Below are 144,179 nucleotides of genomic sequence, written 5' to 3'. Positions count from 1 at the left end.
GTTTCGGCAGCTCCCGGTGGAACGGACTTTAGGGCTCTTGATAGGAGCCCCAACGGCAATTTTAACGGCGAAAAACACCGTGCGGTAAACCAGAAGGGTGTTCCCCCTGGACACGGATGGAAAAAGGAGAGGAAAGTGGCCGGATTGCAGCGGATCCTTTGGAACATCGGCAAGGAAGGCAAGCAGAAACCAAGATGGCGGCGGAAGGTGGCAGTCTCATATGGGGCCCTGAACAACAAGAGTTCTTGAAACGCTGCGTGGAGGAGATAAAAAAGGAAATGAAGAAAGAGTTGTTGGCCCCGATATTACAGGCGATTGAAGGGCTGAAAGAGGAACAAAAGACCCAGGAGCAGGAGCTTCGGGTCGTGAAGGCGAAAGCAGCAGAGAATGAGAACGATATACAGGGCCTGGTGGTGAAGTCGGAGATACAGGAGGCACACCAGAAACGATCTGTGGAGAGGTTGGAGGCACTGGAAAACAACGCAAGGAGGAACAACTTGAGGATTCTTGGCCTTCCTGAAGAGTGGAGGGGGCGGACGTCGGGGCATATGTGAGCACGATGCTGCACTCGTTAATGGGAGCGGAGGCCCCGGCGGGTCCGTTGGAGGTGGAGGGAGCATACCGAGTTATGGTGCGAGGATCGAGAGCAGGAGAAACACCCAGAGCCATAGTGGTGAGATTCCTCCGTTTTAAGGATAGAGAAATGGTCCTTAGATGGGCGAAGAAAACTCGGTGTAGTAAATGGGAGAACGCGGTGATCCGCGTTTATCAAGATTGGAGTGCGGAGGTGGCGAGAAGGAGGGCGAGCTTTAATCGGGCCAAAGCGGTACTTCACAAAAAGAAGATAAAATTTGGAATGCTGCAACCGGCAAGACTGTGGGTCACATATCAAGGGAGGCACCACTACTTTGAGACGGCGGATGAAGCGTGGACTTTTATTGTAGAAGAAAAATTGGAATGAGTGGATTATGAAAATGAACGTTTGGACAAAGTGGTGGGGCGAATGGGGGGGGCGAAGAGGGGTTTTATGTTTTAATCCTGCGGTATGGTAACTTTTCTCTCTCCCACAGGTGGTGATGGGGGGAGGTGGGGAGGGAGAGGAGATGGGGCGTTGGCCATGGGAGGCGGGGCCGAGGGAGAGGCGCGGGCTTGGTTCCCACGCTATGATAATTATGGCGGGAATAGAGAAGCAGGAAGGAGGGGGCGTCGCACGGTGCGAGCCGTGATCACGGGGGGAAGCCGAGGTCAGCCAGAGTTTGCTGACTTCTGGGAGCAACATGGGGGGAGTAATTACGCTAGCGGGGGGTCTAGCGGGGGGGGGGGGGGGGGAGGGGGGAATTACTGGGTTGCTGCTGCTGGGGAAAGGGGGGAGTGGGTACGGGAAAGGATGGGCGGGGGGGCACCGTCTGGGAGAGATACAGCTGCGTGGGAACTGGGTGAGAAGCTGGAAAAAGATGATGGCTAACCGGCAAGGGGGGGGGGGGGGGGGGGGGGTGGGAAGCCCCCCAACTCGGCTGATCACGTGGAATGTGAGGGGGCTTAACGGGCCGATAAAGAGGGCACGAGTACTCGCACACCTTAAGAAACTTAAAGCAGATGTGGTTATGTTACAGGAAACGCACCTGAAACTGATAGACCAGGTTAGGTTGCGCAAAGGATGGGTGGGGCAGGTGTTCCATTCGGGGCTGGATGCGAAAAACAGGGGGGTGGCTCTATTAGTGGGGAAGCGGGTAATGTTCGAGGCAAAGACTATAGTGGCGGATAACGGGGGCAGATACGTGATGGTGAGTGGCAAATTACAGGGAGAGATGGTGGTTTTGGTAAACGTGTATGCCCCGAACTGGGACGATGCCAACTTTATGAGGCGAATGCTAGGACGCATCCCGGACCTAGAGACGGGAAAGCTGATAATGGGGGGAGATTTTAACACGGTGTTGGAACCAAGGCTGGATAGGTCGAAGTCCAGGGCTGGTAGGAGGCCGGCAGCAGCCAAGGTGCTAAAGGATTTTATGGAGCAGATGGGAGGGGTGGACCCGTGGAGATTCAGTAGACCTAGGAGTAAGGAGTTCTCGTTTTTCTCCTATGTCCATAAAGTCTATTCACGCATAGACTTTTTTGTGTTGGGTAGGGCATTGATCCCGAGGGTGAGGGGAACGGAATATACGGCTATAGCCATTTCAGATCATGCCCCACACTGGGTAGACTTGGAGATAGGGGAGGAAACAAGAGGGCGCCCACCCTGGAGAATGGACATGGGACTAATGGCAGATGAGGTGGTGTGCCTAAGGGTGAGGGGATGCATTGAAAAGTACTTGGAACTCAATGACAATGGGGAGGTTCAGGTGGGAGTGGTCTGGGAGGCGTTGAAGGCGGTGGTGAGGGGGGAGCTGATATCAATAAGGACACATAAAGGGAAGCAGGAGAGTAAGGAACGGGAGCGGTTGCTGCAAGAACTTTTAAGGGTGGACAGACAATATGCGGAAGCACCGGAGGAGGGACTGTACAGGGAAAGGCAAAGGCTGCATGTGGAATTTGACTTGCTGACTACAGGCACTGCAGAGGCACAATGGAGGAAGGCGCAGGGTGTACAGTATGAATATGGAGAGAAGGCGAGCAGATTGCTGGCACACCAATTGAGGAAAAGGGGAGCAGCGAGGGAAATAGGGTGGTGAGGGACGAGGAAGGAGAGACGGAGCGGGGAGCGGAGAGAGTGAATGAAGTGTTCAAGACATTTTATAAAAAATTGTATGAAGCTCAACCCCCGGATGGGAGGGAGAGAATGATGGATTTTTTGGATCGGCTGGAAATTCCCAAGGTGGAAGAGCAGGAAAGGGCGGGACTGGGAGCACAGATCACGGTAGAAGAAGTGGTGAAAGGAATTAGGAACATGCAGACGGGAAAGGCCCCGGGACCGGACGGATTCCCAATTGAATTTTACAGAAAATATTTGGACTTGCTCGCCCCGCTACTGACGAGGACCTTTAACGAGGCAAAGGAAAGGGGACTACTGCCCCCGACTATGTCAGAAGCAACGATATCGCTTCTCTTAAAGAAGGAAAAGGATCCGCTACAATGCGGGTCCTACAGACCAATTTCCCTCCTAAATGTGGATGCCAAGGTCCTGGCCAAGGTAATAGCAATGAGAATAGAAGAATGTGTCCCGGGGGTGGTTCATGAGGACCAAACTGGGTTTGTGAAGGGGAGACAGCTGAACACGAATATACGGAGGCTGTTAGGGGTAATGATGATGGCCCCACCAGAGGGTGAAACGGAGATAGTAGTGGCGATGGATGCCGAGAAAGCATTTGATAGAGTGGAATGGGATTATCTGTGGGAGGTGTTGAGGAGATTCGGGTTTGGAGAGGGGTATGTTAGATGGGTGCAGCTGTTGTATAGGGCCCCAGTGGCGCGTGTGGTCACGAATGGACGGGGATCGGCATATTTTCGGCTCCATAGAGGGACAAGGCAGGGATGTCCTCTGTCCCCATTACTGTTTGCACTGGCGATTGAGCCCCTGGCGATAGCGCTGAGAGGTTCCAGGAGATGGAGGGGAATACTTCGGGGAGGAGAAGAACACCGGGTATCTTTATATGCGGATGATCTGCTACTATATGTGGCGGATCCAGCGGAGGGGATGCCAGAAATAATGCGGATACTTGGGGAGTTTGGGGATTTTTCAGGGTATAAATTGAATATGGGGAAGAGTGAGCTGTTTGTGGTGCATCCAGGGGAGCAGAGTAGAGAAATAGAAGACCTACCGTTGAGGAAGGTAACAAGAGACTTTCGTTACCTGGGGATCCAGATAGCTAAGAATTGGGGCACATTGCACAGGCTAAATTTGACGCGGTTGGTGGAACAGATGGAGGAAGATTTCAAGAGATGGGATATGGTAGCATTGTCAATGGCAGGGAGGGTGCAGGCGGTTAAGATGGTGGTCCTCCCGAGATTCCTCTTTGTGTTTCAGTGCCTCCCGGTGGTGATCACGAAGGCTTTTTTCAAAAGGATAGAAAAGAATATCATGGGTTTTGTTTGGGCCGGGAAGACTCCGAGAGTGAGGAAGGGATTCTTACAGCGTAGTAGGGATAGGGGGGGGCTGGCACTACCGAGCCTAAGTGAGTATTATTGGGCCGCTAATATTTCAATGGTGAGTAAGTGGATGGGAGAGGAGGAAGGAGCGGCGTGGAAGAGATTAGAGAGGGCGTCCTGTAGGGGGACCAGCCTGCAGGCTATGGTGACAGCCCCATTGCCGTTCTCACCAAGGAACTATACCACAAGTCCGGTGGTGGTAGCTACACTGAAGATTTGGGGACAGTGGAGACAACATAGGGGAAAGACCGGAGCATTGGGGGGGTCCCCGATAAGAAACAACCATAGGTTTGCCCCGGGGGGAATGGATGGGGGATATGGAATGTGGCAAAGAGCAGGAATAACGCAATTGAAAGACCTATTTGTGGATGGGAAGTTTGCGAGTCTGGGAGCGCTGACTGAGAAATATGGGTTGCCCCAAGGGAATGCATTTAGGTACATGCAATTGAGGGCTTTTGCGAGGCAACAGGTGAGGGAATTCCCACAGCTCCCGACACAAGAGGTGCAGGACAGAGTCATCTCAAAGAAATGGGTGGGGGATGGTAAGGTGTCGGATATATATAGGGAAATGAGGGATGAAGGGGAGACTATGGTGGACGAACTAAAAGGGAAATGGGAAGAAGAGCTAGGGGAGGAGATTGAGGAGGGGCTGTGGGCAGATGCCCTAAACAGGGTAAACTCGTCGTCCTCGTGCGCCAGGCTAAGCCTGATTCAGTTTAAGGTATTACACAGGGCACATATGACTGGAACACGGCTCAGTAAATTTTTTGGGGTGGAGGATAGGTGTGCGAGGTGCTCGAGAAGCCCAGCGAATCATACCCATATGTTCTGGTCATGCCCGGCACTACAGGGGTTTTGGATGGGGGTGACAAAGGTGCTTTCGAAAGTAGTAGGAGTCCGGGTCGAACCAAGCTGGGGGTTGGCTATATTTGGGGTTGCACAAGAGCCGGGAGTGCAGGAGGCGAGAGAGGCCGATGTTTTGGCCTTTGCGTCCCTAGTAGCCCGGCGCAGGATATTGCTAATGTGGAAAGAAGCCAAGCCCCCGGGGGTGGAGACCTGGATAAATGATATGGCGGGGTTCATAAAGTTAGAGCGGATTAAGTTCGCCCTAAGGGGGTCGGCTCAAGGGTTCACCAGGCGGTGGCAACCGTTCGTCGAATATCTTGCGGAAAGATAGATGGGGGAAAAAAGAAGGCAGCAGCAGCAGCCCAGGACTTGGGGGGGGGGGGGGGAGGGATGGGGGGGGGGGGTGGGTGGGGGGGGTATAGCCTGTGACAAGGCAGTTGCCAATTAGGGCTAGTTTTCATTTTTGTTATTTAATATTTATTTATTTGTTGTTTTTTGTTTATGTAAAAAAGGTCATTATTATCTGTTTGTTATAATGTTGTGTAAAGGATGCACAATGTACTGTGTTGGTTGACCAAAAATTTTCAATAAAATATTTATTAAAAAAAAAAAGTAAATGGCCTGGAAAGCTGCTGAGTGTGATGGTGTCTGTTGTGGGCCACGTGTCTCGCTGGAACATTGTGGAGGAATTGAGTGTGGTGCAGGACCCTCCGGTGTCCCAAAGAAATTCTTTGGGTTGTCCCCGGACTTTGCCTGCTACTACCGGTTCTACCGGACTTGTCCCAAAGAATGTCGCAGACCCAAGTTGGGGAGCCCGAACACCGTCAGTCGGTGCCGTTCATGTCTGTACTCTCTGAACGGGCGCTAACGCTATGGATCGGCTTTGCCCTATTCTTGTTTAGGGTGCCTGTCTGTTGGTTTCTGTGCTGCTTCTGGGGCACGTTGCACTCTCATGCAAAGTGTCCTAGCTGTCCACAATTCTTGAGGTTTTGGCTGGGGTTGGCTGTTCCTGCCCTCATTTACCCATGCGGGGTTCTGGTGTGCTTTAACTGGGTTAATTTCTGCCTGCTCTTCACCGGGTGTTATAAATGCGGTTTTGCCTGCAATTGATTGCTCCCAAGCGCGGGACAATCTCTTCAAAACCCATTTTTCATGTGGGCCTCATCTGAGGGGTCATAATTTGAGCAAACTTTTAATCCTGCTTCTGTGGTGTGGGAGACTAGAATTCGGGTCCATTTGGCCATATTATCTGGGGACAAATGGGCGCGGGCAAACTCTCCAAAAACTGCGGTGAAGTGAATCCACAAACGTCCAACAAACGCTGTGGGATGCTCTGTCTTCTTTTGCCTACACTTATTTAGGCCTTCTGCGGGGTCTCCTCTGTTAAAGCCGATCGCATCAAGGATCGCTGTGTGCATCTCTTGGAGTGTGCCTCCTCCTACATTCTGTGGGTCGGGAAGGGCTGCTACGACTGAAGGGTCGAGGCTTAAAACTGTGAGCTTCACTTGCTCCTTTTCGTCCAGGCTGTACATGGTTGTCTGTTGTTTGACTTTAGCGAAAAATTGGTGGGGGTCTGAAGTGGGAAGGAACGGTGTAATTTTTCTGCACGCGTCCCGTAATTGGGTCACGGTTAATGGGGTTGTGTAAAGGAAGTCTGCGGGGTGTAGTGTTGCTGATTTTCTCCTTGGTTCAATTGCTCTGTTTTATTACCTTTGCTCTCGAGTCGCCAGGTATCTTTATGATACCACCACGAGGTTCAAGTCCGAGTAATGATCAATAACCCAATACACCGATTAGTAAGATTCAAATCAAAGCACATTTATTATACACAGTAATCGCTACTCATGCACAAATTCTACGTCTAAGCTACTTCTACAACTAACAGGCCTATACTTAACTTCGGACTGGCCCACCAGGTCAGGGAAACAAATGGCCTTTCGTTCGGGTTCTGAGTCTGCGGGATTAGAAGTTGGTATGGAATGGTAGCTAGGAGCGCCTATCTCGTATCGAGCATTGAATTAAGACTTACGTTGTTCGGGAATCACTGCACCGGTCACGGTCAATGTTGGTTCGTGTTGCTGGGTGACCCGGGCAGGACGCAGAGGTGAAGAGAGCGATTTGAACTTGGGGTTCAACTTTTATAGTCCCCAGGGGCTTCCCGCCTTTCGGGGCGGACTCTGTACCTGGTCCCAAGTGATTAGACTTTGTCCCAATCGCTTGGTTCGATTTTCTCCAATACTGGAGCGGTTCCCTGATCGATGGGCGGTCTTGAGGTGCACGTTCACCTCCTTTTGTGTTGGCTCCTGCTGGCGCCGAGGAGTCTGGCTTTGCTTTGTGTGTCCAAAACGTTACTTGTTGTTCCCGGGGATTGCTCATCAGTATGCAGTTGGCTGCTACTTTGTGATGCTGATGGCCACTGGTATCGATGTTGTCTGGCCTTTGCAGAGGTAAATACACAGCAAACCTGCAGCTGCTGGTTTCTGTCTATGTTGGCTGACTTTCCCATCAGCCTTTGCCGTTCGCCATTTTAAATCGGGAGTTGGCCAATTTAGGTGGCTACAGTAGTTACAGGATTCATGAGGGTGTGTTCTGCCTGTTCGGTTGGGGGTTGAGGCGCTTTCTTTTTCTGGGGTTTTTCCTGCGTACATGTCCCATGTACGTATCTATGGGCAGTCTCGTTCAATTCCTGCCAGTCGGGGCCGTTTTCTTGATCTAATTGGGATCCGAATGTACTCTGAAATCCATTTTGAACGGACAGCAGAGATTGCTTCCGGCACTTTGCGTGGTCTACGGAGCTCTGCCTTTGTTCCGTCGTGGAAGTATGGAGTGCTCGTAGGGCTGCTTTTAAATCATTGCACTGTTTCTGGAATTTCTCGACTTGCTGTTCTGTCTCTTGTTTTACCAAGACCGCACGTTGCGTGTCCTGGTCGGCCTTATCATATTGCGTCTGAAAACTGTTCAAATGCGCGAGTCAAGACTGATGTGCCCGCTTGGCATCATCCACCTCTCTGTCCCTTGCTGCTAACTGCTCTTTTAAATCTCTATTCTCCTTCTCTACCTCACTCACGTCTACCTCACTGGTTCTGTCTCTCTCCTCTATCTCTCTACGGAGCGTCCTAACGACCTCCTCTGTGCCTCGCAATTGTGCCAAACAGGACACGATTGCCATTGGCTTGCGAGCTTTCCCTAAGCTCTTCTTGTGGATCTCTGACAGGTTCTCCCACCAAGTATGTCCTTTACTCCCGGGTCCTGTTTCCTCATTATTGCAGAATTTACTCCAAAGGGGCCATCCTTTCCCTTTGAGATATTTTCTGATCTCATCTTCCCAAATGGGACACTGTCCTGCTCTACTGGTCGCTGCGACCTCTAATTCCTGGGGCTTCATAAGGCGTTCCATTGCCTTCATTGCCATTCTCTCTATCTAGGATCTCTACTGAATTTGGAACAGGGGGTGATAAAGTGGTGATGTAAACACTGGTACGGCTTACGCTAATTTCCGGCCTACAAAACTCCCGACAGTTTTACGCAACAAAATCTCTCGGGTTTACCTTATATCCCTGGTAGTAGCATGCATTAACACACTTCCGAATCTCGGAGGCTTGATCAGGACCGTTCTTACGCTTGTGGTTTTTCTGTTTCCAATTGGATTCTCAATTCAAATTTTGGGTTCTCTCGGAGTGGTTAGGCCACTTCTAAGTCGAGTCCCGTCAGATGTCGCCAGTAAATGTTGCTCTCTTTGGTTGGCTCTTAATTTGGCTCTGTTTAATTACGTTTGCTCAAGAGTCGCTAGGTATCTTTTGACACCGCCACAAGGTTCAGAACCAAATACTGATCAATTACTCGATACACCAGTTAGTAAGTTCAAAAGCAATGCCCATTTATTTACACACAGTCAAATCTACTAATGCACAAACTCTACAAACTAAACTACCACTATTACGAAAGCCAAAACTTAGCTTCAGGTGCCCACTCAGTCAGAGGAACAATGGCCGTTGCTCGGTTCTGAGGCTGCTGGGTTGAGCTGTTCACAGGGTAGTAACTAGGAGCGTCTAGCTCGTAACGTGCGTTGACTTGGGACTTATTTGGTCTGGTGCAGCTGCTAGGCAGGTCTCTCTCTTCGGTGAGAGCCAAAGCCAAAGTAGGAAGATCATCCCTTGGGGGATACCTTTTATACTAAAAAGGGCTTTTGGGCGGGCCTTGAACTTGGCCTCAACTAATTGGGTCTTTCCCAATCATCTGGATCGATTTTCCTCCAATAGAGGGGTGGTTCCCTGATCGCTGGGCGTGTCCTGGTGACTGTTAGTCTGCTTTGTGGTAGCTTCTTCTGGAACCGGGGAGTCTGCCTTAACATTGTGTCTAAATATTTCTCTTTTGTCCCCGGAGATGGCTCATTAGTACGTAGATTGTTTGGTAGTTTCTGTCCTGTCTGAGAGTTTAAGGTTCTAATCACCAGACAGAGCTTGCACCTGCTTGTTTCTTAGCATTGTCCAATTTTCCCTGCATTCTTTGCAAGTGTCCATTTTGTAATCGGGACGTGGCCATCCCAGATGGCTGCACTATCCCTTTTCCAACACTCGCCACCTAACTCGTCCACGACACATGCAGACAGACAAACAACATAGAGGGGAAGGGGTGTTCGAGAGGGAAATATAATATGAATAAAAATAAAAGGATTATGGATCTTTGATGCACTGGGATGACTTCCAATCAATGTCTTCTGAAGTTCAGGCGTTTGTTTCTGTACCACTTCCTTCTAGGCTCGAGATGGGTTTCTCTGGCAAGGTTGTCTACTTTCTCTGCAGACTCAGCATCATTCCTGATTTGCAGCAATGGATGTGCGAGGCACTCACTGCGTTCAGGACAATAGAGCCATTCGTTCACTTCAGCAGCAGGAGAGAGAGAAAAAAAGAGCATTCCTTTTACTTCCACGGTCTTCTGCCTCTGCTACCTTCCCTCAGAAAGCATCACGCAGGAACCAATCACTGACCTTTGTCAGGCAGAACACTGTGCCTGGCCGACCCACCGGTTGCCAGTTAACCAATTGAACCAATTCCCTCCACAACCTGGTTCCGAAGATCCACTCGGTGCCGAGCAGTCTGGTTTCTCCTCTCCAAAATATAAAACCTGGGAACACGGTGTCCTGGAAAGCAGGCTGTTTTCAAGTGTGAGTTATTTGATTAAAGGCATATGCTGATTATGGGTCCATGGACCAAAATAATAAAAGAAATGGGAACAAAGGAAATAAACAGGAAAAACTCCGTAAGAGAGTGTGTGCCTGTGAGAGAGAGAGAATGTGTAGTTGAGAGCTTGATGTGTGTGTGTGTGCGTGTGTTGGAGAGCTTGTGCATGTGTCCATGGAAGAGTTTGTGTATCTGAGAGCATATGAAAGAGGGCGTGTATGAGAGGGTGATATGTGTGAGAGAGTGTATATGTGTGTGTGTGCACTTTATTAGGACACTGTTTCAGCTCAGTTTTGGGCTCCACACTTGAGGTATGACATTTGGAAGCATTCAAGATGGTCCAGAGAGATTGACCACAATGGCTTAGAGCATGATAGAGATGATGAAGGTAGACTGACGAGGCGAGCATTTTTCTGCCCCGAGCAGATAAGGCGAAGATAAGTTCTGATGGAGGTGTTGAAGGGTTTAAAGTAGATATCGAAAAGAAACTGAACAAAACCCAATCAATTCAACATTGAAATGATTAATTTATCCCCCGCCCCGCAGAAATCTCAGTGGACCGGAGGGAAAATTTGACGGACCAGTAAAAGGTCAGTTGACTTCAGGCGGGAATGCGGGACCGGAAAATCGCATCCATCGCTTTCGTTCCTCGCCAGTTTAGTCAGAATTGGGGCTGTGCACATTTGTGATGTGAGGGGGAGAGGGAGGGAGGGAGGGGGGGGGGGGGGTTGTGGGGGTGGGGAGCTTCAGCTCTGAAAATGAATGACTGCACAAATGCCTTATCCCTCCAAACGTGCACGGCTGTCCAGAAGGAATGTTCAGATTTTCCGGATCACATGGTAAGTGAGGCTTGCCATGGTGTTGTACGATATCCTGGCTCATTTGCAACTTTACAGGAGCAGCCCTTCGGATTTCGGCAGCAGCGGTGCGCAGGGGCCTTCTGGGAGGTGAGTACTTACTTTTAAAAGCCTTACCTTTACAGGAGCAGCCCTTTGGATTTCGGCGGCAGCGGTGCGCAGGGGCCTTCTGGGAGGTGAGTACTTACTTTAAAAAGCCTTACCTTTACAGGAGCAGCCCTTCGGATTTCGGCGGCAGCGGTGCGCAGGGGCCTTCTTGGAGGTGAGTAGTGTATTTAAAAACCTTACCTTTACAGGAGCAGCCCTTCGGATTTCGGCAGCAGCGGTGCGCAGGGGCCTTCTGGGAGGTGAGTACTTACTTTAAAAAGCCTTGCCTTTACAGGAGCAGCCCTTCGGATTTCGGCGGCAGCGGTGCGCAGGGGCCTTCTGGGAGGTGAGTACTTACTTTAAAAAGCCTTGCCTTTACAGGAGCAGCCCTTCGGATTTCGGCGGCAGCGGTGCGCAGGGGCCTTCTGGGAGGTGAGTACTTACTTTAAAAAGCCTTGCCTTTACAGGAGCAGCCCTTCGGATTTCAGCGGCAGCGGTGCGCAGGGGCCTTCTTGGAGGTGAGTAGTGTATTTAAAAGCCTTGCCTGGTCCCGTGTCTGTTCTTCTTTTCTGTTTTATTTGTTTTTATATAAGGCGGGAACCGGAAGTTCGACCCGCGGACCTCTGGGAAGTCCCCCCCCCCCCCGTCCCCCCCCAACTAATAAATTCTGGTGGAGAGGAAACCCGAGACACTACACGTGTAGTGTCTCCCACCCGCCCTCCTCCTCTAACCTAATAATAAGACCCATTGGTGTAAGGTAAGTGCCATATTATATTATTAGCATTGTGCAGGTCAAGGATCGGAGGTGGAGGAGCAGTCTCTGTCAGCGAGAGAACCTGAGAACATCTCAGACACTAAGAAGGTAAGTAAGTGATTTTTACTTTTATACCTTTTTTCAAATTGTGTGTGTCGGGGGAAACTAAAGTGACATCACAGAAAAGCTGTGGCCAGAGTGGCTGGTTAGGATTCTAACCTAAATTTAAAAAAAATTTGAGTATTTGGGAACTAATTAAACATAATAACTTAATTATAATTTAGAGGATATCTAAGCCAGAGATCGGAGAGTATTATAGTTAGCTATCGCATTTCTATTAGAAATCTAGTGCGAGGAAACAGATAGTTGACAGTAACTTTGAAATTAAAAAAAAAAAGTATTTAAAAAAAAAAAAGACAAATTTTAATTAATTGACGCAATGTCAGTTAGAGGGGTGCTGTGCTCTGACTGTGAGATGTGGCAGGTCCGGGAGGCTTCCAGCGTCCCGGATGGCTTCATCTGCAGAAAGTGCACCCAACTGGAGCTCCTCACAGACCGCATGGTTCGGTTGGAGCAGCAATTGGATGCACTTAGGAGCATGCAGGTGGCGGAAAGCATCATAGATCGCAGTTATGTAAATGTGGTCACACCCAAGGTGCAGGCAGAGAAATGGGTGACCACCAGAAAGGGCAGGCAGTCAGTGCAGGAATCCCCTGTGGTTGTCCCCCTCTCTAACAGATATACCCCTTTGGATACTGTCGGGGGGGATAGCCTATCAGGGGAAAACAGCAGCAGCCTAGCAGTGGCACCACGGCTGGCTCTGATGTTCAGAAGGGAGGGTCAAAGCGCAGAAGAGTACTAGTAATAGGGGACTCTATAGTCAGGGGCACAGATAGGCGCTTCTGTGGACGTGAAAGAGACTCCAGGATGGTATGTTGCCTCCCTGGTGCCAGGGTCCAGGATGTCTCCGAACAGGTAGAGGGAATCCTCAAGGGGGAGGGCAAACAGGCAGAGGTCGTTGTACATATTGGTACTAACGACATAGGCAGGAAGGGGCATGAGGTCCTGCAGCAGGAGTTCAGGGAGCTAGGCAGAAAGTTAAAAGACAGGACCTCGAGGGTTGTAATCTCGGGATTACTCCCTGTGCCACGTGCCAGTGAGGCTAGAAATAGGAAGATAGAGCAGATAAACACGTGGCTAAACAGCTGGTGTAGGAGGGAGGGTTTCCATTATCTGGACCACTGGGAGCTCTTCCGGGGCAGGTGTGACCTGTATAAGAAGGACGGGTTGCATCTAAACCGGAGAGGCATAAATATCCTGGCCGCGAGGTTTGCTAGTGTCACACGGGAGGGTTTAAACTAGTATGGCAGGGGGGTGGGCACGGGAGCAATAGGTCAGAAGGTGAGAGCATTGAGGGAGAACTAGGGAATAGGGACAGTGTGGCTCTGAGGCAGAGCAGACGGGGAGAAGTTGCTGAATACAGCGGGTCTGGTGGCCTGAAGTGCATATGTTTTAATGCAAGGAGCATTACGGGTAAGGCAGATGAACTTAGAGCTTGGATTACTACTTGGAACTATGATGTTGTTGCCATTACAGAGACCTGGTTGAGGGAAGGGCAGGATTGGCAGCTAAACGTTCCAGGATTTAGATGTTTCAGGCGGGATAGAGGGGGATGTAAAAGGGGAGGTGGAGTTGCGCTTCTTGTTCGGGAGAATTTCACAGCTATACTGCGAGAGGACACCTCAGAGGGCAGTGAGGCTGTATGGGTAGAGATCAGGAATAAGAAGGGTGCAGTCACAATGTTGGGGGTATACTACAGGCCTCCCAACAGCCAGCGGGAGATAGAGGAGCAGATAGGTAGACAGATTTTGGAAAAGAGTAAAAACAATAGGGTTGTGGTGATGGGAGACTTCAACTTCCCCAATATTGACTGGGACTCACTTAGTGCCAGGGGCTTAGACGGGGCGGAGTTTGTAAGGAGCATCCAGGAGGGCTTCTTAAAACAATATGTAAACAGTCCAACTAGGGAAGGGGCGGTACTGGACCTGGTATTGGGGAATGAGCCCGGCCAGGTGGTAGATGTTTCAGTAGGGGAGCATTTCGGTAACAGTGACCACAATTCAGTAAGTTTTAAAGTACTGGTGGACAAGGATAAGAGTGGTCCGAGGATGAATGTGCTAAATTGGGGGAAGGCTAATTATAACAATATTAGGCGGGAACTGAAGAACATAGATTGGGGGCGGATGTTTGAGGGCAAATCAACATCTGACATGTGGGAGGCTTTCAAGTGTCAGTTGAAAGGAATACAGGACCGGCATGTTCCTGTGAGGAAGAAAGATAAATACGGCAATTTTCGGGAACCTTGGATGACGAGTGATATTGTAGGCCTCGTCAAAAAGAAAAAGGAGGCATTTGTCAGGGCTAAAAGGCTGGGAACAGACGAAGCCTGTGTGGCATATAAGGAAAGTAGGAAGGAACTTAAGCAAGGAGTCAGGAGGGCTAGAAGGGGTCACGAAAAGTCATTAGCAAATAGGGTTAAGGAAAATCCCAAGGCTTTTTACACGTACATAAAAAGCAAGAGGGTAGCCAGGGAAAGGGTTGGCCCACTGAAGGATAGGCAAGGGAATCTATGTGTGGAGCCAGAGGAAATGGGCGAGGTACTAAATGAATACTTTGCATCAGTATTCACCAAAGAGAAGGAATTGGTAGATGTTGAGTCTGGAGAAGGGGGTGTAGATAGCCTGGGTCACATTGTGATCCAAAAAGACGAGGTGTTGGGTGTCTTAAAAAATATTAAGGTAGATAAGTCCCCAGGGCCTGATGGGATCTACCCCAAAATACTGAAGGAGGCTGGAGAGGAAATTGCTGAGGCCTTGACAGAAATCTTTGGATCCTCGCTGTCTTCAGGGGGTGTCCCGGAGGACTGGAGAATAGCCAATGTTGTTCCTCTGTTTTAAGAAGGGTAGCAAGGATAATCCCGGGAACTACAGGCCGGTGAGCCTTCGTCAGTGGTAGGGAAATTACTGGAGAGAATTCTTAGAGACAGGATCTACTCCCATTTGGAAGCAAATGGACGTATTAGTGAGAGGCAGCACGGTTTTGTGAAGGGGAGGTCGTGTCTCACTAACTTGATAGAGTTTTTCGAGGAGGTCACTAAGATGATTGATGCAGGTAGGGCAGTAGATGTTGTCTATATGGACTTCAGTAAGGCCTTTGACAAGGTCCCTCATGGTAGACTAGTACAAAAGGTGAAGTCACACGGGATCAGGGGTGAACTGGCAAGGTGGATACAGAACTGGCTAGGCCATAGAAGGCAGAGGGTAGCAATGGAGGGATGCTTTTCTAATTGGAGGGCTGTGACCAGTGGTGTTCCACAGGGATCAGTGCTGGGACCTTTGCTCTTTGTAGTATATATAAATGATTTGGAGGAAAATATAACTGGTCTGATTAGTAAGTTTGCAGACGACACAAAGGTTGGTGGAATTGCGGATAGCGATGAGGACTGTCTGAGGATACAGCAGGATTTAGATTGTTTGGAGACTTGGGCGGTGAGATGGCAGATGGAGTTTAATCCGGACAAATGTGAGGTAATGCATTTTGGAAGGTCTAATGCAGGTAGGGAATATACAGTGAATGGTAGAACCCTCAAGAGTATTGAAAGTCAAAGAGATCTAGGAGTACAGGTCCACAGGTCATTGAAAGGGGCAACACAGGTGGAGAAGGTAGTCAAGAAGGCATACGGCATGCTGGCCTTCATTGGCCGGGGCATTGAGTATAAGAATTGGCAAGTCATGTTGCAGCTGTATAGAACCTTAGTTAGGCCACACTTGGAGTATAGTGTTCAATTCTGGTCGCCACACTACCAGAAGGATGTGCAGGCTTTAGAGAGGGTGCAGAAGAGATTTACCAGAATGTTGCCTGGTATGGAGGGCATAAGCTATGAGGAGCGGTTGAATAAACTCGGTTTGTTCTCACTGGAACGAAGGAGGTTGAGGGGCGACCTGATAGAGGTATACAAAATTATGAGGGGCATAGACAGAGTGGATAGTCAGAGGCTTTTCCCCAGGGTAGAGGGGTCAATTACTAGGGGGTATAGGTTTAAGGTGAGAGGGGCAAGGTTTAGAGTAGATGTACGAGGCAAGTTTTTTACGCAGAGGGTAGTGGGTACCTGGAACTCGCTACCGGAGGAGGTAGTGGAAGCAGGGACGATAGGGACATTTAAGGGGCATCTTGACAAATATATGAATAGGATGGAATAGAAGGATATGGACCCAGGAAGGGTAGAAGATTGTAGTTTAGTCGGGCAGTATGGTCGGCACGGGCTTGGAGGGCCGAAGGGCCTGTTCCTGTGCTGTACATTTCTTTGTTCTTTGTTCTTTGTTCTTGGTTTCTTTGCAGGGATCATTCAGTAGGCAGGCACAATAAAATGCCACAAGTAATAATGAGATAATAGCAGGGAGAAGAACATTGTACTCCTGGGTAATGGGATATCTCAATCCTTTTATTTGTCTAGTGCCAGCTGGATTGTGAGCCTTTGCTGAAAACATCGGGAAAAGCAGATGGGGTCTCAGTTTACCATCTTATCTGAAGGGTAGTTGGAGCCCTCTCTCTCTCTCTCTCTCTCGTGAATACCAATGGAGATTTAGTTCAGGTTATCTACTGTTACTCCTGATCTGAATCCTAAAACCTCTCTATGAACCAGAGTCAAAGTACGCCGCCAATGTAAACATGCTGTGCCCTGTAACCAAAGCAAATTGAATGTCCGTATGTGATAGCTCTGATCTTTAGACTGCCTCTTAACAAAATAGATTTTGCTTCCAACAGCATAGCAGTGGAATTGAATTGATGTTTTTGGGTCACTTTGATTTAAAAAAAAAAATCATCAATTCATGGGATGTGGACGTCACGGGAAATGCCAGCATCTGTCGCCCTCTCAGAATTGCTCTTGAGCAATTGGTGGTGAGTTGCCTTTTTGAACCACTAAGACCATAAGACATAGGGGCAGAATTAGGCCATTCAGCCCATCACATCTGCTCCGCCATTTGATCATGGTCGATCTGTTTTCACCCCCATTCTCCTGCCTTCTCCCCATAACCCCTGGTGCCCTAATTAACCAAGAACCTATCTATCTGAACTGGCTGCGAACTAGGGTAACTTCACACTGGACCTTTCTCCCCGGATTGAGAGATGGAAGCGCTCGTTATTTACTTGGCCTTCCCTTGTAGCTTTAGAAAAAAATCTTTATTGTCTGCAATGAAGTTACTGTGAAAAGCCCCTCGTCGCCACATTTTGGCACCTGTTCGGGTACACTGAGGGATAATTGAGAATGTCCAATTCACCTAACAGCGCGTCTTTCGGGACTTGTGGGAGGAAACCGGAGCACCCGGAGGAAACCCACGCAGACACGGGGAGAACATGTAGACTCCGCACAGACAGTGACCGAAGCCGGGAATCGAACCTGGGACCCTGGCGCCGTGAAGCAACAGTGCTGACCACCGTGCCACCGTGTTGCTGAAGTGTCTGATCCGCACCTTCCGATTCAATCCAATTTGCCCTGGTTTGAAGAACTGCAAATAACGTTTGACTTCCTTAAAAACAGTAACGACACTTCAAACGTTTAGCCCCACAGATGCTGCCTGAGAGACTAGTTTCCAGGATTTTCTGCTTTTTGAAATTTAGAATGGCGCCATTTGTCGTATTGAAGCTTTGGTTTCGGTATATTTCTCAATCTGCACATCCAATGACAGAGCTCCAATATAAAAAGTTGTTGGAAGCCAGTTTACACGCTCACTAATTCTAACGAACCCTATTGTGCGAGTCCAAAGTTTGATTATAGTTTTATGATGAATCTTTGCAGCTCAGTAGTAAATGCTGATTTTGTCATGTCTGCCGTCGAATCTCGTAAGGGAGCAAAGCTGCTGTGAGATTGCACCGGTCAATTGTCCGATGCTGACGAGTTCATCCACACTTCAGTACGATGAGGTGTGGATGTTATGCAGAACCTCATTGTGGCACTCGCTCCATTGTTGAGATCAGCAGCTCTCCATGTTGCACCAAAACAGTTGTTGAAGTCTTAAAAGTTAAGACACATTAAGGGGAATCTGGGCTACCACATTGCCGGGGTGGGTGTGGGGGGGGGGGGGGGGGGCTCACGGTTGGGGAGCTGGTCAGGGAGAAAGGAATGGAAGGATATGCTGATGGGGCTCGATGACAAAGGCTGCCAGGAGGCTAGTGCGTATGGCTACGTTGGGATTGAATGGCCCGATTCCGTCCTGTAATTTCTTTGTTAAACTTTGCGACACACAATAGTGAAGTAAGAAGTCTCTAAAGAGGGACAATGTTTGTCGAGACGTGGTGTGGTGTGGTGGAAGTGGCTGCCCAGCCTGTGGGTAACACTTTGAGGCAGCATCGCACAGGAAAGATGCACTGAGAATCACGCATCCCCGAAGGTTATCTGTTTGACGCAGATAGAACATAGAGCATTACAGCGCAGTACAGGCCCTTCGGCCCTCGATGTTGCGCCGACCTGTGAAACCAATCTAAAGCCCATCTATACTATGCCCTTATAGTCCATATGTTTATCCAATGACCATTTAAATGCCCTTAATGTTGGTGATGCACGATCAATGACCACGAAAGCGAGGTTGAAGTCCAACTGAAGGCTTTAATAAGCTAGATGTTTCCCCCAGCAGCTCAGGTACAGAATGAAGGCTGCTGGGGCGGCACGGGCGCTTATACCCCGCCGAGCAGGGCGGAGCTACCATACAGCTTGACCAATAGGAAGCATACAATATCTACCAATGGTGTTCCAGCATTGCCAGGTACCGTAATACCTCTACACAGACTACCACATTCACCCCCTGTTAAAAAAGAGTCCGGCGGGGGTGGTGGCCTGATACTACAACATGGTAACGTGGTAGAATTATAGTTATGGAGGTACTGTAATACCTCCATACAATGTTCTGTAACTATTTACAATTCAATTAACTATTTACAATTTATGATTCATAATTAGCTATATACTTTAAAATGAAGCAATCAGTCGATCGGGGGCCCTGGTCATCCTCTGTAATCGTCGAAGCTTCGGTGGTGACTCCGGTGGAAGCTAGGGCGTCTGTGACTCCGGGAGCGTGACCTCGATCTCTGTGGCAGCTTCGACACCCCTAGACGGCGCTGGTGGGGGAAATGGTTGACCTGGGAAAGGAGCGCCTGCAGGGTGCGTCAGTGGGTGGGGGGGCCTAGATGGGCCCGACAGGAGGACCGATCCTCCTGTAAGGTGCACTGGTGGAAGGGAGGGTGGGACTGGTGGCTGGGGTGCGCTTGGGGCTCCGGCGGGTGCCAGGTCTCGTAGGGAGACCGTATCTTGTCGGCCGTCGGGGTACACCACGTAGGCGTACTGGGGGTTAGCGTGGAGAAGATGGACCCTCTCGACCAACGGGTCCGACCGCATGTGTTTTCGGAGCAGGATGGGTCCGGGAGCTGCCAGCAACATCAGGAGCGAGGTCCCAGAGGAGGACTTCCTGGGGAAGACGAGGAGACGTTCGTGATGTGTCGGGTTGGTTGTGGTACAAAGCAGTGCCCGGGTGGAGTGGAGGGCATCTGGGAGGACTTCCTGCCAGCGGGCGACTGGGAGATTCCTGGACCGTAGGGCCAGTAGGACGGTCTTCCAGACCGTTCCGTTCTCCCTCTCTGCCTGTCCGTTACCCCGGGGGGTTGTAACTGGTCGTCCTGCTCAAGGCGACGCCCTTGCTGAGCAGGAATTGACGCAGTTCGTCGCTCATAAAGGGGGACCCCCTATCACTATGTATGTAAGCGGGGAACCCGAACAGTGCAAAGATGCTATGAGGGCCTTGATGACAGTGGTTGCGGTCATGTCGGGGCAGGGGATGGCGAATGGGAACCGGGAGTACTCGTCAATCACGTTCAGGAAGTACGTGTTGCGGTCGATGGAGGGGAGTGGGCCTTTGAAGTCCATGCTGAGGCGTTCAAAGGGACGGGAAGCCTTTATCAAGTGCTCTTTCTCTGGCCGGTAGAAGTGCGGTTTGCACTCCGCGCAGATTTGGCAGTCCCTGGTGGCTGTCCTGACCTCCTCGATGGAGTAGGGCAGGTTACGGGTCTTGATAAAGTAGAAAAAGCGGGTGACCCCCGGGTGGCAGAGGTCCTTGTGGAGGGCTCGGAGGCGGTCCACTTGTGCGGTGGCACATGTGCCGCGGGACAGGGCATCAGGAGGCTCGTTTAGCTTCCCGGGACGATACAAGATCTCGTAGTTCTAGGTGGATCCTCCACCGCAAGATCTTATCGTTTTTTATCTTGCCCCGCTGTGCATTATCGAACATGAAAGCAATCGACCGTTGGTCAGTGAGGAGAGTGAATCTCCTGCCGGCCAGGTAATGCCTCCAATGTCGCACAGCTTCTACTATGGCCTGGGCCTCCTTTTCGAATGAGGAGTGGCGGATTTCGGAGGGTACGTGAGAAGAAGGCCACGGGTCTGCCCGCTTGGTTAAGGGTGGCCGCCAAAGCTACGTCAGACATGTCGCTCTCAACCTGGAAGGGGAGGGACTCGTCGATGGCGTGCATCGTGGCCTTTGCAATGTCCGTTTTGATGCGGCTGAAGGCCTGGCGGGCCTCTATCGACAGGGGAAAAGCTGCGGATTGGATCAGGGGACGGGCCTTGTCCGCATAGTTGGGGACCCACTGGGCATAGTAACTGAAAAACCCTAGGCAGCGCTTCAAGGCCTTGGAGAAGTGAGGGAGGGGGAACTCCATAAGGGGGCGCATGCGCTCAGGGTCGGGGCCTATAACTCCATTTCGCACTACGTAGCCGAGGATGGCGAGGCGGTCAGTGCCAAACACACATTTGTCCTTGTGAAAAGTAAGGTTAAGGATCTTTGCGGTCTGGAGGAATTTTCGGAGGTTGGTGTCGTGGTCCTGCTGGTCGTGGCCGCAGATGGTGACATTATAGAGATACGGGAATGTTGCCCGTAAACCGTACCGGTCAACCATTCGGTCCATCTCGCGCTGGAAGACCGAGACCCCGTTAGTGACACCGAAGGGAACCCTTAAGAAGTGATATAGCCACCCATCTGCCTCGAGGGCAGTGTATTTGCGGTCACTAGTGCGGACGGGGAGCTGGTGGTAAGCGGACTTAAGATCCACCGTGGAGAAGACCTTGTAATGCGCGATCCTGTTTACCAGGTCGGATATGTGGGGGAGAAGGTACGCTTCCAGCTGCGTAAACCTGTTGATGGTCTGACTGTAGTTGATGACCATCCTATGCTTCTCCCCGGTCTTTACCACCACTACTTGAGCTCTCCAGGGACTGTTGCTAGCTTCAATGATTCCTTCCCTCAGTAGCCTTTGGACCTCTGACCTAATAAAGATTTGATCCTAGGCACTGAACCGTCTGCTCCTGGTGGCGACGGTTTGCAATCCGGGGTGAGGTTCGAAAACAGGGAAGGCAGATCGACCTTGAGGGTTGCGAGGCCGCAGACAGTGAGGGGGGTATAGGGCCGCCGAATTTGAAAGTTAGACTTTAGAGATGACACTGGAAGTCTAAACCTAGGAGTGTGGCCTCGCAGAGGTGGAGAAGGACGTAGAGCCGGTAATTTTTAAACTCCCTTCCCTGGACTGAGGTTTGCTACACAAAACCCCTTTATCTCTACTGTGTGGGAACCGGCGGCCAGGGAGATTTTTTGATTAACGGGGTGGACGAGGAGCGAACAGCGCCTTACCATGTCGGGGTGTATGAAGCTCTCCGTGCTCCCAGAGTCGATTAAGCAGGACGTCTCGTGCCCGTTGATTAGTACTGTTGTTGTAGCAGTTGAGCGTGTTCGAGGCTGGGACTGATCCAGGGTCACCGAGGCTACTTTCAGCAGTTGAGTGTTCTCTTCGGGCGGTGTGCGGTCAGCCGAGCTGGGGTCCTGGGAGTCCATCCAAGATGGCGGCTCCCATTGGTCGCACATGGCTGGGGGTGCTCAAAATGGCGGCGCCCATCCATCGAACGTGGCGTCTGCGGGATAAGATGGCAGCGCCTGGGGGCCGCAGGTGGTCCTGGAGTAGGAAGATGGCGGCACCCGCTGGCCGCACGGGGACCGTGGAGAGGTTTGTGGTGGCGGTCCGCATTCACTGCCGGAGACCGCGGCAACCGCACGGGCCTGGCATACCACCACGAAATGGCCGTTTTTACCGCATCCCTTGCAGGTGGATGCGCGTGCCGGGCAGCACTGCCGGGGGTGCTTGGCCTGCCCGCAAAAGTAGCAGCGGGCGCCCCCGGGGTTGCCAGGCCGCCTTGCAGCACAAGCTTGTGGGGGGATGGGGGATGTCTCGGGGTCGGGTGCGGAGGGGGCTGCCGCGCGTTCTGGAACGTAAGTGCGGGCGTTTCTGGAGGCCACGTCCAGGGAGCCGGCAAGGCCCCGTGCCTCCTTGAGGCCCAGGGTGTCTTTTTCCAGCAATCGCTGGCGGATCTGGGAGGACAGCATACCTGCCACGAAACGTCCCGGATCAAGAGTTCTGTGTGGTCGCTCGCCGAAACTTGCGGGCAGCTGCAGTTTCTCCCCAACACCAGGAGCACACGGTAGAATTCTTCCAGCGCTTTCCCCAGGGATTTGTCGCCTCGTTGTTAGCAGGTGTCGGGCGTAGACCTGGTTTACTGAGCGGATATAATGTCCTTTTAGCAGCTCTATTGCCGCATCAAAGTCTTCCGCCCGATGAGGGTGTAAATTTCCGGGCTCACCCTCGAGTGCAGGACTTGCATTTTCTGTTCTCCTGTGGGTGTGTTTTCGGCTGTTCCGAAACATCCTTTAAAACACGCCAGCCAGTGCTTGAAGATTGCCGCAGAGTTCGCCGCATGGGGGCTGAGTTGCAGACACTCCAGCTTGATTCGGAGCTCCATCCTTCTCTGTACCTGAGCTGCTGGGGAAACATCTAGCTTATTAAATTGATGCACCATCAATGAGCACTAAAGTGAGGTTGTAGTCCAACTGAAGGCTTTAATAAGCTAGATGTTTCCCCCAGCAGCTCAGGTACAGAATGAAGGCTGCTGGGGCGGCACGGGCTCTTATAGGGCAGCAAGGTGGCATTGTGGATAGCACAATTGCTTCACAGCTCCAGGGTCCCAGGTTCGATTCCGGCTTGGGTCACTGTCTGTGTGGAGTCTGCACACCCTCCCCGTGTGTGCGTGGGTTTCCTCCGGGTGCTCCGATTTCCTCCCACAGTCCAAAGATGTGCAGGTTAGGTGGATTGACCATGATAAATTGCCCTTAGTGTCCAAAATTGCCCTTAGTGTTGGGGTGGTTTATTGGGTTATGGGGACAGGGTGGAGGTATTGACCTTGGATAGGGTGCTTTTTCCAGGAGCCGGTGCAGACTCAATGGGCCGAATGGCCTCCTTCTGCACTGTAAATTCTATGATTATACCCCGCCTAGCAGGGCGGAGCTACCATACAGCTTGGCCAATAGGCAGCATACAATATCTACCACTGGTGTTCCAGCATTACCAGGTACCATAATACCTCTACACAGACTACCACAGTTGGCGAGTCCACTGCTGTTGCAGGCAGGGCATTCCACGCCCTTACTACTCTCTGAGTAAAGAACCTACCTCTGACATCTGTCCTATATCTATCTCCCCTTAATTTAAAGCTATGTCCCCTCGTGCTAGCCATCACCATCCGAGGAAAAAGGCTCTCACTGTCCACCCTATCTAATCCTCTGATCATCTTGTATGCCTCTATTAAGTCACCTCTTAACCTTCTTCTCTCTAACGAAAACAGCCTTAAGTCCCTCAGCCTTTCCTCATAAGATCTTCCCTCCATACCAGGCAACATCCTGGTAAATCTCCTCTGCAACCTTTCCAATGCTTCTACATCCTTCCAATAATGCGGCGACCAGAACTGCACGCCGTACTCCAAATGCGGCCGCACCAGAGTTTTGTACAGCTGCAACATGACCTCATGGCTCCGAAACTCAATCCCTCTACCAACAAAAGCTAACACACCGTACGCCTTCTTAACAACCCAATCAACCTGGGTGGCAACTTTCAGGGATCTATGTACATGGACACCGAGATCTCTCTGCTCATCCACACTACCAAGAATCTAACCATTAGCCCAATACTCTGTATTCCTATTACTCCTTCCAAAATGAATCACCTCACACTTTTCTGCATTAAACTCCATTTGCCACCTCTCAGCCCAGCTCTGCAGCTTATCTATGCCCCTCTGTAACCTGCAACATCCTTCTGCACTGTCCACAACTCCACCGACTTTAGTGTCATCTGCAAATTTACTCAACCATCCTTCTACGCCCTCCTCCAGGTCATTGATAAAAATGACAAACAGCAGTGGCCCCAAAACAGATCCTGTGGTACACCACTAGTAACTGAACTCCAGGCTGAACATTTCCCATCACCCACCACCCTCTGTCTTCTTACAGCTAGCCAATTTCTGATCCAAACCGTTAAATCACCCTGACTCCCATCCTCTGTATTTTCTGCAAAAGCCTACCGTGGGGAACCTTATCAAACGCTTTACTGAATTCCATATACACCACATCAACTGCTTCACCCTCGTCCACCTGTTTGGTCACCTTCTCAAAGAACTCAATGAGGTTTGTGAGGCACGACCTAAACTTCACAAAACCGTGTTGACGATCCCTAATCAAATTATTTCTTTCTAGATGACTCTAAATCCTATCTCGTACAAACCTTTCCAAGACTTTGCCCACAACAGAAGTAAGGCTCACTGGTCTATAGTTACCGGGATTGTCTCTACTCCCCTTCTTGAACAAGGGGACAACATTTGCTACCCTCCAGTCTTCTGGCACTATTCCTGTAGACAATGACGACATAAAGATCAAAGGCTCAGCAATCTCCTCCCTAGCTTCCCAGAGAACCCTAGGATAAATCCCATTCAGCCCAGGGGAGCTATCTATTTTCACACTTTCCAGAATTGCTAACACCCCTCCTCCTTATGAACCTCAAGCCCTTCTAGTCGAGTAGCCTGTATCTCAGTTTTCTCCTCGACAACATTGTCTTTTTCCTGGGTGAATACTGACGAAAAATATTCATTTAGCACCTCTATCTCCTCGGACTCCACGCACAACTTCCCACTATTGTCCTTGACTGGCCCTACTCTTACCCTAGTCATTCTTTTATTCCTGACATACCTATAGAAAGCTTTAGGGTTATCCTTGATCCTACCTGCCAAGGATTTCTCATGTCCCCTCCTGGCTCTTCTTAGCTCTCTCTTTAGGTCCTTCCTGGCTAACTTGTAACTCTTGAGCGCCCTAACTGAACCTTCACGTCTCATCTTTACATAAGCCTCCTTCCTCCTCTTGACAAGTGATTCAACTACTTTAGGAAACCACTTCCTCCCTGCCTGACAGATACAGACTTATCAAGGACACGCAGTAGCTGTTCCTTGAAAAAGCTCCACATTTCAATTGTGCCCATCCCCTGCAGTTTTCTTCCCCATCTGATGCATCCGAAGTCTTGCCTCATCGCATCATAATTGCCTTTCCCCCAGCTATAACTCTTGCCCTGTGGTATGTACCTATCCCTTTCCATCGCGAAAGTAAACATAACCGCATCGTGGTCACTATCACCAAAGTGCTCACCTACCTCCAAATCTAACACCTGTCCTGGTTCATTACCCAGTACCAAATCCAATGTGGCCTTGCCTCTTGTTGGCCTATCTGCATATTGTGAATGAGCTATGCTAATCTGGATCTCGTCCAGCGAGGGCGAGATCCAGATTGCGATGTCTCGCGAGGTTCTGTTGAACCTCACAAGACGTTTCGAGCATCGCAAGTCCCACGAGATTGTCTCACGCGCTTTAATGACCTCGTCGCGACACCGAGTCTGGTGTGGCGAGACCGGTATATCGCGCCCAACATCCATGAGATTGGATTTGTGTCCAGTCCCCTCCTTCCAAAAGCGACTTGGCAAACTAGCAGCAAACAGCACACTCATCTGCAAGGAAAACAAAAAGTGCTGGGAGTGCAGGTCAGCTAGCATCTCTGGAAAGAGAATAGAGTTAAAGTTTCAGGGTCCATGGCCTCCTTTTCGCCATTGTCCCACTGGCATGTTTCTGGGTGGCTCAGGGGTTGAGTCTGACGATACACAGGTTCTTGGATGCAGCACTGGTGCAGGAGGCCCATAGGAAGATATCCGATGCCCCCAAGTGCAGATGGCCACCGTCTCTTTCCGCCCTTGTCCGTGCCAAGTGTGCCAGCTGGTGATGTGCTGCCTGGCCTCATTTCCGGCAGGTTAAGGGAGACCCGGAGTTAGATGCTGATGAGTATGGACTGCCTTCTCCTGGCTACTTGTGTCAGATGGCATCGCACGACACTTCCTCTTTTTTGGGGAAGCCTTCAGATTATTTGTAGGGTAAACGTTGAAGCTGGCAATGTCTTGACAATGTGTTCCAGAAAGTCACCCAGTGTGTTTCTAAATTCCTCCTCAAACGTTGGCGCATGGGTTAGCGCTGCTGCCTCACAGCGCAAGGGTCCCGGGTTCGATTCTGACCTTGAGTGACTGTCTGTGTGGAGATTGCACGTTCTCCCCGTGTCTGCGTGGGTTTTCTCCGGGTGCTCCAGTTCCCTCCCACAGCTCAAAGGTGTGCAGGTTAGGTGGATTGACCATGCTGAATTGCCCCTTGGTGTCTTGCCTGAAATAAAAGCTGAACTAACCTTTCAGCTCAGAATCTCAATTTGGCCACCTCTTGAGGTTTTTCCGAGCCTGATCAAGTCATCGGAATCTGTGTCTCTGGTACTGAATTGAAACAGACCGTCCAAAGTGACCTTGCAAGATGACCTGTGAGGTTTTCCCGATCTTGCTTGATATTTGAGGACCATGACGGTCAATGTGACACCTGTGATATGTAAATGCAGAACTGTTTTTAGATTCCACTGACTCAACACTCACACACTGCCCCCAAAAGAAAAAACGAGCAGAACTACTGAATGTTCCATCAGATATTCTGTACCTTTGACCACTTACCTGTCTGCAATGTCAGCAAAGCAAATTGACGTGAACTTAAAATTTGAACAAAGAGAGAAAGCGCAATTAACTGTGACGTTCAGAAGAGGCTCCAAGAACGTTTTGATTTAGTTTTCTGCTTACTTGAGCAATTGGAAATTTCAAGGGTAAATGTTGAGCATTCCCGTTAAATTGGATTCGAGGAGCAAGAAAATAGGTTGTCCGAGGGATTCGTGAGTAAACGGAATCAGTCAGCCTGATTCCTGGGGTTGGGATTTGTCTCAATATCCCGACAAGCCAGAGAAGCTTTCAAGCACTCCACTGACCACAGACTTGTCATTCCAGACAAGAAGCTGGCAGCTAAAAGACCTGCTCCACTGTTCCTGGAGTCGGAAATTGAACTCGTGCTGGACGCCGTCAAGGAGAGGAGGGGCGGATACCCTTCCCCAGTGTGGGGCGGAGATTCAAGCCCGCAATTCTGAACAAGGCCTGGGATGAGGTGTCAGAGGCTTTCGAGTGTCACCAGTCTCACTAAGAGGACCGGTGCACAGTGCCGTAAGAAGTTGAATGACCTCCTTTGCGCAGCTCGGGTGTGAACTTCAAGGTTCGCACAGTAGATGCAATGGACACTCAGACACCCGAAGAAAACGTTTCCGACCACGAAGAGTTCCACTCCTGGGAAAACACATACGGCGTTGGAATCCTAAATGCCACAGAGGAATCGCACAAGCTGACCACAGCCTCAATATGTGCATACCATTGAATCCACAAGCGAATGGAGTGCCACAGTGCAAGTCAACAACTCCCCAATTACGTTCAAGCTGGACACTGGAGTATCTGCGAATTTGATGACGAACAAAGATCTCACATCCATCCCAGCACCACACGAGATGTTACCTGCTGCATGCAAGTTAACAGACTGCAATGGCAACCAGATCACCTCGAGGGGATCATGTCACCTACAAGTAGTTAATAAGAAAGTCACGAAAGGACTACGTTTTGAGATCGTGGACGACAAAAGAACGTCAGGGTTAGGTGCTCAAGCCTGCAAGGATTTGTGGCTGATACAAAGGATTTTCATGAACACGGTTGACTCATCACGACAGGCCGATGCCATCCAGCTGCTTCTCAGTGAGTATCCTGACGTCTTTTGTGGCATGGGTACGTTACCCTACAAGGACAAAATACTGCTCAAAGACGATGCAACACTGGTCATTCATGCACCAAGGAGGGTACCAGCTCAGTTGCGGGACAAGCTAAAAGCCGAACTCCAAAGCCTCCAATCTCAAGGCATCATATCACCGGTCACACAGCCGACTGTCTGGGTCAGCTCGTTGGTGTGTGTCAAGAAGCCGCCCGGTGAACTCAGAAACTGTTTAGATCCCAAAGACTTGAACAAAATCATTCGCAGGGAGCACGACCCTATACCCAAGCAAGAGGGCATAACGAGCGAAATGGTGAAGGCTCGCATATTCACCAAACGTGATGCATCACAAGGCTTCTGGCAGGTGCAGCTCGATGATTCCAGCTGACTGCTGTGTACCTTCAACACACCGTTTGGACGATGCTGTTATAATCTTATGCCTTTCGGGATTATCTCTGCATCCGAAATATTTCACAGAATTAAGGAGCAGATGACGGAGGGCATTGAAGGCGTCCGTGTATATGTTGATGACATCATAATATGGTCAACGACAGAGGAAGACCACATTGCTCGGTTGAAACAAGTCTTCCAAAGAATCCACCAATTTGGGCTGAGGCGCAACCAAGCCAAGTGCACCTTCGCACGTTCATCTCTGAGCTTCCTGGGTGACACGATATCAGAGCACGGGGTGAAGCCGGACGCTGAGAAGATCGCGGCAATTCAGAATGTGCAGCGGCCACGTGACAAGAAGGCGGTGCTCAGGTTTCTTGGATTCATCAACTTCCTGGGCAAGTTCATATCGAACCGAGCAGCATGGACGACGGCGTTACGACAAGTGATAAGGAAGGACACGGAGTTTGACTGGACTCCACGCCACCAAGATGAGTGGGTGGATCTGAAGCACCAATTGATGGCAGCTCCAACGCTGGCATTCTTTGACCCGGCAAAACCCACAAAGATCTCCACCGACGGCAGTCAACATGGAATTGGTGCGGTGCTACTTCAACAGAATGATCAGGCGGACTGGGTCCCAGTGGCTTACGCTTCTCGAGCTATAACCACCACAGAGTGCAGGTATGCACAGATAGAGAAGGAGTGCCTGGGATTGATCACGGGTATAACAAAATTCCACCACTATGTGTATGGTCTTCCCACATTTCTAGTGGAGACTGATAATAGGCCACTGGTCAACATTATCAACAAACATCTCAATGACATGACGCCGCGCCTACAACGCAGATGATGACGTTGCGGAGGTACAACCTCACGCTGGTCTACACTCCTGCGAAGGACCTAATAGTAGCTGACACCTTATCCCGAGCATTGATGCTGACAGTCCACCTCCGGCTTCCATTAGTGATGTAGAAGCTCACGCACAGTGGACACTCCCAGCAACGGACGAGAGGCTGCAGCAAATTCGTCAGGCGACACGAGAAGATGCGACCCTTCTCCAGGTCATGCACAACCTTCAGCATGGCTGGCCAAGAGGGCGGTGCCCACAGTTCCAAAACGTACAAACTGAACTGTCCATGGTGGATGGCATCATACTGCGAAATGACAGAATCGTCATTCCTCTGGCGCTCCGGGCGGACATGCACTGCAGGATTCATGAGGGGTATCTTGGTGTCGAGAAGTGCGAAAGAAGAGCGAGGCAATCTGTGTACTGGCCTGGGATAAACAAGGACATAACAAACATGGTGCTCACATGTGACACATGCTAAAAACATCGACCGGCACAATGCAAGGAGCCACTCCAGGAGCATGAGATGGCTACGTCACCGTGGGACAAAGTTGGCATCGACTTGTTTCATTCCATGGGTTGACGCTATGTTCTTCTCATAGATTATTACTCCAACTTTCCGGAGGTAATGAATCCCAGATCTCACATCGACGTCAGTTATCAAAGCCTGCAAGGAAACCTTCTCGAGGCTTGGCATCCTACAGACGGTCATGTCCGACAATGGTCCTTGCTTTGCAAGCTGGGAGTGGTTGGCATTCTCAAAAAAATACAACTTCAATCACGTGACGTCGAGTCCACACTTTCCTCAATCGAATGGCAGGGTGGGGAAAAGTGTCCACATTATTAAGCAACTGATCAGCAAGGCCACTGACTCGAATTTCGACTTACACTTGGCTCTATTGTCATATCGCTCATCGCCTTTGATCTCTGGGCTGTCACCGGCTCAAATGCTCTTCAGTCGAGATGTGACGACAATGCTACCGGCGTTACACTTCGCCAATCACGATCACTCGCCAGTCCGAGACAAGATGCGTCACCAACGTCACGGACAAAAGCAGCACTCTGACCGGCATGCGAAAGTGCTGCACCCGTGAGCGATCAACAGCATGGTTAGATTCTGACACCCAGATGGAGGTTGGTCTAACATGGCAATGGTGCTCTGCCAAGTATCGCCACAATCGTACGTTGTGAAGTCTGATGATGGAATACCATTTTGACGCAATCAGCGAGACCTGCTGAAGGTTCCACCTCATCAACCTGTATTTCCGACGTTCGATCTGCAGGACGCTATCATGCAGCATCTCGGGACACCAGCAGTTGGTGCCCAAATGGACATAAAAACCTGTGGGTCTCCATGCCCACTCAGGAGGTCTACCCGAATCAGACGTGCACCCAACCGTCTGAACTTGTGAACATGAATTGATATAATCATTGCTCTCTGTTCTGTATTTGTGCATGAAACTAACTGTGTTTGATTTTTTTTGTTACAGCTCTGCAACGGTGAAAATAAAAGTGAAAAAGGGGGATGTAGTGATCTTTACATGGGTATGCACAGAAGGGGCTGATGGGTAATGGAAAGACCATTAGGGGGCAGCACTGGCGTGTATAAAAGGGGAAGCAAGCAGCCCTCTGGGCTGTTGGGTGGATTAGACTGTGAGGAGAACAGAGGCAGAGATTTAGCTCGGGGCTGCTAGTGTGGTCAGGCCTAGTCGTAGAGTATAGAAAAGTTGTAACCTTTCTGCTAGTACAGTTCTAGAAGCAAGAACTCACGCAGTTATTTAAGTTGCGTTGCTCAATAAACCTTCTGTAAAACTGCTGGACGACTCCGAGCCTTCTTCCAAAGCCTCTACTGTAACTGAGCTGAGTAGCACAGATTACCTGCCTGACGGGTAACCAAACAGGGGGCATCTCAGATTTTCAGTCCGCACCCGCACTGAAGAAAGGGCCTTGCAACCCGCGGAGGGTTGGGGGTGGAGGCGGGGGGTGGGTGGCTGCTGAGGGGAGAGCAAATGGCTGCGATGGAGGTCAGCATGCGCTAAACAAATGAGGGTCCAATGCAATGCAGATGTCCCTTTAGTATGAGAGACACTTTGACGTTGTTCATAATTAAAACAGCATGTTCAAGTGTTTTGCAATCAATCATAGAATCATAGGATTTACAGTACAGGAGGCCATTCGGCCCATCAAGTCTGCACCGGCTCTTGGAAAGAGCACCCGACCCAGACCCACATCTCCACCCTATCCCCATTACCCAGTAACCCCACCCCCATAAACCAGTAACCCCACCCAACACTAAGGGCACGTTTGGACACTAAGGGCAATTCAGCATGGCCAATCCACCTAACCCGCACATCATTGGACTGTGGGAGGAAACCGGAGCACCCGGAGGAAACCCACGCACACATGGGGAGAACGTGCAGACTCCGCACAGGCAGTGACAATGTGTCAGCTGCATAACCGAAAACAGGAAACTCAGGAACTCGAGCTCCATCAATGCCCTGATGTAGGAGAGGGGGATAGTGGAGTTGCACAAAGTGACATTTCTATTTTGACTCCTGTCTTTCTTGCCAAGACGTTGCAAAATTCATTCAGATTGAACTTAGGCTCATTGCTACACATCAGAATTACTTGTGAGTGATCGCTAACAATCCTTTTGCAATCTACATCATCAGGCCCCAACGTCAAAGTGTCTCTCAGTTCATCAATTACTGTTGCCAAAGCTTTCTCATTAACGCTGATCAGTTATGTTGCTGGTCACTTGCAACAGAGCGCCTTTTAATACCTTTATACTGGTGTTTATGTATAATTTGTCTCGCAGGAAAGAGGCATTCATGGGTTAGATCCTTGGGTTTATGTTGCGAAAACTGACTCTGGTATTTAATTTGGAGAGGAAAGGGCAACCGATGGGAGCCAGAACATCTCAGTGACTGAAACCGCGGTCTCATCTCGCACAAGGTCATATGAAAATTAACACACAATGAACTATCCTCAACTTTAATTCCTCAAGAGCTTCAAACATTTTGCCGTGACAATAACTGGCAATAATTGTCAGTTACATGCCAGCTTCAACAGCTAAACATGGTGGAACTAGACAAAAATAATTGAAAACAAGCCAAGACAAGTGATGCCAGTTGGGGTGACCAACAGCTCGACCTGAAGGGCATATTTTAATTAAGGTCACTGAAGGAGGAGAGGGCGACTGGGTCAGAGGGGATGTCCAGAGGCTGGGACATGGATAGTTGAAAAAATGATGCCAAAAGTGAGAGCGAGGCTAGGCCTCAGAGTTCAAGGGATTTGTAGACCTGGAGAAGGTTACAGAGAATGGCAGGGCCAAGCCATGGATGGATTTGAATGCAAGGATGATGTTTTAAGTGTTGGGGGGTCTGGGAACAGGTCGAGGTCATGTGAGCAGAGAGTTCGAGGATGTGAAGAATTAGTGAGGGATAAGGTGCGATCACTGGCTGGCCTGACAGAAAGCTAGGGGGTCGGCCAGTCTGGTCTGAAGAGGTATGGGTGAAGGTTTCAGCACCGTACGTGCTGTGGCAGGCCATGTTATGGAGGTGGAAGTAGCTTTTCTTTGTGGAGAGGATGTGGGGTTGGACTTGGTCAAATAAGATGCTCTGATTGCGACGTTCATTGAGGTCACTCCGTGTCAACATCGCATCGTGATTCGCCTATGTAATTATTCCCCTTCAAAGTACGATTGTTATGCGGACAAATGCAACCTCACTTAAATATTAACATCCCAGAGAAACCTGTTGCTGCTGAAGGAAGAATATTAGCCTGGGCACTGGGAGAATTCACTGTTGTTGAAATAGTACAATATCTGCCAGCATGGACCAATGGTATTTTGCTCTAATGTTTCTGAATGCTGTCAAGAATAGGCTTAGATTGGCTGTTTTTAACTGATTTATTTTGCAGGACCCCTTCCAAATGTGGTCACATTTTTGGAACTTCATTTCCGAAGAAGTGGGGCAATTGCTGCAGGAAGTGCATTTGACATGAGTTAGGGATTTTAGAATTTGTTGCACGAGCAAGTTGTTGGAGAGTGCGGCCGGATAACGGTGCCGTTAGGTGGCACTTTGGAACCTCTGCACAGGCCGAACAACTGTCCAACTTTTGAAACAACCACATTGAAGGGTGATCAAATTATGAGTGCAAAGATTGAGAGCAGGTGTAACTTAAGAGTGGTCGAATTCAATGTCAAACCAGGCACAGAAATAAATGCCGAGAACGAAAGAGAGATTGGGCTGAGAGAGAGCGATGAAAAACCGAGCAAGAAAAGTTGGAAAAAGTTTTTATTCTTAATTTCACTTCCTTCAAATCTCCAAAGATAGACCTTCGAAAATTGAGACTCCATACGTGTAATCATGAACTTTCCGTGCCAGAGAGGCTGAATGTCAGTCATTAACACAGCGTATCAGTAAAAGGTGCTGAGACTTCACATGAATTGGTTTGACTTTCCGTGTGGAATATCGCTGTGGTTACCTGGTGTATTCCAGAGCATTGCAACTGTCAGACATTGAGCCGCCACATTGGTGAAGTTAATGTTGCAAATTGGACTCTTGTGGGCCCAAATGCACATTCGAGCTTTGCCAAAAGTTGCCGCACCATTTCAGCAGAAATATCAGCGAACATTATTTGCCGCACCATTACATGGCCAGCAAATTATGGGCCGATATGCCGCTGAGTCAATGGATGTGGAAGTGATGCCGCTGTTCCACCCGCCCACAGCTCAGCCGGAAGGAGAGCGGTTTCTTGTCAACCTTATTTGAGGCTTATTAATTTTTAACTTGCATGTTCATTTTGTTTGAAAAGCCAAGGTGCCTCTTTGTAGGAGCTGTTAATTAATATTGAGGTTTGCACAGTGAATTGGCAGCATTAGTCACAATTCAACATTTGTCAAAAGAAAAGATGTTCTTGCCTCGGGAATTAATTATGCATGGTCTATCTCCTGAGCGTGCTCTTGTGTGCATTCAAACTCTCACATACGCACACACACGCATGCATCAACTGAGATACCTCTGACACACACAACCTTTGCTGTGCACAAGACTGATGACTGAAGCCATTCCATTCAGGCCTGATTGAAATTGAAGTTAGTGTGCATTGTTTCCCTCAGACCTGGTAATTATTGATTGCGGCTATTACTACCGTGTGAACAGCTGCCTGTGACAGATTACTGACCGACCTACAAGTACACCTCCCAGCAATAAAAAAGAAATAATCCAGACTGCCTGCTTTGAATCATTTCCTTTCCACAATTCACATCGAAATCTCTGCCTCCCACGCAATGAGTCCTGTAGTAGGCTGCTGTATTAGCCCTGTTTCCTAGTATGGGCAGAGAGCTTTATATTCCTGGGCTTCTTATTTCCCATATGAAAAGTATACTGAATGTTGAATTACTGCCATCTCTGAGCAGCACTGCTTTAAATAATATTCCCCAGTTCCTGCCAATTTGTATTGCTGTTTGTTTTCATTGTGGATGCAGGTCTTGTTTGAGGGCAAAGAGTTCTAATGTCCTGAGATGCCCCTTTTGCTATCAGTGCTCCACGATGAGCGCTCACAGGTTGACTCCATTGGAGCGCCTGGTTGTGACAAATAGGCAAAGGATTGAAAAAAACATCCCCAAGGTTTTAATTGGTTTGAGGTTTTTCGCAGGGAAGGCAGCTGGGAATCCCACAAGTGGAAGTTGGAAAAGGCAGTGAGGAAATTGGTTTCGCTGCCTCTTGGTTCTTGCCACGGGCTGTTGAGTCGACCGGTCACTCGTCAGTGACCCTGTCCAAGTCTGTGAATGTTTATTTGTTGGAGCAGATGTGGTTGTGTTACCCTCTTCATGAGTTCAGAATATGTAGGAGCAGAATTAGGCTATTCGGCCCATCGAGTCTGCTCCGCCATTCTATCATGGTTGACCCAACCCACAGCTTCATCAGAGCTTGCTCCCCAGGTTTGCATGTTCGGAGTGGTTGTTTGATGGACTGCAGATTTACTGCTCCGAGGATCATAGGGACAAGCATAGGTCAGTTAGACCCTCCAGTCTGTTGAGTGAGTTGTCACCCGCTCACTGACCCAACTCCCAAGTACCCACCTTTGCCTCATGTCCTTTCAAACCTTTGACCAGCCTCAGGTTTAATACAAAGCCTCGGATCAGCAATCAGCGGCGGATTGCTACTCTTGTCGCGACTCACCTGCGTGTAAAATGTGAGGCGCACGTCTTTCCTGACCTTCCCGACCGGCCAAGTGAGACCGAAGAGGCAGAGCTCATCCCTCGTTCCAGCAGTGAAAGGAGCGGAGTGAAGGGGCGATTGTGCCCCCCCCCCGCCCCCCTTTCACAGCACCAGCTGCCGTACAGCAGGTGAGTTTGAAGGTCCCATTGAAAAGGAGAAGGTACGTTTCTGAGATGGGTGAATGGGGTGGCGCGGTGGGGTTCAGATAGCAGCAAGGGGGATCTGGACATCGATGGTGCTGAGGGATCTGGTAGAGCTTTGGACATGGGGGGGTGGTGGGGTTGTTGTTCGGGCCCGGGTCGTTCCGGTTGGAGGTGGTCATGTTGGTCGCTTTGGAGGGGGTGAGGACGGAGGGGTGCCATTTGGGTCGGGGGTTGTTGCTCATGTCGGTTAAAAATAATAATGTTTATCAGTGTCACAAGTAAGCTTACATTAACACTGCAATGAAGTCACTGTGAAAATCCCCTCGTCGCCACACTCCGTCTGGCGACTGTTGGGGTACACCGAGGGAGAATTCAGAATGTCCAAATGACCTAACAGCACGTCCTGCGTGACTTGTGGGAGGAAACCGGAGCACCAGTAGGAATCCTATGCCGACACGGGGAGAATGTGCAGACTCCGTACTTACTGTGACGTGAGGCAGCAGGGCTAACCACTGTGCTCCCCTGGGTTGTGGGTGGGTGTCGGGCAGTGGGGGAGTTGTGAATCCTGTGCAAGTAGGGAATACCGTGGTGTGCTTAGTGTTGGGCGTATGGAGGGAACGGGGGCGGGGTGGATGTGTATCCAGTGCGGCGCTCTGTCTGGGTGTCTACAATAGTTGCTCGGGAGTTGGAGCTGCTTTTCTCCCTTCCGACTCAGAGTAATTGTGAGCATGGAACTGGCTAAACCATCTGAAGTTAGAGATTTGAATTGCCTTGTCGGATCGCTCGCAGCCCAATGCAATGGTCCAGAGGAAGTTAACCCCTTCCGGGCAATTGCCAGGTAAACACTTATGTGGGAACCTCCAAGAGGGATTCCCCAAGAGCATCTTTGTGGTATCCAGCGATGTTGGGGAGCGAGGAAGTTCTGGCCCAAACAATTGACCCTGCATCAGCTGCAAAGAAGAGTTCCAATCGACTCCTGTGTTTTGAACATGGAACTGTTTCTCAACTTAATGCCTGATGGAGCCTGCCTTTTGGGAGAGGGGAGGAAAATATTCTGGAGAAGATATCCAGAATTTATTTCTGTTGATGAATTTGACTGACTGGAGTTTGAAGAATGGATTGGGCTGGCGACAGGCTTTTGCTTCATTCAACTACTGCAGGGTAAATTCGCTGAGCCAGAGTGCTGTATTTTTAAGTATTCGTGCTTGGGACATGAGTGTCGCTGACGAGGCCGGGATTTATGGCCCCCTCCCTAATCGCCCTTGAGGTGTCGGGGCTGAGGCAGCAAAGTTTGTGCCAGCAAAATCTAGTTCGAAAGGAATCTCCTGAATGGTCACGTAACCGTGCCTCGAGAACTCGAGAAGCTGACTGCAGCTTACTGGCCTCGGTTTATAAGGTCAGCCTTGATCTTACTGGTATTCATCGCATATCAAAAAGCTTAATGGCCCTCAACTCAAACAAGCAAAATTACTAAGGTTAATTCATCATATCCCTCAGCCTGCCAGGACCACAGGACTCACTGACGGACCCGAATACATCGGAGGTAGTAGGATGTTTTTAACAATGCTGCTGCTTTTTCACTCAATATTGAAAGACTGTGAACCAGGCCCTTTTCCACCCCACCATGGATGGTCTTCCCACAGCAAATGCGGCAACCAATAAAATCTCCATTGAGTTCGGCAAGTCTGGAAGATAATAACCTTTATTAATGTCACAAGTAGGCTTACTGCAATGAAGTTACTGTGAAATCCCTCGCCTCGAGTCCTTCAGAACGCTGTCTGAAAGTTTAACTGCCCCATATCTGACCTGCACTGATGCCTCAGGGCGTGGCTCCCCCATGGTAGGAAGTGATTTGTGAAATAATCCCCTTTTTGCCATGCATCCGTACCATTGGTTCCATGACTCAATTGCCCTTTGGGTGAAGAGGTTGCGTATAACTCCTCACCTCAGTTGCAACTTTCTAATTTTTATCATGTGTGTCCGCTGGTGTTGGAACCTGACAAAATATGCCTGGATTAACGTCTGTCCCCATCCTTCAAATGTTGGAGCTTTCAGCGAAGTGAATTCAGAAGTCTTTGTCTTCTCCCAAAGTAAGTCATAACCTTCTTCCATGAAAGACGATGATGACAATGGGCGAGTCTGGAGCGGGAAACTCTCCAGGGAATAACTCACGTCATGGGAGTGTCCCTTTAAGAAAGGTTGTTGTCTTATCGCATGGCTTCAGTGATGTCATTGCGTGGGTGGAGCTGGGCTGTGGCTCAGTGAACTGTTTTTGGTTTCGCTTTCACATTTGACTGCTGTGGACTCAAACAAGAGAAAAAGGTGTTTTGGACTGTCTCTCTAGTTTCATTTTAAATATCTGTTCCACTAAAAATCAGCTTGGTGGTGGCTTTTAAGATATAGTTTGCTTTCCGGAAGGGTTTAAACCTGTTGGTGAGACTGGGTCAGAGTCTCAGGAAAAGCCAATCTTATTCAAGTGAGAATGCGGAGTGCTCAGCCACGTCCTTGAACAGGGGTTTTTGGTTTCTGGGATTTTGTTTTTGAATTGGAACAGTTAAGGGGGAATTCATTAAGCGCTTCGAAAGGTTAGTCATGGCACAAATCAACTCCAGCTTCCCGGATTGCCTTGATCCACTACTGTTCACCTACCGCTGCAACAGGTCCACAGCAGACGCTATCTCCATGGCCCTGCACTCTACCCTGGAACACCTAGATAATAAAGACACCTGTGTCAGACTCCTATTTATCGACTACAGCTCAGCCTTCAACACCATCATTCCTACAAAACTCATCTCCAAACTCCGTGGCCTTGGTCAAATTGTGGCCAAATTCCCCTCCAACTCGATTTTCAAATTTGCTGATGACACCACCGTAGTGGGTCAGATTTCAAACAATGACGAGACAGAGTATGGGAATGAGATACAGAATCTGGTGAACTGGTGCGACAACAATAATCTCTCCCTCAATGTCAACAAACAAAGGAGATTGTCATCGACTTCAGGAAGCGGAGTGGAGAACATGCCCCTGTCTACATCAATGGGAACAAAGTAGAAAGGGTCGAGAGCTTCACGTTTTTAGGTGTACAGATCACCAACAGCCTGTCCTGGTCCCCCCCCCATGCCGACACTATAGTTAAGAAAGCCCACCAACGACTCTACTTTCTCAGAAGACTAAGGAAATTTGACATGTCAGCTACGACCCTCACCAACTTCTACAGATGCACCAGAGAAAGCATTCTTTCTGGTTGTATCACAGCTTGGTATGGAGCCTGCTCTGCCCAAGATCGCAGGAAACTACAAAAGGTCGTGAATGTAGCCCAGTCCATCATGCAAACCAGCCTCCCATCCATTGACTCTATCTATAATTCCCGCTGCCTCAGAAATGCAGCCAGCATAATTAAGGACCCCACGCACCCTGGACATACTCTCTTCCACCTTCTCCCGTCAGAAAAAAGATACCAAAGTTTCAGGTCACGTACCAACCGACTCAAGAACAGCTTCTTCCCTACTGCCATCAGACTTTTGAATGGACCTACCTCGTGTTAAGTTGATCTTTCCTCTAAACCTTCTATAACTGTAACATTATACTCTGCAGTCCCTCCTTCCTTCCCTATGTACGGTATGCATTGTTTGTACAGCATGCAAGAAACAATACTTTTCACTGTATACTAATACATGTGACAATAAATCAAAAAAAGCATCAAAAAGCATACTGTAACTGTGGGGTGTCTTTATGTATGTAATTGATCAAAATTACTGCTGTGTGTTCATATAAATGTTAACTCCGTTCTCAGAATAAAGCTTGTTTTGATTAAAGTGTCTAGGAAGACTGATGAATCACGCCTGAAGGGAAGGCTCTTGTGCTCATCCCAGCCAAATTCAATAAAAGGTTATCGGTCAGGTGAATTCCATAATATACTTTACTGTGTTGTGAGCCAGGGCTTAGAAACTCCAAAGAGTTAATCTTAATTAGACAATAATGTTAATGTAAGCATGACACCAGGTTAAGGTGTCCTAAGGGGCTCCGCTGGAGCAAGACGCAGAACAGTCCGTGTCCAGAGAACAACATATTTACCACGGGGTCTGGGATGTGAATAGTCTAAATGAACAGTCTTGAGAAAACCCAAATACTGACTGCAGAATGTTGTGGGTTTCTCAAATCACCAACATCAAGGACTTCAACAAAGGTAATTATTACCTCTGCCCCCGCTCCTTGGGATAACTCCACGCGCCCGCTCGTGACCTCCTTTTGTAGCTGCGTCATCACATTCTCACGTGACCACTTGGACTGCATTACAGTCACTCAGCAAATAACAGAAATCTCATTGAGGCAGAAGATTTGAGATGACGTGGCACTCAGTGATATCATGGTCAGCGGAGTTCATTTCTGATGGGTATATTGACGGTGACAGCAAGGTTTTATTTCCTTGCCTTGTCCGTTGAGCAATTCGACATAAATAGATTGACATTGACGTTATTCCGGATGTAGCTGTGTGGGATGATGTGGAGTTGTGCGATGTCAGCTGGCAAAAATATTCCTTTGTTTGCAATTAACCTCTAATTAAAATGATTAATTTGAAATACAGATGTGGTCATATACGATTCTTACGGAGTAATTTCCTCTCCAAACATGTCCTCAAAATAAAGAGGTCGGGTGAATTGTACGATCATTGAATGATTACAGCACAGAAGGAGGTCATTCAGCCCGTCATCTCCACCCTAGCCCTCTGGAAGAACAACTCATCTCACCCCTGCCTTATCCCTGTCGCAGTTCCAATTTTAAGAACACCCGGTATCCCGCATGGATAACAAAATGTTTTTTTTAATGATGGAAAAGCAGTTCAAATAGTTTTATGCAAGTCTCAAATGGTCAATTGTTGGGAGCACAGTTCTTTGTGAATAAAAAATAATTAGTTCCATGCGTTTGAATTTATGTGCGTGGTATTGTATTGGGACTGAATACTGCACAGAACCTCAGTGTTTCATGGTTTGCTGAAATTTATTTTCGTTAACTTTGGATAAATATATAACTTTGGAAATACTAAACTTGGAAACGAAAATAGCTTTGGCAACTTGTGGACTTCCGCAAAAGCTAATCGGAGCACGATGCCCAGCAGACAAATGAGCTTTCCTGTCCCTCTGGTCAGTCCCGACACTCTGGTAGTTGGCTCATCGGGGCAGTGAGGATTGGTCAATACAGATGCTGGCTACCTTGACCATCTTGTCCCCACTCAGGAGGAGCAATTAGAAGAGAACATGATCGCAGCTATTGATCATCATTGAATCTGTCAAGTTTTGGGTAAGGTTTGGCGGCGAAGTATGTCATCTTGGAGAATCTGAAAGAAAATCTTGAATAAGAAGCATTTTGTGACCTTCACCACCACACAGCGATGGGTTTCCAAACGAATTCATAGAGTCATAGAATCATAGAATTTACAGTGCAGAAGGAGGCCATTCGGCCCATCGAGTCTGCACCGGCCCTTACAAAGAGCACCCTACTCAAGCCCACGTATCTACCCTATCCCTGTAACCCAGTAACCTCCACTTAACCTGGGCACTAAGGGCAGTTTAGCATAGCCAATCCACCGAACCCGCACATCTTTGGACTGTGGGAGGAAACCGAAGCACCCGGAGGAAACTCATGCAGACACGGGGAGAACATGCAGACCGCACAGACAGTGACCCAGCCGGGAATCGAACCTGGGACCCTGGAGCTGTGGAGCAACTGTGCCAACCACTATGCTACCGTGCTGCCCGAATTCTCTGGGTTTTTCTCATTAAGGGGGACTTTGGTTATGAGGAGAGGTTGGGACAGTTAGGACTGTGTTCGCCTCTCAACAGAAGAGGCTAAGAGATGACCGAATAGAGGCTATCAAGATCATGCAACAGTGAAGTTGGAGGGAAGCTATTCCCTCTGGTGAGTGGGTCAATAAAACCAGAGCTCATAGACTTGAAGTCATTGGTGAAAGATCGAGAAGTGAGATGAGAAATTTGAACGGCACTGGCAACAATGCAGCATGGTAGCATTGTGGTTAGCACAATTGCTTCACAGCTCCAGGGTCCCAGGTTCGATTCCTGGCTTGGGTCACTGTCTGTGCGGAGTCTGCACGTTTTCCCAGTGTGTGTGTGTGTGGGTTTCCTCTGGGTGCTCCGGTTTCCTCCCACAGTCCAAAGATGTGCAGGTTAGGTGGATTGGCCAAGCTAAATTGCCCTTAGTGTCCAAAATTGCCCTTAGTGTTGGGTGGGGTTACTGGGTTATGGGGATAGGGTGGAGGTGTGGACCTTGGGTAGGGTGCTCTTTCCAAGAGCCGGTGCAGACTCGATGGGCCGAATGGCCTCCTTCTGCACTGTGAATTCTACAAAATGGTCCACCAGAAAATATGGCAGAATTGGGCAGATGAGAATCAGCATAGCTCGTCTTTCAAAGGCACAGGACAGGCACATTGGGCTTCCTCTGTGCTGCAGGTTTCTCTGGTCCCATAATTCAACTTGAAATGTCTGTTTTCAGGCATTTATCGGGAGCATGCATAGCCCATTGTAACTATTGCACTCTGAAGGTGAAATAGCAAGCAAAATGATCCATAGTTTTAATCTGAATATTACCCAAGCTGGAAAGAATTATTGATCCCCGATTCACAAACTGAAGTGACCAACAGCACAAACAGATCTGTCTCCAATTCATGTTCATGCTTACCTAACCTGAAAATGGCATCAACAAGGTTGAAGCAATTGCCTCATTTCTCACTCCCCAATGAATTAATCGCCTGGTACTTCATCCATCCGATACAAAACTCTTTGTGTTTATACATTAAGTGAGTTTCTGCCAGTGGGATGCTTGTCAGCATGGTAGTCTGTGGTACTCCCCTTTGACCACCCCGATATTTAGTGAGGTGTGAGCCTGGAGTGGTGGGTGGTGGGGGAAGGGGCTCTGGTCACATGGTCAGGGAACACCAGGGAATATTTGTGTTTGGGACAATGGGTTTCCAATCGGCCAGTCGGCCTTATTCGCAGAGTTGGCTGTCTGATGGGCAGGAAGGGCTGGGCGTTGTGTTGCTCAGTTTAGCGCAGGCACAGCGATCATAGAATAAGGGCAGGTGGAACAACAATATGAGTCCTTTATTTGAAGTTGCCACCGCACATGATAGTAATTGGGAGGCAATGGAGATGTCTGACCTATGGGAGTGCTGCTCTGTTCTGTGCACAGGGAACATACCTTGCATCCTGCCTATGAATGCACCACATCCTGTCTGTGAACATACAAAAGATGAGCAGAAATAGGCCATTCGGCCCCTCGAGCCTGCTCCACCATTCAACAAGATCATGGCCGTTCTGTTTGTGTTTCGCGTTGCACATTCCCATCTTTCCCGATGACATTTATTCGCTTGCCCAACAGGAATCTATCTACCTCCACCTTAAAGCTACTCAATTACCCTAGCAGAGAGTGTCCCGGAGTCGCACACCCCTCTGAGAGAAAAACGTTCTCCTCATCTCTGCCCTGTCAGGGCGACCCCGAACTTTAAAAGTGCCCCCTCGTTCTGGACCGACCCCCAAAAGGAAATGTTCTTTCCACATTCTGTTCAGGATCTTGTCTACTTCAATCACGTCGCCCTTCACTCTTCTCGCGTCCAGTGGGAACAAATCCAGTCCGACGAACCTTTCCTTTTCAGAAAACCTGCTCATTCCAGATATCAGTCTCGTAAACCTTCTCTGAACCACCTCCCATGCACCTTGCTTAAATGATTCGTCGGGCTTGTGTTAAATCCCACTGAATGGCAAATTTAGCGGGTTTGTCTTGTCACCTGCAGCACTGAGAACCATCTCGCTATTCAACGTCTTTTGTTTTGGCCTCGGGGAGATTCGCTCCCCTGAGGCCGCGCTGAGCTGAGGTTCAGCCGCAGGAAAGGCTCCTCGCTAATTGGGGCACTATTTTGACCGGTTGCTCCAGGGTGTCAGGCTGACAATGCCACGGGGAGAGACAGAGTTCCACCAGAGTGCCAGGGGTGGCATTGTTAGTCAAGGACAGTATTACGGTGGCAGAAAGGGCGTTTGATGAGGACTCATCTACTGAGGTAGTACGGGCTGAGGGTAGAAACAGGAAAGGGGAGGTCATCCTGTTAGGGGTTTACTATAGGCCTCTGAAAAGTTCCAGAGATTTAGAGGAAAGGATTGCAAAGATGATTCTGGATAGGAGCAAAAGCAGCAGGGTTGTTGTTATGGGGGACTTTAACTTTCCAAATATTGACTGGAAACGCTGTAGTTCGAGTACTTTAGATGGGTCCGTTTTTGTCCAATGTGTGCAGGAGGGTTTCCTGACACAGTATGTAGATAGACCAACAAGAGGCAAGGCCATATTGGATTTGGTACTGGGTAATGAACCAGGACAGTTGTTAGATTTGGAGGTAGGTGAGCACTTTGGTGATAGTGACCACAATTCGATTACGTTTACTTTAGTGATGGAAAGGGAAAGGTATATACCGCAGGGCAAGAGTTATTTCTGGGGGAAAGGCAATTATGATGCGATGAGGCAAGATGCATCGGATGGAGAGGAAAACTGCAGGGGATGGGCACAATGGAAATGTGGAGCTTGTGCAAGGAACAGCTACTGCGTGTCCTTGAAAAGTGTGTACCTGTCAGGCAGGGAGGAAGTGGTCGAGCAAGGGAACTGTGGTTTACTAAAAACAAGTTGAAACACTTGTCAAGAGGAAGAAGGAGGCTTATGTAAAGATGCGACATGAAGGTTCAGTTAGGGTCCTCGAGCGTTACAAGTTAGCTAGGAAGGACCTAAAGAGAGAGCTAAGAAGAGCCAGGAGGGGACATGAGACGTCTTTGACAGGTAGGATCAAGGATAACCCTGAAGCTTTCTATGGATATGTCAGGAATAAAAGAATGATTGGGGTAAGAGTAGGGCCAGTCAAGGACAGTAGTGGTTAGTTGCGCGTGGAATCCGAGGAGATAGGAGAGGTGCTAAATGAATATTTTTCGTCAGTATTCACACAGGAAAAAGACAATGTTGTCGAGGAGAATACTGAGATTCAGGCTACTAGACTAGAAGGGCTTGAGGTTCATAAGGAGGAGGTGTTAGCAATTCCGGAAGGTGTGAAAATAGATAACCCCCTGGGCCGAATGGGATTTATCCTAGGATTCTCTGGGAAGCAAGGGAGGAGATTGCTGAGCCTTTGGCTTTGATCTTTAAGTCATCTTTGTCGACAGGAATAGTGCCAGAAGACTGGAGGATAGCAAATGTTCCACTTGTTCAAGAAGGGGAGTAGAGACAACCCCGGTAACTATAGACCAGTGAGCCTTACTTCTGTTGTGGGCAAAGTCTTGGAAAGGTTTATAAGAGACGGGATCTATAATCATCTGGAAAGGAATAATTTGATTAGAGATAGTCAACACGGTTTTGTGAAGGGTAGGTCGTGCCTCACAAACCTTATTGAGTTCTTTGAGAGGGTGACCAAACAGGTGGATGAGGGTAAAGCAGTTGATGTGGTGTATATGGAATTCAGTAAAGCGTTTGATAAGGTTCCCCACGGTAGGCTACTGCAGAAAATACGGAGGCATGGAATTCAGGGTGATTTAGCAGTTTGGATCAGAAATTGGCTAGCTGGAAGAAGACAAAGGGTGGTGGTTGATGGGAAATGTTCCGACTGGAGTCCAGTTACTAGTGGTGTACCACATGGATCTGTTTTGGGGTCACTGCTTTTTGTCATTTTTATAAATGACGTGGAGGAGGGCGTAGAAGGATGGGTGAGTAAATTTGCAGATGCGACTGAAGTCGGTGGAGTTGTGGACAGTGCGGAAGGATGTTACAAGTTACAGAGGGACATAGATAAGCTGCAGCGCTGGGCTGAGAGGTGGCAAATGGAGTTTAATGCAGAAAAGCGTGAGGTGATTCATTTTGGAAGGAATAACAGGAAGACAGAGTACTGGGCTAATGGTAAGAGTCTTGGCAGTGTGGATGAGCAGAGAGATCTCGGTGTCCATGTACATAGATCCCTGAAAGTTGCCACCCAGGTTGAGAGGGTTGTTAAGAAGGCGTACGGTGTGTTAGCTTTTATTGGTAGAGGGATTGAGTTTCGGAGCCATGAGGTCATGTTGCAGCTGTACAACACTCTGGTGTGGCCGCATTTGAAGTATTGCATGCAATTCTGGTCGCCGCATTATAGGAAGGATGTGGAGGCATTGGAAAGGGTGCAGAGGAGATTTACCAAAATGTTGCCTGGTATAGAGGGAAGATCTTATGAGGAAAGGCTGGGGGACTTAAGGCTGTTTTCGTTAGAGAGAAGAAGGTTAAGTGGTGACTTAATTGAGGCATACAAGATGATCAGAGGATTAGATAGGGAGGACAGTGAGAGCCTCTTTCCTCGGATGGTGATGTCTAGCACGAGGGGGACATAGCTTTAAATTGAGGGGAGCTAGATACAGGACAGATGTCAGAGGTAGGTTCTTTACTCAGAGAGTTGTAAGGGCGTGGAATGCTCTGCCTGCAACAGTCGTGGACTCGCCAACACTAAGGGCATTCAAATGGTCATTGGATAGACATATGGACGATAAGGGAATCGTGTAGATGGGCTTTCGAGTGGTTACACAGGTCGGTGCAACATCGAGGGCCGAAGGGCCTGTACTGCGCTGTAATGTTCTATGTTCTATGTTCTGCCCTGTCGCTGACCACGTGCGAGTTTCCAATGGCTTGAGTGAGATTTAATGGCCTCGTCCCGACGCCAAGTCGGGGCCCCAGAGGACTGAAAATGCACTTAGTATTCGAGATGTGTTCTCGCCTGTGCCCTGTGTAACTGAAGAATAACATCCTTACTTTCATGTTCGATTCCTCCTGTAACAAAGGGCAGCGTTCCATTAGCCTTCTTGATTACTTGCTGCGCCTGCATTGTGACTCGTACACGAGAGCACCGTTATCTTCGTGATGGATGGTGATGGGGCAGCAGTTTAATGTACGGACATCAATGATAGATCACCAACAGTGGTGGCGAGGAGAGGGGCGGTGAGAGTGAAAATCTTTAGAGGTGGGGGCGGGAAGGAAGGAGGGTGCAGCTGTCATGATAGGGTGGCGATCAGGTTTGGCCAGATGGTGGGGAAGGGCGGATATTTGCAGGGTTAGTTTGCTGGGAAGGGTGGATATTTGCAGGGTTAGTTTGCTGGGAAGGGTGGATATTTGCAGGGTGAGTTTGCTGGGAAGGGTGGATATTTGCAGGGTTAGTTTGCTGGGAAGGGTGGATATTTGCAGGGTTAGTTTGCTGGGAAGGGTGGATATTTGCAGGGTTAGTTTGCTGGGAAGGGTGGATATTTGCAGGGTTAGTTTGCTGGGCCTGGAAGAAACATTCCTGTTCCTCTTGGTCCCGAGCGGTGCAGTGAAAGCACTTGCATTATGAATCCAGCCCTTCCTGCCTTACTCTGCATGCCAGTTTCAACCAACCAACCAACATGATTTTACAATGGAAACTATGATGAAATGGAGTCTTGCATTCTCCTCAAAAAGACAAGGGAAACGTTCCTCCCCGAGCGAAGCATGTCCGCCTGCTGCTTCTCGTCCGGCCGCCATTACAATCAGAAAGGGGTGAATTGATTTGGACTTGAGATTTTGAACATTTTAGCTTAAAAGTTCCCCCCCGTGTGCTCATAAAAAGCACGGATTGAGGAGGATGGTGCAATTAAATCAATCTGTTTTGTTGTGAGTGGGGAAGAGTCTCGAGGCATTAACATCGCCAAGTGTGTCCTTGTGTTATTTTTGCTGATGTTAGTTTGGCAGCAGCATTTCTGCAGGAACATGGGGACCAAAGGCTGTTGGTCCATTGGGACAGTGCCATTCTTGTGAACCGCAGTGCTGTGCGCTTCTCACTTATTGTTTGATCCGCTGCCCCAGTGTGAAGATGTTGCCCAATTAGGGCCATAACGCCAAATTCCTACACATTTTAAATAGTGAATGGAATCTCAAAAGGTCACAAATCACCTGCTGGCAAACGTACAAAAGGTGGAGGGAATCTAATCACATTCAGGTTATTGTACCGAGATCGAGGGCTGGATTCTCCGTTCCCCCAGCCGCGTGTTTCATGGCAGCCATTCGCTGGTGGTGGGATTCTCTCCCCCTGCCGCTTCATAGATCTCCAGAGGGCAGAAGGAGGCCATTCGGCCCGTCACGGCTGCACTGACTCCAGGGTTAGTTTGCTGGGAAGGGTGGATATTTATAGAACATAGAACATAGAACAATACAGCGCAGTACAGGCCCTTCAGCCCACGATGTTGCACCGAAACAAAAGCCATCTAACCTACACTGCCATTATCATCCATATGTTTATCCAATAAACTTTTAAATGCCCTCAATGTTGGTGAGTTCACTACTGTAGCAGGTAGGGCATTCCACGGCCTCACTACTCTTTGCGTAAAGAACCTACCTCTGACCTCTGTCCTATATCTATTACCCCTCAGTTTAAAGTTATGTCCCCTCGTGCCAGCCATATCCATCCGCGGGAGAAGGCTCTCACTGTCCACCCTATCCAACCCCCTGATCATTTTGTATGCCTCTATTAAGTCTCCTCTTAACCTTCTTCTCTCCAACGAAAACAACCTCAAGTCCATCAGCCTTTCCTCATAAGATTTTCCCTCCATACCAGGCAACATCCTGGTAAATCTCCTCTGCACCCGCTCCAAAGCCTCTATGTCCTTCCTATAATGCGGTGACCAGAACTGTACGCAATACTCCAAATGCGGCCGTACCAGAGTTCTGTACAGCTGCAACATGACCTCCCGAATCCGGAACTCAATCCCTCTACCAATAAAGGCCAACACACCATAGGCCTTCTTCACAACCCTATCAACCTGGGTGGCAACTTTCAGGGATCTATGTACATGGACACCTAGATCCCTCTGCTCATCCACACTTTCAAGAACTTTACCATTAGCCAAATATTCCGCATTCGTGTTATTCCTTCCAAAGTGAATCACCTCACACTTCTCTACATTAAACTCCATTTGCCACCTCTCAGCCCAGCTCTGCAGCTTATCTATATCCCTCTGTAACCTGCTACATCCTTCCACACTATCGACAACACCACCGACTTTAGTATCGTCTGCAAATTTACTCACCCACCCTTCTGCGCCTTCCTCTAGGTCATTGATAAAAATGACAAACAGCAACAGCCCCAGAACAGATCCTTGTGGTACTCCACTTGTGACTGTACTCCATTCTGAACATTTCCCATCAACCACCACCCTCTGTCTTCTTTCAGCTAGCAATTTCTGATCCACATCTCAAAATCACCCTCAATCCCCAGCCTCCGTATTTTCTGCAATAGCCTACCGTGGGGAACCTTATCAAACGCTTTGCTGAAATCCATATACACCCCATCAACTGCTCTACCCTCATCTACCTGTTCAGTCACCTTCTCAAAGAACTCAATAAGGTTTGTGAGGCATGACCTACCCTTCACAAAGCCATGCTGACTATCCCTGATCATATTATTCCTATCTAGATGATTATAAATCTTGTCTCTTATAATCCCCTCCAAGACTTTACCCACTACAGACATGAGGCTCACCGGTCTATAGTTGCCGGGGTTGTCTCTGCTCCCCTTTTTGAACAAAGGGACCACATTTGCTGTCCTCCAGTCCTCTGGCACTATTCCTGTAGCCAATGATGACATAAAAATCAAAGCCAAAGGTCCAGCAATCTCTTCCCTGGCCTCCCAGAGAATCCTAGGATAAATCCCATCAGGTCCCGGGGACTTATCTATTTTAAGCCTGTCCAGAATTGCCAACACCTCTTCCCTACGTACCTCAATGCCATCTATTCTATTAACCTGGGGCTCAGCATTCTCCTCCACAACATTATCTTTTTCCTGAGTGAATACTGACGAAAAATATTCATTTAGTATCTTGCCTATCTCTTCAGACTCCACACACAATTTCCCATCCCTGTCCTTGACTGATCCTACTCTTTCCCTAGTCATTCGCTTATTCCTGACATACCTATAGAAAGCTTTTGGGTTTTCCTTGATCCTTCCTGCCAAATACTTCTCATGTCCCCTCCTTGCTCGTCTTAGCTCTCTCTTTAGATCCTTCCTCGCTACCTTGTAACTATCCATCGCCCCAACTGAAACTTCACACCTCATCTTCACATAGGCCTCCTTCTTCCTCTTAACAAGAGATTCCACTTCCTTGGTAAACCACGGTTCCCTCGCTCGATGCCTTCCTCCCTGCCTGACCGGTACATACTTATCAAGAACACGCAGTAGCTGATCCTTGAACAAGCCCCACTTATCCAGTGTGCCCAACACTTGCAGCCTACTTCTCCACCTTATCCCCCCCAAGTCACGTCTAATGGCATCATAATTGCCCTTCCCCCAGCTATAACTCTTGCCCTGTGGTGTATACTTATCCCTTTCCATCATTAACGTAAACGTCACCGAATTGTGGTCACTGTCCCCAAAGTGCTCTCCTACCTCCAAATCCAACACCTGGCCTGGTTCATTACCCAAAACCAAATCCAACGTGGCCTCGCCTCTTGTTGGCCTGTCAACATATTGTTTCAGGAAACCCTCCTGCACACACTGTACAAAAAACGACCCATCTATTGTACTCGAACTATATCTTTTCCAGTCAATATTTGGAAAGTTAAAGTCTCCCACAATAACTACCCTGCTCTTTCGCTCTTATCCAGAATCATCTTCGCCATCCTTCCCTCTACATCCCTAGAACTATTAGGAGGGAGGCCTATAAAAAACCCAACAGGGTGACCTCTCCTTTCCTGTTTCTAACTTCAGCCCATACTACCTCGGAAGAAGAGTCCCCATCTAGCATCCTCTCCGCCACCGTAATACTGCTCTTGACTAGCAGCGCCACACCTCCCCCTCTTTTGCCTCCTTCTCTGAGCTTACTAAAACACCTAAACCCCGGAACCTGCAACATCCATTCCTGTCCCTGCTCTATCCATGTCTCCGAAATGGCCACAACATCGAAGTCCCAGGTACCAACCCATGCTGCCAGTTCCCCTACCTTGTTTCGTATACTCCTGGCATTGAAGTAGACACACTTCAAACCACCTACCTGAACACTGGCCCCCTCCTGTGACGTCAAATCTGTGCTCCTGACCTCTATACTCTCATTCTCCCTTACCCTAAAACTACAATCCAGGTGCCCATGCCCCTGCTGCATTAGTTTAAGCCCCCCCAAAGAGCACTAACAAATCTCCCCCCCAGGATATTTGTGCCCCTCAGGTTCAGATGTAGACCATCCTGTCTGTAGAGGTCCCACCTTCCCCAGAAAGAGCCCCAGTTATCCAGAAATCTAAATCCCTCCCGCCTGCACCATCCCTGTAGCCACGTGTTTAAATGCTCTCTCTCCCTATTCCTCATCTCACTATCACGTGGCACGGGCAACAACCCAGAGATAACAACTCTGTTTGTTCTAGTTCTGAGCTTCCATCCTAGCTCCCTGAAAGCCTGCTTGACATCCTTGTCCCCTTTCCTACCTATGTCGTTAGTGCCAATGTGGACCACGACTTGGGGCTGCTCCCCCTCCCCCTAAGGACCCGGAAAACACGATCCGAGACATCACGTACCCTTGCACCTGGGAGGCAACATACCAAACGTGAGTCTCTCACGCTCCCACAAAATCTCCTATCTGTGCCCCTGACTATAGAGTCCCCAATTACTAATGCTCTGCTCCTCTCCCCCCTTCCCTTCTGAGCAACAGGGACAGACACCGTGCCAGAGGCCCGTACCCCATGGCTTACCCCTGGTAAGTCGTCCCCCCCACAAGTATCCAAAGCGGTATACTTGTTTCTCAGGGGAACGACCGCAGGTGATCCCTGCACTGACTGCTTTCTCCCAGTCCCTCTTACAGTTACCCACCTATCTCCAATCTTTGGTGTAACTAATTCCCTGAAGCTGCTATCTATGACCCCTTCTGCCTCCCGAATGATCCGAAGTTCTTCCAACTCCAGCTCCAGTTCCCTAACTCGGTCTTGGAGGAGCTGGAGATGGCAGCACTTCCTGCAGGTAAAATCAGCAGGGACACTAACTGCATCCCTCACCTCAAACATCCTGCAGGAGGAACATTGCACTCCCTTCCATACGAGGCCCAGAACAATTTGCAGGGTTAGTTTGATGGGCCTGGAAGAAACACTCCTGTTTCTCTTGGTCCCGAGCGGTGCACTGAAAGCACTTGTGTTATGAAAGGTCACCCCACCCAGGCCCATTCCCCCACCCTCTCCTCGCAAGCCCGCCTTCCCTGCACATCCCTGGACACGAGGGGGTAATTTAAGCATGGCCATCCACCCAGCCTGCACATCTTTGGACTGTGGGAGGAAACCGCAGCACCCGGAGGGAACCCATGCAGACACAGGGAGAACGTGCAAACTCCACACAGTCACCCGAGACCGGAATTGGACCCGGGCTCCTGGTGCTGTGAGGCAGCAGTGCTAACCACTGTGCCACCACCGGAGCTACGCGACCAAATTCTTTCATCAAGTTAAGGACCACTCAGTCTTTACTTTTCTACCAGCCGGTTCATTCTTTCCTGATTGGTTTCACCTCCGAGTGGTGGTATCGTTCTTGCAAACAATTCTTTTGCACCTTCGCCAGTGCTGCTATTTCCTCTTTATAATATGAAGCCCAGAACAATTTACGGTATTTCAGTGCCGTCTAACTGAGGTTTGATACAATGTGAACATCATATCTCTGCTTCCCACTTCTTTCCCTCCAGAAATTAACCCAGATATTTTGATTCCTTATTTATGCCCTCACAAACCTCTGACCCAATTCTTAATGTTGCTCATCTTGGCTGCAAAGGTGAAGCAAAATAGATGTTGCAAAAAATGGATAAAAACATCGTGATGGCGAAGCAGATGGCATCCTCGGGTGTGGTTTTATTCCCTTACCTCCATCTTTTTCCCCGGGTGGAACAAACCATTACAAGGGGACATAAATTTAAGGTGAATGGTGGAAGATATAGGAGGGATATCAGAGGTAGGTTCTTTACCCAGAGAGTAGTGGGGGCATGGAATGCACTGCCTGTGGAAGTAGTTGAGTCGGAAACATTCGGGACCTTTAAGCAGCTATTGGATAGGTACATGGATTACGGTAAAATGATATAGTGTAGATTTATTTGTTCTTAAGGGCAGCACGGTAGCATTGTGGATAGCACAATTGCTTCACAGCTCCAGGGTCCCAGGTTCGATTCCGGCTTGGGTCACTGTCTGTGCGGAGTCTGCACATCCTCCCCGTGTCTGCGTGGGTTTCCTCCGGTTTCCTCCCACAGTCCAAAGATGTGCAGGTTAGGTGGATTGGCCATGATAAATTGCCCTTAGTGTCCAAAATTGCCCTTAGTGTTGGGTGGAGGTGTTGACTTTGGGTAGGGTGCTCTTTCCAAGAGCCGGTGCAGACTCAATGGGCCGAATGGCCTCCTGCACTGTAAATTCAATGATAATCTATGATTAATCTAGGACAAAGGTTCGGCACAACATTGTGGGCCGAAGGGCCTGTTCTGTGCTGGATTTTTCTATGTTCTATGGCCGAGTGACCATTTTTACCTTGAAATGTAACATCTCCGTTGCTGCCACAGCTGAAATCTACAAAAGCCACGCCGTGGGATGAAACCAGGAAATGCTGGAAATGTTCAGCAGGTCGGGCAGTGACTGTGGAGGAGGAAGAGTGGATGTTTCAGACTGAAGGCCTTTAGTCAGAGCTGAAGGAAGACTGAAACCAGTCCTGAGCCGGTGGAAGTGAGGAGAGGGTAGGAAGAACAAAAGGGAAGGTGATAAGGCGGAGAAAGGAGAGATGAGACGTCAAGTGGTTTCATGGTACAAATGCCAATAGGTTTAATGGGTTCTCAAACATGCCAATTAAGAGAAAAATGCAGAGATCAGAACCGGTGGCCAAGAAAGGAATCATTTCCATCTTACATTTCATTACCTCAGGTCATTGATTTGAAGTATACCAGTGTTGTAACATCGGCAAATGTGCAGGCCAGTTTCCGCGCAGCAAGACCTCACAAATCGCAGTCAGATAATAACAAGACAATCTGCTTCAGTATCTTGAGGAATAAGTATTGGCCAAGATACTTGGGAGAGCCTCCCTATTCTTCTTCACAATAGTGGGATGGGATCTTTTTTGTACACCTGAGAGGGGAGATGCACCATACCCCCTCCCCAATTGATGCCTCAACAGAGAGACAGTGCAGCACTCCCTCAGCTCTCCCTCAGTACTGCACTGCGACCTGCAACCCAGATCATGTGCTTAAATTGCTTGGAATAATTTCTGTTGCTCAGCTGACCTTCGCCTGAGATGTGCAGCGGTCACCCCCACGGTGACAATTCATTTACCAGATCACTCGGGTTGAATTTATGGACCTCATTTCAGTTCCTAGCTGATGTGCATAGTGGCTTTCACACCGTGAATCATAGAGCATGGTTACATTTAAATCACTAACATTGGTAGACTGCATCACTTCGCCTGTTAGCTTCAGTGTTACAATCATTATTCATCATTCATAAGCATCGTCTGCAAAGGCACCGAGTCATTTATGAAATTGAAATGAGCACAGCCTTGAGGAATTGGCGGGTGTTGGGGATAGTAGGGTCGGGGCGGGGTGGGGGGGGGGGGTGGTGTGGGGGGATGCGGTTGGAGTGTGCGCAGTACAAGTTTTGAAGCCGTGACTCTGCAAGTTAAGCATGCTTTGCACTGTCAGTGAAAACCTTATGGTTGCTGCTTCTTTGATTGTGGCACAACTGGGATTGATTGGGGCCAGTAATTGACAACCTTGAATTTTAATTCATTTCGGCAGCATCTTTCGTGACCTTAGAATGGCGGTAAGTGCTTCACACCCATGAAATACCATTGACGTCCAGCAACTATTGCAATGTAGAAAATGTGGCAACCAATTTGTGCGCAGCAAACTCCCACAAGTGACACTTGAATGGTAAGCAGTGGGCCTGTTATGACCCACACTCCACCGGACCCTCGTCCTTCTTGAGCAACAGGATGGATTCACTGTTCATTCCCACTATCAACGCCGCCAACCTATCCTTAAATCTTTTATAAAATTTGATCGGAACCGGAGAGATTTAATGACAGTTAATAATGTGTATCAGCCGTAGCTCAGCGGATCACGATCTCACCAATGAGTTCAAAGGTTGTAGATTCAAGTCCCACTGCTGCTGCACTGTCGGGGGTGCTGTCTTTCGGAGGAGGCTAATCGGCCAGGTTACTGGGGACAACTCCCCTGCTCTCGAATGAAATTGTACCATTGAGCATGGATTGACGAATTGGCTGACAAACAATAAACAGAGAGTTAGCGTAAATGGTCTTTTTTGCCAGGATGTGATGAGTGATGGGCCATAGGGATCAGTGCTACAGCCTCAACTTTTTGCACTTTATGTAAGTGACCGTTGGATTAAGTTTGTTGACGACTCAATAGATAGGTAGGAAAGTGAATTGTGAAGAGGACATCAGGAGGCTGCAACGGGACATAGGATCGGTGAGTGGGCAAAGAAATGTGGCAAATGGAGCCTAATGTGGGAAAATGTGAAATTTTCCATTTTGGCATGACGAGTAAAAGACGCTTATAATTTAAATGGTGAGAGGTCGCAAAGCACTGAGATGCAGAGGGATCTGGGTGGCCTACTGCATGAATCACAAAATGCAGGTGCAGCGCGCAACTGGGAAAGCTCATAGAATCATTTGTTGTGAGGGGAATTGATTACATAAGTATGGAAGTTATACTTACAGGGCATTGCTGGGACCACACCTGGAGTATTGTGTACAGTACTGGTCTCTTTATTTCAGGAAAGATGGGAATGCATTAGAAACAGTTCAGAGATGGTTTACTGGATTAATACCTGGAACTTCCTCAAAAGGCAGTGGAACCAGGGTCTTTAAATATTTTTATGGCCGAGCTCAATAGATTCTTGATTAACTAGAGGATGAGAGGCTATTTGGGAGAGGCAGGAATGTAGGGTTGAGGTCAGCCATGATCTTATTACTTTTTCTGAGTTTCAAAGCCAGGGCTCAGAGTGTGGGTCAGGGGCGAACCCCTAATCCAGCTCCTCGCCTGCTCCAAAAACCAATCCAAATTGAATCCAATTCATGGTCCCCACAAGAGAGACACATACCAGATCTGAGCCAAAGGCTCAATCTACATTACACTTGATCTGAGCAGGCTCAAGTCATCAAGTGGCCCACTCCTCTTATATGTATATTCGTGTGATTGTACCATTAGAGAGTAGGTGTAACTTCAGTTGAACACCTCCTCCGCAAGACAGCACCCCCGACAGTGCAGCAGCAGTCGGACTTGAACCTACAACCTTTGAACTCATTGGTGAGATCGTGACCCACTGAGCCGTGGCTGATACACATTATTAACTGTCATTAAATCTCTCCGATTTCCTGATCAAATTTTATAAAAGATTTAAGAACAGGCTGACGTCGTCTTTGATTGGGTGGAGTGGGGTTATTTGATGGCGGTGCTGGAGAAATTTGGGATCGGGCATGAAGTTTGTGGTGGGGGTGCAGCTGTTGTATGAGGAGCTGATGGCGAGCGTGTGCAACAATAAGATGAATTCAGGGTACTTTACATTGCATCGGGGTATGAGGAAGGGATGCCCCATATCCCCCCTTCTGTTTGCATTGGCTATAGAGCCCTTAACCAATGCACTGAAGAGCTCAGCATTGTGGAATGGGATAGTGGGGGGAAGGGAGGGGGTTATGGGTGGAAGGTGGTGGTGGGGGAGGGGTGGGGGAGTACGGTGGAGCATTGGGTGTCCCTATATGCTGATGGCTTGTTGTTGTACATTTCGGAGTCAAGCACTTCGGTGGGGAGCATAATGGGTTTGTTTAAGCGATTTGGGACTTTTTCAGGATACAAATTGAATTCAGAGAAAAGTGAGTACTTTATGGTCTCTTCTCTGGGAGCGAGGGTGGGGAGCCACCATTTTGTCTGGCAGTGTCTCACTTGAGGGCGGCGGCGCTGACAGCAGTGGGGGGGGGGGTGTGCGATTGGAGTGGAGGGTCGACTCGGCAATTTATGGGATGATTTTGGAGGATGGGGGTTAGGCAAGGTGGGAGGAAGAGTTGGGGATGGCGATGAAGGAGGGATTGTGGTGCGAAGTGCTGCAGAGGGCGAATGCCTCGACTTTGTGCGCGAGGCTGCTGGGGCTGATTCGGCTGAAGGGCACGGCTTACAAGGTCTAGGATGAGTCAGCTGTTCGAAGGGGTAGAGGATGTCTGTGAGTGATGTAGGAGGCGCTCTGCGAACCATGTGCATATGTTTTGGTCCTGCCCGAAGCTGGAAAGGTTTTGGAGGACTGTGCTCAGCACCATTTCGGGGGCTTTACATGTGGACGTTGAGCCCAGTCCCTGGAAGCCATATTCGGGGTGTCAGACCGACCGGAGTGGCAGGCAGGAGCGGGGTCAGATGTTTCAGCCTTCACCTCGTTGATCGCTCGCAGGCGGGTCTTGTTGGGGTGGGGGTCAGTTTCACCACCCTGTGCCTTGGCCTGGCGGGGGTGGGGGGGGAACGGGTTGGAGTTTTTCAGCCTGAAAAAGTTAAATTTGCTCTGAGAGGGGGGGGCGAGGGATGTGTCCTACAATTGTTGGGGTTTGTTTATCATGCACTTGCGGGAGTTGGTTACCGTTGACTGCTGAGGGAGGGGTGAGGGGGAAGGGGAGCAGGGTGGGGGGCTTAGCGGGTTGGGGGGGTTGTTTTTTTTTGGTCAATTGTGAAAACATTGAAAATTTGTGGAATAAAATAGTAAAAATAAAAATTAAATCTCTCTGGTTCAAGAGGGTACTTAACACATTTTGCATGTCCCGAAAACAGTCACTTGAGCTCCCTGTTGAACAAGAATGAGTAAATAAATAATGGCTATTATATAGACCCTTATAAACCCTCAAGATTCCTCCTGTGACTACCACATACTTCAAGCTGGGCTCACTGAGAGAGCTTGGAATGCTGGCTGACATGCCAATCAATATTCTACACTGCAAAGTAGTGCCTGGCTCAGGAATTCACAGTGCCAATGTTCATATGAATAAATCTCTTTTTTCATACAAATTCTTCTCAATTTCGCAGCGCCTTCTCCTGTTCCCAAATCCCTCCATGTTGAACAGTAATGAGAACCATTCGTGTAAACTTTCCGTGTCTCGGGTGTAATTGATATGTGGTAGTTCATCCACCACCTCTCTCCTACTCTCTTCAAACCTGTGGGTGTTTTCCTGTGTTGGGATTTTGTCTTTCATCGAGCATTGAAGAAAAACATTCAGCGACTGTGCAATGCACAGTGGTTAGCACGGTTGCTTCACAGCTCCAGGGCCCCAGGTTCGATTCCGGCTTGTCTGTATGGAGTCTGCACGTTCTCCCCGTGTCTGTGTGGGTTTCCTCCCGGTGCTCCGGTTTCCTCCCACATCTCCGAAAGACGTGCTGTTAGGTGAATTGGACATTCTGAATTCTCCCTCTGTACCCGAACAGGCGCCAGAGTGTGGCGACTAGGGGATTTTCACAGTAACTTCATTGCAGTGTTAATGTAAGCGTACTTGTGACAATAAAGATTGTTATTATTATTATGGTAGTTAGTTTGCAGTGAGTGTGCATCTCTGGAACCTGCACGACTCTTATGCGCGTTGGTTGCAAGGGCATTGGAGGGTTGGAGGAACTTTAGCTGATGGTCACAACAATGTCATTTGGGCCATTATCGTTTGGGTCTGTGAAAAGTGTATGCTGTATGATGTATGCTGAATTTCAGACAGATGCTGAAAGTCAAGTAGGATAATCCTGTGAGCAAAAAGGCCTCTCTCGCTCTGTGCAAGAGACAGAAAATGGGGTGGCAGGGTATTGAGGCTGACATGATGTACATGATATCAGAAGCGCAAAGAGACTTGGGAGTCCTGGTTCAAGATTGTCTTCAGGTTAACGTGCAGGTTCAGTCGGCAGTTAAGGAGGCAAATGCAATGTTATCATTCATGTCGAGAGGGCTAGAATACAAGAGCAGGGTGTACTAAGGCTGTATAAGGCTCTGGTTAGACCCCATTTGGAATATTGTGAGCAGTTTTGGGTCCTGTATCTAAGGAAGGATGTGCTGGTCTTGGAAAGGGTCCAGAGGAGGTTCACAATTTTGAGTGACTTCAGTCGCCCCATGTAGAATCCAAACCGGGAGATCATGCAGAATGAATGGTAGGATGCAAAATTAAGGTTTATTTTAGATACACACAAGACTAACTCCACTCTGAAGAGTCTCCCGCCCTGACCTACACTCAGACCTGGGTTTTTATACTGTGTGGGCTCCCCTGGTTAAAGGGGGAGCCCTGCCTCATTACCAAGGAAGTTGGTATTTAGTAGCGGTCACGGGGTACCGGATAGTGTTATAACCTGCCTGCTTACCATTGGCTGGGGACTAATGACAATCCCACAATCCTGTGGGATTATGAACTTCCCCAATGAGGGGGGAGGAGAAATCATTAGCAGGCTCCCTGCTTAAATAAAGTTGGCCAGTTTGGAACTAGCCAGGAAGGAGTGAGCAGCAAGCGAAGTTGCTACTGCTGTTGTATATATATGTTATTATAAATAAATGTTATTTCTTTGTATTCTTAAAAATCGTGCTGGATTCTTCGTGGCCCTCAAAACTGGCGACGAGGATGGGATGTCGGAGCAGGAACATTTGGAAAATCTGGACGCCTTTCAGGCGAAGGAAATAGTCTACCTGGGTTATCGCTGGGCCGCGAAGGTTTGCACCCCATCGCAGAGAAGGTGCGCGCAATTCAACAGGCCCCCGCCCCGACTGACACTTTGTATCTTCGTTCTTTTCTCGGCCTTGTAAACTATTATGGGAAGTTCCTCCCCAATCTGCCAACTACGCTGGTCCATTGCACCTTCTGCGAAAGAAAAATCACACCTGGGTCTGGGGTCAGCCGCAAGAAACCGCTTTCCGGCGGGTAAAACAACAATTGTCGTCGTCTGGGTTACTAACCCACTATGATCCTGGAAAGCCTTTGCTCGTCACATATGATGCATCCCCGTATGGTATTGGGGCCGTCCTGTCCCACAAGATGGAGAACGGGGCCGAGCGGCCGATAGCTTTCGCCTCCCGCACATTGACTGCAGCGGGAAAAAAGTACGCACAGATCGAGAAGGATGGCCTTTTTGCGGTGAAACGTTTCCACCAGTACGTGTATGGCCACCACTTCACTATCGTGACTGATCATAAGCCTCTGCTGGGACTTTTCAGAGAGGATAAGCCAATATCGCCCATTGCTTCCTCACAGATCCAGTGCTGGGCTTTGTTGCTCGCTGCATACAAGTATTCTCTGGAACACAAACCAGGAACCCAGATAGCGAATGCCGACGCACTGAGCCGATTGCCTTTATCGACCGGCCCCATGTCAACTCCCACGACCGGTGAGGTGGTTGTAACCCTAAATTATATGGACACCTTGCCTGTCATGGCATCACAGATCCGTGAGTGGACCCAGACGGAGCCAGTCCTGTCAAAGGTTCGGCACATAGTCCTGTATGGTAGCAGCATAGACAGATCCCAGGCGAGTTGCAGGCATTTTCCTCCAAGCTGTCAGAATTCGGCGTGGAAGACGGCATCCTCTTGTGGGGGACGCGTGTGGGAGCTGATACTAAGAGACTTGCACAATGGGCATCCAGTTGTGACCAAAATGAAAATGTTGGCCCGGAGTTATGTCTGGTGGCCAGGCCTCGACACTTACATTGAGAAGGTGGCCCAAAACTGCTCCATTTGCCAGGAGCATCAGACGCTTCCGCCGGCCGCGCCCCTACATCACTGGGAATGGCCAGGGCGGCCTTGGGTGCGCTTGCATGCGGATTTCACCGGCCCTTTTCAATGATCCATGTTCCTTCTGTTAATCGATGCCCAGTCTAAATGGCTAGAGGTGCATAAGATGCTAGGCACAACGTCCTGCGCAACAATTGAGAAGACGCGTTTGTCTTTCAGTACGCATGGCCTCCCCGAGGTGCTGGTCATGGATAACGGCACTCCATTCACCAGTGAGGAGTTTGCGAGGTTCATGAAGATGAACGGCATACGCCATATCCGCACTGCCCCTTACCACCCGGCTTCAAATGGTTTGGCGGAGCGCGCAATGCAGACATTCAAACAAGGCCTAAAGAAGCAGTCTTCGAGGTCAATGCACACGAGACGGGCTCATTTTTTGTTTTTCCCGGACATTGGCGCAAAAGAACGCCGCACACAAGAACGGCAGTGACAGGGATTTTCTCGGCATCGGCCGATTCGGCAGTTTGCGCCCAGTGACCCAGTGTTCGTTCGGAATTTTGCTGGTGGTGCCCAGTGGGTCCCTGGCGTAATCTTTCGCCAAACGGGCCTTATCTCTTACCAGGTGCAAGCCCAGGGTTGTCTCCAGTGCAAACATGTAGACCATGTTCGGTCCAGAAGACCATCCCTTCCAAAGATTCCCCGCCTCCGGAGCTCATTTCTACAGCCACAGAGACCAGACACAGTGGAAAGTATTCCTCACACTCTTCCTCTGGTGCCTCACTGCAGGTCGTTACAGAACCGCGTAGAGATAGAGATGCCGAGATGACGAAGGCAGCAGACTCTGACTCCGAGATGGAGACACAGGATGCCTCAGAGGGGGAATCCTCGGGTCCACGGGCCGTGGATGTACAACCGTTGCGCCGTTCATCACGGAAGCGCCGGTCTCCGTCTCATTACACGCCGCCCGATCCAGCACCGCGTGCAAATGGTGTCCGGCCTGCGGCAAAACGAGTCCGACGCCCTCCTTCGCCAGGGTCTTCAGTGGATTCCTTGGACTTTGTGGGGGGGGGGAGGGAAGTTCTCACCTGCCTGCTTACCATTGGCTGGGGACTAATGACAATCCCACAATCCTGTGGGAGTAAGAGCTTCCCCAATGAGGGGGGGGCGGAGAAATCATTAGCAGACTCCCTGTATAAATAAAGCTGGCCAGTTTGGAACCAGCCAGGAAGGAGTGAGCAGCAAGCGAAGTTGCTGCTGCTGTTGTGTGTGTGTGTATATATATATATATATATATACATATGTTATTGTAAATAAATGTTATTTCTTTGTATCCTTAAAACTCGTGCTGGATTCTTTGTGGCCCTCACAAAAGATAGTCCACTTCCTGTGACCTCCATAGGGGATGTAATACACCCTTATTCACAATTGTCCCCAACCCCCCCCCCCCCCCCCCCCCCCCCCAACGCTATAACGTACGAAAACCCTGAATAACACCAAATATGTACACTATACATAAAATCCCAAACACATTCCATCAACAACCATAACTGTTCCCCCAGAACCCCTTTAACTGAGTCCAAGACCGTGTACTTCAGCAAAGGCCTCTGCCCCCTCTGAAATGTCGAAAGAATGGTCTTTCAATCCGTACGTGACCGGAAGCCTTGCTGGGTACACTGCCCAAAGCTCACTCCACGCTGGTACAACACTGCTGTCACCTTGCTACAGGCTGCCCGCCTCGTCGCCAGCTCTACTCCGACGTCCTGCCAAATCTGAATGACACTCCCCTCCATTCTCGGGTCCCGATTTCCCCCAGCCCACTTCACAGACCTCTCCTTCTCTCGGAAGCTGTGGAATCTTACCACCTCAGCCCGTGGTGGCTCATTCGCCTAAGGCTTCTGTGGGAGAGTTTGGTGCGCCCTATCCAACCTTGGGGGAGACATCTGACCAACCTACCGCACCCCCCACCGTCGCCCAATCAGCTTCTCCACCTTCTCCCAAATCAGACCAAGCGCCTTCTCAATCGATTTTTTTGAGGGTCTCCAACACCTGCCCTTGTGATCGCAAACTGCTTCTCAAACTCCGAGAAAGCTATTGATTTAATCATAATAGCACACGAGGGTGTTTTATTTGTCTCCTGTTCTGGTTTGACACTTCAGTTGATGCGGGGGTGGGGGTTAGAATTGTCAAGAACTCCCCCCTCTGGTAACGACATTAAAGCCAATCCCCTCTGTCCTGCTGTCTCCGCCGGCTCTTTAAACAAAATAAGTGAGTGCTCCTGGGCTACTGGCCAGCATCACCTGAAGCCATCAATAAACTGGTGAGCCCAGTCATTTGTTCCATTGCCGCTGACTGTGTGGAATGTTGCCCTGTGTGAAACGGCCGCTGAATTGTACAGCAAGGCGGCGGGAATTGCATTCCGAGGGCAACCACGGCACATTAGGCCTTGCAAGACCTGTCTCAAAGAGCCAAAACGGCGGCAAGTAAATCCTCCCCTTGTTCTGAAGTTAAATCAGTTTGTCAGCTCCCCACTGTCGAATGCAATAAGCTTGGCTCAAAATGCGAACAAAGGAATGTGCAGAGACTCTGTTAACTTTGCTCCAGGTCCTACTTCGCACTGTTAAAACTGAAATCTCATGGCTTTCAGACAAGGAGATTCGGACGAGACGAGTTGTTGCACGGTCTTCTGAAGTATATTTTTAGGGAAACTCTCCCCCTTCATCCTGACATTTGACCAGCCTCTTGTACTCCGTTTTCCCTTTTCTGTATTCTGTGGGAATTTGATGATTTTACATTTGGAGCGGCGGGGGGGGGGGGGCGGGGGGGCGGGGGGCGGGGGGGGGGGCGGGGGGGCGGGGGGGGGGGGCGGGGGGGGGGGGGGCGGGGGCGGGGGGGCGGGGGGGGGGGCAGGGGGAGGGGGTGTTGAAGTGGGCGGTGTGTATTTAATCACCACTTGCAAGAAGAAGAGACCTCCCACTACTGGCTGCTGTGGTGATGTGCATCAATGTAAATATATGTAGGCTAGCTAGACACTAGAGGGAGCACAAGAAACATCACACACACACACTCAACCAATAGATCAGTTAGATAGGACACAACCTCACGATACACACAGAGGTGACATGGCCACAAGAGGGCATTATACCAACCCATATATAAAGGACATCACACACATGATCTGCCTCTTTCCAGTGGAGACAGTCGGTGAGTAGAGACACGGGGTTGATTCAATATTACACCCACCACGTGGATTGCAGCAACTGGTTAGTCAGTCTGGGTAGCTATAGTAGGATTAGCAGAAGTGTCGAACCCGAGTAATAGAAGTGTAAATAGTTTAATAAATGTGTTGAAGTTATCTCCACGTCTGAACCTTCCTTTGTCAAGTGCACCACCAAGAAGCCGCTTATGTTACACTGAGAACATAACAAATCAGCTGCTTGCCAAGAAATACCAAACTGCTGGTCAGAGATGCTTTGAGAATATCTATCACTTGACCGTGAAGGATTAGCATGGCATGGGACAGGAAACAAAGGGACTGTTTACAACAGAGCATTGACTATTTAAATTCAAATGTCTACACCGGAGATGTGGAAGGTTAAGAGAGTTGCTTTTATTCCCAGACATGCATGAAGGCATTCTGTGAGATAAATGTATCATGCGGTCCTTGGTAAATGATTCTCCACCACCCCCTTGTTGGTTAGAGTTTGCTGACCAGATCTGCCACACAGTTAGGAACATGGGCTTGGACCATAGTATTTGTCTGGCCTGTATCTGTTTCTGTTGTGTATTCAAAATTGCACTGTGCATTTTGTCCATTTGAGGCTACCATATACACATATACCAGCAGAAGGAGTCTGTTGAGAAGAGATAACAGAGCCTTCCTGTTCAACAGCTCGTGTAAATCCAACTCTTACTTGTCCCTGGCTGGAACTGTTTCTCATCCATGAACTTCACTGTGCCCTGCAAAATTGAATTGGTGATAACTGCAGCCAGTGCGTCAGTTGAGAACACTCTTGTTCTTAGTCACAGTCAAGGGTTTCTAGCCCACTCCAGTACTTAAGCATAAAAATCTAGGCTGACAGGTACTGAGGGAGTGTTGGAACTGCTGCAAAATACGTCTGTCCGCCACGACCTACTTCCAACTTCCAGGGTCACGTGATGGGCTTACTCTGCCACCTAGTGGTCCGAGGTTGTGCATAACATTATTTACAAACCTGCCTTATGCATATCATCACAGTAGCCAGGGAAAGTTTCAGGAGAGCAAGGGAAACAGTGTTAATGACCCGGGGTATCCTTGTTTGGGGGAAAGCGCCCTCTGATAGTCCTCTTTCCCTTCACTTTGGCATCCACCTCCCTTCTTATGAAGTTGCTGGTGCCTTCCAAAGCCTGCGTTACCAAGCCAATCTTCGTTTCTTCAGACACTTTGGGAAAACTTTCACCACTCAAGTCATCGAAAGTGTTCCAAGGTCATTCGGAGGAATGGGTAGAAGTCCTCACCTGCTGAAACACCACTACTGGAAGGACAATCCCAACACACATATTTCAGAGGTAAACTTCACAAAATGTGATGGCAAAGGGGATGCACATCACATTTACTGATCTGAATTGGGTGGAAATAAAATCCACCAGAACTCGACAGCACGGAAGTGAATCATTTTGTCTGTGCTGGCAAGTGTCACTTTGTAACAGGGATCTATGTCTTAGCCGCATCATCTTCACTGGATGAACCATGTGAAGGATTGCAGGGCTCACAGGCTGAGACACAAACATCCACCATCTTTGAGCCGACCGGTTTGCCGTGGTGAGTGCGATACGGCAGGAGGCTGTTATCACCGCCCACTGGGTGTCAACCAGAATTCAGAGCTTCAGCCCTCGCCTCCACCTGCCAGGTGGGTCTGGAGCAGGGTTTGAACCGTGCACCTTCTGCTGCAGTGATGGGAATACCGCTGTTTAGCCAATGGCTCGCTGTGGGAGACAGTTTGAGGAGGATGAAGAAGGCCACGCGACGTTTGTACGTTAACCGGTCGAGGCTGCCTCCTGTACAGCCTTCGTTCCATCTTTGCCCTGGTTCTGAAAAAGGGTTCCACCTGGAACCTTAACTTGTCCTTTCTGAGGCCGGACATGGCAAATCACACGCTGTCTTATTGTTTTTAAAATTCCTTTTACGTTTCCCTCCAGTCAGCTTGAGGTACAACCTTTGATCCAACCAACTGATGGCATCATCACATGATGGTCGAAACACTTGTTGAACTTGAACAATCTCCAGATGAAAGCCATGTATGTACCAGCGCCCCCATCACAAACTGAGGTTTGTATATATTATCCCATAACTATCCATTACTCCTTCTGAAATCTCGCAGACTTCATTTCGAGCCAGTTTGGAGACACTTCGGGTCCAAGATGCGTTTTGAGTGAGTTAACTTCTCACTCCAGATATTTGAATGGACTCGGGAATTCTAACCTAATCTCCTCGAACCTGCTTGCAGGCTTCCTTCAGACTTCACCGGATGGCGAGCAGGGATTGGGTTTCAAGCTGATTTTTCTCTCCCTCGCACCAAATGGCATCCACCTAACAGTGACTCTGAAATGTCCTTTGAGGAGGCCTGATGAGCCACACTGGCCCAATTATCCGAGTCACAAAGGCAATTGTGGAAGTACCTTAATCGCTGTCCCTGTCAACCCTTGCCCATTCGGCCCGTGCCGGCCTCCCCGAACAGGCGCCGGAATGTGGCGACTAGGGGTTTTCCACAGTAACTTCATTTGAAGCCTACGTGTGACAATAAGCGATTTTCATTTTCAGTGGGCGAATGGGAAAAATAAGGCTGGCACATTTGCCCGCACCATTATGGCCGCTGCAATTCAAAAGCATCACGAGGTGCTGCATAAATGGCTAGCCCTTTCTCTTCTCAACACTGTTGAGGGATTGGGCCTAAATTCACAGAGGAGCGAATTCTGGGGAGCTGTGGGAAGCAAGGCTCTTTGCAATTTACTTTCGAGAAATTAATGGCCTTAATGAGGGATGTGACAAGAAAACGTAATGGTCGGAGAATGAAAGCAAGAACCTCAAAAGATCCAAATGCCTTGACTAAATAAGGACATGAAAAAACAAGCGGCTCGGGGTGGTACTAAAGTCAGCTGAAGATCATTGGAAGAAATACGAGAAGAGATACAAGGGCGATAGAAAGTTTAATTATGAACAGCCGTCAAATACATCCGGTTTTTAAAAGGCGTTAGCTGAGCTGTCAGTAATTCGGCAAAGCTATTTTCCGAAATGGTGTGCTGACTTTAACACGTGCATTTACACAGCTCCTGAAAATGTCACGGCATCGAACCATGTTTCAGGCAATGAATTATTCTGGCAACATCAAATCATTCTACACACAATGGGTTGTGTTATTGCCAAGGTGCAGTTGGACGGAATTGGGACTTCATTTCACAGTGTTGACAAAGCATTTACAGCACAGAAATAGGACATTTGCTCCGATACGTCTTTGCCAGTGTTTATGCTCCAGATGAGCAACCCCCCCTCCCTGCAACCCTTTATCTATATATCCTTCTATTCCTTTCTCCTTCGCACATTTATCTGGAATGCACTCGAGCCTTTGGCCTCGACGATTCTCTGCGGCAAAAGTGTTTCAAATCTTCGCCATTCTCTGGGTGAAGAAGCATTTCCTGAATTTCCGATTGGGTCCCCGTCAGTGACCATTTTTCTATTCACGGCCCCTAGCCCTGGCCTCGCCCGCCAGGTGGAAACACCACCTCTGCGCCGACCCCGTCAAACCCCGCTCAGAATCTGAAGGACCTTGATCACCAATCAGCCTTCTCTTTTCTGGGGGAACAGAGCCCCCGCCCCTCTTGAAAGGCAGAGGTCCGACTGTGACCCGGGGATCAGTCAGAGGGGAAAACGGTCATGCAAAGCAGAGAAAAATATCTGTCTCCCCCGGAGGAAGTGAGTGACTGGCTGTCTTTCCCTTTGGAGAGAGTCGCCCTCTGGGTTGTGAGTCGTGTTCCATCCCTGTGCGGGCAGTCCCACATTAACCCAATAAGTACCAGACGCTGTAATGACAGATAGCGTGTGGTTTTGGAAAGAACAGGCTTGAAGGGCTGAATAGACTTTTTAATTCCATGGTTCTTGACGATGTTGCTCAAGGGAGCTGGGCACAGCAAAGGAAACGTCATGGTCTTGCTCGCACGTTTGCAAGTGAAGGCAGTGGGAGCATCATTTAGGAAAATCTTCACATGCAAGCATGCATCTTGCACCCAAGAAGCACTGTCCCACCATCTCCCCCAACCCATTGCAAAAAAAAAAAAGAACCCCGATTCCACATTTAATTGTAAGATGACTTTTTGAACATTAGCGTCATAATGGAAAATGTGAATGTTGTGGGAACTGGTAAGGAGTCCAAGACATCACAAACGGCGGCTATAATAGTCAGTAGAATTATGGCAATTATCCGATTAAGTTTTACCAGATGATTAGGTAACAGAGTAAATTGTCCACAAGCTCAAAGAATAATTCAATGGAAAATTGCTCCCTTTTGTGATCATGTAGTCTGAGAAAGGTTAACTGGAAAGTTATTTATATTTAGATTTGGGCCATGATATTCAGAGATTAGAGGGAGCCTTGTTCCGAAGCGTATATATTTATTTCAGTTGCAACAGAAAGTAGCCAACTTGAAACACAAAGATCTCCAGAGTGAATAAGGTACTGAATAATAACAAATCTCCGGAGGATCCTGGAGCACGTCCAGCTCCGCTCTGAAAATGTTCTAACTTTTGCCCTCCAAACTTCAGGTTTAAGAAGTGACCCATATTTCAAGCAGCATTGTCCTTGAGGTGCACCCTGCCAATCTTAATGGTGCAGTGATGTTTTTGTGGAGGCGGTTGCTTCGTATCAACTTGCTCTGTTCCGAGATAACACCTGACCTCTGTCTTCCAAATCTCCCTAAATCCATCAATCGTTGAAATGCTGCAAGGACGAGGTCGACAAGGCAAGGTTTCAATGTTCAGCTGACGAATCACGTTCACAGTAGAAAGCCTTAATCAAAGTTTAATCTTGAGTATCAAATGGAAGCTTTATTCTGAAATGGAAGCGTTCAAAGCATTTGGTTTCAACTGCCCTGGAATCTTTAACCTGAAAGTACCTCACAGTTATTAAGTCTGACTTGCGCTCCCAAGGAATTCAATTATCATTTCTTTTTGTACGAAGAGATAAAGTCTCCAACTAAAATACAATGCAGCAAAAATTGCAATTCAGGAATCCGAATTAAGAGAGAAAGCAAGTTGGTGTTGAACAGGATAATTTACACTCATGTTGTCTTATATTCCGAATCAAACCAGGACGTTGTCACAAGAGGTGGTGTCTTAAGCTTGTGGATGCCAGATAAAATGCAACATAAAATTGACAGGAGGAGCCGGCCCTTCCCGTTGGTGGGATCTTCCTATCCTGCTGGGAACGGAGAATCTCGCTGCTGGCAGGGGTGCCCCGTGCCGGAAAACGCGGCTGGCGGACCGGATAATCCCACCCTATTTGTTGCCAGGACAGTGGCCGGAATTCTCTGGCCGTTGCCTGGCGGCCCCGCCAACAGGCCTCCCGGCAGCGTGGGGTGGCTTCAATGGGAAATCCCATTGCGAGTAGCATGAGCAGAGATTCCCGCCACCTGGGAACAAACACGTGACTGGGTGGTCGGAGAATCTTGCCCAAATGTATTCACAATCCTGCCTCCAAGGACAATCCCACAATGGAACAAGCTGCTGAAGGAAACAGTCACAGGCCCATCACTGAACATCCGGCTATACGCAAAGACGTTGTGCCAGCCAGCAACATATCAAACTGATTGAGAGACTAGACATTTTGAAAATCGAACCACCTCGCTGTGTCTCCCCGTCTCCCCGCTGTGTTCTCCAAGGGTGAGTGGCACAATAGTGTGTTCACTGCCAAGTAGCTCCCTGGAGGTCATTGACCTTTTTTCAGCATTGGGGGCAGTTTTGCTTGTGGACCCATCACGGGCGCAAACGCCCTGTTGTGATCTCCATCCAGGTGGTCTCCATCCAGGTGGTGTTGGTCAGGCGAAAGGAGCTCTTGCTGTCATCACTGGGAAGCAGGATTCACGAGGGCACCAAGCATGGTCAGAGTGTGAGTGGCGTGGGATGCCAGACAGCACTTTGGGTTCCGGGCCTCAGCATTAGGTGGACTATGTGGACTTCCTGCTGTAAAGGTTGTAGCAGTTGCAGGAGAGTGAGTGGGTGGAATACTGAACAGCGGGTTGACATTAGCTATCATCGGCCTGAATTCTCTCAAAGGGTTTTGGTGTCCATCTAATGATATTCTAATTGAGGGGGGGGGGGGGGGGGGGGAGATTGGATGGCAGCCGAGGTCACTGTCACACGGGGACCGCTGAGGACCAGGCCAACGCTGAACCCTGTGCGGAGAGTGGTCCTCTGCGATCGGCTGCGAGAAACCTGCTGGGGGATCTTTCAAGTCGCAGGGGTGTGCTGGTAATTATTGGGGTCAACGCGAAAGGCAGAGGGTTTAAACTGCTGCAATGAGCATTACCTGGCGCCCGGTTTGCTCCTCCCTTCGAATCTGAGGGCTGGAGCTGAGCTCAAATTGAAAATATTCAGCAGCCTCGCAAGAGCCGGATCGAATGGTCTTGCTCCCTCTGGTGGACTCCAGAACCACGTGAATGTTGTGTTCAGGGAACAGACACACCACACCCTGGAAATGCGAGGCAACTGAGATAGCATCTGCACGATGGAAAAGACCAAGTTATTGAGGGACAATATCTGCTGCCGTAACCATGCTTCTTCCGAGGTTAACAAATAAAAGCAGCACCAGAGATGGTTGAAGTTGTTCCCCTTCAGAGCCGAGAAAGCCAAGTGGTGATGTTCAAAATCGCGCAGGACTTCCATGGAAACAGTTGTGCCGAGGGCATCTGCAACCAGAGGTCAGAGGTTTGCAGGTAATGGGCAGAAGAGATCGAGCGGCGACGGGGAGAATCATTTTCGACGCAGAAGGAGATGTGCTTTTTCTGGCAAAGCTTGTAACCGGGAAAGCCCTGTGTGTAAATGCGATGGAAATAGATTCGGCTGTGACTGTCAAAAGGGAATTGGACAAGTACTGGGGGGGCGGGGGTGGGGGGGGGGGGGGGGTACTCAGTCGGGCTTTGCATTGAAATTAATTAATATAAATATGGTTCATGTGACACCAGTGCAAAACGTGTCTGGGAGGAGCGTGGTTACGATCTGGAATCATAGAATCATAGAATTTACAGTGTAGAAGGAAGCCATTCGGCCCATCATGTCTGCACCGGCCCTCGGAAAGAGAACCCGACCCAAGGCCACACCTCCACCCTATACCCGTAACTCAGTAACCCCACCCAACCTTTTTGGACACTAAAGGCAATTTATCAGGGCCAATCCACCTAACCTGCACATCTTTGGACCGTGGGAGGAAACCGGAGCACCCGGAGGAAACCCACGCACACACGGGGAGAATGTTCAGACTTCACACAGACAGTGACCCAAGCCGGGAATCGAACCTGGGACCCTGGAGCTGTGAAGCAACTGTGCTACCGTGCCTGGAAGGGTGGTGGAGGCAGACCCGATCATGGCTTTCAAAACGGAGCTGGGCAAAGTACCGAACAGGATTGCAAGGCCATGGGGAAAGGCTGGTGGAGTGACGCTCGCTAAATTGTTGTCGTAGAGAGTCAGCATAGGCTTGGTGGGCCGAGTGCCCTCCTTCTCTGCTGTCACCACTCTCTGATTTCAATGGTTCTGAAAAATCTGCAGCGGCTATTATGCTGGTGAAGCCAACAGGCTCATGTTCCTGTTGCATCAACTCCACCTGCTGCTTGAACACATACACTGCAGAAAGCTTTGCCAGACAAAGCATATCTCCTTCTGCAGCCCATGTCCTCAGCTGATTGCAGCCTAATGAAGTTGTGGTGTCGTTGAGCTTAGGAGGTGTTTGCATGTGATCTTCCATTCTGCAAATATACGTGAAAGTAAGTGAAGATTGGTTCTGGTACCATCCTCCATCATCTGGCTTTCTGGCGTCGGACAGTTCTCAGTGTGTGCTGGGTTCGCTGATCTCCACTGGGTTGGTGAGTAGAATGTTGCACTTGACATTGGTGTGTTTGGCACGGGAGCAATAGGTCAGAAGGTGAGAGCATTGAGGGAGAACTAGGGAATAGGGACAGTGTGGCTCTGAGGCAGAGCAGACGGTGAGAAGTTGCTGAACACAGCGGGTCTGGTGGCCTGAAGTGCATATGTTTTAATGCAAGGAGCATTACGGGTAAGGCAGATGAACTTAGAGCTTGGATTAGTACTTGGAACTATGATGTTGTGGCCATTACAGAGACCTGGTTGAGGGAAGGGCAGGATTGGCAGCTAAACCTTCCAGGATTTAGATGTTTCAGGCGGGATAGAGGGGGATGTAAAAGGGGAGGTGGAGTTGCGCTACTTGTTCGGGAGAATATCACAGCTGTACTGCGAGAGGACACCTCAGAGGGCAGTGACGCTATATGGGTAGAGATCAGGAATAAGAAGGGTGCAGTCACAATGTTGGGGGTATACTACAGGCCTCCCAACAGCCAGCGGGAGATAGAGGAGCAGATAGGTAGACAGATTTTGGAAAAGAGTAAAAACAACAGGGTTGTGGTGATGGGAGACTTCAACTTCCCCAATATTGACTGGGACTCACTTAGTGCCAGGGGCTTAGACGGGGCGGATTTTGTAAGGAGCATTCAGGAGGGCGTCTTAAAACAATATGTAGACAGTCCAACTAGGGAAAGGGCGGTACTGGACCTGGTATTGGGGAATGAGCCCGGCCAGGTGGTAGATGTTTCAGTAGGGGAGCATTTCGGTAACAGTGACCACAATTCAGTAAGTTTTAAAGTACTGGTGGACAAGGATAAGAGTGGTCCGAGGATGAATGTGCTAAATTGGGGGAAGGCTAATTATAACAATATTAGGCGGGAACTGAAGAACATAGATTGGGGGTGGATGTTTGAGGGCAAATCAACATCTGACATGTGGGAGGCTTTCAAGTGGCAGTTGAAAGGAATACAGGACCGGCATGTTCCTGTGAGGAAGAAAGATAAATACGGCAATTTTCGGGAACCTTGGATGACGAGTGATATTGTAGGCCTCGTCAAAAAGAAAAAGGAGGCATTTGTCAGGGCTAAAAGGCTGGGAACAGACGAAGCCTGCGTGGAATATAAGGAAAGTAGGAAGGAACTTAAGCAAGGAGTCAGGAGGGCTAGAAGGGGTCACAAAAAGTCATTGGCAAATAGGGTTAAGGAAAATCCCAAGGCTTTTTACACGTACATAAAAAGCAAGAGGGTAGCCAGGGAAAGGATTGGCCCACTGAAGGATAGGCAAGGGAATCTATGTGTGGAGCCAGAGGAAATGGGCGAGGTACTAAATGAATACTTTGCATCAGTATTCACCAAAGAGAAGGAATTGGTAGATGTTGAGTCTGGAGAAGGGGGTGTAGATAGCCTGGGTCACATTGTCATCCAAAAAGACGAGGTGTTGGGTGTCTTAAAAAATATTAAGGTAGATAAGTCCCCAGGGCCTGATGGGATCTACCCCAGAATACTGAAGGAGGCTGGAGAGGAAATTGCTGAGGCCTTGACAGAAATCTTTGGATCCTCTCTGTCTTCAGGGGATATCCCGGAGGACTGGAGAATAGCCAATGTTGTTCCTCTGTTTAAGAAGGGTAGCAAGGATAATCCCGGGAACTACAGGCCGGTGAGCCTTACTTCAGTGGTAGGGAAATTACTGGAGAGAATTCTTCGAGACAGGATCTACTCCCATTTGGAAGCAAATGGACGTATTAGTGAGAGGCAGCACGGTTTTGTGAAGGGGAGGTCGTGTCTCACTAACTTGATAGAGTTTTTCGAGGAGGTCACTAAGATGATTGATGCAGGTAGGGCAGTAGATGTTGTCTATATGGACTTCAGTAAGGCCTTTGACAAGGTCCCTCATGGTAGACTAGTACAAAAGGTGAAGTCACACGGGATCAGGGGTGAGCTGGCAAGGTGGATACAGAACTGGCTAGGCCATAGAAGGCAGAGAGTAGCAATGGAGGGATGCTTTTCTAATTGGAGGGCTGTGACCAGTGGTGTTCCACAGGGATCAGTGCTGGGACCTTTGCTCTTTGTAGTATATATAAATGATTTGGAGGAAAATATAACTGGTCTGATTAGTAAGTTTGCAGACGACACAAAGGTTGGTGGAATTGCGGATAGCGATGAGGACTGTCGGAGGACAGAAGGATTTAGATTGTCTGGTGACTTGGGCGGAGAGATGGCAGATGGAGTTTAATCCGGACAAATGTGAGGTAATGCATTTTGGAAGGTCTAATGCAGGTAGGGAATATACAGTGAATGGTAGAACCCTCAAGTGTATTGAAAGTCAAAGAGATCTAGGAGTACAGGTCCACAGGTCATTGAAAGGGGCAACACAGGTGGAGAAGGTAGTCAAGAAGGCATACGGCATGCTTGCCTTCATTGGCCGGGGCATTGAGTATAAGAATTGGCAAGTCATGTTGCAGCTGTATAGAACCTTAGTTAGGCCACACTTGGAGTATAGTGTTCAATTCTGGTCGCCACACTACCAGAAGGATGTGGAGGCTTTAGAGAGGGTGCAGAAGAGATTTACCAGAATGTTGCCTGGTATGGAGGGCATTAGCTATGAGGAGCGGTTGAATAAACTCGGTTTGTTCTCACTGGAACGAAGGAGGTTGAGGGGAGACCTGATAGAGGTATACAAAATTATGAGGGGCATAGACAGAGTGGATAGTCCGAGGCTTTTCCCCAGGGTAGAGGGGTCAATTACTAGGGGGCATAGGTTTAAGGTGAGAGGGGCAAGGTTTAGAGTAGATGTACGATGCAAGTTTTTTACGCAGAGGGTAGTGGGTGCCTGGAACTCGCTACCGGAGGAGGTAGTGGAAGCAGGGACGATAGGGACATATAAGGGGCATCTTGACAAATATATGAATAGGATGGGAATAGAAGGATACGGACCCAGGAAGTGTAGAAGAGTGTAGTTTAGTCGGGCAGCATTGTCGGCACGGGCCTGGAGGGCCGAAGGGCCTGTTCCTGTGCTGTACATTTCTTTGTTCTTTGTTCTTTGGTGTAGATTGGGAAAATACAATCCTGTTCCACACCTGGCGAAATCGTGTCCATGGGCTATGGTGTCGTGGGATAATACAGTGAAGGGCAACCTCGGCTAGTGAGTGGGCCGCATGAGTATCGCTTCCTCAACTCAGTGGGCGGCAAGAGTGAAATCGGGCTTATTCACTAACTGTGACCCTTGAATTAGACGGCCAATGTTGTGAGCAATCAGCACGCACCTCACTTCAGTTGCCCTTGCTTTATCTGTGTTCAGTTATGCAGGTAGGAAAAAAGGGGGTGGATGGAAACCAGCGGAATGTGACAACTCTGTGCGTGGGCAACAGACAACACATTGTCCCGTGGGCCACATTCGGTATCCAGTTGGGCCGCAGTTCATGTGCTCGACCCATGATACAAGATGGAACACACTGTACTCGGGAGAGGCATATCTACTGTGTAACCTGTTTAAATATCGTGTTAAAAAACTGGTTCAAAGCAAGTATCAGAGTAAGACCACAGTCTGCCCAGGGAAGATGTGTCACACATACCAGGAGCCAGGAACCACACCAAGAGTAGACCGAATATTGAGGCAGCACAAAGTATGGTTGCAGAGGTGGTGAAGCCAATCTCGCCACAGAGTGGCGCCATCGACACAAGTACAGCAAGAGTGAAGGAAAACCTGATATCAGCTTGGACTTGCAATCCTACCAAAGGAGGAAGCACGCTGGAGAGAGGTAACTATGTCTTTACCGGAGAGCAGTGACGTCCCCCATTTACGATGGAGTCGAAGAGTGGCCAGAGGTGTGAGTTATGGAGGAGGCACTTGCTCCAATATGGAGCCTTTGTACGAAGGAGCGGGAGCATCAAGTCAGTCTGTTTCCTTATGTTGTGGGTCAAAGAGCTGATGACGTTCTCCTGTGGCAGGGGGTTGGAGGGTCACACTGCCAAACCTATTTCCAGGGGTGTGAATCAATCGATGCTCATGCTTCAGCCCCAATTGAAAACCGTCTTCCCAAAAGAGACGGTCTTCAGCAGAGAATCTTCAGAGCTCCTAAAGCTCCAGAATCCTGCGCAAGAAATTTGTTAACACAACTGGGGCGGCACGGCACAGTGGTTAGCACTGCTGCCTCGCAACTCCAGGGACTCGGGTTCGATTCCGATCTCGGCTGACTGACTATGTGGAGTTTGCACGTTCTCCCCGTGTCTGCGTGGATTTCCTCCGGCTGCTCCGGTTTACCCCCATGGTCCAAAGATGTGCAGGTTAGGTGGATTGGCTGTGCTAAATTGCCCTTGGTGTCCAAAAAGGTTAGGCCGGGTTACTGGGTTACGGAGGTAGGGTGGAGGCATGGGCTTAAGTAGGGTACTCTTTTCAAGGGTCAGGGCAGACTTGAAGGGCCAAATGGCCTCATTCTGCACTGTAAATTCTATGATTCTATGAAAATTCATCTCCATGCTGCCTTAGTGAGGTGGTGGTATTGTGGTATTGTCATTGGATTAGTAATCCAGAGACCGAGGGGACTGCTCCGGGGACCCAGGTTCAATTCCCACCATGGCAGATGGTGAAATTTGAAATTCTGAGTCTAATAATGATCATGAAACCATTATTGATTGTCGTAAAAACACACCCGGTGTAGCCACCTGAGTTGGCCAAGTCCCGATTTAAAATGGCGAACGGCAAAGGCTGAAGGGAAATTCAGCCAACACAGGCAGAAACCAGCAGGTGCAAGTTTGCTGTGTATTTAACTCTGCAAAGGCCCAGACAGCAGCAATGCTAGCATAATAATGTAGCAACCATCTACATATTAATAAGCAATCACCGGGAACAATAGCAACATTTGGGACAAACAAAACTAAGCCAGACTCCCCGGCGCCAGCAGGAGCCAACACAAAAGAGGTTAATGGACACCTCAAGACCGCCCACCGATCAGGGAACCGCTCCAGTATTGGAGAAATCGAACCAAGCGATTGGAACGAAGTCCAATCACCTAGAACCAGGTACAAGGTCCGCCCGAAAGGCGTGAAGCCCCTGGGGACTATAAAGTTAAGCCCCCAAGTTCAAATTGTTCTTCTTGACCGGGTCACCCAGAAACGCGAACCAACCTTGACCGTGACCGGTTCAACTGCCGCCGATATCCAGTAAGTCTTAAGTCAACGCTCGCTACGAGATAGGCGCTCCTAGCTACCAATCCGTACCAACTGTCTAGGCCTGTCAGTCATAGAAGTAGCTTAGACGTAGAATTTGTGCATGAGTAGCGATTGCTGTGTATAATAAATGTGCTTTGATTTGAATCTTACTAATCGGTGTATTGAGTTATTGATCATTACTTGAACTTGAACCTCGTGGCAGTATCATAAAGATACCTGGCGACTCGAGAGCAAAGGTTATAAAACAGAGCCAATTGAACCAACCAAAAGTTAGCAACACCGTGTCACGAATGCCCTTCAGGGAAGGAAACTTGCCATCCTTTCCCACTCTGGCCTACATGTGACTCCAGATCCACAAAAATGTGATTGACTCTCAAATAGCTTCTTAAATGATCCAGCAATCCAAGGGTAATTAGAAATGGGCAGTAACTGCTGGCCCAGCCAGCGATGCCCACATCCCACTAAAGAATAATTTTTTAAAAATTCAATTCTTCCCCTTTCCCATGGTGGAGCATACTCATATGGATACAAGTGTTGCAATGTTACTAGTGCCGACAGAAAGCAAACATTCTTTCCAAAATACCTTCGGAAAATCATTTCCTGACAGGAACATGGTCATTTTTTTTTTCATGTTGTCCAAGTTTGGCAGAATCTCTGATCTTCAATACCCATTTTGTCTTCGATGCAGCACTGAATGACACGGCTGTGAGAGAGTCTTCACTGGAGTTGAAGATCCCTTTGTCTTTTCAGATCCTTCTCCATTTGTGCTCAGGGGGAAGCAGAAGATTCGTGAAAGATCCTGAAGTTATTCTCTACCAGTCCTAGAGAGTTGAGAGATGTTGATGTTCTTCAGTCTTGTCCCTTTCGTCAAATTTTTGTTGACAAAGGGTGCAGTTAAGAAGTGCAAAACCCGATCACGCCAGAGAGAATCACGCTTTTTGATTCTCTCCCGATTTTGAGCCTGCGCGAGTTTCTCACGGATGAAGTCAGAGGGCTCAAAATCACCCCCACAGTTTCATATGGTAGTAAAGAAGTCGACAGAGTCCTTGGGTGTGGTGTTGGGTGCTCTGGTGCACAGATGAGCCAACACAGTTGTATGTGGTACAACTCTATTTTATTATAACTCTTATAATACAGTTCGTTCTGGATACTCTGCACGTGCTGTCTCCCTAAGTGTGTTTGGCAACAGATGTGTCCTGGTTCTCCTCTGCAGCTAATACTGACCACCGGGGGTCGTGTCTGTGCTTTTATATCTTTCTGTCATTGGTTGTGGTGTTGTGTGTTCTGATTTGTCTGTTGGTGTGTCTATCATGATGTGTGTGTTTGAATATCATGACATTGGGGAGAAGTGCAATGTCATGGGTTTATGGAACAGCTAAGCTAATGAGTGATGTGGACGATTGTACGAGTGACATCTGACTTCCTGGAGTCAAACCATTTTCAATCTGTGCTAAGTTTGCTGATCTCCGCTGGGCTGGTGAGTCGAGAATTGTGTTTGCCATTTAGTGTATTTGGTTCAGATTGGTCAAAGACGATCCTGTTTCACGCTCCACACCTGGTGAATTTGTGTATGTGGGCTGTAGAGTAACGGGTTTTGGGTGAACAGAATAAAGATGCTAATGAGTTAATTTGATGATGTAGCTGTGACATAGCAGTATCTGTTGGACTGTGCCCAGGAGAGACATGGCGACTCTGCAACCTGTTTAGATATAGTATTGATAAACCAGAATAAAGCAAGGACCAGAGTAAGAGTCTATTGAGGGAAGATAGGTCATGCCTACCAGGTAATGGTGGCAGTAGGAAGCACAGACCATCAGGTGACGATAGGACTGGGATTGGGTGTTTTGGCCCCTTGAACAGTTCTGAAAACTCAATGGCGAGGTTCATAAATTAGTTGTAAATTTGGCCAGCAAAACGCTTCAGAACCGACCACACACTTTGTGTGATTAGAATAGCAAAAGCCCTTCCTGCTTCTACATTAAATCACAATGGCAGGGCGATTTCCATTGTGGCAACGCTCTTTCTTCTAGGAGTGTTGGTCCTTGGGTGTCTTCTGTATCTGTTTCCCAAAGTTAGATGATACTGCTACTCGTAAACGTTATTGAGCTGTTTCACTCACTTCAAGTCTTTCGCGATGCATTTACAGATCCTGGCTGAAATGATGTGTGAAGCCCATCTCTTTCCGGCTTCCCCTTTGAAAGCATGCGTTCACCGACCGACGGCCGAAACACATTCGCCGTGGAAATAATTGTGCTACTTCTGTATCTGACACGTTGTTCCCTGTCACCCTCTTCATTCCAATCAACGCAGAGGAGGGTCTTCTGTCTTGAGGTAGGGACCAAGATCTCAACTGTTGTGTGCATTTTTCTGTTTGGATTTTAATGTACAATGGGTTAATTCGTCTATTAGTTTGCTTGAACCCAGTTTATTTGGAGTCTTTAGCTGGATCTTAGCATTGAGAATGAAGGGGAAAGGTTGTGCACTAACCTGCAATTTTGTGCATTGCTTTTCATAGTTATTTGTGTTATTTAATGGAAGGCGATCGCTGGGTGAGTCTCCTGTTAGCAGCCTACAAGACTTCCGATCCTGTCACATCTCGATCTCAGATGTTGATTGGCATTTTGGAAGGAATCCTCGGTTTAGCATCCTGGCCCAGAAGATGAGCTGCATATTTCCATCTGATTATGCAGATCTGTAAATTTCTCATGTTTTGTTTCAGAAATTTAATCACGGGGTTCTGATTGCACTCTAATTGCTAAATGGAAAAAAAAACCTTCCCTCTTTCAGTTCGAGTGGGGGAAATTGTAAACTCATTATCCATTTAATGTTCAGAGGAGCATTAGTCAGATTGGCAGCTGCAGCTCATTCTCTGCCATTGTTGGCTCGCCAGCTTAGACCAAGTTCGGGTGGGGAAACCAATATGAGAGAGGGGGGTGAGCAGAAAAAAACCCTGCGGAAAGCTGGAAGGGGACTGGGTCAGAGAACTTGTTTGTGAAGCTGTTATTGGAACAGGTGCAGGTTTGATACCCTGGAAGGGTGTCATCAAATAAAGGGTCAACTTCACTAGAGTCCAACGAGAACTTACTTTGCAAAGTCCCTTTCGCATTGCAAAAACCTCCTCAAAGAGATGGGTGCCCCTGTTCTTGAGATTGAAGCTTATACATAACTTTGTGCGTAGTATAGATTTTATTGTGTATCAAATTCATTCAGGTGAAATTAGAGTCATAGAGTCATAGATGTTTGCAGCATGGAAACAAGCCCTTCGGCCCAGCTTGTATATGCCATCCAGTTTCTATCACTAAGCGAGTCCCACTATCACTAAGATAGTCCCATAATCACTAGACTAGTCCCACAATTGCCTCCTCACCTGGCACATTTCCAGTATAAGATTATGTTCTCCGCTAACTGAGGAGAGAAGGAGGTCCACCATGGATGCTATTACATCCACCTGATTTCAATGTCTGAACTAAAATGAATTAGTTCTGCTTAAACTCTGGAACCTGGTGACAGCACTCTGATATGAATACGTCCAACGCACATTTTGGGATGGGAAAATAAATGCAGAGGTGGGGATTGAATTGTGAGACATAGGGTAGATTTTTGTTCAAAGATCAAATCCCATTTGGGTGCACCGACCTTGTTATTCAAGGCTTGCATGTTCTTCGCAGATGAGCAGAGTAACGATGGCTGTTGGCTTTTTTGTTCCTGCACATGAGTGTGCAGGTCAAACTGTAGCTGCTTGAGGTAGTTTCCTCCAGTGGCTATTGTTTTGTTGCGTGTTCAGGGTCTAGATGGGGTTCTTCGGTGTTTGTCTACTATCCTTGAGTAATGATGTGGTGATGCCGGCGTTGGACCGGGGTGGGCACAGTAAGAAGTCTTACAACACCAGGTTAAAGTCCAACAGGTTTGTTTTGAATCACTCGCTTTCGGAGCACAGCTCCTTTCACCTGAGGAAGGAGCTGCGCTCCGAAAGCGAGTGATTCGAAACAAACCTGTTGGACTTTAACCTGGTGTTGTAAGACTTCTTACTGTATTCTTGAGTAAGGTACACAAGACTGTAATTCATTGAAACCATAAACATTTCATTACAGCTCGATGTCGTCCGAGCTCTGCACTAGATGTGGGCATCTCCTTCCTCCAGGTCCCTGTTACTTAGTCATGTGTCATTACATCTTAATTACACCGGCTTCCGATAGCAGTTGCATAGCGAAAGATCTTCAGAAGCAAGGGATGGGTAAACCTGTGTTGATAAACTCAGTGCTTGGAATCGCATGTTGAGAGCCAACAGCTTAGCAGCAAGTGACAAGTTGTCTGGTCACCCCGCATGTAAAAACAAAACACCCAAATTTAATTTACTACACATCTCGGGTGCAATTTGTAAAAATATGATTTAACTTCAAAAATCGTTTGAAATAAATTGTTTGCCAACAGATTTCTGCTGAATGTTCGCACCATTTGCTTTGACACTGGGCCTGGGAAGAACTCGTCGCACCCAGTGGAGCCCTCAGTAAATGTGTGTGTTTTTTTTTTAAATGGAGTGATGTTAAAAGTTGCTGAAATAAGGGAGGTTGCCGATGTAGAATGAGAACTGGAGGCTCTCGGCAATTTATGAGGTTCACTAAGATCTGAGTCAAATAGAAACATGGTGGCCCTCCTCAACCTAAGGGTGTTGACGTGGCCTCCTTCGGGTCTGATAAACGATGAAAATAATTTAACAAACAACACCGAAGAAAGTTGTAAAATCCACATCTGGTGAGTCAGCATCTGAATGCAGGAGATAGGCTACATACTTGAAATGCCTCCCTGGCCTTCCAGTTTTGCTGAAGAGCGGTCGCGTTTTGTGCGCTCGCTGCTGTTTCGCAGCCTATTCTAAATGTTTCCTTTGATATTCCTGTAGGTCTTTGCCAGCAATGGCTTAACTTATTGCTTCGGCACGCTGTCGGTGTTGCCTGTGACTTTGCGGACGGCGGCCATGCCCCCTGAGTCAAAAGGTTGCTGGTTCAATTCCTGTTTCAGAGAATTTGGGGTAAAAATCAGCACTGACACTCCAGAGTGCGACACTGCCAGAGCTGCCATTTATCAGAGGATGAGTTAGACTGAGGCCCTGTCTGCCCTCCTCCGTAAGAGATTCCAAGGTGCTGTTTTGAGGAGGAAGAGGGGACTCCTCCATGGCCAATATTTATACCACAATTTACACCATATTTGCACGTTATTTTTGGGCTTGATGTGCGCAGTCCGGCTGGGGCATGACTCGCAACATCACAGCGTGTACACTTCAAAAGTCCTTAATTTATTTGTAAAGTGCTTGGGACATCCTGAGGTTATAAAAACCATCACCAAGCTTCTTTCCTTCGTACCCACGGGATCTTCAACATGGACCAAAAGCACTGCGATGGAATAACCCAGCACTTCAGTGCAAAATGCAAGGCTGAAGTGTAGCAATAATCTTCACCCAGAAGTGCCAAGTGGATGATCCATTTCTGCCTCCCCCAGAGGTCCCCAGATGCCAGTCTTCAGCCATTTTGATTCACTCCACATGATGTTAAGAAACTGCTGAAGGCACTGGATTCTGCATAAGCAATGGGCCCTGATAACATTCCAGCAATAGTACTGATGTCTTGTGCTCCGGACGTTGCCGCACCCCTAGCCACGCTGTTCCAGTACAGCTACAACACTGGCATGTACCCGGCAATGTGGAAAATTGCCCAGGTCTGTCTTGCACACAAAAAGCAGGACAAATCCTCACAGCCTGTCCACGATGGACAAGGCCCAAGTCAGGAGTGTGATGGAATACTGTCCACTTGCCTGGATGACTGCAGCTTCAACAACACTCGAGAAGCTCAACACCATCCAGGACAAAACAGCCCACTATATTGCCGCCCCTTCCACAAATATTCACTCCCTCCACCACCGCGCACACTGGCAGCCGTGTGTGCCATCCATATGATACACTGCGGGAACTCACCAACGCTCTTTAGGTAGCACCTTCCAAACCCATGACCACTACCATCCAGAAGGACAAAGGCAGCAGATACCTGGGGACCCCACCACCTGGAGGTTCTCGTCCAAATTACTTGCCATCCTGACTTGGAAATATATTCCTGCCGTTCCTTCACCGTCGCTGGGGTCAAACTCCTGGAATTCCCTGCCTAACAGCACCGTGGGTGTGCCTACACCACATGGCCTACAGATGTTCAAGTAGGCAGCTCACCACCACCTTCTCAAGGGCAGTGAAGGAAGGGCAAGAAATCCTGTAAAAAATTATTTAAAAAAAAAGAAATTCGAGCCCACCCAGCAGTGGCTTGGTCACTGAATCTCCGCGGCGAGCCCTGCCACGTCTGGACTGGAAAATACTGGTTATATTCCTCAGCTGGGAGTTCTGGGCTCTGAATCGATGTACGGTTAGCTGTGATGATTGGACAGAGGCGGCAGAAAGAGAACAATGAATTCCAGCCAAAATTTACACAACTGGCGGAAGATTGGATCTGTTTTATTCAATGGGGATTGCTCACAAAATCATGTTTTAACTCAGTAACTGGGGCCTTCGCAAGATACAACGAACCCTGGAGCCTGATTTAATTGTTTCCTTCTGTCGCCTGACTTAAAAAAAATGTTCCTTAGCTTTACCACGATTTAGAAATTGTCTGTGCTTTAACACTTGCCGGAAGTGCAGGCCGAGAGACAGATTTAGGATTTGTATTGAGGCACAATGCTTTGCGTTGTCACCCTCAATGGGCACAATCAAATCATGGGACCTCAACCATCGCTGATCCCTTGCAGAGATTCAGTGGAGATACTTTGCTTATTTAAATTGTCCCATTACAGTAAGTTGATGCCATTACTTACTTGTAAGTGTGAGCCTAAATGCACTCTATGGATTTTCAATTTAAGCTGAATTGGACACAGATTGAAACATAATTAGATTTTATTTGGCTTTACTGTCTGTTTGTATGCAACATCTTACTCAGAATGTTGGAGCTCATTTTCAATATATTCCCAGTAGGGTCGTCGTTTCTTCCTGTTCTATTGGTACATGAATATGTACTTGGCCATAGAACTAATCTCTTTAATTTAAACAATGTGCCTTTACTGATTGAAGTAGAAACCCAACCCTACTTGGAATAACGTTCCAGGTTTCAGCTGACGAAAGCAGAGGAGCCTGACCCGCCAGTCTGCAGCTTGAGAAAGGCCATTTTTGCAAATAGGCCATTGTTTCTGGGAGGAAGTCAGGAATAGACAAAAAGTTCCAAATGATTTGATATGAAAGGGTGCGGGATCTTCCTTGAGTATTGATTAATCACCTCTTCTACTTTGCATCTCCTTCCAAATATACCATGATGCTCTATGAAGAAGGGACCCGGTCTATATTCCTCACCGCCGACAGCTTAATTGAATAGAGAACTCGTGATTGAGATACAAACATTGCTGGCAAGGCTGGCATTTATTGTCCGTCCCTAGTCGCCCTCGAGAGGATGGCGTTGAATTGTTTTCTTGACCTGTTCAGTTGGTACGTGTGGTGTTGTATATTTTACACCTCAGATGTATGTATGTGTACCTCAGATCTATGCAGAGATGACACAGTGTGCAGGTTTTATTTTAGTGCGTTAAAATGTCAACTCAACCTTGCAGCTTTCGCACCCATCTCCTCCTGCAGCGTAGCTGACTTTAACTCGTCAAAGCACGGTGAGCATCAGTATAAACAGGCTCACATAATCAAATACACAAGAATTCCACATGATGTGGTGAGGGTGCTCCTGCAGTGCCGTCAAGGATAGGGAGTTGCAGTCTGTGAAATCTTTGGACGCGCCAGATGGATGCTCAGGTCTGCCGACACGACACAGGTAACTGGGCTTCAAGTGCAACTTGTTGTCTGTAGAGGCTGCCCTGAGAGCTCTGAGGAGCTGCTCCTGACAATAGAAAGTAAGACAATTGTGCAACTGATTGGTCATACATTTTGAGGTCATCTTTAGTTCTATCGTACTATCTTTTTTCCTGAGGTGCAGTAATTGTGCGGGTTCCGCACCGTTCTGAATGCAAACTGACGAAACCAGTTTCCCAAATCTCATCAGACACCTCAGTCCAAACCCCCCCCCCCCCTGCCATTTGAATCTAATAGATTTGTAGAATCTAATAGATCCAAGATTCTCAACAACAAAATAAATATGTGGGCTCCTTTTTTTTGTTAAATGGGTGCAATGAAGATTTCTGTGTATTGGTGGATAGGACTGGGGCATTGGTGGAGAGGACTGAATGTCAAGACTGGAGTCTGTGGTTTAACACAAACCCAGTAAATATTTGTTTTGAGGTGACAATGGTTCTTCTTTAAAATATTAAAACTCATTACAAAAGCATTGATATGGTTTTATAAGTCCTCATCTTTATTTGAACTTGCTCCTTCCAGGTTAAATCTGTCTGTATCGATTGACATGTCTTTCTGTTGTTGCCAGTGTGCATGTATCTCTCTTTTTGAGTCTCTGTCTGTGTCGCTTTCTGTCTGCCTCTCTTTGCCTCTCTCTTTCTTTTTGTGTGTGACTCTCTCTCTCTCTCTCTCTCTCTCTCTATATATATATATATATATATATATATATATTATATAATATATATTATATATTATATTTTATGTATATATTTTATATATATATATATAATACAATAATATTTATGATTATTGTCACAAGTCGGCTAACAGTAACACTGCAATGAAGTTACTGTGAAAATCCCCGAGTGGCCACATTCCGGCGCCTGTTTGGGTACACTGAGGGAGAATTCAGAATGTCCAATTCACATCTTTCGTGACTTGTGGGAGAAAACTGGAGCGCCCGAAAGAAACCCATGCAGACACGGGGAGAAGGTGCAGACTCCCCACAAACAGTGACCCAAGCCGGGAATCGAACCCGGGTCCTGGCACTGTGAAGCAACAGTGCTAATCACTGAGCTACAATGCATAATATGGCTGTCGCTGTCCGTGCCTCACCTGCCTTGTCTCTGCTTTCTTTTTTCTCTTAACCTCTCTGAGTGTCCATGTCCCAGAGAACCCCTTGCTGTGTCTCTCGCTGTCTGTGCACCTGTCTCTCTTCAACTTTCTCCCACTTTCCAAATCCATGGTCACCACCTGTGGCCAGAGCAAGTCCGGAGGCTCACAAGGCTAGGTGCACTGTTGTGAACAATGGCACAACCACATTGAAGGGTGGGTGGCGCGGGGGGAGTGGATTTGAAGGGTGTGTGGAGGGGATGTACTATTGTAAGAGGGAGAGAGGGGGGGAGATAAGGAGGGGATGAGGTAAAGAGAGAAGGGGAACAAAGTCAGGGTTGAAGGGTGAAGAGGTCTGGAGATGGTGAGGGAGGCAACAGTGTCGGACGTTTGAAAATAGAAAAGGAATAAGATGAAGATGGGTGATCGATGAAATTTATGACAGAAATTGGAAAGCAGCAGCAAAGACATTTTCAGTGAAACGCATTTCATAAATTGGGGAAAAATATTACAGAATTAATGAAATGAAGATGTAGGGTTAATAAAAAGATGGGACAATCAAACATCAAATACAGCCACGCAAAATTAATTTAAGGCTGTGGCTTCAAGCGGTGAAATTGATTAATGATAGATTAGGGGCGTGATTCCCCCCTACCCGGCAGGACCGGCCTAAAACGGGCGGCCACTCGGCCCATCGTGGGCTGGAGAATCGCCGTGGGGGCCGCTGCCAACGGCCGCCGATCAGTGCGACACGATTCTCGCCCCCGCCAAAACCCCGGCACCGGAGAAGCCGGCAGGGGCGGCAATTCTCTGGCCCGGCGGAGGGGGTGGGGGGGGGGGGGGGGGGGGGGGGGGGTCGGAGAATCCCGCCCTCGGACTTTGCTGGGGAGAATTAATTAAATGTAAGTTTGTCAAAGGGGTCAATCAAGAAGGACCTGGAGAAGCAGCACCAAAAACCAGCTTGACCCCCTTGTGAGTGACCAGGGCTGCAGTGCTGTCGGCTCAATGAGGTGAGAAGGTGGCTGGAGACTGGGCAGGGCCACCTAGCATTGATTGGCAGAATGGCCAGCTGCCACTTCACCAAATGGGGGAAAGAGTGGGAATGGAGGCATTGGCAATATTGCCATGAAATAGAAGGGGCTACCCACCAGAACAGACTTCAGGATCCAGACTACCTCTACTTGGAAGAGATGGGTACTGATAGTTTGATGGCTAGAACAGATATGATGTGCAAAAGGGCCTCTGTGTGCTGTAAAACTCTATGACTATGGCTGTATGTTGGATGCTTTGAACAAGGGAGACTTGGCATTTTTGTAAAGCTACATTGTACATGTCTGGGCAGTGTTTGATGGGGACAGTGTAGAGGGAGCTTTACTCTGTATCTAACCCCGTTCTGTACCTGCCCTGGGAGTGTTTGATGGGGACAGTGTAGAGGGAGCTTTACTCTGTATCTAACCCCGTGCTGTACCTGTCCTGGGAGTGTTTGATGGGGTCAGTGTAGAGGGAGCTTTACTCTGTATCTAACCCTGTGCTGTACATGTCCTCGGAGTGTTTGATGGGGACAGTGTAGAGGGAGCTTTATTCTGTATCTAGCCCTATGCTGTACCTGCCTGGGAAGGGTTTCATGGGGACGGTGTAGAGATACTCTGCATCTAACCCCGTGTTGCACCTGTCCAGGGAGTGTTTCATGGGGACAGTGTAGAGGGAGCTTTATTCTGTATCTAACGCCATGTTGTACCTTTCCAGGGAGTGGTTCATGGGGACATGTAGAGGGAGCTTTACTCTGTGTCTAACCCTGTGCTGTACCTGTCCTGGGAGTCTTTGATGGGGACAGTGTAGAGAGAGCTTTACTCTGTATCTAACACCGTGCTGTACCTGTCCTGGGAGTGTTTGATGGGGACAGTGTAGAGGGAGCTTTACTCTGTGTCTAACCCTGTGCTGTACCTGTCCTGGGAGTCTTTGATGGGGACAGTGTAGAGAGAGCTTTACTCTGTATCTAACACCGTGCTGTACCTGTCCTGGGAGTGTTTGATGGGGACAGTGTAGAGAGAGCTTTACTCTGTATCTAACGCCATGTTGTACTTTTCCAGGGAGTGTTTGATGAGAACAGTGTAGAGGGAGCTTTACTCTGTATCTAACCCCGTGCTGTTCCTGTCCTGGGAGTGTTTGATGGGGACAGTGTAGAGGGAGCTTTACTCTGTATCTAACCCCGTGCTGTGCCTGTCCTGGGAGTGTTTGATGGGGACAGTGTAGAGGGAGCTTTACTCTGTATCTAACCCCGTGCTGTGCCTGTCCTGGGAGTGTTTGATGAGAACAGTGTAGAGGGAGCTTTACTCTGTATCTAGCCCTGTGGTATTCCTGTCCTGGGAGTATTTGATGGGGACAGTGTAGAGGGAGCTTTACTCTATATCTAACCTCGTGCTGGACCTGCCCTGGGAGTGTTTGATGGCACAATGTTGAGAGAGCTTAATTTTGTACCTCACCTGTGCTGTCTCTGGCTGCAACCTAAGTGTTTTTCCAAATTCTGTTTGAGAATAAGACTTCCCATGTAAACATTCCAGACAGGCATCGAAGAATGAAAAACTTTCCTTGTTCGGATATTTTGAGTACAATTAATCTAATGATTTTGCAGTGGTTTTCACAAGGGGCAAATAAGTTAGCATCGTCAATTAAAGACCTATTAGTAAGCTGTTAATATCAAGGAGGTTTTCAGGTGATGGACCTTGAATGATCTTGTCATACCAATTGGGCATTCCAATTTTTATGTGAGAAAGTTCAAAATAATCTAAGCTTTGCAAGGCCTTCAATATTCCAAAGAGGCATCCTTAACCTTGTTCGCCAAGCGTATCCCATCAACTTTCGTCTTTTTTTCAGTCAAATAGCCATTGGATGCTTACGATGTAACAAAAGGGTTAGTTTAGTAAAGTGAGGGGAGTCCAACAAATTTCTTGAAGTCTTTTTATTCAGGGAACAACATTAACTACATTCTCTCTCTCCCTTCGGGCCAGCGTCGCACTGACTGAACTTTTATATCAGTGCTAATAAGCCACTCCGCCCATAATGGGGGAACTTGCAGCATCAGTGAGCACAGGGAAACAATCATCCCCAGCTGGATGTCTCCCATGCAAGTTATGACATCCCTCACCCCTGCCCCCGCAAATCCAAAGACCCTCCGAAAGGAAGACAACTTTGAGGAAGCAACAACAAAGGGAAAGAGGTCGAGGAAACAAAAGAGGATAATAAACCGGTGAAAACCAGCAATGGCCAGACAACGTATTAAACCCCCCCCCCCCAAAAAAGCGATTTGGCTCCAACAAAACTCTTTTGAAAATGGGTGTGTGTGTGTGAGTGGTGGTGGTGGGGGGTACGGGGGGGTACGGGGGGCGGGGGGTACACATTGGTACCAACGATCTAGGTAGAAAAAGGGATGAGGTTCTGAAAGCAGGATTTAGGGAGCTAGGAAGCAGATGAAAAAACAGGACCCAGAAGGTCTCTGGATTACATGTGCTGCCACGTGGAAGTGAGTGTAGGAATAGGAAGTTAGTCCAGATGAGCGCGTGGCTGGGGAAATGGTGCTGGGACATTGGGACCACTTTTGGGGATGGTGGGACCTGTGCAAGGTGGACGGTTTGCACCTGAACCAAAGTGGAACCAGTGACCTTGCAGGTAGGTTTGCTAGTGCTGTTGGGGAAGGTTTAAATTAACTTGGCAGGGGCCCGGGACCCTGATAGAAGGTTCACCAGGGATAGATACACAGCCAAAATTAAAGGTGGCATCAAGTCAGGAAAGCACAGAATGTCTAGAGCAGCTAAGTCAAAGGGGAGTTTGGCAAGATTGGATGATATTTACTTTAATGCAAAGAGTCTGACAAACAAGGTAGATGAATTGAGGGCATAAATTAAAACATGGGGGTATGATGTCATTGCTGTCATTGAGACATGGTTGAGAAAGGGGCATATTGGCAGCTCAATATTCCAAGACATAGAAGTTTCAGGTGAGATAGGGAAGGAGGTAGACTGGGAGGGGGTGTCACAATTTTGATCAGGGAATCAATTACAGCAGGAAGGAGGGACAACATCTCGGAAAGCTCTTCAACTGAAGCCATATGCGTCAAACTTTAAAAAAAAAAAGGGAGCAATCACCTTGCTGGGACTGTTCATTAGGCCCCCTCACAGTCTGAGAGAAATAGAAGAGCAGATATGTAGGCAAATTTCAGAGAAGGAAAATCCCAATTTGTTTTGTAAGTACATTAAAGGCAAAAGGATAACTCGGGAAAGAGTAAGGCCCATTAAGGACCACAGTGGTGATTATTTTGTGGAGCCAGAGGATGTAGGTTGAGTTTTAAATGAATACCTTCTGTCAGTGTTCATGTGTGAGAGGGACAGTGTGGGTATAGAAATCAGGGAGAAGGACTGTAATAAAATTGAAGAGATTAACATAGCAGAGAGGAGATTGCGAGTGGTCTGGCAGGCTTAAAAGTAGACAAATGTCCAGGGCCGGATGAAATGTCTCCTACGCTGTTGAGTGAGGCAAGGGAGGAAATAGCAGGGGCACTGGCAATTTTCAATTCCTCTCTTGTCAGAGGAGAGATGCTGGAGGACTGGAGGATAGCCAATGTGGCACCATTATTCAAGAAGGGAGGAAGGGATCAACCAGGAAACTACAGGCCAATCAGTCTAACCTCAGTGGTGGGGAAATGATTGGAAGCAATTCTGAGAGACAGAATTAACCTGCATTTGGAGAGGCAGGGATTAACCAAGAACGGTCAGCATGGTTTTGTCTGACCAACTTGGTTAAATTTTTCGAAGAGGTGACCAGGTGTGCATATGAGGGAATGGCATTTGACGTAGCCTACTGGGACTTCAGCAAGGCTTTTGGTAAGGTACGACATGGGAGACTGATGGCAAAGATAAGAGCCCATGGGATCCAAGGAAATTTGGCAAATTGGATCCAGAATTGTCTGAGTGGCAGGAATCAGAGGATGATGGCCGAGGGGTGTTTTTTTGACTGGAAACCTGTGTTCATTGGGGTCCCGCAGTGTTGGGGCCTTTGTGGTTTACACAAATGAGTTAGATGTGAATGTAGGAGGGTTGATTGGTACGTTTGTAGATGATGCAGATATTGGTGGGGTGGTAAATAGTGAGGAGGATAGCATTCGATTATAGGAGGATGTAGATAGGCTGGTCAGATGGGCTGATCAGTGACAAATGGAATTCAATCCCGATAAGCGTGAGGTGATGTAATTGTGGGGGACAAACAAGGCAAGGGAACACATGATAAATGGCAGCACCCTGGGAAGCACTGACGATCAGAGGGGCATTAGTGTGCATGTACACTGGTTCCTGAAGCGAGCAGGGCAGATGGATTCAGTGGTTAAGAATGCATGTGGTATACTTGCCTTTATTAGCCGAGGTATAGAGTTTAAGAACAGGAAGGTTATGCTGAAATTGTATAACACGTTCATTGGGCCACAGATAGAGTAGTCTGTGCAGTTCTTGAATCAACATTATAGGAGGGATGTGATAGCACTGGAAAGGGTGCAGAGGAGATTTACCAGGATGTTGCCTGGGCTGAAGAGAAATTGGATAGACTTGGATTGTTTTCTTTGGAGCAGAGGAGACTGAGGGGGGACATGAATGAGATGTATAAAATTACAAGGGGCATAGATAGAGTAGACAGGAAGAAACATTTCCCCTTGGTGGAGGGATCAAGGACCAGGGGGCATAGATTTAAGGTAAGGAGCAGGTGGTTTAGAGGGGATGTGAGGAAAAACCTTTTTACCCAGAGGGTAGTGGGAGTTTGGAACTCGCTGAGACCTTCATAACATTTAAGAAGTATTTAGACGTGCACTTGCGATCCCAAGGCAGACACGGCTACTGGGCCAAGTACTGGGAAATGGGATTAGAATAATTAGGTGGTTGTTTTTGACTGGCACAGACTCTTTTTTTTGTTTAAAATTTAAAGAACCCAATTATTATTTTTTTTCCGATTGAGGGGCAATTTAGCGTGACCAAGCCACCTAACCTGCACATCTTTGGGTTCTGGGGGCAAAATCCACGCATACACGGGGAGAATGTGCAAACTCCACACAGACCGTGACCCAGGGTCGGGATTCGAACCCGGTCCTCAGCGCCGGAGGCAGCAGCGCTAACCACTGTGCCACCGTGCTGCCCTTACCGGTACAGACTCGATGGGCTGAAGAGCCTTTACATGTTGTCCAAAAACTCTCCTCGCACATCACTGTCAATGTAAAAATGCATATGGCTTTGTTGTTTTTTATTGAACTAAGAAATGGAACTGTCCTCAGGGCTTGAAATCACTCTTACTCCGAAGTGCTTGGGTGGCAAGAAAAAAGTGCCTGTGGAATAATCTACACTTGGGCAGGCTAGGCTTTGGAGACAGGCCACTAGATGGCACCAGAACGGTGTGGATGATGTGCGTGGGTTGGCATTGCCGTGTATTTGCAATCAGCTGCTCTATCTTGCGACAATCAGATCCTCCGTCCGATTGTGAATTAATTCAGGTGGATTCGATCAAGTTCGACAATCGGGTGTTTGCGTATGTGCTCGGGAATATCTCGTGGACATCACCCTGCCCTGTGTAAAGACCGGTGTGTCATTTGCCTTCGGACTTAGCAGCTGGAATTGATATTCCGTCGATTCAGCCCTCAGCTGTTTTGTTTGATGGGTTCAACTCAGAAATTTGCCTCCCAGAGTGGAATGGCAGACTGCCTCCACACTTTGCTGTGCCTTTTTCCCTGTATTTTCATGTTTATTGACAGATAAGGTATCTCTCTGTCATATCTTTGTGACAAATGAATCCTCCGACTGGTTGTTGTTTGCACAATTTGAGATAATCATTTTTTAGCTTTCATGACTTTGACAAAGACAAAGAACAGTTACAGGCACTGAAGACAATGCCTTTCCACTTGACAACTTCTCTACGCGAGCTCCCACCTAATCACTCGAGTGAGGAAGAAGTCTGATTCTGGCATTGCTTTTAGCTCCTGCTTCAGGGCAGCAAAGTCGGCCGTCCTGGCTGTTTGACTGTGAAACTGGTCACCTCGGATATTGGCAAAGACCACGCTTTCCTTGAGCCAATTTCCCTCGAGGCATTTTTAGGCGTCACATTGACGAGCTCTTGATGCTGACACTACCGTGGGAGTTGGACCGAGGCACAGGGAATAGGATCTGAAGAAGACCGATTCACCCTTCAAGACTGTTCCACCATCTGATCTCGCTACACCTTGTGTGGTATTGAAATGTCACAGGACTGATTGACACTTCTGGGGGAGCAGTGGAAAGAGACATCTCAAGATCAGTTCAAAAATAGCATCCCAGAGACACACTAGAGAAATACAGCCATCCTTATACAGGCAACATTGGGTGTGATGAACGGCCCCAACGCCCCCAATGCCCCCCCACCCCGCCCACTGCAAAAGTCCCCTAAAGCGTGTTTTATGGTGGCTTTACATTAGCCGCCGGCAGGATCTTCCAGTCTTGTTGATGTCTGTGGCGTTTTGTGTTGTTCGCTGGCCACGCTGCCAGAAACTGTTTGGGGGGGGGGGGGGGGGGGGGAGATCTTCAGAGGGACTGGAAGCTTCCACCGGCATGAAGTGCCTGAAAACTCAGCCCATGGTGTCAGGAGAGAGTGGAAAAAGAAAAGATTTTTGGACCTGGCAAAAGGAGCAGAGAAGACACCAAAAGGCCAGGAATGTAAAAAGGTTCAGAATCTGCAAAAGGCTACTCAAAAGAACAAAGGAATACAGACAAAAAGAAAAGCACACACAGGCTGCAAGTGAAATGAGTGGCTGCAGAGAAAAAGGAAAGATAGACAAAGGCAGCAAGTAAATTGCTCATACAATCCCAACAGTGCCGAAGGTAGCCATTCGGCTCATCGAGTCTGCACTAACCATCCAAAAGAGCACCTCGGCCCACTTCATCCCCCCCCATCCCCATAACCACACCTAACCTGCACATCTTTGGACACTAAGGGGCAATTTTAGCCTGGCCAATCCATCCAATATGCACATGCTTGGACTGTGGGAGGAAACAGGAGCATCCGGAGGAAACCATTGCAGACACAGGGAGAAAGTAAACTTCACACAGCAAGTTACCCAAGGCGGGAATTGAATCCATGTCTCTGGCGCTGTGAGGTAGCAGTGCTAACCACTGTGCCACCTGAATGAGTAACATTGACTGCAGTAACCTTTCCAATACCAACTCCAGTTGCATAGGACAGTGATGCGTGGTAAATCTGATGACAAAAATGAGATTGAAACAGACTTACTGACCAAGCCTGATCAATAGGAGTATCCAAACTGTTAACACTGTTGGAGAGGAACTGCTACAAAGTGCATACCATCCCAAATCTAACAAAGAAAAAACACAACAGAGAGTTTAAAAGCCTTGAATGTACATTCTGAACCTGAATGAATGTTACATATGAATGTTATGTGTTCAACATGAGAGTTCAAAGAAATAAATGGGATAATTGAATGATATGTCATGGTAATAACACAGCCACAGAATCATGTGAATTTTGAAGCTAAAAATGATCTGATTAAGGATGGATTAGTACATGCTTGGCTCCTGGTTGGGAGCAAGTCATCATAGAATTTACAGTGCAGAAGGAGGCCACCTGGCCCATCGGGTCTGCATAGGCCCTTGGAAAGAGCACCCACTTAAGCCCACACCTCCACCCTATACCTGTAAATCCACCCAGCGTTTTGGACACCACGGGGCAATTTATCATGGCCAATCCACCTAACTTGCACAACTTTGGACTGTGGAAACCGGAGCACCCGGAGGAAACCCACCCAGACACTGGGAGAAAGTGTAAACTCCACACAGTCACCCAAGGCCGGAATTGAATCAGGGATCTTGGAGCTGTGAGACCGCAGTGCTAACCACTGTGCCACCGTGCAGCCTGGTGCAGTCTGCTGCAAGATGAGAGACTGGTGCGAATGAAAGCGAGAGATGCGTGTTGGAATGCGGAAGTTGTGAAACAACAGTGAGAGCACCTTTACGGTGGAGCAGCCCAAGAGACACATTGTGTTGAGAGACGTTCCAAAGAGTTGAGCAATCCCAGACAAAGTGCAGGTTGCAAATACTGTTGAAGGCACCATGCACAGGAAAAGAAAGAGTGCCAGGATGGGGAAATCAATGTTTTAACCACAAGGCGTAAAATCATTTCGGACTCAAGTGTTTGACCAGAAAAAGGAGAAATAAAAATGCACAGATGGCCACAGGGGAGATGGCAGCAGGTAAGTCTGATGAAGAACTTAACAGGGTTGTTCAGTCAAGTCCACAGGCCGCGCAATTTGGCACTGTAACGATGATGACCATAGAGGGAAAGTGTCAAGTGGACAAGAAATGTCAGATAGACACTGGTGCACTGTTCAACATAGTGACCTTCACACATCTGTGCGAAGTGACTCAACGTGGTGATCCAAAATCGAAGCCCTCAAGGTAAGATTGAGGCTCTGTGATAGCACAAGACTGATCCCAAGAAGACAAACTAGTCTGACAGCCCAATCCATGGCGAGAAGGGAGATCACAAGTTCCAGATTATGGATGGGCCATTCCATGAAACAAGCCTAAAGCTTAGGCTGTAGACTCTGAATGTGTCAACCGGATTAAGGGCAACAAAAGATCTTTGAGAGAAGGGAGTCAGTATTCCGATAAACCACAAGATGGTTGCCAACCACATCAGTGCAATGAGATGCACGAGCTGAAGGTGAGTCTTCTACAGGAAAACGCTCACATTAGAGCTGAACCGGAAGCGTCGAAGGGCAAGATTGAAGCTGAGTCTGTACATTTGAAGATGCACTACAAACCAAGCCTTCAATGAACCCGAGCTGTGCGAGATCTGACCCAAACATATTTGAGGGACAGCACAAAGGTGCCAAGGAGGGAGAGAATGACCCACCATCCACACCAGGAGGACGGCTTGCCACTGTCCGGTGGTGGGATTCCGGTTGAATGCCCTCACCGCTGCGAAACCTGCGGTCAGTCAGACCTCTAGATCCCACCAGCGTGAACAGCCAGAAAATCCCCATCCCATTGTCAGGCATGTGCAGGGACCGGCTGGTAGATCAAACCGTTGTCACGTGTGAGAACAGTGGGTGCATCGTGGACCGCAGGATCGTGCATGTGCCTTCTGTTTGTCAAGAAATAAGGGATGTTTGTATCTTTAGTTCAGCATGAAAGGGGATGTTTGTGCAACATATCTCAAATCACCAAACTGCATTTTCTCCTTTTCCCTTAATTCCAGAAAAAAACCTCTCAATCCCAGTCTTGACGATACTCAATGGCTGCACATACACAGATCTCTGGGCTGGAGAATTCCAAAGATTCACAACCCTTTGAGTGAACAAATTTTCACTCATCTCAGTCTTCAATGGCTGAGCCTTTATGCTGAGACTGGGATCCCATGTTCTACACTCCCCAGCCAATTGTCTACCTTCTATGCCTCAGGCCGGTTCAGTTCAGTGGGCTGGACATCTGGGCCGGGATTCTGCGACCCCGAGCCGGGTCGGAGAATCCCCGGGAGAGGCATGAATCCCGCCCCGCCGCCCCGATGCTGGCTGCCCTATTCTCCGGCGCCGTTTTTTCGGGGGCTAGCGGGATTCCTGCCACGCCGGTCAGCGGCCCCCCCCCGCCGATTCTCCGGGCCCCAATGGGCCGAGTGGCCGTAAGGTTTTGGCCAGTCCCACCGGCGTGAATTACTCACCTCACGTATGGCAGGAGCTGGCAGGTAAGTGTGCGGGGGCCGTCCTGGGGGGATCCGACCCTGGGGGTGCCCCCACGGTGGCCTGATCTGCGATCGGGGCCGACCGATCTGTGAGCTGGCTGGTTCCGTGGGGGGCCTTCTTTCCTCCGCGCCGGGCCCCTGTAGGGCTCCGCCATATTGCCTAGGGGCCGGCGAGTAGAACGGAACCCCCACGCAGGCGCGAAAAATACGCTAGCCGGTCCGCGCATGCGCGAGATCATGCCAGCCATTCCACGCATGCGCGAACCCGCGTCGGACCTTCGGCGCCGGCTGGAGCAGCGGAGACGACTCTGGCGGCAACCTAGCCCCCTAGAAAGGTGGGAATTCCTCAATTTGGGGGGCCGTTGACGCCGGAGTTGTTGGCGTCGATTTTCCCGCCAGCGTGGGGACATAGCCCCATTTTCAGAGAATCCCACCCCTGGTTTGTGAGGCAGAGAAAGGCCAGCAATTTGGGTTCAATTCCCGCACTGGCTGAGGTTATTCATGAAGGCTCACCTTCTCAACTTTGCCCCTCGCCTGATGTGTGGTGATCCTCAGGGTAAATCACCACCAGTCAGCTCTCCCCCTCAAAGGGGAAATCAGCCTATAGTCATCTGGGACTATGGCCTATCTATGCTTCATTAAGATTCCCTCTCATTCTTCTAACGTCTAGGGAATATAAGTCTCTCGTATCCACAGGACAATTCCCCCTTCCCAGGATTCAGCCACTATCGCTCAGTTTGGTATTGATGGGTGGTTATCAACAGCGCGCTCTGACAGGAAATCGTTCTCTTTGAAAGCACAAATAATAAATTCAGCCTCAAAATATTAAAAACTTAATAGGTCGGGAATTGCACACGATCAATATTCAAAATCCCAGTTTGTCTTTCTGACGGGCAAGTCCCTTGACTGGGAACTATGTCAGTGCTTAGAGGAACCACCTTCACCGGCCACCACTGACACACACTCCCAACTACTGACACTCAAGGAATCGTTCCCTGACTTACCGCTTTTGCGAGAATTGTGCATCGAAGGTTCCTGAACCTGTTGCCTGTTCTGAGACGTGTCCTAGTTTGGAGTCTCAGCTTGGTGGTTGGTTAGTGGTCAGATTGCAGACGTACTGTGATATCTGCCTAACTTATTAACTAGCGCTGCATCTAAGCAGGGTTACAGAGTCGGCACATTGCTCAAAGATATTTTTTTAATTACTTCATTGGATGTGGGCGTCACTGGCAAGGCCAAACCAAGTGGCTTGTTCGGCTGTCTCAGCTGGCAGTAAAAAGTCAACCACCTTGCTGTGGGTCTGGAGTCACACGTCGGCCAGACCCGCTAAGGACAGCAGATTTCCTTCCCGGGAGGGCCTTGACTGGCACTAGCGTTTCATTCCAGATCCATTCATTGAATTTGAACTCCACCAGCTGCCATGGTAGAATTGATGCCTTTGATCTGCAGTGAGTAAACTACGTGCTCCCAATCCAGCCCTGCTTCCATCCACCAGGCAGAAAAAGGTTACCATTGCCTCGAGATGACTCTGTCTCACCGTCCTCGTTCGGACCAAACTGTGAGAGTCAGCAGGGTGATATATTGGCAGAAGGTCCATGCAGGGCACAACCACATGGACTGGGAAAATATTTGGCTTCAGTGATTGTGCTATCAGAAGAAGGGGGAGATGGTGGTATTGTGGTCCTGTCATTGGCTGAATAATCCCCAGGCTGATGTTCTGGTGACATGGGTTTGAATCCCACCCCTGGCTACATGTGACTTCAAACCCACACAATATGGGTTTCTCTACACCGCCCCCCCCCCCGACATGGCCCCAGCAAGCCACACAGATCATGGAACATTAGGGATGGCCTTGCCTGCGACGTCCCCATCCCCTTGGATGAATGTTTTTGTAAAAATGCACCTTTTGTCAGTTTCAGGCCTATTTGGGCACTTATCTTCTATGGAAGGAATTTGATAACCCCTGTCGACCCGATTGCAAATCCTGGAACTGTCAAGATCTCACATCTTTCCCTGATACCTGTTATTGCTATCTCCAGCTATCGTTTCCAGATTGCCGCACACCACAATCCTGCTCAGTTTACAGAGACCGCTGCCAAGTCACACCACCGTCCGAACTTGGCTGTTCCTTCATCCAAATCCTGGAACTTTCTCTGTCTCTGTTGCAGTCGCCTTGCCAGTAAAAGTTCAGCAGCACATGGACAGGTTATAAAAATGATCTGCTCCTTGAGTACCATGATGCGTGGAGCTGATTTTGTTTATAATCTCGAATTACTTGCATTCCTGCATTCCAAGGTGATCTGACATCTCCACCACACCTCCCTTCGAAAGGAGGGATCATCATTCAAATCCATATCTCCATGAATAAATTTCTTATCAACAAGTTTGTATGCATCGACAACCTAATCATATCATTACATAATGTGTTGCGTTTTCTCGGGCCCCAGTCAAGTTATGTCACTCTGAACACTTAATAAACACAAATGACATTCACCCATTATGATGAAGGTCTAAACTTCACAACATTGCGCATTTTCAATTAGTACCATGTTAATAGAATCTCAATGCTAATAATTCCACTGTTGACCACAATGAAAGAACGACTCTCATTAATGTGGCATCTCTCCATATCTGCCTCTGTCTAATTTTCATAATAAGATACACACATCACAGCAAGTGAGGCTGCAGTTACTGTGGGTGGGAGCTGTCAAGATCTCCAATCTTTCCCTGGTACCTGTTATTGCGAAACTGATAATGAATGATTGGTGGAGACAGGCTACAAATCGTATTATACATCGGAGTCTGTAAATATTGCAATCGAGTTGCAAAAACAGGTCTCCACCTTTATGCAGTTTCACTGAGTGAAGAAGTGGTGTCACTCCAACCCACTTGTCGTACCTCTGTCACTGACACCTTGAAATGGAATACCAATCTCAGCTCATTTAACAAAATGACTACCGACAAAGATTGCAAGGTGTGTGTTAACAACCTTGCAAAGGATCTCTTGATTCTGGCACCTGCCACTCAAAAGATAGTGCTACAAAAGAAGACAAACGTCATGCTTCACCCTGTAAAAAATCAATCTTCACCGATGAGAAGCTATGGCCAAACCAAGCTTATTTATCACGGTTCCTTTAGGGTCCTTAAAAAATGATCAGATATATAATAGTTTTTTATGGTGACTGGAAGTTTCATTTGTGAGACATGCTTCTGTAATGGATGGAGGAAATAATTCACGGAATTAGATGAAGTGTATTCGAAAGTCCTGTAACTTCTTTGAATGGACAGCAGTTCTCCATTTCATCCTGATTGCTGTTCTCAACTGTGCCCCTTTCCAAGGTGTTAGTGACAGAGGTACGACCAGTGGGTTGGAGTGACACCACTTCTTCACTCAGTGAAACTGCATAAAGGTAAAGACCTGTTTTGCAACTGATTCCAATGTTTATGGATTCCGATGCATAATACAATATGTAGCCTGTCTCCACCAATCATCCAATATCAGTTTAGCAATAACAGGTACCAGGGAAAGATCGGAGATCTTGACAGCTCCTGCCCACAGTAACTGCAGCCTCACTTGCTGTGATGTGTGTATCTCATTATGAAAATGTGATGAGGCAGATATGTAGAGGTGCCACATTAAATGAGTCGTTCTTTCATTTGTGGTCACAGTGGAATTATTAGCATTGAAATTCTCTTAACAACATGGTACTAATTGAACATGCGCAATGTTGTGAAGTTTAGACCTTCATCATAATGGGTGAATGTCATTTGTGTTTATCAAGTGTTCATAGTGACATAACTTGACTGGGGCCCGAGAAAACGCAACATATTATGTAATGATATGATTAGGTTGTCTACGCATACAAACTTGTTGATAAGAAATTTATTCATGGAGCTATGGATTTGAATGATGATCAAGCAGACCTCCTTTCGAAGGAGGTGTGGTGGAGATGTCAGATGTCTGCATCACCCTGGAATGCAGCAATGCAAGTAATTCTGTATAAAAAACAAAATCAGCTCCCCGCCATCATGGTACTCAAGGAGCAGATCTTTATAATAACTTGTCCATGTGCCGCTGAACCTTTACTGACAAGGGGACTGCAACAGTGCTGTGAGACAGAGAGAGTTCCAGGATTTGGACTCCGCATCGATGAAGGATTAGTCAATAATAATAATCTTTGTTGTCACAACTAGGCTTAAATTCACAGTGCAATGAAAGGTACTGTGAAAAGCAAAGTTTAAATTCAAGATTTACATCTTGGTAAAATTACACTTAGCACATCAGATGTGCAGGTTTCAAGTATCATTTCCATCATTATACAAGCTCCAAAGTATCACAATGCAGTCTACCTTTTCAAGTCAGGTTTCCAAGTTCGGATGGCGTGTGACTTGGCGGGGGTATTCAGTGCTCTCTGTAGGCTGTGCAAGAGTGTGGTGTGCGGCAATCTGGAAATGACAACAGACAGACTGTGCACAACGGGAAAAAATTAGAGGGAACATTGGTGATATTCTCAGGAGCTGGCTGCCTTTGTTTTACCACGGCAGAGTGCAGCGGGTTGGGGAGCCTTGACATTAAATCTACCTACTTGGGCAAATCAGAACCCTGGTTGCATTATCAACGGTGAACAAGTGATCCAGCTGAAGTGTTTAAGGCGAATGGAAAATTTGGGAGGGTAGACAATGAGGAACAAATTCTGCTGGTGGGTGACTTCAGAACTTCTTTAAATTGGAGCTAGATCAGTCCAGGATTGATGTCAGAAAGCATTTCAGCCCACAGATGGCAGGGAAATCTGGAACTCTTTTTCTCCCAATAGACTGTTGGAACGGGCAGTCAACTGGAAGTATCAAAACGGAGATTGATAGTTTTTTTTTGTCAGGCAAGAGTCTCTCTGAGGTTGTGGAGCCAAGGCAGGTGGATGGAGCTGTCATAATATACACCAGTATATCATGGTGCAGACACACACTGATGGACACACAGTGGGACCAATCAACACACACAACACCGCAGCCAATCACCAATGAGAGCATACGCACTATAAAGACAGGGGGCATCAGAGTTCCCGCTCATTCGAGTTGCAGCTAGCTAGGAGGACAGAGCTCACAGCCTGCAGCACAGACATTCACCATGTGCTGAGTGCATCGACTGGTTCGGACAAGGCAGAGGTCTTTCATTAAAGCTAGTGTCGTATTAACCCACAGTCTAAGTATGTTTAAACAGTTAATGATTCAATAAAATAGTGTTGCACTATTTCAAGTGTTGGTGACCTGTATGTGATCCAGAACACCCAACACATCATGATACCAGGAGTTGAGGGGATGCTAAGACATGGCAGGAGATCTCAGACCCGTGTCATGTTCCTCGTGTGCAATGTGGGAGCTCAGGGGACACGTCCACTGTCCCTGGCTCCTTCACGTGCAAGAAGTGTGTCTAGTTGCAGCTCCTGTTAGACCGCTTGACGGCTCTGGAGCTGTGGATGGACTCACTTTGGAGCATCCGCGATGCTGAGGACGTCATGGATAGCACGTTTAGTGAGTTGGTCACACCGCAGGTGAAAGGTACTGAGGGAGATAGAAAATGGGTGACCAAAAGACAGAGCAAGAGTAGGAAGGCAGTGCAGGTGTCCTCTGCGGTCATCTCCTTTGGATACTGTTGAGGGAGATGGCTCACCAGGGGAAGGCAGCAGCAGCCAGGTTTATGGCACCGTGGCTGGCTCTGCTGCGCAGCTGGGTAGGAAGAAGAATGGCAGAGCTATAGTGATAGGGGACTCAATTGTAAGGGGAATAGACAGGCGATTCTGCGGACGCAATCGAGACTCCAGGATGGTATGTTGCCTCCCTGGTGCAAGGGTCAAGGATGTCTCGGTGCGGCTGCAGGACATTCTGGGGATGGTGAACAGCCAGCTGTCGTGGTGCACATAGGCACCAACGATATAGGTAAAAAACGGGACGAGGTCCTACAAGCTGAATTCAGGGAGTTAGGAGTTAAATTAAAAAGTAGGACCTCAAAGGTAGTAATCTCAGGATTGCTACCAGTGCCACGAGCTAGTCAGAGTAGGAATGTCAGGATAGATAGGATGAATGCGTGGCTTGAGAGATGGTGCAAGAGGGAGGGGTTCAAATTCCTGGGGCATTGGAACCGGTTCTGGGGGAGGTGGGACCAGTACAAAATGGACGGTCTGCACCTGGGCAGGACTGGAACTGATGTCCTAGGGGGGGTGTTTGCTAGAGCTGTTGAGGAGAGTTTAAACTAATGTGGCATGGGGATGGGAACCGATGCAGGAAGTTGGAAGGTAGTAAAACAGGGACAGAAACAAAAGGCAGTAAGGGGGAAAGTGTAAGGCAGAGAAGCCATAGTCAAAAATCCCACCAGTGGAAACAACCTGCCCGCTTCTATCCTATCTATTCCCTTCATAATTTTTTATGTTTCTCTCAGATCACCCCTCATTCTTCTAAATTCCAACGAGTACTGTCCCAGTCTACTCAACCTCGCCTCGTAATCCAACCCCTTCAGCTCTGGGATTAACCTAGTGAATCTCCTCTGCACACCCTCCAGTGCCAGTATGTCCTTTCTCAAGTAAGGAGAACAAAACTGAACACAATACTCCAGGTGTGGCCTCACTAACACCTTATACAAACCTCCCTAGTCTTAAACTCTATCTTTCTAGCAACGAAGGACAAAATTCCATTTGCCTATTAATCACCTGTTGCACCTGTAAAACAACTTTTTGCGACTCATGCACTAGCACACTCGGGTCTCTCTGCACAGCAGCATGTTTTAATATTTTATCATTTAAATAATAATCCCTTTTGCTGTTATTCCTACCAAAATGGATAACCTCACATATGTCAACATTGTATTCCATCTGCCAGACCCTAGCCCATTCACTTAGCCTATCCAAATCCCTTTGCAGACTTCCAGTATCCTCTGCACTTTTTGCGTTACCACTTAGTGTCTTAGTGTCGTCTCCAAACTTGGACACATTGCCCTTGGTCCCAAACTCCAAATCATCCATGTAAATTGGAAACAATTGTGGGCCCAACACTGATCCCTGAGGGACACCACTAGCTTCTGATTGCCAACCAGAGAAACACCCATTAATCCCCACTCTTTGCTTTCTATTAATTAATCAATCCTCTATCCATGCTACTACTTTCCCCTTAATGCCATGCATCTTTGTCTTATGCAGCAACCTTTTGTGTGGCACCTTGTCAAAGGCTTTCTGGAAATCCAGATATACCACATCCATTGGCTCCCCATTATCTACCGCACTGGTAATGTCCTCAAAAAATTCCACTAAATTAGTTAGGCACGACCTGCCTTTATGAACCCATGCTGCGTCTGTCCAATGGGACAATTTCCATCCAGATGCCTCGCTATTTCTTCCTTGATGATAGATTCCAGCATCTTCCCTACTACCGAAGTTAAGCTCACTGGCCTATAATTACCCGCTTTCTGCCTACCTCCTTTTTTAAACAGTGGTGTCACGTTTGCTAATTTCCAATCCACCGGGACCACCCCAGAGTCTAGTGAATTTTGGTAAATTATCACTAGTGCATTTGCAATTTTCCTAGCCATCTCTTTTAGCACTCTGGGATGCATTCCATCAGGGCCAGGAGACTTGTCTACCTTTAGCCCCATTAGCTTGCCCACCACTACCTCCTTGGTGATAACAATCCTCTCAAGCTCCTCACCTGTCATAGCCTCATTTCCATCAGTCACTGGCATGTTATTTGTGTCTTCCACTGTGAAGACCGACCCAAAAAACCTGTTCAGTTCCTCAGCCATTTCCTCATCTCCCATTATTAAATCTCCCTTCTCATCCTCTAAAGGACCAATATTTACCTTAGCCACTCTTTTTTGTTTTATATATTTGTAGAAACCTTTACTATCTGTTTTTATATTCTGAGCAGGTTTACTCTCAGAATCTATCTTCCTCTTCTTTATAGCTTTTTTAGTCGCTTTCTGTTGCCCCCTAAAGATTTCCCAGTCGTCTAGTCTCCCACTAAGCTTTGCTACTTTGTATGCTTTTTCCTTCAATTTGATACTCTCCCTTATTTCCTTCGATATCCACGGTCGATTTTCCCTCTTTCTACCGCCCTTCCTTTTTGTTGGTATAAACCTTTGCTGAGCACTGTGAAAAATCGCTTGGAAGGTTCTCCACTGTTCCTCAACTGTTTCACCATAAAGTCTTTGCTCCCAGTCTACCTTAGCTAGTTCTTCTGTCATCCCATTGTAATCTCCTTTGTTTAAGCACAAAACACTAGTGCTTGATTTTACCTTCTCACCCTCCATCTGTATTTTAAATTCCACCATACCCTCGGATATTTAACTCCCAGTCATGACCATCCTTTAACCATGTTTCAGTATTGGCCACTAAATCATAGTCATTCACGATGATTTGCGCCATCAACTCATTTACCTTATTCCGAATACTACGAGTATTCTGGTAAAGTACACTTATGTTGGCTTTTTTACCTCTGTTCTGAATCTTAACACCTCGATCAGTAACCTCGCCTAAGTTATATTTCCTCTTCACCTTTCTCCTAATTTTCCTTGTCGTTGAACCCATATCTTCCTGTAACAACCTGCCGCGTCGCTTACCATTAATGTTTCCACTTCCCGTTTTATTCCTTTTCGTATTCCTAGTCCTATTCACTGAGCTCCCCTCAGTCACTGTACCTTGTACTGTCGCCCTTTTTGATTTTTGACTATGGCTTCTCTGCCTTACACTTTCTCCCTTACTGCCTTTTGTTTCTGTCCCTGTTTTACTACCTTCCAACTTCCTGCATCGGTTCCCATCCCCCTGCCAGATTAGTTTAAACTCTCCCCAACAGCTCTAGCAAACACCCCCCCCCCCACCTAGGACATCAGTTCCAGTCCTGCCCAGGTGCAGACCGTCCAGTTTATACTGGTCCCACCTCCCCCGAACCGGTTCCAATGCCCCAAGAATTGGAATCCCTCCCTCTTGCACCATCTCTCGAGCCACGCATTCATCCTATCTATCCTGACATTCCTACTCTGACTAGCTCGTGGCACTGGTAGCAATCCTGAGATGACTACCTTTGAGGTCCTACTTTTTAATTTAACTCCAACTCCCTGAATTCAGCTTGTAGGACCTTGTCCCGTTTTTTTTACCTATATCGTTGGTGCCTGTGTGCACCACGACAGCTGGCTGTTCACCCTCCCCTCCCCCCCCCCCCCCCCCCCCCCCCCCCAGAATGTCCTGCAGCCGCTCCGAGACATCCTTGACCCTTGCACTAGCGAGGCAACATACCATCCTGGAGTCTCGATTGCATCCGCAGAATCGCCTGACAATTGAGTCCCCTATCACTATAGCTCTGCCATTCTTCTTCCTACCCAGCTGCGCAGCAGAGCCAGCCACGGTGCCATGAACCTGGCTGCTGCTGCCTTCCCCTGGTGAGCCATCTCCCTCAACAGTATCCAAAGCGGTATATCTGTTTTGCAGGGAGATGACCGCAGAGGACACCTGCACTGCCTTCCTACTCTTGCTCTGCCTTTTGGTCACCCATTTTCTATCTCCCTCAGTACCTTTCACCTGCGGTGTGACCAACTCGCTAAACGTGCTTTCCACGACGTCCTCAGCATTGCGGATGCTCCAAAGTGAGTCCATCCACAGCTCCAGAGCCGTCAAGCGGTCTAACAGGAGCTGCAACTGGACACACGTCTTGCACGTGAAGTAGCCAGGGTCAGTGGACGTGTCCCTGAGCTCCCACATTGCACACGAGGAGCATGACATGGGTCTGAGATCTCCTGCCATGTCTTAGTATCCCTCAACTCCTGGTATCATAATGTGTTGGGTGTTTTGGATCACATACAGGTCACCAACACTTGAAATAGTGCAACACTATTTTATTGAATCATTAACTGTTTAAACATACTTAGACTGTGGATTAATATGATACTAGCTTCAACTAAAGACCTTTGCCTTGTCCTAACCAGGCGATGCACTCAGCACATGGTGAATGTCTGTGTTGCAGGCTGTGAGCTCTGTCCTCCTAGCTAGCTGCAACTCGAATGAGCGGGAACTCTGATGCCCCCTGTCTTTATAGTGTGTGCGCTCTAACTGGTGATTGGCTGCGGTGTTGTGTGTGTTGATTGGTCCCACTGTGTGTCCACCAGTGTGTGTCTGCACCAAGATATACTGGTGTATATTATGACAGTCTCAACTTCCAAAGGGCAATTCCTCTGCACACAGAACCTTCTGGAAACATCTCCCGTTCTGAGGTATAGTCAGAAACCTGGGAGGGTCCCACACGTATCTTGAAAGTTACCCAAGAAATGTTAGACAGGGTAAAAGCATGTCTAATTCCGGACCCCTCCGACTCCACCCCCCCCCCCCCCCCCCCCCCCCCACTGTCTGATCCTGCCAAACTTACTTTCCTCCCAAATCTCCACTCACAGGTTCCTCCAACTCCCACCCCAACATCTGATTTCCCCGTCCCTCTGACCTCCCTATCCCCCCGACTCCACCCTGTCTCTCTGACTCCCACCTGACCTTTCAACTCCCTAATTTGATGATCTGACCCTCTGACCACCCGAACCTCCGGCTCCCCCGAGACTCTCCCATTCCCATTCCCAACTGTCCAATCCCTCCTGACCCATCCGCTTCTCCCCCCCCCCCCCCGATCCATTGATTCTCCTCTGACTCCCCTCACTGACCATCTGACAACCACCCCCCTTGACTTGACCTCCCCTTACCCATCCTGCCATCTTACCCTGCTGGTACCCTACCCCACTGGCAGCTACCCTACCTCACTGGCAGATACACAACCACTTTGCCACCCTACCATCCTGCCACCTGTGACCCTCTCCACCAAAGAAAACTGAATTCTCTCAGGACTTAAATTCTAACAGGACTAGAAAACTGGGAAAACAGTGGCAGGATCGGACAGAGTCAGCATATATTTATGAAGGGAAAATGATGCTTGACAAATCTCCTGGAATTCTCCGAGACTGTAACTCGTAGAGTAGACGAGGGGGAGCCAGTGGATGTGGTATATTTGGACTTTCAAAAAACTTTTGACAAAGTCAGCTTTTCACAGGGGCATTCACAGTAACTTCATTGAAGCCTACTTGTGACAATCAGCGATTATTATGATTAAGCCCCGTATCAGAGATTAGCGAGTAAAATTAAGGTGCTTGGAATTGGGAGTAGTGTATTGAGATGGATAGAAAACTGGTTGGCAGACAGGAAACAAAGAGTAGGAGTTAATGGGTCTTTTTCAAATTGGCAGGCAGTGACGAGTGGGGTACAGCAGGTATCGGTGCTGGGACCCCAGCTACTCACAATATATATTAATGATTTGGATGAGAGAACAAAATGTAATGTATCCAGATTTGCAGATGACACCAAGTTGGGTGGGAGGGTGAGCTGTGAGGAGGATGCAGAGATCCTTCATTGTGATTTGGACAAGTTGAGTGAATGGGCAAATTAATGGCAGATACGGTATAATTTGGAGAAATGTGAGGTTATCCACATGGGTAGCAAAATTGAGAGACATACTATTGTCTGAATGGCCATTAATTAGCAGAGGGGAATATGCAATGAGACCTGGGTGTCCTCGTACACCAGCCGCTGAAGGTATGCATGCAGGTACAGCAGGCGGTAAAGAACGTGAATGGTATGCTGGCCTTCATTGAGAGAGGATTTGAGTACAGGGGCAGGGATGTCTTGCTGCAAATATACAGGGCCTTGGTGAGGAGATACCTGGAATATTGTGTTCAGTTTTGGCCTCCTTATCTGAGGAAGGATGTTCTTGCTCTAGAGGGAGTGCAGTGAAAGTTTACCAGACTGATTCCTGGAATGGCAGGACTGACATACGAGGAGAGAGTGAATCGGTTAGGATTGTGTTCGCTGGAGTTCAGAAGAATGAGAGGGGAACTTGTAGACACCTATAAAATGTTAACAGGGTTGATGCAGGAACGATGTTCCCGATGGTGGGTGTGTCCAGAACCAGGGTTCACAGTCTGAGGATACGGGGGAGACCACTCAGAACAGAGAAGAGGAGAAATTTCTTCACCCAGAGAGTGGTGACTCTGTGGAATTTGTTATCATAGAAAGTAGTTGAGGCCAAAACATTGAGGGCTGGATTCTCCGCCAGCAAAATCCTCCGTTTCGCCGGCATCGCACGGATTTCCCAAGGGCGTGGGGTTGCCCACAATGGGAAACCCCTTTGGCCGACTGCCGGGTCAGAAGATCCGGCTGCCAGTGGGGGTGCGTCGCGCCAGAAAACGGGTGCGGCAGGAGGGAGAATCAAGAAGCATGTCGATATCGCACTTCGGGTGAAGGGGATCAAAGGGAATGGGGGGGAAAGCGGAATTAGACTATTGACTTGGACGATCAGCCATGATCATAATGAATGGCGGAGCAGGCTGGAAGGGCCGAATGCCCTCCTCCTCCTATTTTCTATGTTCCTATATCTATTTACCTCACTCACACGAACCGTCCCAAAGCCAATCAGAAGAGCAGTTAGGACACACCGCCATGCACAAGGTGACAGAAGTTTGGAACGCTCTTGACGAAAACAGTAAATTCTATGTCAATTTATCATGTCAAACTTGAGATTTATCGACTTTCAGGGGTTAAGGGTATTCAAGGGAAGTGGAGCCCAGGATGAATGGAGTTGAAATGCATCAGCTGTGCTGTCACTGGTGGAAACAAGCCCGAGGGGCTGATTGTCTGTTCCTCTGGCACCACCGTACCCTTGTAAATACGTTTGAAATTCTGTTGACCGCTGTTTTACCGGAGCCGGGCGCTCATTTGAACTAAACTCCATGCTGATGCCACCCCAAGGAATTTAAGTGACGCTCGCGTGGGGCTGAATTATCCCTCGGTGCATTTCAAAACCCTCAGGATGTCCACCGGTGGAAAGACCACTTGCTTGATTGCCACCTGTTGGGGCAAATCATTGTCCCCTTGCTTGCCCCCACAAGCGGCAAACGTCCGTCAGCATTTGAAAATGAAATGAAAATCGCTTATTGTCACAAGTAGGCTTCAAATGAAGTTACTGTGAAAAGCCCCTAGTCGCCACAGTCCGGTGCCTGTTCGGGGAGGCTGGTACGGCAATTGGACCGTGCTGCTGGCCTGCCTTGGTCTGCTTTAAAAGCCAGCGATTTAGCCCAGTGTGCTAAACCAGCCCCTTTGTGCGCGTGATGCCTCAAGACGTCTCGTCTTCCCCCGGGGAAAAGACTTGTGAAAACGCTGAGTAAAGGAAAGGGATTGTGTGAAATTAGCATAATTAAGAAGATACATTGTCTGTACTTCTGGGAGACGAACCTTCAGAGTCGCTTAGCTCCCTGCACTTCACCAACGGGATGACACAAGTGCCAATTTCACACGGTAATTTCTTGACTGATTAATTATCAATAAAATGAGCAATCATGTCCACCATATTTGACGGGCGGCTAATAATACTGACCAATTAACTCACCGTGTAATGGAGAATATTTAAAACCGGTACTTTCTGATTTAAATTAAAACGTCAGATTCTGTACCCTGCAAACGATGGCCTAAAATTAAAGTTTAATGAATCTGCTGATCATTAGCTCCCTGAACTGGCTGTGCAGGGAATGTGCTATTAATTGCTCGTGTGGTGACTGGCCACCCGAACATTGTTACAATTACAATGAACACAGCCAATACAGATGTTCGGAATTCCATTTTGATTATCTTCAGTGTAAACTCTGCTCAATGTGTTCGGACAATCTGGTTTTTGAAGGACGGAGATGAAGCTCTGAATTGAAGGTGGGGGAGAGGGAAACTTTCTGACTTGTTTGTGTCCGCACTGAATTTTGAGTAACTTGATCTCGTCCTCTTTCCCTTTGATAAGCAACTAAACCTCACATTTTAGAGAGTGCCTTTAACAAAGTAAAAAAGCCCGAGGCGGTTCATATGGGGCGGGGTGAGAGGGGGGTCTCCCAGGCCACCGGAGACCCCAGGGTGATCAGGGTAAGTGCAGGATGGCTCCCTGGCCCTCCCTCTGGAACGTGGCCACATTGGCTCTGCCCAGCTGGCACCTTGGCACTATCACCAGGACACTGCCAAGCCAGCATGAGCACTGCCTGGGTGCTCGGGTAGCACTGCCAAGGGCCGGGGGCAAGGGGAGGCCATGCCTTTAAAATGAGGGTGGAGGGGGTGTTTGAAGGGTGGGGGAAGTGCAGGGCAGGGCAACCTCCTCTGGGAGGTTGGGGGCGTGGGGTGGTGGTGACAGGTGGGGGATCTGGAAGGGAGAGGGAGCTGTAAGGGGGCCTGAAGAAGGGGACCCCCAGGGTTCCCATAGCATGGTATCCTCACTTTGGGGATGTGGGGTGGTGTCCGCATGTGTGCGGGGTGACATTGGCCATGGGTGGGGGTGTGTGAGGTGTGGGGGACCCATAAACTCACTTAGAGATAGGGGCAGCCTTTCAAAATGGCGGCCCGATCTCTGAGTTCAGCTCCCCAGTGCTACAAAAAAATTCTGTGGGCTGAACCGGTGAGAAACTCCCCAGGGCCCAAAAAAGTGACAAAGTGTCAGTGAATAGCGGCGGGAAACTCTTTGAAAAACCCGGCACAGACTAACTTCGAACTTTCTTTGGGAGGATCGCACCCAGAATCTGACGTTGTGCCATGCCATGAGGACAAATGCACAGACAAAGAGATGTAGAGGGAGAAATAGAGAGGCGGAGAGCTTATTGTTCGTCGCCACTGATGGAGCGGTTTAAAGTTGGAACTATGCAAGTGGCCAGAATTGGAGGATTGCAGATATTTGGGAGGATTGTAGAGCTGGGGCGAGTTAACAAAAAAAAAAGGGGCGGGAATTCTTTGTGTTCGCGCCTTTTGGACCTCTCGTCGTTTTAACCTAAGCTTCGCATCGCACAGCTGCATTGACACAACTCCTCCACAAATTCCTGTTTATACATCAGTCGACTGATTGTTTGTTCACCTGAATTCCTCCCTGGAGTTTGTTCCGGGCTGAGCAACCCTGTGTTGCTTTCGGCAATCCCGCAAATTTGTACACGAGTTGCCGGTTTTCTTCCCGCCTTTCATTCGAGAAAGAATTTCACGTCCCCAGTGGGCCTTGATTTTCTTTTTGCAAACCCTTCACATGGAAAGAGGGTGGTCTCGGGTTGGCGTTTGGCCCCCGCTCTTGTAACACGGAATCCAACTTTACCCTCTGTCCAGTATAACCTCTCCCTCCACCGGCTGTTCTTGCCTGAACGGTTTCCATTCAAAGTGGAGTTTCCTTTGCTGCTCTGGACTGGAACTGCAGGCTTACTTCACAAATGTAATGTTCTCTGTTATTCCACCACTACCAGCCAAGCAGAGAGACCAGCCAAAGTGACAGCAACATTTTTCTGTTTGCAAATAGGATCTGTGGTGGACTGTGAAATATAATGATTTGTTCCTTGACTGGGTGGTGAATATAATAAACAATTTCTGTGTCAAAAATGCAATCTTAAATATGACAATCAAATGTCACAAGAAATATCAGGTGCTATTGAGTGCATATTAGAAAATTCATCAACCCATTTGGGTCGAGTCAGCTAACACAATCATTAAGGAGAGTGAAAGCTCTATTATTTTTCGGATTAACTGTATTTTAGCTACAATGTCACTGCGTTTTTGTTGCAGCCATAAACATATGATTCTACGATTTTTCAGTGGAATGAATACGACGGGATGTGCAAGGTCTTTATAACGGAAGTTTAAGAATACTCAGCTTGGCTACAGGGGATATTTAAATGCTTTGCTTAAATACATCGCCCACAGATGTGATTAAAACCAATTTTCTGGAGAGGCAGGAAGTCATGGAGTAAAATAAAATCCCTTCTGCACAACCCGTAGCCTTTATTTATTCTACATAAATAACATCTCTTTGTAAGGCATGCAGGGACACAGCGAGCAGCCTGATTAGACTTAAAGATAGGGAACAATATCAATTGTCTTGTTAATGTGTTTGCCGCAAGGATACTGTGCAAGAGTCTCCCAATACAGTATTGATCATTATTAGTCTCAGCAGAAGAGCTTAGGTCTATAAACTATATTGGTAGTGGAGTAGTTGTGTTACTGGACTGGTAACCTATTGGGCCGGACTAATGATCTGGAAGCAAGAGTTCAAATCCCATCATGAAGGTTGGGAATTTTCAATTAAACTGGATAAAATACCAGCCTCCGTAATGGTGATCAGGAAGCTACTGGGCTGTCATTAAAAAACACCTTGTTCCGTAATGACCTTGAGGGAAGGGATTCTGCCACTCTGGTTACCCACTCTGGTTTACTGACCCAAGAAATGTGATTGACTCTTCACTGCCTTGTGAAATGCCCCAAAAGGCCACTCGGTTATATCAAAACCACTATGAAAAGTCGCGAGAGGAATTTAACCAGAGAGACCACCTTGCGTTTACCTGGGCATTGGATATGACAAAGGCACACCTCGCCCAATAAATCAACCCTGTGAAGTCTCCCTCGCTTGAGTCAAAGTGGGACGAGTTGTCCCAAAGAACTGATGTAGTCACACTCGTGGAATCGTCCAGTGTCCCAGCCGCCCCCATCACATTCCCATGGTACAGTCCATCTCAGGGGCAGTACAGACCCGCCACGGATGGAGGCACATTGGTTAGACAGTCAGCAAGAAGTGGCCCTGAGAGTTTTCAATATTGACGCAATACCTGATGTGTCCCCATGGCATCCGGTCAAACACGGGCAAGGAAACCTCCTGCTGATTACCACCTGTTGCCCTCACAGCTCCATGGCACCACACCCTCAGCAGATGAATCAGTGCGACTCCATGTCGAGCACCATTTGGAAGAAGCAATAAGGGAAGCAATGACACAGAATCTTCCTCCTCTTCTGGGCAGTCTCTTGGGATCGAGAATAGGCACAGAATAAACTCTTGAGTGGGAAACCCTTCCTGCGTGGTTGCGGTAAACTTTTTATGGGTGGCACGGTAGCACTATTGCTTCACGGCGCCAGGGACCCGGGTTCGATTCCCGGCTTGGATCACTGTCTGTGTGGAGTCTGTACGTTCTCCCTGTGTCTGCTTGGGTTTCCTCCGGGTGCTCCGGTTTTCCTCCCACAAGTCCCGAAAGACGTGGTGTTCGGTGATTTGGACATTTTAAATTCTCCCTCAAACAGGCGCCGGAATGTGGCGACTGGGGGATTTTCACAGTAACTTCATTGCAGTCTTAATGTAAGCCTATTTGTGACACGAATAAAGATTATTATTATTAATGTCCACCACCAGTTTGCTTGCGACCACAATTCAGTAAGTTTTAAAGTGCTGGTGGACAAGGATAAGAGTGGTCCTAGGGTGAATGTGCTAAATTGGGGGAAGGCTAATTATAACAATATTAGGCGGGAACTGAAGAACCTAGATTGGGGGCGGATGTTTGAGGGTAAATCAACATCTGACATGTGGGAGGCTTTCAAGTGTCAGTTGAAAGGAATTCAGGACCGGCATGTTCCTGTGAGGAAGAAGGATAAATACGGCAATTTTCAGGAACCTTGGATAACGAGAGATATTGTAGGCCTCATCAAAAAGAAAAAGGAGGCATTTATCAGGGCTAAAAGGCTGGGAACAGACGAAGCCAGTGTGGAATATAAGGAAAGTAGGAAGGAACTTAAGCAAGGAGTCAGGAGGGCTAGAAGGGGCCACGAAAAGTAATTGGCAAATAGGGTTAAGAAAAATCCCAAGGCTTTTTACACGTACATAAAAAGCAAGAGGGTAGCCAGTGAAAGGGTTGGCCCACTGAAGGATAGGCAAGGGAATCTATGTGTGGAGCCAGAGGAAATATGAATACTTTGCATCAGTATTCACCAAAGAGAAGGAATTGGTGGATGTTGAATCTGGAGAAGGGTGTGTAGATAGCCTGGGTCACATTGAGATCCAAAAAGACGAGGTGTTGGGCGTCTTGAAAAATATTAAGGTAGATAAGTCCCCAGGGCCTGATGGGATCTACCCCAGAATACTGAAGGAGGCTAGAGAGGAAATTGCTGAGGCCTTGACAGAAATATTTGGATCCTCACTGTCTTCAGGTGGTGTCCCGGAGGACTGGAGAATAGCCAATTTTGTTCCTCTGTTTAAGAAGGGTAGCAAGGATAATCCTGGGAACTACAGGCCGGTGAGCCTTACGTCAGTGGTAGGGAAATTACTGGAGAGAATTCTTCGAGACAGGATCTACTCCCATTTGGAAGCAAATGGATGTATTAGTGAGAGGCAGCATGGTTTTGTGAAGGGGAAGTCGTGTCTCACTAACTTGATAGAGTTTTTTGAGGAGGTCACAAAGATGATTGATGCAGGTAGGGCAGTGGATGTTGTCTATATGGACTTCAGTAAGGCCTTTGACAAGGTCCCTCATGGTAGACTAGTACAAAAGGTGAAGTCACATGGGATCAGGGATGAGCTGGCAAGGTGGATACAGAACTGGCTAGGTCATAGAAGTCAGAGAGTAGCAATGGAAGGATGCTTTTCTTTTTTTTAATAAATATTTTATTGAAAATTTTTGGTCAACCAACACAGTACATTGTGCATCCTTTACACAATATTATAACAACACAAATAACAATGACCTATTTTATAAACAAAAAATGAATAAATAATAAATAACAAAAATGAAAACTAACCCTAATTGGCAACTGCCTTATCACAAGTAACACTCTCCAAAAATATAATTTAACAGTCCAATATATAATTATCTGTCGCAACGACCTATACATATTATACAGTATATATTAACAACCCTGAGAGTCCTTCTGGTTCCTCCTCCCCCCCCCCCCCTCCGCCCCCCCCCCCCCCCCCCCCCCACCCCCCCGATCCTGGGCTGCTGCTGCTGCCTTCTTTTTTCCATTCCATCTATCTTTCTGCGAGGTATTCGACGAACGGTTGCCACCGCCTGGTGAACCCTTGAGCCGACCCCCTTAGAATGAACTTAATCCGCTCTAGCTTTATAAACCCTGCCATGTCATTTATCCAGGTCTCCACCCCCGGGGGCTTGGCTTCTTTCCACATTAACAATATCCTGCGCCGGGCTACTAGGGACGCAAAGGCCAAAACATCGGCCTCTCTCGCCTCCTGCACTCCCGGCTCTTGTGCAACCCCAAATATAGCCAACCCCCAGCTTGGTTCGACCCGGACCCCCACTACTTTTGAAAGCACCTTTGTCACCCCCATCCAAAACCCCTGTAGTGCCGGGCATGACCAAAACATATGGGTATGATTCGCTGGGCTTCTCGAGCACCTCGCACACCTATCCTCCACCCCAAAAAGTTTACTGAGCCGTGCTCCAGTCATATCCACCCTGTGTAATACCTTAAACTGAATCAGGCTTAGCATGGCACACGAGGACGATGAGTTTACCCTGCTTAGGGCATCTGCCCACAGCCCCTCCTCGATCTCCTCGCCCAGCTCTTCTTCCCATTTCCCTTTTAGTTCATCTACCATAGTCTCCCCTTCGTCCCTCATTTCCCTATATATATCTGACACCTTACCATCCCCCACCCATGTCTTTGAGATCACTCTGTCCTGCACCTCTTGTGTCGGGAGCTGCGGGAATTCCCTCACCTGTTGCCTCGCAAAAGCCCTCAGTTGCATATACCTGAATGCATTCCCTTGGGGCAACCCATATTTCTCGGTCAGCGCTCCCAGACTCGCGAACTTCCCATCCACAAACAGATCTTTCAGTTGCGTTATTCCTGCTCTTTGCCACATTCCATATCCCCCATCCATTCCCCCCGGGGCAAACCTATGGTTGTTTCTTATCGGGGACCCCCCCAAGGCTCCAGTCTTTCCCCGATGCCATCTCCACTGTCCCCAAATCTTCAGTGTAGCTACCACCACCGGGCTTGTGGTGTAGTTCCTCGGTGAGAACGGCAATGGGGCTGTCACCATAGCCTGTAGGCTAGTCCCCCTACAGGACGCCCTCTCTAATCTCTTCCACGCCACTCCCTCCTCCTCTCCCATCCACTTACTCACCATTGAAATATTAGTGGCCCAATAATACTCACTTAGGCTCGGTAGTGCCAGCCCCCCCCTATCCCTGCTACGCTGTAAGAATCCCTTCCTCACTCTCGGGGTCTTCCCAGCCCACACAAAATCTATGATGCTCTTTTCAATCCTTTTAAAAAAAGCCTTCGTGATCACCACCGGCAGGCACTGAAACACAAAGAGGAATCTCGGGAGGATCACCATCTTAACCGCCTGCACCCTCCCTGCCAGTGACAGGGATACCATATCCCATCTCTTGAAATCCTCCTCCATTTGTTCCACCAACCGCGTTAAATTTAACCTATGCAATGTGCCCCAATTCTTGGCTATCTGGATCCCCAGGTAATGAAAGTCCCTTGTTACCTTCCTCAATGGTAGGTCCTCTATTTCTCTACTCTGCTCCCCTGGATGCACCACAAACAACTCACTTTTCCCCATGTTCAATTTATACCCTGAAAAATCCCCAAACTCCCCAAGTATCCGCATTATTTCTGGCATCCCCTCCGCCGGGTCTGCCACGTATAGTAGCAAATCGTCCGCATACAAAGATACCCGGTGTTCTTCTCCTCCTCTAAGTACTCCCCTCCACTTCTTGGAACCCCTCAACGCTATCGCCAGGGGCTCAATCGCCAGTGCAAACAATAATGGGGACAGAGGGCATCCCTGCCTTGTCCCTCTATGGAGCCGAAAATATGCAGATCCCCGTCCATTCGTGACCACGCTCGCCATCGGGGCCCTATACAACAGCTGCACCCATCTAACATACCCCTCTCCAAAACCAAATCTCCTCAACACCTCCCACAAATAATCCCACTCCACTCTATCAAATGCTTTCTCGGCATCCATCGCCACTACTATCTCTGTTTCCCCCTCTGGTGGGGCCATCATCATTACCCCTAACAGCCTCCGTATATTCGTGTTCAGCTGTCTCCCCTTCACAAACCCAGTTTGGTCCTCGTGGACCACCCCCGGGACACATTCCTCTATTCTCATTGCCATTACCTTGGCCAGGATCTTGGCATCTACATTTAGGAGGGAAATAGGTCTATAGGACCCGCATTGTAGCGGGTCCTTTTCCTTCTTTAAGAGAAGCGATATCGTTGCTTCAGACATAGTCGGGGGCAGTTGTCCCCTTTCCTTTGCCTCATTAAAGGTCCTCGTCAATACCGGGGCGAGCAAGTCCACATATTTTCTATAGAATTCGACTGGGAATCCATCCGGTCCCGGGGCCTTTCCCGCCTGCATGCTCCTAATTCCTTTCACCACTTCTTCTACCTCGATCTGTGCTCCCAGTCCCACCCTTTCCTGCTCTTCCACCTTGCGAAATTCCAGCCGATCCAAGAAGCCCATCATTCTCTCCCTCCCATCCGGGGGTTGAGCTTCATATAATTTTTTATAAAATGTCTTGAACACTCCATTCACTCTCTCCGCTCCCCGCTCCATCTCTCCTTCCTCATCCCTCACTCCCCCTATTTCCCTCGCTGCTCCCCTTTTCCTCAATTAGTGTGCCAGCAACCTGCTCGCCTTCTCCCCATATTCGTACTGTACACCCTGTGCCTTCCTCCATTGTGCCTCTGCAGTGCCCGTAGTCAGCAAGTCAAATTCTACATGTAGCCTTTGCCTTTCCCTGTACAGTCCCTCCTCCGGTGCTTCCGCATATTGTCTGTCCACCCTCAAAAGTTCTTGCAGCAACCGCTCCCGTTCCTTACTCTCCTGCTTCCCTTTATGTGCCCTTTTGATATCAGCTCCCCTCTAACCACCGCCTTCAACGCCTCCCAGACCACTCCCACCTGGACCTCCCCATTATCATTGAGTTCCAAGTACTTTTCAATGCACCCCCTCACCCTTAGACACCCCCCCTCATCTGCCATTAGTCCCATGTCCATTCTCCAGGGTGGGCGCCCTTCTGTTTCCTCCCCTATCTCTAAGTCCACCCAATGTGGAGCGTGATCCGAAATGGCTATAGCCGTATACTCCGTTCCCCCAGCTTCGGGATCAACGCCCTTCCCAGCACAAAAAAGTCTATTCGCGAGTAGACTTTATGGACATAGGAGAAAAACGAGAACTCCTTACTCCTAGGTCTGCTAAATCTCCACGGGTCTACACCTCCCATCTGCTCCATAAAATCTTTAAGTACCTTGGCTGCTGCCGGCCTCCTTCCAGTCCTGGACTTCGACCTATCCAGCCCTGGTTCCAACACCGTATTAAAATTTCCCCCCATTATCAGCTTTCCCATCTCTAGGTCCGGAATGCGTCCTAGCATCCGCCTCATAAAATTGGCATCATCCCAGTTCGGGGCATATACGTTTACCAAAACCAACGTCTCCCCCTGTAGTTTGCCACTCACCATCACGTATCTGCCCCCGTTATCCGCCACTATAGTCTTTGCCTCGAACATTACCCGCTTCCCCACTAATATAGCCACCCCCTGTTTTTCGCATCTAGCCCCGAATGGAACACCTGCCCCACCCATCCTTTGCGTAGCCTAACCTGGTCTATCAGTTTCAGGTGCGTTTCCTGTAACATAACCACATCTGCCTTAAGTTTCTTAAGGCGTGCGAGTACCCGTGCCCTCTTTATCGGCCCGTTCAGCCCTCTCACGTTCCACGTGATCAGCCGGGTTGGGGGGCTTCCTACCCTCCCCCCCCCCCCCCTTGTTGATTAGCCATCCCCTTTTTCCAGCTCCTCACCCGGTTCCCACGCAGCTGTATCTCCCCCAGGCGGTGCCCCCCCGCCCATCCCCTCCCATACCAGCTCCCCCCTCTCCCCAGCAGCAGCAGCCCAGTAATTCCCCCCTCCCACCCCCCCCCGCTAGACCCCCCGCTAGCGTAATTACTCCCCCCATGTTGCCCCCAGAAGTCAGCAAACTCTGGCCGACCTCGGCTTCCACCCGTGACCTCGGCTCGCACCGTGCGACGCCCCCTCCTTCCTGCTTCTCTATTCCCGCCATGATTATCATAGCGCGGGAACCAAGCCCGCGCTTCTCCCTTGGCCCCGACCCAATGGCCAACGCCCCATCTCCTCCACCTCCCCTCCTCCCCCCATCACCACCTGTGGAAGAGAGAAAAGTTACCACATCGCAGGATTAGTACATAAAACTCCTCTTTCCCCCCTTTTTAACCCCTCTCTTCGCCCCCCACATTCGCCCCACCACTTTGTTCAAACGTTCTTTTTAATAACCCGCTCATTCCAGTTTTTCTTCCACAATAAAAGTCCACGCTTCATCCGCCGTCTCAAAGTAGTGGTGCCTCCCTCGATATGTGACCCACAGTCTTGCCGGTTGCAGCATTCCAAATTTTATCTTCTTTTTATGAAGCACCGCCTTGGCCCGATTAAAGCTCGCCCTCCTTCTCGCCACCTCCGCACTCCAGCCTTGATAAACGCAGATCACCGCGTTCTCCCATTTACTGCTCCGAGTTTTCTTTGCCCATCTAAGGACCATTTCTCTATCCTTAAAACGGAGGAATCTCACCACTATGGCTCTGGGAATTTCTCCTGCTCTCGGTCCTCGCGCCATCACTCGGTATGCTCCCTCCACCTCCAACGGACCCGCCGGGGCCTCCGCTCCCATTAACGAGTGCAGCATCGTGCTCACATATGCCCCGACGTCCGCTCCCTCCGCACCTTCAGGAAGACCAAGAATCCTCAGGTTGTTCCTCCTTGCGTTGTTGTCCAGTGCCTCCAACCTTTCCACACATCGTTTCTGATGTGCCTCGTGCATCTCCGTCTTCACCACCAGGCCCTGTATATCGTCCTCATTCTCGGCTGCCTTTGCCTTCACGACCCGAAGCTCCCGCTCCTGGGTCTTTTGTTCCTCCTTTAGCCCTTCGATCGCCTGTAGTATCGGGGCCAACAGCACTTTCTTCATTTCCTTTTTGAGCTCTTCCACACAGCATTTCAAGAACTCTTGTTGTTCAGGGCCCCATGTTAAACTGCCACCTTCCGACGCCATCTTGGTTTCTGCTTGCCTTCCTTGCCGCTGTTCTAAAGGATCCACTGCAATCCGGCCACTTTCTCCTCCTTTTTTCATCCGTATCCGGGGGGGATTCCCTTCTGGTTTACCGCACAGTGTTTTTAGCCGTCAAAATTGCCGTTGGGGCTCCTATCAAGAGCCCAAAAGTCCGTTTCACCGGGAGCTGCCGAAACGTGCGACTCAGCTGGTCATCGCCGCACACGGAAGTCCGGAAGGATGCTTTTCTAATTGGAGGGCTGTGACCAGTGGTGTTCCGCAGGGATCAGTGCTGGGACCTTTGCTGTTCGTAGTGTATATAAATGATTTGGAGGAAAATGTAACTGGTCTGATTAGTAAGTTTGCAGACGACACAAAGGTTGGTGGAATTGCGGATGGCGATGAGCACTGTCAGAGGATACAGCAGGATTTAGATTGTCTGGAGACTTGGGCGGAGAGATGGCAGATGGAGTTTAATCCGGACAAATGTGAGGTAATGCATTTTGGAAGGTCTAATGCAGGTAGGGAATATACAGTGAATGGTAGAACCCTCAAGTGTATTGAAAGTCAGAGAGATCTAGGTGTACAGGTCCACCGGCCACTGAAAGGGGCAACACAGGTGGAGAAGGTAGTCAAGAAGGCATACGGCATGCTTGCCTTCATTGGCCGGGGCATTGAGTATAAGAATTGGCAAGTCATGTTGCAGCTGTACAGAACCTTAGTTAGGCCACACTTGGAGTATAGTATTCAATTCTGGTCGCCACACTACCAGAAGGATGTGGAGGCTTTAGAGAGGGTGCAAAAGAGATTTACCAGAATGTTGCCTGGTATGGAGGGCATTAGCTATGAGAAGTGGTTGAATAAACTCGGTTTGTTCTCACTGGAACGACAGAGGTTGAGGGGCGACCTGATAGAGGTCTACAAAATTATGAGGGGCATAGACAGAGTGGATAGTCAGAGGCTTTTCCCCAGGGTAGAGGGGTCAATTACTAGGGGCCATAGGTTTAAGGTGCAAGGGGCAAGGTTTAGAGGAGATATACGAGGCAAGTTTTTTACGCAGAGGGTAGTGGGTGCCTGGAACTCGCTACCGGAGGAGGTGGTGGAAGCAGGGACGATAGTGACATTTAAGGGGCATCTTGACAAATACATGAATAGGATGGTAATAGAGGGATACGGACCCAGGAAGTGTAGAAGATTGTAGTTTAGTCGGGCAGCATGGTTGGCGCGGGCTTGGAGGGTCGAAGGGCCTGTTCCTGGGCTGTACTTTTCTTTGTTCTTTGTTCTTTTGTAGCAACAGTACAAACTGAACAATCCTTGTTCTGAAAGACTTAGCTGGTAGATTAGGCCTGCGGAATGTGGGAGAAAATCAACAGGAGGGACAAATCTACTTGACCTCATCATATCCAGTCTACCTGTTGCAGATGCATCTGCCCGTTTTAATATTGGCAGAAATGTTCACCAAACATCTGCAAGATGCACTGCAGCAACTCACCAAGGTTCCTACTTCAGCATCCTCCAAACCTCTGACAGCCCCACCTGGAAGGACAAGGGCATTGGATCACCACCTGCATATTTCCCTCCACTTCACACACCATCCTCCTGAAAATGTATAGGAGCATAGGAACAGGAGTAGGCCATTCAGCCCATCGAGCCTGCTCCGCCATCACATATGATCATGGCTGATCAGACACTTCTTGGCCTTTTTCACCCGCTATCCCCATAACCCTTTCCGTTATTGGGAATCAGACATCTATCAGCCTCTGCGCCTCCTTCGTTGCTGGGTCAAAATCTTGGAACTCCCTCCCTAACACCGCAAGATCTGCGGAGGTTGCTCACCACCACCTGCTCAAGGAACAGTTGGGGATGAGCAGTAAGTGCTGGCTTTACGACAGTCGCTTCCCCTGAATGAACAAAAGAAAAAATTGTTAACAATGTAAGTTTATGAAGGAGCTTGACAAAAGTAAGCACAGGGCAAGGATAAAGAGAGTGAAGCAGAAGAGAGTGAAGCAAAATAAATGATGCAATCCAAAAGGAAGAGCAGAAAGGAAAGGGAGCAATGAGGGGTTGCAATATAGATAGCGGCCTGCTTAATGGGGAAAGGCAATCATTTTATAAAGACATCAGGATGAAGAGAGTCATTAAAAGCAGCTTGGTACCATTCAGAAATGAGCCTGGTGAGATTACTTCAGTCACTCGGGAAACGGCAGAGTTGTTTAATGAAGTAATTACTGCGGGGATGATTGAAAGAAGTCTTCATCGGTTTCTGAATGAAGAAGATCTGACAGATAGAAACGTATTATTAGGCGAGCGGTTCTCAAGTGGCGGAGGCTGTGAACAATTGAAATGTCTACAGTACTATCCACTCCGGGTATCAGAGAGGGTGAGTCTGTGAAGTGTTGGGAAGTGGGGGGAGGGGGGGGGGGGAGGAGATGGTTCTGGCTGTTGACCCCCCCCATCCCGAGTTTTCAGGTACTTTCAGCGGGAAATCCCATTGACGGCGGTGGGAACAGAAGATCCCACCATCACCGAAACACGTGGCGGGTTCATGGAAAATCCCGCCGGACGGCCTTTCACAACTTAAGGATGTCCCCAGGCAGAGCGACAATGTACTTTTGGCATGTAAATGTCGCCACAGTCCCAGAGGGCCATTGGCTGCTCGTCCCTTTGAGGGCTGACTGGTTGTGATTCAACTTGATGGTCGCCACACCTCAGGCAAGGGGCAAGGTTGAGAATAACCTGAAGGACCTGACCGAGTACGGGAATTGAACCCGTGCTTTTGCCGTTGCTCCGCATCACGAACCAGCCGGCCAGCCAGCGTAGTTGCTGTTGTCATGCAGGAAATGCAGTAGCTGACTTCTGCAATTCAAGTCCCAATGAACATGAATGAGATAAATGACCAGGGAACCTGTCATCTGTGGCGGCGATTGGGGGTGGTCTACATTGGCCAGGCCACGAGGGATAGGCTCCTTCTTTCCTTTTGAGGAACGATAATGGATCTTAGATGTCCATCTCAGCGGAAAGATGAGCTTTGCTTTAACTTACCACCTAAAAGACAGCTCCTTCCACATTGCAGCACCCACTCAGTACTCGGGTATCGACTGGGACGACGCACTCAAATCTCTTCAATGGAGCACAAACTCCGAATCTTCTCGTCCAGGGTTGAGAGTGCTACCACTGAGTTCAGTCTTCGTACCTTGACCGTGAGGTTTTTCAAAGGCCAAGATCCTTCATCATGATGGTAAGGTGGATAAAAAAACGTTGAAAAGAAAGATGAGATGTAACTCTGTAGAATAATTCAGTGCAACATTCAGTCATCCAAAGCCACGGTTGGACCTCACGTGCAATACTCTGTGAAATCTCAGGTTCCTCACAAGAGGAAGGACTCAACACTTCTGGAGAACAATTTACCAGGATGGTATGACAAAGAGCTCATGTCGCAAGGTTGTATTCTCTTGAAATGAGAAGGCTGTGATGGAATTAGATAGAGGTGTCCAAAATGGGAGAGGGAATGTTAGTCGTCAAATATCTGTGAGGAGAAAGCAGAAGTCTCTGTGCATAAATCAGAAAAACCTTGCGAGTTCTGCAGGTAATTGGGAGGCAAATGGAATGTCGGCCTTTATTTCAAAGGGAATGGAGTATAAAAATCGGGAAGTCTTGCTCAGACAATACAGGCCACAACTGGAATTCTGTGAACAGTTTTGGTGCCCTTATCGAAGGAAAGATATACTGGCAATGGAGGCAGTGCAGAGGAGGTTCGCTCGGTTGATCCCAGGTATTTGGCCTGGACTGAGTTCAGAGGAATGAGAGGCAATCTTATTGAGACATGTGGGATTCTAGGGGGCTTGACCGGGTAGATGCTGAGAGGATGTTTCCTCTTGTGGGAGAGTCTAGGACCACAGGGTATAATCGAAGAGTGAGGGGTCGCCCATTTCAGGCAGAGATGAGGAGGAATTTCTACTCTCATAGGGTAGTGAATCTGTGGAATTCTTTGCAGAGGGCTGGAGAGGCTGTTAGGTTTTTAAGTATGTTTAAGGCTGAGGTAGACAGATTTTTAATTAACAAGGGAATCCAGGGATATGGGGATAAGGCGGGAAATTGGAATTGAGCATCATATCAGATCAGCCATGTTCTCATTGAATGGTGGAGCAAACTCGATGTGTTTCTGCTCCTACAACTTAAAGTCTGATGGCTATGTGAGAAGAAGATGGAAGTCTTCCCTCTGTCGCCACTTATTCTCTCACAGCATGTCAAGTTCAAAGATCTATGAGAAGGAAGTGGAAGTCTTCCCTTTAATCTGGTGGAAACCTTTGAAATGCTTTTTTCACAGTCAATTTCATTGTCCTTTCATGTTTTCAAGCCTCTATGCATGCTTCCAAGCCTAAAAGCTTTGAACTGCATTGTTTACACCTGGTTGTTCTGGGTTGTTTTTCAACGAGTCGGCCTTTTAAAAATACCTGTGGTTAGAAAGAACACCTGCTCAAAAGAGGAAACACTTGAGAGTTAATGGACCCCTGTAGAGTCATATAAATAAACAACGGTAAATCTTCCTTTGAGATTGCCTGGACCAGTCAATCAAGAGGCTGGTAAAAGGCAGTGGACTGTGAAATTGAATGTAAACAATGCAGTTCAAAGCTTTTTGGCTTTGCTGCAGAAATAAGACTTTCACTTTCTTCTCACAGATCGCTGACCTGGACAAGCTGAAAGAAAGTTTAATGATTTTCAAGGCTACAGATGGGAAGATCTGCTAAATGACCCCGATTCTGGGAAAGCCCCTCCAGCTGAGCCCAAGTTCCCCTCCCCCACCCACCCCCAACTCCCAGTTCCTTTGAACGACTCTCTCTCGGCACCATGGAGGCAAGCATAGAGAGGGTATTCCCATTCCTTGCTCCCCCCCCAGAGTCCAAGTTGCCAGGTTGGCCCTGCCAAGGTGTGGGGCCTGAAGTGGGGGATTGAGAATGGGGTGGGGGCTGAATGGAGGGCTTGCATTTGGCAAGCCCATGACGGGGGTGTTGCTCACTTCGGGGGTTGGGCCTTGCCAGTGATTTGAAAAGGGGGGAGAAACTGCAACAGTATTCTGAGATCGGAGCAGGACCTGGCGGCAAGATGCAGCGAAAAACCCAATTCTCTGTAAAATAAAACCTTCCAAGTGCCAATTGATGGAACGTTGGCTTTGTTCCTAGTGCCAGTGGGAAACTGCCCAGATTCCCTGCTGGCGGGAGCACTTTGAGTCAAAATGGGAGAATTTCGCCCATAACGATTTCCAAACTATATCATAAACCTTAATGACAGGTTGCGTCAGCGTGCGAATTTCTGACCAGTGATTGAGGAAAATGCAAACTTTACTGTGTAACCGGTGAGTCATCGTACAGTGCACTGACAAGGTCCCTTCAGTGGTAGCACATTTGTAATTGACAATATTGCTACTGCCTGAAAGGTTGACTGTTCATGACTGAATTCTTGGCAAGGCGCTCTTCCTTGCACAGGCGATGCTGAGGATCGAGAAGGCCGGGTTATTTGAAATGTGCTTCAAAAGACTTCTTTAAGTGCCAACTTCACTCATTGGAAAAGTTCGTCTTCAATCCGGAGTGCCTGACTTGCTGCAGTGCGAGTTTTTAATGTCACACCGAATGAGCCGTAAAGTATATGGGGAATGGCTAGTCTTGGCAGATGCACCAGCCATCGAAGGGCTAAGAAAAAACAATTTGTTCACTTCCCACAAATTAGACTGCAGCTGGGTTTTCCGAGCTCATTATCCTGAAAGATTTCCGCGTTTGATGAAAAGTAGATGGCGGAGGTAAGCTATTAATGGACCTTATTACACAAGAGTTATTTTAAATCTAATCCATTTGAGAAGTATAAGGATCCTGCATGGTTGGTTTGAACACATTTGCAGTGAGATCCCGTTCTTCTGCTGTTCAGCTCTTAAGACCAGATCTGTTGATGCTTTTTCAGCCGTTTTTTAAGAATTGACGATCGAAATCGACGGTGGGGAACTCGGGCCTAGTCACTGGGCCGCAAGACTGCAATCAAGCTTGTTTCCCAACCGTGACCCAATGAACAAGATTAAATACATTTAATACATTTAACACACACCAGATATTTGGTAACGAGTTGTTGAAAATGTTCAATCATTTAATAAAAGCAAATTACTGCGGATGCTGGAATCTGAAACGAAAGAGAAAATGCTGGAAAATCTCAGCAAGTCTGGCAGCATATGTAGAGAGAGAAAAGAGCTGACGTTTTGAGTCTGATGACTCTGATCTGAATCGTAACTCATCGGACTCGAAAGGTTTGCTCTTTTCTCTCCCTACAGATGCTGCCAGACTTGCTGAGATTTTCCAGCATTTATATGATTGAATAGAACTACCATCAACATCAAATGGTTAAAAACAAAATAAATATTAACACTTCAGACACAGAGCGAACACACGGCTGACAGCCAATGTTGTGTGCAATCAGCATGGCATCTCACATCACTTGCCCTTGCTTCGCGATCGTATCACTTCAGTCATGGTGGTAAGAAATCCACCGAATGTGGCAACCCTGCGCGTAGACAACAGTCAACAAGATGTCTCGGTGTGGGGGGGGATTGGGGAGGGGGGCCACACTCAGAACAAACACAGATGGGCCACACGTGCCCCCCCCCCCCCCCCCCCCCCCCCCCCCCCCCCGGCTGCATGATGCTCACCACTTATATTCGTTTGAGGCACTGAATTCTCCGTAACTGGGAAGATAGGAACAGCCTCCCTAGCCTGTTCAGCCGCTCAGTTTCATCACGGCTGATCTGAATCGTAACTCCATTGGCTCGCGCTCCAGGGGCTGGTCCTGATCAGGGCGAGGCACGTTGACCAAATGAAGAATGTTTCACGGCACGGCTGAGAACCACATGTCAAAGGTATGAAAAGGCTCTCTCGGCACTTCCCTGTCAAGCATTCGCAGCTCAAGTAGGGTGAAGAGTAAAACTTCTCCTGCAATGCCCACCATCTTTTCCTGATCCAACTTAACAGGGCCCATCAGCAGAGATCACCAGGCTGGGAGTTGACAGAGGTAGATATGTTCAGCTGGCATTGGGGCAAACCAATTGGGGAGAGAAGGAGAGGGGGTGCATGTGTGCTCAGAACGAATGATCTCATTATAACCTTGCTATGTATTTGTCGAAGATTGCATTTGGCAGACAGCATATTCTGCAATTTGCCTGCCTTTTGGGCCTCAAGGTGCCTTCTGTTGTCTCAAACAAAAATATTGTGGGTTATCCCCCAGGGAATACTGTGGAGCAGGGAGCTTGTTTTCAGGGAACTGAGCAGATAATTCAGTCGCAACATGCAGACATCCATCTGCACCCCAGCAGAAGCTTCTGTACTTGTCCACTCGTCAAATGGCAGGTTGCAGATCTGTTGTGGTTTAAATGAGAGGGGAATTGCTCCACACTTGGTGATGGTTTGGGACTCAGTGGACTGAATTTTGTTTTCAGGATTCTGAAATGTTATTTGAGTCCTGTCAATAAGTAAATTACGAACATGCGGCCGACGCCAGTGGTGTGATGCTGCCATCAGGGCAACATGTTAATTAACTGTACAGATGTTTGAAGCCACGGCAGATATCAGGGGACAAAAACCGTTCCCACGTGAGGCACTGCTTCGACTCGGAGCAGAAAATCAGCTTTTGAAATGCTCCAAACCTGTCAACCTGCTCAATTATGTTAAAAAATAATTTTCCCCCCAACGCCGCTGCAGGCATCTGTTTTCGAATTGGAAAGAGGTAATCAGCAGCTAGATCTCCAACCAAAGCTCCCTCGTACTGCACCAAGTGACTCCATACGATTTTACAGGACAGAACAAGGCCATTCTGTCCTTCACCTTCACAGGGTAACACAAGGTATACAATGTAACTACATAAGCACCGGCATCGGGTGAAGCATACAGGGTGTAGTGTTAATGAGGTCAGTCCATAAGAGGGTCATTTAGGAGTCTGGTAACAGCGGGGAAGAAGCTGTTTTTGAGTCTGTTCGTGCGTGTTCTCAGACTTCTGTATCTTCTGCCCGATGGAAGAAGTTGGATGAGTGAGTAAGCCGGGTGGGAGGGGTCTTTGATTATGCAGCCCGCTTTTACCCAGGCAGCTGGATGGGAGGCAGTTTCGTGTGATGGACTGATGTTCGTGTGCTGCTGATGAACAACATTTGTGCGCAGCGTGCCATGCTGGTATTGTCGAAACAGCTCGGGTGCTCTTTATTTCTGGTTTACTTCACCGCTGATACAGGATCCCAATTCCACGAGCAGGTGTCGTGTGTCCTTTTCGAGTCCGCAAGTCACATGCATGACGTTGATTGAAAAAAAAAACATTTCATTGAGACAATGAGACCATTGATGTCAATGCACAGCAGCATAAAATGTTATGTTCATCAACTAGTCGCAGAGCTGAAGGAAATGATAAATTGCCATAACGTCACGCCGAAGACAAGATTACAATTTTTATGGTGTGTAGTTCTCAACAAGATTGTCAAGCAGATTTTGATATGTATGCAATTTACTTTGCTCTGAGCTTGACTTCAACGGTAAACTGATGTTGAACATCCTTACATGTAGCGCATTTGAGTATTTTCCACCTCCGTGCTGTTTCCAGAGTCTTGCAAGAAGCAAGGGTAGGTGCTGGCTTTGGATTAGTACTGTCTGAAATTACGGTCAGTGGGTCAGTGGGTAAGGGGACAGCTCACTGAGGAGGGACTGAGCTATAGAGACCAGAAGGTCTGAAGTTTGGACGCTGACCTCTTAGCCGATCTCAGCTGTTTAGCGATTGGGATATTACCCTCTGTCATCATAGCGGTGGGAAACTGCATGTACCGGCAACTACTCGCACAAGGATGCTGGCCCACTCGCTATTCTGTTATGCTGTTTGATTAACGTAAGTTGCTACTGACCATAGATGACGTTGAAAGACACTCCAGTCCTTGAGGTAAGTTGAAAGGATTTATCCAGTAACAACACCTAGATAAATGAGTTTGACACTCTGCTGATCTAACTCCAGTAACTCAGTGATAATGACTAACTGTACAACTGGGATCTAGGCCACATGTGAAATGAAATGAAATGAAAATCGCTTATTGTCACAAGTAGGCTTCAATGAAGTTACTGTGAAAAGCCCCGAGTCGCCACATTCCGGCGCCTGTTCGGGGAGGCTGGTACGGGAATTGAACTGTGCTGTTGGTCTGCCTTGATCTGCTTTAAAAGCCAGCGATTTAGCCCAGTGTGCTAAACCAGCCCCTGGTTCTCTATTCCCTCCCATCTCCCCCTTAATTTGTTTGAGAGCCTTCAGCTACCTAACCTGAGGACTCTGGAACTCACTCCCTGAACATCTCTACCTTGCCGCCTCATTCTCATCCTTTGGAACCCTCCTCCAGACCCTAGTGGGCAGTTTGGTAGCACAAGTGGATAGCACTGTGGCTTCACAGCGCCAGGGTCCCAGGTTCGATTCCCCGCTGGGTCACTGTCTGTGCGGAGCATGCACTTTCTCCCTGTGTCTGCGTGGGTTTCCTCCGGGTGCTCCGGTTTCCTCCCACAGTCCAAAGACGTGCTGGTTAGGTGGATTGGCCATGCTAAATTTCCCTTTGTGTCCAAAAAAGGTTCGGAGGGGTTATTGGGTTACGGGCTTAAGTGGGTTGGTGCAGACTCGATGGGCCAAATGGCCTCCTTCTGCACTGTATGTTCTATGTTCTACCTATTTCAATTTTCTTCTCACAGCCCTGAGCTCCCTTCTTAACTTCAGCCCAGAGTTTTTTCCCCGTCCACCGCCCCCATTGGAATTGGAGTGATTTGTTACATTATAAGTGTTGCCTGATGTCATCAGACAAGGGGCCAACACATGGGAGTCAACCCAGACGTGAGTTTAGTCATAGAATCATAGTATGTACAGTGCAGAAGGAGGCCATTCGGCCCATTGAGTCTGCACCGGCCCTTGGAAAGAGCACCCTTCTCAAGCCCACACCTCCACTCCATCCCCGTAACACAACTTAAGCTTTTTGGACACTGATGGCAATTTAGCATGGCCAATCCACCTAACCCGCATATCTTTGGACTGTGGGAGGAAACCGGAGAACCCGGAGGAAACCCACGCACACACGGGGAGAACATGCAGACTCCGCACAGACAGTGACCCAAGCCTGGAATCGAACCTGGGACCCCGGAACTGTGGAGCAACTGTGCTAACCACTATGCTGCCGTGCTGCCCACTTGAGTCCCTTGAGTCAGCTTTCAGATCCTTGGGACACTGACAATTACAGATAATGGTATGTATCAAATCTGCGTAAATGTGTTGCAATCTGCCGGGGAGTTCGCGGGTGACTCTGAACAAGGTTCTGAATCTGACAATTGAGAGGGTGGCTCAGGTAGTCGACGGGTTTGCCAGGGCACCTGTTTGACATATTATCGTCCGGAAATGTCCGGGACTAAGCCTCACCTGAGGTGCTGTACTCAAATCTTGGGAGTATCCCAGGAGTGGCGATGCTTCTCGTTCACAATAGACGTTCACACTGGATCTGTTTACAGATCAAGGCCTGCAAGCAACGGTGCCAGGGGCCCAAGATCCTACCTCGTGTGAGTGAGGACAACCATGTGACGTGCACAGAGGCCAGGCAGCGAAAATAAGACACCAGCACTTCTGCAGTTGAATCAATCGGCCACTGGATGAAAGGTTTGCGAGAAAGGAAGAGAGAAAACTTTGTGACTTTAATTCCTTTCACCTGAATAGGCTATGCCCAACAATTCCATCCCTTCCTGTAACAAGTTACGAGCCGAAGAGGGGGACTGCTGGGGGGACGGTTACAATCTTGAACTCCCCTCGCTCTGTTCCTGATGGATTACACTCTGGGGAGTAAAGGAATTGTCAAATAAATCTTTAAAGTGGATAACTTGTTAACTTGTTTCTCCTGTGATTTATAGTTGAGATGTAGATGGTTTGGCCGGGGGGGAGTAACTCCCAATGCACCCTGAGCCATTTCTCTATTTGCAGCATCAACCATCCTGTGGCCTATTTTGAGGGTGATTGAGAGGTACTGTTAAAGTGATGCCAAGATAACTATCTCCGCCTTCCTGTCGAGCATTGGCACACGTAAACTTTTTGCCATGTGTTCAGAGTGAATGGTTTTGAATCTGTTTTGACGCAGACTGTGCCTTTTCAATCTATTTAACCTGAGTACCATATAAATTGAGACCAGATTTCATGCAGCCTTCTCATTCTCCATCAGCAATTTGGGGAGGAATCCATAGAATTCCTCCAGCGCAGAAGGAGGCCATTTGGCCCATCAGGTCTGCACCGATCCTCCAAAAGAGTACCTGTCTAAGGTCCACTCCCACACCCTATCACCGTAACTCCACCTAACCTGCACATCTTTGCACATGGACAATTTATCATGGCCAAGCCATCTAACCTGCACAACTGTGGGAGGAAACCAGAGCACCTGGAGGAAACCCACGCAGACACAGAGAGAACGGGCACACACCAGACATTCACCCGAAGCCGGGATCAAACCCGTGGCCATGGTGCTAAGAGGCAGCAGTGCTAACCAGGATGTTGGCATCCTTGCGCAATGCACATTATACGATAATAATGGGATTGGGAGCTAATTATATCAATCAATCACTCTAAATTGGTACAAACCAATATTTGGGAGAGGTTTAATTGGTGGCACTAGCCCTTCACCATCTTTCCAAAGGAACTATTCCTCAGGTGAGATGGTGAGTGTCGTACATAAGTGTTTTTGAAACCTTTTGGCCAGGGACCCATTTTTATCAACTGGCCATCCGATGGGACCACGCCGCCTGAACTTCGCGACCCATCTTTTTGCTCACCTTTAATGCGACAGGTGAGCCTGCTTACTCCTAAAGAAATCATTTTTATACTGCTTTGTTCCCAATTTCAGTTTCTTCTTCATGGATTGTTCATTAGAGGCCCCAGAGCTCACAGCAGTGCTGCTTTGTCCTGCCGTGGACTCTCCAGCGAAGCTCCCTCTAGCAGATTCAGTTGTGAGATCCTGGCCTGTTTGTGTCTCTGGCCCTCTCTTCCTTGCTGCAATCTGACCCACCTTCAGTGCTTCACACACTCCTTGCTTGCTTGCTGGCAGCTACAAAATGGAAGAATACCTCATCCGTGATTTCACGGTCAAAGCACGGATCGTGTGACGTCAGTGTACGTGCCGGGGGTGTGGCCAGCTCGCCGCTGCCACTTCTGGTGGGAAGACTCTACTGTTTTTTAAAAAGAAACTTGGTCCTGGGAGAGTTCACTGACGTTAGGAGGAGACGGTACTGGGCCAGCACGCTGATGTCAGGAGGAGACGGTACTGGGACAGCGCGCTGACATCAGGAGGAGACGATACTGGGACAGCGTGTTGACATCAGGAGGAGACGGTACTGGGACAGCGCGCTGACATCAGGAGGAGACGGTACTGGGACAGCGCGCTGATGTCAGGAGACGATACTGGGACAGCATGTTGACGTCAGGAGGAGACGGTACTGGGACAGCGCGCTGACGTCAGGAGGAGACGGTACTGGGACAGCGTGTTGACATCAGGAGGAGACGATACTGGGGCAGCGCGCTGACATAAGGAGGAGACGATACTGGGGCAGCGCGCTGACATCAGGAGGAGACGATACTGGGACAGCGCGTTGACATCAGGAGGAGACGATACTGGGACAGCGCGTTGACATCAGGAGGAGACGATACTGAGCCAGCATGTTGACATCAGGAGGAGGTGATACTGGGACAGCGTGTTGACATCAGGAGGAGACGATACTGGGACAGCACGTTGACATCAGGAGGAGATGATACTGGGACAGCGTGTTGACATCAGGAGGAGACGATACTGGGACAGCGCGTTGACATCAGGAGGAGACGATACTGGGCCTGCACGGTGACATCAGGAGGAGACGGTACTGGGACAGCGTGTTGACATCAGGAGGAGACTGTACTGGGACAGCGCGTTGATGTCGGGAGGAGACGGTACTGGGACAGTGTGTTGATGTCAGGAGGAGACGATACTGGGACAGCGCGTTGATGTCTGGAGGAGACGGTACTGGGACAGCGTGTTGACATCAGGAGGAGACGGATCTGGGACAGCGCGTTGATGTCGGGAGGAGACGGTACTGGGACAGTGTGTTGATGTCAGGAGGAGACGATACTGGGACAGCGCGTTGATGTCTGGAGGAGACGGTACTGGGACAGCGTGTTGATGTCAGGAGGAGACGATACTGGGACAGCACGTTGATGTCAGGAGGAGACGGTACTGGGCCAGCGCGTTGACTTCAGTAGGACACGATACTGGGACAGCGCGTTGATCTCAGGAGGAGACGGTACTAATACAGCGCGTTAACATCAGGAGGAGACGATACTGGGACAGCGCGTTGATGTCAGGAGGAGACGGTACTGGGGCAGCGCGTTGACATCAGGAGGAGACGATACTGGGACAGCGCGTTGATGTCAGGAGGAGACGGTACTGGGCCAGCGCATTGACGTCAGGAGGAGACGGTACTGGGACAGTGCGTTGACATCAGGAGGAGATGGTACTGGGACAGCGCGCTGACGTCAGGAGGAGACGGTACTGGGACAGCGCGTTGACGTCAGGAGGAGACAATACTGGGACAGCGTGTTGATGTCAGGAGGAGACGATACTTGGACAGCACGTTGATGTCAGGAGGAGACGGTACTGGGCCAGCGCGTTGACTTCAGTAGGACACGATACTGGGACAGCGCGTTGATCTCAGGAGGAGACGGTACTAATACAGCGCGTTAACATCAGGAGGAGACGATACTGGGACAGCGCGTTGATGTCAGGAGGAGACGGTACTGGGGCAGCGCGTTGACATCAGGAGGAGACGATACTGGGACAGCGCGTTGATGTCAGGAGGAGACGGTACTGGGCCAGCGCATTGACGTCAGGAGGAGACGGTACTGGGACAGTGCGTTGACATCAGGAGGAGATGGTACTGGGACAGCGCGCTGACGTCAGGAGGAGACGGTACTGGGACAGCGCGTTGACGTCAGGAGGAGACAATACTGGGACAGCGTGTTGATGTCAGGAGGAGACGATACTTGGACAGCACGTTGATGTCAGGAGGAGACGGTACTGGGCCAGCGCATTGACGTCAGGAGGAGACGGTACTGGGACAGCGTGTTGATGTCAGGAGGAGACGATACTGGGACAGCACGTTGATGTCAGGAGGGGACGGTACTCGGCCAGCGCGTTGACGTCAGGAGGAGACGATACTGGGACAGTGCGTTGACGTCAGGAGCAGACGGTACTGGGCCAGCACGTTGATGTCAGGAGGAGACGGTACTGGGCCAGCACGTTGACGTCAGGAGGAGACGATACTGGGACAGCGTGTTGACATCAGGAGGAGACGGTACTGGGACAGCACGTTGACGTCAGGAGGAGACGGTACTGGGACAGCACGTTGACGTCAGGAGGAGACGGTACTGGGACAGCGCGTTGACATCAGGAGGAGACGGTACTGGGACAGCGCGTTGACATCAGGAGGAGACGATACTGGGCCAGCACGTTGATGTCAGGAGGAGACGGTACTGGGGCAGCGCGCTAACATCAGGAGGAGACGGTACTGGGACAGCGCGTTGACATCAGGAGGAGACGGTACTGGGACAGCGCGTTGACATCAGGAGGAGACGATACTGGGACAGCCTGCTGACATCAGGAGGAGATGATATGGGGACAGCGTGTTGACATCAGGAGGAGACGATACTGGGACAGCTCGCTGACATCAGGAGGAGACAATACAGGGACAGCGCGTTGACATAAGGAGGAGACGATACTGGGACAGCGCGTTGACATCAGGAGGAGACGGTACTGGGACAGCGCGTTGACGTCAGGAGGAGACGATACTGGGCCAGCACGTTGACATCAGGAGGAGACGTTACTGGGCCAGCGCGTTGATGTCAGGAGGAGACGTTACTGGGCCAGCGCGTTGATGTCAGGAGGAGACGGGACTGGGACAGCGCGTTGATGTCAGGAGGAGACGGTACTGGGACAGCGTGTTGACGTCAGGAGGAGACGGTACTGGGACAGCACGTTGATGTCAGGAGGTGACGGTACTGGGACAGGGCGTTGACATCAGGAGGAGATGATACTGGGCCAGCGCGTTGACATCAGGAGGAGACTGTACTGGGACAGCGCGTTGATGTCAGGAGGAGACTGTACTGGGGCAGCGCGTTGACATCAGGAGGAGACGATACTGGGCCAGCGTGTTGACATCAGGAGATGACGGTACTGGGACAGCGTGTTGACATCAGGAGGTGACGGTACTGGGACAGTGTGTTGACATCTGGAGGAGACGATACTGGGCCAGCGCGTTGACATCAGGAGGAGACGGTACTGGGACAGTGTGTTGACATCAGGAGGAGACGATACTGGGGCAGCGCGCTAACATCAGGAGGAGACGGTACTGGGACAGTGTGTTGACATCAGGAGGAGACGATACTGGGCCAGCACGTTGATGTCAGGAGGAGACGGTACTGGGACAGCGCGCTGACGTCAGTAGGAGACGGTACTGGGACAGCGCGTTGACATCAGGAGGAGACGGTACTGGGACAGCGCGTTGACATCAGGAGGAGACGATACTGGGACAGCCTGCTGACATCAGGAGGAGACGATATGGGGACAGCGTGTTGACATCAGGAGGAGACGATACTGGGACAGCTCGCTGACATCAGGAGGAGACGATACTGGGACAGCGCGTTGACATAAGGAGGAGACGATACTGGGACAGCGCGTTGACATCAGGAGGAGACGGTACTGGGACAGCGCGTTGACGTCAGGAGGAGACGATACTGGGCCAGCACGTTGACATCAGGAGGAGACGTTACTGGGCCAGCGCGTTGATGTCAGGAGGAGACGTTACTGGGCCAGCGCGTTGATGTCAGGAGGAGACGGGACTGGGACAGCGCGTTGATGTCAGGAGGAGACGGTACTGGGACAGCGCGTTGACATCAGGAGGAGACGGTACTGGGACAGCGCGTTGACATCAGGAGGAGACGATACTGGGCCAGCACGTTGATGTCAGGAGGAGACGGTACTGGGGCAGCGCGCTAACATCAGGAGGAGACGGTACTGGGACAGCGCGTTGACATCAGGAGGAGACGGTACTGGGACAGCGCGTTGACATCAGGAGGAGACGATACTGGGACAGCCTGCTGACATCAGGAGGAGATGATATGGGGACAGCGTGTTGACATCAGGAGGAGACGATACTGGGACAGCTCGCTGACATCAGGAGGAGACAATACTGGGACAGCGTGTTGACGTCAGGAGGAGACGGTACTGGGACAGGGCGTTGACATCAGGAGGAGATGATACTGGGCCAGCGCGTTGACATCAGGAGGAGACTGTACTGGGACAGCGCGTTGATGTCAGGAGGAGACTGTACTGGGGCAGCGCGTTGACATCTGGAGGAGACGATACTGGGCCTGCGCGTTGACATCAGGAGGAGACGGTACTGGGACAGTGTGTTGACATCAGGAGGAGACGATACTGGGGCAGCGCGCTAACATCAGGAGGAGACGGTACTGGGACAGTGTGTTGACATCAGGAGGAGACGATACTGGGCCAGCACGTTGATGTCAGGAGGAGACGGTACTGGGACAGCGCGCTGACGTCAGTAGGAGACGGTACTGGGACAGCGCGTTGACATCAGGAGGAGACGGTACTGGGACAGCGCGTTGACATCAGGAGGAGACGATACTGGGACAGCCTGCTGACATCAGGAGGAGACGATATGGGGACAGCGTGTTGACATCAGGAGGAGACGATACTGGGACAGCTCGCTGACATCAGGAGGAGACGATACTGGGACAGCGCGTTGACATAAGGAGGAGACGATACTGGGACAGCGCGTTGACATCAGGAGGAGACGGTACTGGGACAGCGCGTTGACGTCAGGAGGAGACGATACTGGGCCAGCACGTTGACATCAGGAGGAGACGTTACTGGGCCAGCGCGTTGATGTCAGGAGGAGACTGTACTGGGGCAGCGCGTTGACATCAGGAGGAGACGATACTGGGCCAGCGTGTTGACATCAGGAGATGACGGTACTGGGACAGCGTGTTGACATCAGGAGGTGACGGTACTGGGACAGTGTGTTGACATCTGGAGGAGACGATACTGGGCCAGCGCGTTGACATCAGGAGGAGACGGTACTGGGACAGTGTGTTGACATCAGGAGGAGACGATACTGGGGCAGCGCGCTAACATCAGGAGGAGACGGTACTGGGACAGTGTGTTGACATCAGGAGGAGACGATACTGGGCCAGCACGTTGATGTCAGGAGGAGACGGTACTGGGACAGCGCGCTGACGTCAGTAGGAGACGGTACTGGGACAGCGCGTTGACATCAGGAGGAGACGGTACTGGGACAGCGCGTTGACATCAGGAGGAGACGATACTGGGACAGCCTGCTGACATCAGGAGGAGACGATATGGGGACAGCGTGTTGACATCAGGAGGAGACGATACTGGGACAGCTCGCTGACATCAGGAGGAGACGATACTGGGACAGCGCGTTGACATAAGGAGGAGACGATACTGGGACAGCGCGTTGACATCAGGAGGAGACGGTACTGGGACAGCGCGTTGACGTCAGGAGGAGACGATACTGGGCCAGCACGTTGACATCAGGAGGAGACGTTACTGGGCCAGCGCGTTGATGTCAGGAGGAGACGTTACTGGGCCAGCGCGTTGATGTCAGGAGGAGACGGGACTGGGACAGCGCGTTGATGTCAGGAGGAGACGGTACTGGGACAGCGTGTTGATATCAGGAGGAGACGGTACTGGGACAGCACGTTGATGTCAGGAGGTGACGGTACTGGGACAGGGCGTTGACATCAGGAGGAGATGATACTGGGCCAGCGCGTTGACATCAGGAGGAGACGGTACTGGGACAGCGCGTTGATGTCAGGAGGAGACGATACTGGGGCAGCGCGTTGACATCAGGAGGAGACGATACTGGGCCAGCGTGTTGACATCAGGAGATGACGGTACTGGGACAGCGTGTTGACATCAGGAGGTGACGGTACTGGGACAGTGTGTTGACATCTGGAGGAGACGATACTGGGCCAGCGCGTTGACATCAGGAGGAGACGGTACTGGGACAGCGTGTTGACATCAGGAGGAGACGGTACTGGGACAGCGTGTTGACATCAGGAGGAGACGATACTGGGCCAGCGCGTTGACATCAGGAGGAGACGGTACTGGGACAGCGTGTTGACATCAGGAGGAGACGGTACTGGGACAGCGTGTTGACATCAGGAGTTGACGATACTGGGCCAGCGCGTTGACATCAGGAGGAGACGATACTGGGACAGCGTGTTGACATCAGGAGGTGACGGCACTGGGACAGTGTGTTGACATCAGGAGGAGACGATACTGGGCCAGCGCGTTGACATCAGGAGGAGACGATACTGGGACAGCGTGTTGACATCAGGAGGAGACGGTACTGGGACAGCGCGCTGACATCAGGAGGAGACGATACTGGGACAGCGTGTTGACGTAAGGAGGTGACTGTACTGGGACAGCGCGTTGACATCAGGAGGAGACGGTACTGGGACAGCGCGTTGACATCAGGAGGAGACGGTACTGGGACAGCGCGCTGACATGAGGAGGAGACGGTACTGGGACAGGGTGTTGATGTCAGGAGGAGACGATACTGGGCCAGCGTGTTGACATCAGGAGGAGACGGTACTGTGACAGCGTGTTGATGTCAGGAGGAGACGGTACTGGGACAGCGCGTTGACATCAGGAGGAGACGGTACTGGGACAGCGCGTTGACGTCAGGAGGAGACGCAACTGGGACAGCGTGTTGACATCAGGAGGAGACGGAACTGGGACAGTGTGTTGACATCAGGAGGAGACGGTACTGGGACAGTACGTTGACATCAGGAGGAGACGGTACTGAGACAACGCTTTGACGTCAGGAGGAGACGGTACTGGGACAGCGCGTTGATGTCAGGAGGAGACGGTACTGGGCCAGCGCATTGACGTCAGGAGGAGACGGTACTGGGACAGTGCGTTGACATCAGGAGGAGATGGTACTGGGACAGCGCGCTGACGTCAGGAGGAGACGGTACTGGGACAGCGCGTTGACGTCAGGAGGAGACAATACTGGGACAGCGTGTTGATGTCAGGAGGAGACGATACTCGGACAGCACGTTGATGACAGGAGGAGACGGTACTTGTCCAGCGCATTGACGTCAGGAGGAGACGGTACTGGGACAGCACGTTGATGTCAGGAGGGGACGGTACTGGGCCAGCGCGTTGACGTCAGGAGGAGACGATACTGGGACAGTGCGTTGACGTCAGGAGCAGACGGTACTGGGCCAGCACGTTGATGTCAGGAGGAGACGGTACTGGGCCAGCACGTTGACGTCAGGAGGAGACGATACTGGGACAGCGTGTTGACGTCAGGAGGAGACGGTACTGGGACAGCACGTTGACGTCAGGAGGAGACGGTACTGGGACAGCACGTTGACGTCAGGAGGAGACGGTACTGGGACAGCGCGTTGACATCAGGAGGAGACGGTACTGGGACAGCGCGTTGACATCAGGAGGAGACGATACTGGGCCAGCACGTTGATGTCAGGAGGAGACGGTACTGGGGCAGCGCGCTAACATCAGGAGGAGACGGTACTGGGACAGTGTGTTGACATCAGGAGGAGACGATACTGGGCCAGCACGTTGATGTCAGGAGGAGACGGTACTGGGACAGCACGTTGATGTCAGGAGGGGACAGTACTGGGCCAGCGCGTTGACGTCAGGAGGAGACGATACTGGGGCAGCGCGTTGACATCAGGAGGAGACGGTACTGGGACAGCGCGCTGACGTCAGTAGGAGACGGTACTGGGACAGCTTGTTGATGTCAGGAGGAGACGGTACTGGGACAGCTCCCAGGCATCAGGAGGAGACGATACTGGGACAGCGTGTTGACATCAGGAGGAGACGATACTGGGACAGCTCGCTGACATCAGGAGGAGACGATACTGGGACAGCGCGTTGACATAAGGAGGAGACGATACTGGGACAGTGCGTTGACATCAGGAGGAGACGGTACTGGGACAGCGCGTTGACGTCAGGAGGAGACGATACTGGGCCAGCACGTTGACATCAGGAGGAGACGTTACTGGGCCAGCGCGTTGATGTCAGGAGGAGACTGTACTGGGGCAGCGCGTTGACATCAGGAGGAGACGATACTGGGCCAGCGTGTTGACATCAGGAGATGACGGTACTGGGACAGCGTGTTGACATCAGGAGGTGACGGTACTGGGACAGTGTGTTGACATCTGGAGGAGACGATACTGGGCCAGCGCGTTGACATCAGGAGGAGACGGTACTGGGACAGTGTGTTGACATCAGGAGGAGACGATACTGGGGCAGCGCGCTAACATCAGGAGGAGACGGTACTGGGACAGTGTGTTGACATCAGGAGGAGACGATACTGGGCCAGCACGTTGATGTCAGGAGGAGACGGTACTGGGACAGCGCGCTGACGTCAGTAGGAGACGGTACTGGGACAGCGCGTTGACATCAGGAGGAGACGGTACTGGGACAGCGCGTTGACATCAGGAGGAGACGATACTGGGACAGCCTGCTGACATCAGGAGGAGACGATATGGGGACAGCGTGTTGACATCAGGAGGAGACGATACTGGGACAGCTCGCTGACATCAGGAGGAGACGATACTGGGACAGCGCGTTGACATAAGGAGGAGACGATACTGGGACAGCGCGTTGACATCAGGAGGAGACGGTACTGGGACAGCGCGTTGACGTCAGGAGGAGACGATACTGGGCCAGCACGTTGACATCAGGAGGAGACGTTACTGGGCCAGCGCGTTGATGTCAGGAGGAGACGTTACTGGGCCAGCGCGTTGATGTCAGGAGGAGACGGGACTGGGACAGCGCGTTGATGTCAGGAGGAGACGGTACTGGGACAGCGTGTTGATGTCAGGAGGAGACGGTACTGGGACAGCACGTTGATGTCAGGAGGTGACGGTACTGGGACAGGGCGTTGACATCAGGAGGAGATGATACTGGGCCAGCGCGTTGACATCAGGAGGAGACGGTACTGGGACAGCGCGTTGATGTCAGGAGGAGACGATACTGGGGCAGCGCGTTGACATCAGGAGGAGACGATACTGGGCCAGCGTGTTGACATCAGGAGATGACGGTACTGGGACAGCGTGTTGACATCAGGAGGTGACGGTACTGGGACAGTGTGTTGACATCTGGAGGAGACGATACTGGGCCAGCGCGTTGACATCAGGAGGAGACGGTACTGGGACAGCGTGTTGACATCAGGAGGAGACGGTACTGGGACAGCGTGTTGACATCAGGAGGAGACGATACTGGGCCAGCGCGTTGACATCAGGAGGAGACGGTACTGGGACAGCGTGTTGACATCAGGAGGAGACGGTACTGGGACAGCGTGTTGACATCAGGAGTTGACGATACTGGGCCAGCGCGTTGACATCAGGAGGAGACGATACTGGGACAGCGTGTTGACATCAGGAGGTGACGGCACTGGGACAGTGTGTTGACATCAGGAGGAGACGATACTGGGCCAGCGCGTTGACATCAGGAGGAGACGATACTGGGACAGCGTGTTGACATCAGGAGGAGACGGTACTGGGACAGCGCGCTGACATCAGGAGGAGACGATACTGGGACAGCGTGTTGACGTCAGGAGGTGACTGTACTGGGACAGCGCGTTGACATCAGGAGGAGACGGTACTGGGACAGCGCGTTGACATCAGGAGGAGACGGTACTGGGACAGCGCGCTGACATGAGGAGGAGACGGTACTGGGACAGGGTGTTGATGTCAGGAGGAGACGATACTGGGCCAGCGTGTTGACATCAGGAGGAGACGGTACTGTGACAGCGTGTTGATGTCAGGAGGAGACGGTACTGGGACAGCGCGTTGACATCAGGAGGAGACGGTACTGGGACAGCGCGTTGACGTCAGGAGGAGACGCAACTGGGACAGGGTGTTGACATCAGGAGGAGACGGAACTGGGACAGTGTGTTGACATCAGGAGGAGACGGTACTGGGACAGTACGTTGACATCAGGAGGAGACGGTACTGGGACAACGCTTTGACGTCAGGAGGAGACGGTACTGGGACAGCGCGTTGATGTCAGGAGGAGACGGTACTGGGCCAGCGCATTGACGTCAGGAGGAGACGGTACTGGGACAGTGCGTTGACATCAGGAGGAGATGGTACTGGGACAGCGCGCTGACGTCAGGAGGAGACGGTACTGGGACAGCGCGTTGACGTCAGGAGGAGACAATACTGGGACAGCGTGTTGATGTCAGGAGGAGACGATACTCGGACAGCACGTTGATGACAGGAGGAGACGGTACTGGGCCAGCGCATTGACGTCAGGAGGAGACGGTACTGGGACAGCACGTTGATGTCAGGAGGGGACGGTACTGGGCCAGCGCGTTGACGTCAGGAGGAGACGATACTGGGACAGTGCGTTGACGTCAGGAGCAGACGGTACTGGGCCAGCACGTTGATGTCAGGAGGAGACGGTACTGGGCCAGCACGTTGACGTCAGGAGGAGACGATACTGGGACAGCGTGTTGACGTCAGGAGGAGACGGTACTGGGACAGCACGTTGACGTCAGGAGGAGACGGTACTGGGACAGCACGTTGACGTCAGGAGGAGACGGTACTGGGACAGCGCGTTGACATCAGGAGGAGACGGTACTGGGACAGCGCGTTGACATCAGGAGGAGACGATACTGGGCCAGCACGTTGATGTCAGGAGGAGACGGTACTGGGGCAGCGCGCTAACATCAGGAGGAGACGGTACTGGGACAGTGTGTTGACATCAGGAGGAGACGATACTGGGCCAGCACGTTGATGTCAGGAGGAGACGGTACTGGGACAGCACGTTGATGTCAGGAGGGGACGGTACTGGGCCAGCGCGTTGACGTCAGGAGGAGACGATACTGGGGCAGCGCGTTGACATCAGGAGGAGACGGTACTGGGACAGCGCGCTGACGTCAGTAGGAGACGGTACTGGGACAGCTTGTTGATGTCAGGAGGAGACGGTACTGGGACAGCTCCCAGGCATCAGGAGGAGACGATACTGGGACAGCGTGTTGACATCAGGAGGAGACGATACTGGGACAGCTCGCTGACATCAGGAGGAGACGATACTGGGACAGCGCGTTGACATCAGGAGGAGACGGTACTGGGACAGCGCGTTGACGTCAGGAGGAGACGATACTGGGACAGCGTGTTGATGTCAGGAGGAGACGTTACTGGGACAGCGCGTTGATGTCTGGAGGAGACGGTACTGGGACAGCGTGTTGACATCAGGAGGAGACTGTACTGGGACAGCGCGTTGATGTCGGGAGGAGACGGTACTGGGACAGTGTGTTGATGTCAGGAGGAGACGGTACTGGGACAGCGCGCTGATGTCAGGAGGAGACGGTACTGGGACAGCGTGTTGATGTCAGGAGGAGACGGTACTGGGCCAGCACGTTGACGTCAGGAGGTGACGGTACTGGGACAGGGCGCTGACGTCAGGAAGAGACGATACTGGGGCAGCGCGTTGACATCAGGAGGAGACGATACTGGGCCAGCGCGTTGACATCAGGAGGAGACGGTACTGGGAAAACGCGTTGATGACAGGAGGAGACGGTACTGGGACAGCGCGTTGATGTCAGGAGGAGACGGTGCTGGGACAGGGCGTTGACGTCAGGAGGAGACGGTACTGGGCCAGCGCGTTGACATCAGGAGGAGACGGTACTGGGACAGTGCGTTGATGTCTGGAGGAGACGATACTGGGACAGCATGTTGATGTCAGGAGGAGACGATACTGGGACAGCGCGCTGACGTCAGCAGGAGACGGTACTGGGACAGCGTGTTGATGTCAGGAGGAGACGGTACTGGGACAGCACGTTGATGTCAGGAGGTGA

This window comes from Scyliorhinus torazame, chromosome 20, assembly GCF_047496885.1.
Source record: "Scyliorhinus torazame isolate Kashiwa2021f chromosome 20, sScyTor2.1, whole genome shotgun sequence".
Lineage (NCBI taxonomy): Eukaryota > Metazoa > Chordata > Chondrichthyes > Carcharhiniformes > Scyliorhinidae > Scyliorhinus > Scyliorhinus torazame.
Note: the sequence above shows the minus strand (reverse complement) of the source record.